The 144179-nt window shown below is 34.6% G+C and overlaps 1 protein-coding gene across 1 annotated transcript; it reads left to right on the top strand.

Annotated features, from left to right (window-relative positions):
- The first annotated feature begins 33664 nt into the window (after positions 1–33664).
- Emcn (endomucin) lies at positions 33665–139552 on the top strand. Its single transcript, XM_026398132.2, has 12 exons — positions 33665–33825; positions 68522–68638; positions 75784–75861; positions 86061–86171; positions 100465–100503; positions 115260–115331; positions 115586–115639; positions 117209–117304; positions 120858–120882; positions 122060–122121; positions 127226–127299; positions 136792–139552. The coding sequence occupies exons 1-11, from the start codon at positions 33759–33761 to the stop codon at positions 127258–127260; spliced, it is 756 nt and encodes a 251-aa protein (XP_026253917.2). The 5' UTR covers positions 33665–33758; the 3' UTR covers positions 127261–127299; positions 136792–139552.
- The last annotated feature ends 4627 nt before the right edge of the window (positions 139553–144179 follow it).

Below are 144179 nucleotides of genomic sequence, written 5' to 3'. Positions count from 1 at the left end.
GGGATTGGGTTCTGGGGTTAGGAATGATGGTGGAATGAGATTAATGTCATTACCCTAGGTACATGTATGATGGCACAAATGGTGCATTTCTACATGATATACAACCAGAGAATTGAAATATTGTACTCCATTTGTGCACAATGAATTGAAATACATTCTACTGTCATGTACAACTAAGTAGAACAAATTAAAAAATAATTTTAAAATAATCAATAACATATCTAATACTCCCCCAGTTATTTTAAAATTAAATAACAGACTTCTGAATGAGCCCAAGAGTCAAAGAGTTCACAGAAGATTTGAAAATACTGTGAACTGTATTACAAGAAAATAAAATATACCAGAATATCTGTGTGTTTTTAGAAAATTAGAAATATTTAAAGTCAATGTTATAAGTGTGTCTATCTTAACACGTGAGAAAACTAAGGAGAAGGAAGTACATTGCTGCTACCAGAGGGCCAAACTAGCAGGTTCTAGCAAGGGGATAAGGGAGATTGGAAGATAAAGCATCAACACACGCAGATCTTGAAGATAAAGCTGGGGTCAGATGGAGCAGAGCTCCCTGATGGAGAAACAGGATTAACAATTACACCACCAATTTTTATTATATATGTCTCTAAATCAGATTAAAGACCAGGCAAGCATTATTCTTTGTATTCATGAAGGTTACAAAGTTAGCAACAGTCTGCAACTATTTCCTCAGTTACATTCTACTGTTGCAATGTGCAATGTTAGGAGCATTGTGCAGCTCTCAAGAAGGTCCATTGTTTACAGTTACTAATTTGCAGGCAGATTCAGATGCAGCAGAACCGGTGAAACATTGTGGTTATCTTAGCAAGAAAGTTCCTTTATTCACCAGGCATCCTAGGCCTTTGCACAGAAACTTTCCCTGTCACCAAGTATGCTACATCCATGAAGTCATCAGGGACCCCAACCTCAGACACTGGTCTCCCAGTCACTGTCACCGCTTTCCACAGTACATAGTAAAGAAATTAAGGAAATGTAGAAAGAACATAATAGAGAAAATTAACAAAGGAAAACACACACTAATTACTCATAGCTAAAAATAAATAAGTAAATAAATAAATGAAAAAAGGATTATTTGTACAGATCTTGCAGACATTAAGCAGATAATACAGGAATATTAGGAATAACTTGGGTGAATAAATTTGACAACCTAGATGAAATGAACAACCAATTAAAAACACAATTTTTCAAATCTCATTAAAGAAATAAAATATATAAAGGATTTTATATACCTATAAAGGGTTTATTTTTGTAAAACTTTGTAAAATGTCAAAAATAAAATTTTAGATCCAGATACTTTGATTGATAATTTTTTACTAAATATTTAAAGAAGAAATCATATCAAACTTATACAAACTTTTTTGAAAAATATAGGAAAAAGGAACATATCCAAACCTGTTTTCTGTAACATTGTTGGCCCTGTCAGCTAAACCTGATACCGATGCTAGAATAGAAAGCTAGAGTCTATCATCTCTCATAAACAAGGTGATGAAATTCTTAATAGTAGCAAATATAATTTAGCAATATATAAGCAGGATTTATCACAAGGATGCAGAGTTAGCTTAACAGTCAAAAATCAGCCAATGTAATTTACCATATTAGGGGATTAAAAAAAATGTTCTCAAAAAAAAAGAAGAAAAATATCTTAAATAGTTCAAAATATATTAACCAAATTGGAATTTAAAGGAGAATCTTTACTAAAAATTCCTATAGTATATAATTTTTAATGACAAATGAATAAATTTTCTCTTAAGATTTGAAGAGTTTAAAATCTAGATTTCCAGATAAAAAACATGATTATTTATGTAGAAAACCTTAAGAAACTTATAAAACAGTCTAAAAACTCCCAAGAATTTTATCAAAATCACAGAATATAATGTCAATATTAAAAATCAATATTTATGGTAGAAGCAGAAAATTGAGGATAAAAAGATTTCTAAATTTACTTATGGTAGTATAAAATATATAAAATGCTATTAAGAATTTTACCCTGTATGTATTAATTTAACTTAGACTCAACCAATAATCTAATAGACTCTTTTTTAAAGATTCAAAACTTAATTTTAAATTTATTTGCAATGCAAAGGAAATTAAATATGCAAAGCAAGTTTTCAAAAATTAGGTCTAAGTTAGAAAAACTTCATTACCTTATTTTAAAACTTTTAGCATAAAAGAAGATGATCAGTGGAACAGAAAATAGTTATTTGACTTAAAACAGAGGTTCCAGGACAATTCAATTCAAATGTAAAAGAAAGGTCTTTTCAACAGTGTATAGAAAAACACAAATTCAACACTTAATTGCACACCACCTCCTACAAATTTCATGAATTTAGAGTGGGCATGGCTTCATTTAAGATTCTGGAGAAAATTAATTATTATGAAAAAGAAAAGTTAAGTCAGACCGAGAAAAGATATTTTCACTATGCCTATCCAGATGAAATCTCGGATCATCGTGAGCTATAAAAAGATAACCTACAAACCAATATTTTAAAAATAAATACATTTTTTGAGTGAACAACAAAAATTGTTTCAGTTATTTATCACTGAGCAATGAACCATCCCAAGCTTAATGATTTAATACCAATCATTTTTTAAAATTTTGCTCACGAATCTGTAATTTGGGCTATGCTCAGTGGATCCAGGACAGATATGCTTAATATGGCAAAAGTTCAGATGACATGAAGATGGAGGGTAACTCAATGCCTGGGACATGGAATCATCTGGAAGTTTGCTCATTTACATGTCTAGAAGTTGTTTGTGGATGCAGACTGGTAACTCATCAGTCACTATTGTCCATAACACACTGCACACAGCCTATTCATGTAGCTGCTTGGCTTCTTCATTACAGAGTGGTTGGTTTCCAAGAGTCAGCATCTCAGGAGAAAATTCAAGTTGCAAGGTTATTGAGTTTTAGGCTCAGAAACCAGTTCAATATTTCTTGTACAATATTAGATTGGTCAAGCTGTCCCAGAATCTAAACTAAATTACTTTATAGAAGAAGTTAGCCATGTTTTTAAATTGCCAAAGATCATCTTTTTGTTACGAATAACTTCTATTCCTTTCCATTTGAAGTATTTTGCTCTCTTCTATAGAAAAACCCTCCAGAGGTTTTCAAGATGATAGAATAAAGAGGAGTTCACTTTCCTGGTTGCTCCATGGTATGAAACCAAGAAAGCAGACAGGCAGCTTCTCAACAAGATGGGTGAACAACAAAAAATGGACCAGCTGGGAATTTACTGGAATTCAAAACTGAACATTCAAGGGAGATCAGGGACATAGGAGGTTGGAAATGATAAGGACGAAATCCTCAGCAGCACATCCACTGCTGTGGCTGGGCCAGAAGCACAAGCAAGAGTTGTCCCTCCATTAGCAAAATAGAGGAATAAAGGAATCAAAGCAACCCGCATTTTTAGGAGGCCTGAGGCTTAACTGGGTATGGAGCATTTAGCAATCAAGTACATTGCCTGATTAAACTGAAAGGTGGTGTGCGGCACAATATCTTTGTGCAGGAAAGAAGGCACCATCTCTCCAAGTGGCATGTAGAGGACAAAGGAGGAACCATTTGTAGTCCCTGTACAGGGGCTGGCAGCTAAGGGAAATGATTCCTGGAAAACCTGAGTTTGGCCCAAAATACAGGCCCAGTAGACACACACAGTATGTCACAGAGTGTGCTTAGGTGACCAGGAGAAAAATCAAACCAGGAGAGAGGTTTACACAAGGACAATTGGTCATGGACACCCACCCTGTTCTATTTCCCCCTCCCCAATCAGGCTGCTTGCAGGACCAGCTGGGAGAGATGCATCTGGCCAGGAAGGGCAAGGGTGGGAGAGATTGAGTTTGGAGATTGAACCCAAGACCAGGAAACATGGGGTCCATAGATAACAGAGGACAAAGAATTGACTCCTCTACCACATGAGTGGAACCCAGAGGAGAAGAACCATGCTTCCAGCATGGAGCAGCAATTACTGGGCTCTGGAGGTGCACTGATTTAAAATCTCAAGACTACTTGGCATTAAGTGAAGAGCCTGGACCCCATCTAAGCCTAAATGCTGCCTCCAGGAATTATGCCTATGGGATTACCTCTCTAACTCCAGCAATTTGGATGGTGGAGAATCATACTCCAGATGACTCTACCTAAAACTGCAGAGAAATAAAGCTGAGAATATTTTGAACTCTAATGGAAAGAATTCTTTAACTTTTCATCCAAAATTTTTTTCTCCTTTTTATTTCTTTACTGCATTTTTCCTTTTCCTTTTTTTCCCCTCTTTTCTCTGTTTAATTGTGACCTTAAATGAATTCAGGAATGTAGCAGGATATAAAATTAATAACCATAAATCAATTGCATTTTTATACATAAGTGATGAATCAACTGAAAGAGAGATTTTTAGGAAAACCAACCCATTCAAAATAGCCACAAAGAAAATAAAATATGTGGGAATCAATCTAATAAAAGAGATAAAAGACTGCTACAATGAAAACTACAGAAATCTAAAGAAATAAATTGAAGAAGACCTTAAAAGATAAAAAGATCAACCATGTTCTTGGATAGGCAGAATTAATATTGTCAAAATGTCCATAATACCAAGAGTGCTATACAGTTTTAATATAATTCCTATTAAGATTCAAATGATGTTCTTCATAAAAAGAGAAAGCAGTCATGGAATCGATTGAGAAAGATAAGAGGCCTAGAATAGCCAAAGCAATCCTTGGCAAAAAAAGTGAAGCAGGAGGCATCACAATACCAGACCTTAAATTATACTACAGAGCTATAATATCAAAAACAGCATAGCATTGGCTCAAAAATAGAAATAAAAATCAGTAGTATAGAATAAAAGACTCAGGGACAAAGCCATGCAAATACAGACATCTCATAGTAGACAGAGGCTCCATAAACATGCATTGGAGAAAAGATAATCTCTTCAACAAATAGTCCTGGGAAAACTGGAAATCTATATGTAGCAAAAGGAAATTATATCACTAACTCTCACCATGTATCCAGGAATTAGACCAGAGACACATGCACCTAATAGAAGAAAAAGTAGGCCCAAATCTTCATCCTGTTATATTAGGCCCCAACTTCCTTAACAAGACTCCTAAAGTGGAAGAAATAAAATCAATAACCAATAAATATTACTTTATAAAACTAAAAAGCTCTTCTCCGCAAAGGAAACAGTTAGGAACAGGAAGAGCAAGCCTATAGAATGGAAGGAAATCTTTGCCACCTGTAACTCAAGTAGAACATTAATCTCCAGGATATATAAAGAACTCAAAAAAACTTAACATCAAAAAAAAAAACAAATAAATCAATCAATATATGAGCAAAGGAACTAGACACACACTTCACAGAAGAAGAAATACAATTGATCAAAAAATATATGAAAATATATTCAACATCTCTAACAATTAGAAAAATGCAAATCAAAACCACAGTGAGATTCCATCTCACTCCAGTCAGAATGGAAATTATCAAGAATACAAGCAACAATAAATGCTGGCAAGATTTTGGGGGGAAAAGGTACACTCATACATTGCAGTTGGGACTGCTAACTGGCGCAACCACTCTGAAAAGCAGTGTGGAGATTCCTCAGACAACTTGGAATGGAACCACCATTTGACCCAGTTGTCCCACTCCTCAGTTTATACCCAAAGAACTTAAAATCAGCATAGTATAGCAACTCAGCCACATCAATGTTCATAGCAGCTCAATTCACAATATCTAAGCTATGGAAACAACTTAGATAGCCTTCAATAGATAAATGGATAAAGAAAATGTGTACATATACCCAATAGAATATTATTTAGCCATAAAGAAGAATGAAAATATGGCATTTGTTGGTAAATTGATGGAACTGGAGGCTATCATGCTAACTGAAATAAGCCAATCCCCCACATATCTCTGATATGTGGGATGCTGATTCAAAATAGGTGGGAGGTGAGTGGGGGAAGTGTGAAGGTTCACAGGATTGAACAGGAAGAAGTGGGAGGAAGTAGGAGGGATGAGAATGGGAAAGATATAGAATGAATTGGACATAACTTTCTCATGTTCATATGTGAATATATAACCAGTGTAACTCCACATCATGTTCAACCACAGTAATAAGAAGTTATACTCCATGTATGCATGATGAAAGAACAAATTTTAAAAAACAGAAAAATCCTCTACTCTCTCATCAGTTATGCCATCAGAGTCAATTTCTAGGTTTGGAATATTGCCATCTAAATCAGTGAAGACATGGCCAATTTGTTAACTCTTGATACATGGTCCTTTAAATATAAAGATATATGAACTAGAGAAGACGTTATATACCCCGTACATCCAGTATTCACTAGTGACAGGGGCTATCGACATACCAAGAAGTCATGGGGTGGGGGTTGGGGGGTTCGTCCACATTAGTCACTGGTCTGTAGCAATCCAACATTGATCTGGGTGTGTGAACTTGACACTTTCATGATTGGGATCAAGAACCATTTTCTAAAAATGTCTTCTTTAACTCATGACTTCATACTTTTAGTGTTTGAAAGTGACTATTAAGCATCACCTGCTCAGGAAGAATAAAACTTGTGCAAACATGAACCACCCACTTCTTCCTCTTTTCTGTACCATCCAGGCCCCCAGCTTATCAGATGGTGCCATCACATTCTAGCTGTGTCTTCCCCACTTAGGTCACTGACCCACATCATAACTGTTTCTGGAATTACCCTCTAGACATACCCAGAAGTGTACTTACAAATTCTCTAGGCATCTCTCAATTCATTGGACATCTAAGATGAACCAACACAATCTGAAAATTAAAATATTCACTTTCTGGCCCTTTAAGTAAGATCTTGCTGACTACTCATAAACTAATTATGGATTTAATCATGATTTTGATGTATTTTCTATATCACCTCCGAGATCAGTTTTGCAGCATATCTCACATATTGCAGTAATACATTGCAAGAATACCCTTTGCTCCAGCTTCCAATGTTATATTTACATTATATAACTTTACAAGTTTCATTGACAGCCCTCTAGATTTTCTTAGGTTCTTCTTGAAGCTCTTAGGATTTTTCTAGTACCCTTTGGTTTTCTCACATTATTTATCATAAATCTATGCCACATGTTTTAGTTTTTTTATGCAACAAATAAAATCTGTTCTTGTTTTTAATGCAACACAACAAACCACCTTAGAGAGAAGTGCATTGTTAGATCAACAAGTATTCATTTTGCTCATGAATTCACAATCTGGCTAAAGCTCAGTGGGGACAAATTATCTTTGATGACCAGGCATCAGCTAAGGCAGCTCACATGGGCCTTAAGGATACATTTCCAAGATGGTGCATTCATATAGTGAAAGTTGGTGTTGGCTGTGGGTTCCTATCACAAGGACCCTCCACAGGGTGATGCAGGTTTTCTAAGTGTATAATGACTGGGTTTCAAAAGAGACATGTTTAGAGAAATAGATTCATATCACCTTTAATAATCTAACCTCTGAAGGCAAATAACAAGACTTCTACCACAAGTCGTCGGCCAAGGCAATCACAAAACCTGCCCCTTTTAAAATGAAATGGCATACACCCACCAACTAATGGTAGTAATGACAAAAATGCATTGTAAACCAGGTGTGGTGTCTTAGGCCTCTCATCCCAGCAGCTCCAGAGGCTGAGACAGGAGGATCCGAGTTCAAAGCCAGCTTCAGCAAGTGAGAGATACTAAACAACTCCGTGAGACCCTGTCTCTAAATAAAATACAAAATAGGACTAGGGATGTGGCTCAGTGGTTGAGTGCCCCTGAGTTCAATCCCCACTAGCAAAAATAAATAGATAGATAGATAGATAGATAGATAGATAGATAGATAGATAAAAGAATGAATGCATTGTAAGAGAAACAAATGTTATAGGGAATATTATTGTGTCTATTATTATTATTATTATTTTTAAAAATACAACAGTTCCTGAATTGAGCAGTCTTTCACAAAAGAAGACACAGAGATAGCACATAAGCACCTCCACAAAAAAGGTATCATTATTCATCTAAAAGAACCATGAGACCCTGCTTCCCATCCACACTATTTCATACCTATTTCACATGGCTTAAACTAAAAAGGCTAATAACACCACACTAAATGTAACAAGGAGGTGGAGAAACTGAATTCTCACTTGTTGCTAGTGAGAGCATGATATGATATAACTGCTTTGGAAAAATAGTAATTTCTTGGAAAGTTATCCAAATTCTATGCCTAGATATTTACTGAAGAGAAATGTAACATTTTTCCACTGATGCCTTGTATAAGAATATACTTTTTATAGATGCTTTATTTACAATAGCAATAATAGAAACAAGTCAAATGTCCATTTACAGGAGATGAATAAACTGTGGTGTATTTATATAAGGAATGCTATTCACCAATAAAAGGGCAAACTATTGAAGTCTGCAACAATATGAGATGAATCTCAAAAGCATCATATTAAGGGAAAATATCTAGACACAAAAGATTATATAGTATTTACTTCTATTTGTATTAAATTCAAGACAAACTGAGACTGTTTATAGTAGAAATTAGAATGGCAGTTCCCTATGAGGATGAAAATAAACTTGAGATGAAAGAGAAAGATTTCTAGGAATGGTGATTATATTATATGTTGATCAGAGTAGCAGTCATCTGGATGCATACATTCTTAAATGTTACCTTATTAAAACAGTTTTAAAAATGCAATGATTTGGCAGTGGGGTTGTGGCTCAGTGGTAGAGTGCTCGCTTAATACACACGAGGCACTGGATTTGATCCTCAGCACCACATAAAAATAAATAAATAAAATAGTTATTGTGTTCACCTATAATTTAAAAAAAATGCAATGACTGGTATATATGTTTGTGAGTTTCAATAGTTATACTATAATTTCAAAAACCTTTAAATAAAATTTGATATTGATATGTGAGTTTTCTTTAGGGAAAAAATGTGCATGATTCCCATCCTGCCTATCACCCTGATCTGGCTTTAAGAGGTCTGTGAATACTCTCGGATTATTCTTGGCAGTTCTACATGTTTGAACCTGTTGTCAACGTCTAGTCTCTAAACTTTGAAGTCTCAACATTCCAGCACTAACTATCACCCTTGATATTGGAATCCCAGATTTACCAATATTAGTACTTTTGAAACTTTAATAGGCCCAGGAAATTCATCAAACTACAGATCCTGATTCTGGAGTTCTGGGAGGAGATCTGCAAGTCTGTACTTCTATCAAGCTCCCAGGTGATGCGGAAGCTGCTGGTGCACGGGCTGCAGGGGGTTGCAAAGCTCCAGTGCACATTGATGTGGCTTTCCTCTTGGAGCCTCATTGCCCTGTGCTGCCTCATCCAGGAATCTTCCCCAATTTCTGGCACCTTGAATATAAGCTATGTTTCCACTGCCAGACCACTTCCCATGCTGGGCCATCCCCATGTCCAAGAGAAGGGTGTTATTTAATCACTGTACACATGGAAAGTATGTGTCTTTATTTATCTATGGAATAAGCTTTTTCTACTTCCATTAATTTTCCAAATAACTAAAATTTTCTCTAATCTATATTTAATATTATTTTTGTGCATCTAAGTCTCTGTAAGCTTCATTTTACTTCCCCAAAGTCCTAAACAGAGAATAGTAAAAATGATTGAAACTTTCATTATTAACTCAGGGACATTATTAGTCTGTAATGCAGTGATACCCTCTGGAGCTATTGAGAACTGTTTATCCCTATCTAAAGAGAGCCTAGACTGCAATTCCTTCCTTGCTTCTGTGTGCTTTTGGAAATGGCTTTTGTTTTTCTAATTCCCTAACAGACTCTCAGCCGTTAGTTCTTATTATTAGACTTCAGCTTGCCTAGCTCTAGCAGGCATCATTCCCTCTTTTAATTGCTGTTTCAATTCAATTACAAAAAATTAAAAATTAATAACCAGGCAATGGTAGTATGGGCTCATTTAAAATAAAAATGAAAAGACTCTTGAATGAGGATATATAGCTTCTTCCTTTAGGAACATGCAAGAGCTTTGGTTTCCGACTTTCACTAATTTGGTAACTTAGAGGCAAATGTTGCTTTCTTTTATTATTGTTGGTGATGTTATACAATAATATTTGTCCATGTTTGGTGTATTAACAACTTCAACAGAATCAGCTGTGAAACTTATTAAAATTTAAGATTCTAGGACCTCAGTCTTAGAGATGCTTTTATATTAGTTCCTGAGAATGCTCCATTTTAGCAAACACATCAGGGGCTTCTTTTACCTAAGAAATTTGAAAAACAAAACAAAACAAAACACTATTCCTATGTAAGTATCATTAATAGTTGAAGATTGTGGAGCCTTCTTTAAAATCTCATTAGAATGTGTCCTTTCTCTTCATGCCTCTACCGTTATAGCTAGGTTTAACTTTCCATGCTGAACTAGAAGACTTGTTTATCTCAATTAGGAAGCTCCTTATCGCCTTAGTGACTCAACCTTTTTCATTTCTTGGGAATGGAAAATTAGATGGAAACACACTGACTTACAAAGCAGAACTCCAAGCCTGGTCTGTGACCTCCAAACTTAAATGTTCTCTAGATAGAGCATTTAAACTGTGAGTTCACCTGTGTGCCAATAAATACAAGTTTTTCCTAAATGGGGGGGGGGGGAGAGAGAGAGAGAGAGAGAGAGAGAGAGAGAGAGAGAGAGAGAGAGAGAGAGAGAGAGAAAGAGAGAGAGAGGGGAAGGTGTATAATTTAAGGTCTGATCTTAAGTTACCCTTGTAACGAGAAAACAATTTCCTTTATCCAAAATATACATCATGTCAAACAAATAATAACTCCCACCTGTATCTTAAAAAGCTCTCTAAAAATTAATTATCACAAATTTTTATCTGTCTAAAAATTCATAAGTCACAAAAGAGGTACAAAATTTCTTTTATGGCAGAACACAGGAGAGAAAAAGACATCTCTGAGATAAATTCTTTAAGAACCCCCAACCCCACACCTATAAGTGAATCAACTGACAACTATAGAAGAAAAGCACATATTCATGGTCAACCTGGTATCTTCTGTTGTGAAGATTTCCCAGTACATTTTACTAAGCAATGGACTCTGACTCTCTATAACAATTCACTTATTCAACAAATATTTTTTTAAGCATCTAAGAGTCAGGCATTCTGTTAAACCACTTGGGATACAGTGGTAAAAAAAAAAAATTAAAAAGCCGATGAAAAGTTCTTTCCTTGGGGAACTCTAAATTCTAGTGCAAAATATGATCTGTACCATAAGACAAAAAACAAAAGTATATAATATGGTATGTAATTATAAACACTAAGAAGAAAAGAAAGATATAAGAAATATGGGTAGGACTGCTGAGATCTTAGTATGGTCACCAAAGTCTTCTCCGAGAGGTACCTTTTAAACAATTTCTGGGAAATATGAAGAAAATTGGCCATGACAGTGGAGAGAAAGTTAGTAGCCGTGACTGGAATAATGACTGGTGTTTTCACTGAAGGTTGGGAGACTGAGTGGACAAGGAGAAAAGAAGGAGGAAAGGATCTCAAGAAAGAAGACAGGCAGGAAAGAATTGAATAATGTCATGCCTCACAGGTCCTAATGAGAACTGTTTAACTTGCACTGTGACGGAGATGGGCAGGTACTGGTGAGATGATCAGAGTGACAGAATTAGACTTATGTTTAACAGGACCAGTCTGATGTCGTGAGAACAGATTGGAGAAAGTTGATCTGGATTGAAGGAAATTATAATCAGCTAAACTATGGATGAAATATTTTTCAATTTCCTATACTATAAACAAACTCCCAGCAAACCCTACTATTCACTCTTCACTGATAGTGTAGTCCATTGGATAATTTGGAGCAATTTGTTGGGAATTCCTTCCCCATTCCACCACAAACATCTTCAAATCTGCAACTATCCGAACTCTCTTCCTTTCTTCTTATCACAACGGAAGAAGTGATCAGATTCTAATGAAAGATACACAGTAAAATGAACAAAGTGAGGATATTGGCTCTAGAAATAGATTCTTAAAATAAAAATTCTGTCTCCTCCACCTAAATTATTTGCATGGAAAAAAAAAATTCCTTAGTAGTTCTGTGCCTCAATTTCTTCATCTGCAACATGAGGACAATGGGAAGAACTACTTTAACAGATGGTGTAGAGACAAAATAAAAAATATAAGAAGAAAAGAAAAATTATTCACATCACTGAGAAGAGAGACTGGCACATGACTAAAGCTCAAGTAAACTTAGTTTCACCGTCTAACTGTGCCAGGAAGCCCATTGCTTCTCCATACTTGAAAATCTTACCCAAACAATGATTCTTCAACATTGTCTTCCCAACCAGATACTTCAATAATGAAACATGTTCAGGTCTATATATTTATATATTTTATATATATATATATATATATTTCAGTGGACCAGCCCTTGTTTTTGCTCATTTGCTATAATCTGGATAGCCTCATACAAAGATTAAATTATTGAAGGCTTATGTGAGAGGAATGGAAAGGAAGATAAGAAACAATGTCACACAATGCCAAATAAGGTGTTAACAAATAGCTACCTTTTCACTGTAAGCTCTGAATTGTGTAGCATATCTGACTTTTGGACATTTTTCAGTTTTTCCAGGAAAGCAAAGGTGTTCCTAGTAATCCTGGGGAGGAAGGAAGGAGAGGGAATTGATTTGTGAAACTCCCTCCTTGTTCTTGGTCTCTCCTGGGTGATGTGTGGTCTTCAAGGAGTTAACTTCTGTGTTCTTTTGAGTTTTGTGGCCTGGTCCTTGTGGATGTCAGATTCCATCTGTCAGTGTGATGTGTGGTTGTGATTCATCTAAGCTCAGAAATGACAGGAAAAGCCAAAAAAAAAAAAAAAAAATTCAGGGGAGCATCTGGTCAGCCTGGCTGCATAAGAGTAACCAAGAGGGAGGCCTGGTTTTCCCAGGGCAATTTGAGACCAGACAATGAAGCAGTGTTGACCAAACAGAGTTGGCTGGCCTCCACTGGGGCCAAAGCTCTTGGAGATGGGCGATGCCAAAGGAATATGATGAGTCATGTAGTATCTGTGGCTGATGCAGCACAATAGCTGTTTCAAGTTTATTCCTGCCTCTTCAGCTCTTTACAAATTTTGGGCAATGTTTGTCTACAGGCTCTGCTTCTTCTTCTCCTCCTTTTTTTACCCCACATTCTAGTAACTAAAACTTGGTTAGCACACTAATCTTAAATCTACACCCAAAATGGCTCCTAGTGCAGCCATCAGTGGGCTCCCTGGCTCCCAGAAACATTTTTTAATTCTTATCTTATTTGACCTTTCAGAACTATTTGATGTAAATTTACAATATTTTCATCTAGGCAGTCTCTGCTTTTAGCTTACAAGTCAGACATTTTTTTTTTTTCCTTTCTGGTTTTCCTTTTATCCTTCTGGTTGCTTCTTTCCTATCTTCCTTACCGATTCTTTTACAGGTCAGGGATACTCAGGATTGGATTTTAGGCTCTTTTTTAAATTTTTCTTTTAGTTGTAGATGGGCACAATGCCTTTATTTTTATTTATTTTAATGTGGTGCTGAGTATCGAACCCAGTGCCTCACCCATAGTAGGGGAGCACTCAACCACTGAGCCACAACGCCAGCCCTGATTTTAGGCTCTTTTCACCCCTCTCTTTACATGTCCTTTGTTAATACCTTATTCAGTCCAAATTTTAGTTACCATGTATAATCCAGAGTTACCTCCCTGGAAATATTATTTTTGACCCAATTCTCTATTCTGAGCCTCAATCCAAATGTGTACAGACTATTTTATTTTATATTCTTATAAATACCTCAAACTCAACATGTCCAAACTTTAATCTGTGTTCAGCCCCCACAAAGCAGTTCATTCTACAGTTCCACTTTGAAGGACACAAACCTATCACCTATTTCATCATTTACACAGGAACTTTGAGAATCATCTTGACTTTCTCCTTCTCCACCTATATGTAAACAATTACCAAGTTTTATAAATTTCATTTTCAAATCTATTTTGAATTTATTTTGCTTAGTCCATTTCTCTCCTAGATCAAGCCATCCTTTGCTTGGACTAAAACAGTAATCTTACAATTGACTTCACATCTACTCATAGGCTTTTCAATTCTATTTGCCATAAAAGTAGTCTCTATCTATCTATCTATCTATCTATCTATCTATCTATCTAATTTCCTAGAGCCCAAACCCACCTCCCAGTAATTATTTTCCTCTCTTTTCCTACCAGTTGACATATAACTTATGTACTTAAATCTACATTTCCTCACTTTTCCATGGAATCATTTTTACTCACTCCAAAAGAGTCCAAACCCTAGCAATTCATTTTCTCTTCTCATTTCTCCTAATTAAACTTCTCAAAAAGTTTTTCTCATATTTGCAATCTACATTTCCTCAGAATAATTCCCAATCTTCTAATCATGCATCAATCCATTCCACTCACAGGACCTGCTGAGAACATCATACTATATAATCCCACAATCCTCACCCCACTCGTTGCTAAATCCACAGGGAATTTTAAAGGCCTATTCTTACTTGACCTTGTAACAACATTTAATAGTGTGAATTATGTCACTGCTCTTCCCTTTTCTCTGTCAAGGGAGCTTAATTCTATCTTTCTGGAAGTTTTTGTCTTTTTTCTTTTTGTCTCTGTAGACTTCTCATAATTTCACTCATCAATTAAATGTTGGAATCACATCAGGTCCTTTCCTTCTAGGAAATTTTATTCATTGCTACTACTTTACAATGTTATATAAAATATATACTAAATTCACATTTCCATCTCATGTTTTTTTGGTCTATTTTTAGACAGAAATATGTATGTGCTTACTTGCATCTCCTTTTGAATATCTCAAGAGAACCTAAAGTTCAATATCTGCAAAACCAAACTTATGAGCTCACTCTGGAAACCTTGTGCATTTTTATTGTTCTTTATCACTGTAAATGATAGCACTATTCTTTGAATTTTGCAAGTCAGATATAGCAACATCTCATTCTCCCTCTATTCTTACTTCAATCCATCAAGTGCTCTCAATATTACCTTCCCAGAATCTCCTTAATCAATTCATTTCTCTTCATCTCTACTATCTTCACTCTAGTTCAAGTTTCCCATCATTTCATGTCTGGACATTTTCCATAACTTTCTTATTAGACTGCCACATTTGTTCTGACCTCTGTCAAATCCGTTCTACAGAGAGCAGATAAGGTGGTCTGGTCAAAATGCAAATCTGTACCTATTCTTTTGAGATAAAGACTTAAATCCTTAACATAGCTCACAAACCTCTGCATTCTTCATCCCAATTTCCTTTACAGCAGACTCGTATCCATGACGGCATTCGCTTTCCACATACATTGCCTTCCTTTGTCCCAGGTCTCTTCCATGATCACATTTGCCCTAAGGTCTTTGAGGGTTTTGTCATTATTGTGGTTTTGGTTTTTGTGTGGTTTTGCTTTATTTTTCCTGCCTGGATGGATCATCCATTCTTCTTTTGATTAGTTCACTCTTCAATATCCTTCAGATTAAGACATAATTCACTTTTCCAGGAAGATTTGGCATAACTTCCTAACTAGACAAAAATCTCCCACTTATACAAATTTTACTAAACCAAAGTTAGGAATATTTTCTCATAACAGATCATATCAATTGAAAGTTGAAATGTGACATTTTCTGTGCATTCTTGATTAATGTATGTTCCTGGCTACAACCCTCCCTACTAATTTGTCAGCTTCATGAGAAGAACTACACTAATGCTCACCATTCTGTCCCTAAGCTAGGACAGTACTAAGTGTACAACAGACACTTGATATCTGTTGAAAAACAAATAAATATACATGACATATTTCTTGAACATTCTCTCCTTTTAAAGATTTAAATATAACTGGAAACTTTGAAAATTTGAACAACTCTAATGACTTCCTCACAATTCTTGTGAACTTACCGTACCGGTTAAAAGCTAAACTGCAAAGGCAGGTTTCTTGGGATTCAAATCTGGCTCCATCAGCTAACATATGTGCAAGTTCTATAAATCATTTAACCTCTCTGTGCTTTGGTTTCTGATAAATGGGGATAATAATTATACTATTGCTTCCAATTCTTATGAAGATAATATGAATAAAATAAGTGGCTTAGCATGCCTGTCACATAGAAAGTGGTCATTATGGCTATTATAATCACTGACTCTATTTCATCACGTTTCTCTCCTTTTCTATTCATGATCTCTGTTGGATATTTAGATTCCATCTCCACTAGGACCATAGTGGCAAATGCATTCTCTTGCACCTTTTTTTTTTGAGGAATTTATTCCTATCAAGTTTATTTTAATTTTTGTCATTTTACCCAAACTGTGTGTTTTCAAAGGGAATTGTCTAGAGCTCAAAGTGACCTACTTGGTTCATTGATTTTAAACCAACTTCCTCTCTTCTCTGGAGTGGCAGTCTATACTTGATTGCTTTTCATAGGCTTAACCCATGACCCTTCCTCAGGCACAGATTCCTTGGATTTGAAGTTAAGTTTTCCTCTAGCAGTTTCTCTCCCGAGTCACAACCATGTTAATCTTCTTGGCCTCTGCTTCCTAAGAATTATAATTTAAAAGAAAAAGAAAAAAAAAGATTCCTATCTTCCAGCATTGGCAACTCATTTTCCTGCGTAGAATACTTCTCTGAAGTCTCTTGACCCTTACAGTTAAATTCAAGGCAGACTCCTGCACAACCTGATTCCTACCCACTTTTCTGATCTCATAATGTGCTACCTCATTCTTACTCACTTTTCTTTAGCCACAACGATATATTTCTTCTGACTTGAATGCAGCAAGGCTTTTCTGTTTCAGGGTCTTTACAATTTTCCAACTCTGTTTGCCTACTTCAGACTCACTCGTTCTCTGGATATAGATTTAACTCTATTCCTCAAAGAATTCTCAGTTACTAGAATCAAGTTCCCTTTTTATATATTTTCATTGCGTAATATATATTTCTCCCTATAACGCTCATCACAAGTGTATGGAATAATAATTTTAATAATTAAATCCTTGTAACTACTTTTCTATATTTTAAAATCAATAGATATTGCTAGTTAAATAATAAAGAAATTAAGATTCATCTTCACATCATAAATACTATAAGGGCAGGTATTATATGGGTTATGTTCATCATTCTTTACCTAGTTCCTAGACCAGTAATGGACTCATAATGGGTAATAGATATTTGCCAAATGAATGATGATCTAATCTTTACTGTTGCATTTTGCTTGATTCCAGTTTTTATTCCCAAATCATCCATAAATTTCAATTCCACCTACTTCTTGAGTCCAGAGTTTGTTTGTGATGCTGACCTTGAATCTTTTGTGATTATAGTGCTGCTTTCTCTCCTTAGGGTCTGAAGGGTAAAAGAGTGTAACCAGAAAAACACGGGGCTGAGGGCAGGGAGACTAGTTGGAGCCGGTCAGTGACCTACTTAGTTTCAGTGTGAGCCTTGGATTAAGTGAGAACATCTCAAGTTTCTTTCAATGTGAAATTATCCCGTTGAATGATTTCCCTTTGTTTTAAAGACTACACAAAAAAAATCTAGTCATTAGTTTTATAGATTTAGTTATAGGATCTATTCATCTGATGAATGGTGTCTTCTTTGTGATTTTTCCCTGAGAGAACTGAACATTCTTTTCTGTGTGGTTTTGAGTTGTTTTTCCTAGTTAGCATATGCTGCATAAATAATCAAGAACAACTGCTCAGGAATATAAGAGGAGTTTCAAGATTGCTCTTACAAACACAGGATAAACCTTGTTTAGAGACAGAGAGTCAAGAGAAGGATGAAATTACCAAGATGATTTGGAGTCAGCAGAGGGGAGGTATTATTTGGCCTTTTGTGGAGACAAGAAAACCAAATGCACTGCAGCATTTTCTCACTGCGGTTGACTGATCTCCCTTGCAAATTACAACATTGAACGTGTCTGTTCTGTGCTCTGCAGTATGAGTCTGGACAGCTTCTGTGTGCGTGCACAGCACATGTGTGAGAAAAGAGGCTTACAGGCAGGGGTCTGCTGCAGTCTCACGTTACTCTACACAGTTTTGGAAACATGTTCAGAGCCACATTATTTCTTAGTTGAATATTTTAGACATTTTAATATCCTGCATTTATCTCTCACCAGAAAGACAGTAACAAGATTTTGTGAGGCCTGAAGCTTGTAGAAATTCATGTCGTTTTTAAAAGAAAAAAAAATAGGATATAACAGTAATTATTTATTTGAAACAAGAAATAAAAAACCAGCAAATTATGTATTTTAAAAGCCCACAAATATCATAAATGTCATAAGATAAACAATCTTCTATAATACTTTTTTCCACAAGTTTGGGCTTTGAAATATTTGATCACTGCTTCATATGATGAAGATTTTTTTTTTTTCTTTTTGGCACCAGGGATTGAACCCAGCATTGCTTAACCACTGAGCCACATCCCCAGTCCTTTATATATATATATATATATATATATATATATATATATATATTTTTTTTTTTTTATTTTGAGACAGAGTCTCACTAAGTTGCTTAGGGACTTGCTAAATTGCTGAGGCTAGCTCTGAACTTGTAATTCTCCTGCTTCAGTCTCCCAAGCTATGAGATTATCAGTGTGTGACACTGCACCTGACTTGACAAAGATTTTGTAAAACTGTTTTCTACAGAAAGAAGAGAAAGATACTCGGCTTTCTCAAACTTGGATGAACATGCTTTCTGTTAGGTTGCATGTAGTTGCGATGTCTAAACATGCGACATCACAAACACACATACTTGCTTTTGTAATACTAACCCAAGTAATATAGGCAACATGATTAATTCTATTTAATTAATTCTAATAATTAATTCCATTTCTTATGATTTGTTTAAAAAAGACACTGCATTACAGTGTTGAATTGTGATATTTTTATTAAATGCTTTCCTGACAGAAAAGAGTAAGGGAAAGACATGCCCTGCTTATAACTTGATACATCTGATATTCCCCAATTCCCAAATAGTTCTGCAGGTCCTATGAAGGTAAACACCAAAGCTTTATTTCCACCTGGGTCCAAGAGTACAGAGAACCAAGAAGTTCTGCAACCCTCCACCTGATTTGGATTAGAAATATGCTTATAAGGCTTAAAACCACAAAGAAAGGGTGGGCAGGAGAAGCAATTATAATCACAAGGTACATTTCATACAAATGGAAAGTTACCAGGCTAGAAAGGTCATATAGAAATATTCTCAGAAATCACATATTTAGTACATTCTCAGAAAAAAACAAGCTTGAATTAGTTCCATAGTTCAAAGATATTGTGGTCAGGGTGCAAGTGGGTGAGGGTGGAAGTGTTAGCTTCTATAAGAGTGGTCTCATGTGGAATGGTGGACAATTTCACCCAGGGTGAAGTGTCTGAACAAATGGGGTAAGTTTGGGTTAATTTTTAAATCAACTCATAACAAGAGAAATTACCCAGAAACTGGCTTCTGGTTGTAATGGTTAATTTGAATTATCAATTTCATTGGATTAAGAGGCTTCTGGGTGTGTCACTGAGGGTGTGTCTGGAAATGATTGGCATGTGGGATAGTGAAGTGAAGTGGAGACCATCCCTAAGCATGGACAGCACCAAACAATAGGATGATGGCTTTGATGGAATAAAAATCGGAAGAACAAGGAAGCAGCAGCAGATGCAACCTCTATTCTTCTTGAACGGGTTCTTGATCGCTGCTTTGATCTCCTGAGAATATCAGACTCTTGCTTCTTCACTCTTCCAAAGCTCCCCCAGGGATTCTCCAGGGAGTTTCCAGAAGCCTTGGGTCTCAGATTAGGGGCACTCTTGATCCCTCTTGTTCTGAGGCTTCAGCCTCTTGGACTGCACAGATACTGGTTCCTCCAGCTCTCCAGCCCGTAGACAGCTTTTGTGGACGATCCAGTCTCTGGTCACATAAGCCGATCTAATAAATCCCCCTTTATAATGATACTTCCTGTTGAGTCTGTTCCTTTATAGAACCCTGACTAATACATGAGTCCTTACATTTCAGACATTGTTTCACTTCCTCAACTCACAAAATTCTTGTACCAGGAGTCATAAAACACATCATTATCATAATCATGCCCAACACAACCCTAATCCATGAAGCAAGGAGGTAGACATGCTCCTGAAAGCACTAGTGCCCCAAGCAGCCATAACTAGATACATAGAAACGACCATTTACCACATGAATATACACCACCAAGCCCTAACTAAATTTTCTGACTTCTCCTTAGCCATATCACCATAATATATTTTTTTCTAATGCCACTCAGCAGGGGAAGGGAAACAATGGAAAAAGAGATAGTAATCTCAACTGACTTCAGCTAAAGCATCTTCTTTTAAGATTTACAACAAAAACATATGACTAAGTGAATACATTGCCTGGTGCTGCCCAGAGAAACTTGGAATGAGCATCTGTAAATGAAAGACTCTGAAGCATAAATTGCATTAGCTTTGTGGTAATTCTGTCTCCACCCCTAGATCTGTCTCTGGTGAAGTTTCATCCATCAATCCATAATTTTTTTTTTCTTTCTTGTAAAATGAGACTGGGGGAGGCCACCAAGGTGGTGAGGAAGTCTGGCCTCTGGCAGACTAGAGACTTGGCTTTTAAAAGGGCCATCAGTCCTGAGCCTCATAATTGGTTGTCTAGATCTTTTATCTCCTGGAAGGTCAAAGAGAAAATAAATTTATACTTGGGATAGCCAGTGCCTCTGTTTTTCATTATTTCCATCAAGAAGCAAATCAACATAAGGAACAGCTCTAATATATTCCTTTTGGGTGGTTGTTTTTTTTTTTCTCTGCACAAAATGATAGCTACCAAAATAAGAGCTTGTCTATTGAAAACAACAAATTTAAGTAAGATATGAGTTCTTCTCACATCTTCTATAATAATATCTTCCCAATATTTATGTTGCTGCTTTATTCATAGTCCTTATCTTCCAAAAATATCTAATTATTATACTCATCAAGTAAATAGCTTAATTCTGTAAAATAATTTCTCGGCTTAGCCTCAGGTCCAACTCTGAATACACTTTCCAAGGCACATGTTTTACTGCACGGCAGCTCTGGGCTTCATGAAAGAGCCGAGTCTGCAGTTACTGGGGCCTTCCTTGTTTTCTCTATTAAATAAAATCACTCAGCCAGGATGTAAGTAAACAGGAGCATTCCCTTCTTTCCACTCCTCACTGAAATTCCCATACTTACTGATGTGCTACAAAGGATATGTGGGGAACAGGTTCCTGGCATCTGGGATATTGATGGGATCCCTTATTTTCAAGGTGGATCTAGAATGTCAAATATGCATTGAAATATCATCAGAAAAAGTAATTGATAACTACCAGTGAAAAGGCCTTGGCTCTTAGTTTCTCACTCACAAGTCTCAGGTTCTACAGAGTTCAGGTTCAGAAAAACCTAAGAAAAACAAACAAAACAAAATCCATGAGAAAATAAAACTATAAGTGTGCTTCCAAAACTTTAGTATACATAAGAATTACCTAGGTGAACCTCTCAATAATACAAGATTTTATCCCATTTGTAGAGATTTTGACTAGTTGAACTCCTTGGAGATTAACCTATACTCTTTATTTTGGAATAAGCACTGCTGGTAATCTTTATGTTTGCAGTCTTCCTGCCACAGTTACAGAAGCTCTGTGCTGTAGAATTTCCAAACTCGGGTTGACAAACTGACTCTTGATGGCTATTACTCAGATTAGCATTGAACTAATTGCGTTAGAGTCAATACCCAGTCCCGGTGTATACACACTGGGCTTAGTCTCTTCTTTGTCTTTTCATATTTAAGTGTTCTTTTCTGGTTTTTGTTTGCTTCTTGATTTTATTTATGGTGTTGTGATCCATTTTAAAATTTTAAAGTACTGATTTCAGTTGTTTTTCAGACACTAATATTGACGTTAGAATAAGGAATTGGTATAGATAAATCTTGCTCTTTTCAATGATTGTCGGTCCTTTTTCTAAATCACTACCTTATAATTTTTCTCTATTCTTGGCTTCTTTTCCCTTAAATAGTATAGAATATTCTCCAAAAATCATACTCAAAAGCAAGCAAGCAAAACAGTACAAAAAAAATCCACTAAATTTCACTGTATCCAACCTAATGGGGGAAATTAATATAAAATATTAGAAAATTAATTTCTTTTTTTTAAATTTATATGACAGTGGAATGCATTACAATTCTTAATACACATACAGAGCTCAATTTTTCATATCTCTGGTTGTATACACAGTATATTCACACCAAATCATGTCTTCCTACCTGTATTTGGATAATAATGATCATCACATTCCATCATCATTAATAACCTCATGCCCCCACCCTTCCCCTCCAAGCCCTCTGCCCTATCTAGAGCTCATCTATTCCTCCCATGCTGCAGCTCCCTATCCCACTATGAATCAGCCTCCATATATCAAAGAAAACATTCACCATTTGATTTTTTGGGAATGGCTAACTTCACTTAGCATTATCTTCTCTAACTCCATCCATTTACCTGCAAATGCCATGATTTAATTCTCACTTATTGCTAGGTAATATTTCATTGTGTATATATACCACATTTTTTAATCCATTAATCTACTAAAGGGCATCTAGGTTAGCTCCATAGTTTAGCTATTGTGAATTGTGCTGGTATAAACATGGATGTGGCTGTGTCCCTGTATTATGCTGTTTTTAAGTCCTTTGGGTATAGACCAAGGAGAGGGATAGCTGGGTCAAATGATGGTTCCAGTCCCAATTTTCCAAGAAATCTCCATACTGCTTTTCATATTGGCTGCACCAATTTGCAGTTCCACCAGCAATGTATGAGTGTACCTTTATCCCCACATCCTCGCCAATATTTATTGTTGTTTGTATGCATAATAGCTGCCATTCTGACTGAAGTGAGATAAAATCTTAGAGTGGTTTTGATTTGCATTTCTCTAATTGCTAGTGATGATGAACATTTTTTTTTATGTGTTTGCTGATTGATTGTACATCATCTTCTGAGAAGTGTGTCTTCAAGTCCTTGGCCCATTTATTGATTGGGTAATTTGTTGTTTTTTTTTTTTTTTTTTTTTTGGTGTCTAGCTTTTTGAGTTCTTTATATACCCTAGAGATTTGTGCTGTTTCTGATGCACGAGGGGTAAAGATTTATTCCCAAGTTGTAGGCTCCCTATTCACCTCACAATTTTTTTTTTCTGAGAAGAAACTTTTTTAGTTTGAGTCCATCCCATTTATTGATTCTTGACTTTAATTCTTGCACCACAGAAGTCTTACTAAGGAAGTTGGGGGCCTAATCCCACATGATGGAGAGTAGAGCCTACTTCTTCTTCAATTTCGGCAAATTATATGTCTCTATAAATTTGCCAATGCCTTCAATATTTTCTATTTTATTGGAGTACAAGTTTTCAAGATAACTTCTAATTAACTTCTATATTTCTGTAATGTCTGTTGTGATATTTCCTTTTTCATTACATATGTTAGTGATTTGAGTTTTCTCTCTCCTCTTTGTCAGTGTGGCTAAGGGTCTGTCAATTTTATTTTTATTTATTTTTTCAAAGAACCAACTTTTTGTTCTCTAATTTTTTTTCAATTGTTTCTTTAGTATCAATATCATTGATTTCAGCTCCAATTTTAATTATTTCCTGTCTTCTACTGCTTTTGGTGTTGATTTGTTCTTCTTTTTCTAGGGCTTTGAGATGTAGTGTTAAGTCATTTATTTATTGACTTTTTCTTCTTTTAAGGAATGAACTCCATGCAACGAACTTTCCTCTTAGAACTGCTTTCATAGTGTCCCAGAGATGTTGATATGTTGTATCTGTGTTCTCATTCACCTCTAAAAATTTTTAAATCTCCTCTTTGATGTCTTCTGTAACCCATTGTTCATTCAGTAGCATATTATTTAGTCTCCAGGTGTTTATCATTGATTTCTAATTTCATTCCATTATGATCTGATAGAATGCAGTGTAGTATTCTTTTTTATATTTGCTAAGAGTTGCTTTGTGGCATAGTACATCATCTATTTTAGAGAAGGATCCATGTGCTGCTGAGAAGAAAGTATATTCTCTCATTGAAAGATGGAATATTCTATATATGTCAGTTAAGTCTTAAGTTATTGATTGTCTTATTGAATTCTATAGTTTCTTTGTTCAGCTTTTGTTTTGAAGATCGATCTAGTGATTAAAGTGGTGTGTTAAAGTCACTCAAAATTATTGTGTTGTGGTCTATTTGACTCTTGAACTTGAGAAGAGTTTGTTTTATGAACATAGCTGCTCCGTTGTTTGGGGCATATATATTTATAATTGTTAAGTCTTGTTGGTGTATGGTGCCCTTGAGCAGTATGTAGTGTCCTTCTTTATCCTTTTTAATTGGATTTAGTTTGAAAGCTACTTTATTTGAGATGAGAATGGAAACACCTGCTTGCTTCCACAGTCCATGTGAGTGGTATGATTTTTCCAAACTCTTCACCTTCAATCTGTGAATGTCCTTTTCTATGAGATGAGTTTCTTGGAGGCATATTGTTGTTTTTTTTTTTTAATCCAATTTGCTGGTCTATATCTTTTGATTGGTAAGTTCAGGCCATTAACATTCAGGGTTATTATTGAGACATGATTTGTATTCCCAGCCATTTTTGTTTATTTTTGGTATTTAACATGACTTGGTTTCTCCTCTGATTAGATTTATCTTTAGTGTAACCCCTCCCTCTGTTGATTTTCATCATTATTTTTCATTTCCTCTTTTTGGAATATTTTGCTGAGGATGTTCTGCAGTGCAAGCCTTCTAGTTGTAAATTCTTTTAACTTTTGTTTATCATGGAAGGTTTTTATTTCATCCTTAAATCTAAAGCTTAGTTTTGCTGGATATAAGATTCTTAGTTGGCATCTATTTTCTTTCAGAGGTTGGTATATTTTGTTCCACGATCTCCTGGCTTTGAGGGTCTGGGTTGAAAAATCTGCTAAGATTCGAATTGGTGTCCCCCTGTATGTGATCTGATTCCTCTCTCTTGCAGCTTTTAAGATTCTATCCTTATTCTGTATGCTAGGCATTTTCATTATAATGTGCCTTGGTGTAGATCTGTTGTAATTTTGTAGATTTGATGTCTTGTAAGCCTTTTGTATTTGGTTTTCCAATTTATTCTTCATGCTTGGGAAATTTTCTGATATTATCTCACTGAAGAGATTGTGCATTCCTTTGGTTTGAAACTCTGTGCCTTCCTCTATCCCAATAACTCTTAGATTTGGTCTTTTGATGCTATCCCATAATTCTTGGATGTTCTGTCCATGGTTTCTAACTATCTTCACTGTGTGATCAACTTCATTTTCCAGATTGTATACTTTGTCTTCATTATCTGATGTTCTTTCTTCCAAGTGATCTAGTTTGTTGGTTATGCTTTCTATTGAGGTTTTCTTTTAATTTGATTCATTGTATCCTTCATTTCAAGGATGTCTGACTGTTTTTTTTTTTTTTTCAGAATCTCTCTCTCTTGAAGTAATCTTTTGCTACTTGTATTTGCTCTTTTATCTCATTGTTGGAGTGATTGGTCTTTTGCTTGTATTTGCTCATTTAGGTCATTCTTTAATTCATAGATCATTTTAATTATGAGCTTTCTGAACTTCTTCTCTGACATGTTATCAACTTCACTGTCCATGGGTTCCATTATTATAGTGTCCTGGTTTGTTTGGAGCACTTTCCTTCCTTGTTTTTTCATGTTGTCTATGTGTCTTCCTTTCCTGCAGTGTGGATCTAAGATATTAGTTTCTTCCATATATTCTTGTAGTACCTGTGCAGATTGTACCTCACCTTCATGTTGGGCTTCCCGACCCTGCTGGTATCCCTCAATGAATGCTACTGCATCCTGGATCAGGGTCCTGCTTAAGTTGGAGTGGGTGGATCTGGACCACTCAGCTTGATCTCCCTTGGTAGTCTGCTGGTCAGAATTGGTGATCCTGTGCCAAAGGCTAGGCTCTGGCAGTGTCTGCCCTGCTGGGGAATGGGTGGACCAGGTCTGTTGTGTGCCTGGGCCCCATAGAGGCCAATGTGGGTGGATCTGGGCTGATGGGCTTGACCTCACTAGAAAATTAATTTCTTAAATATTCACTGCTCTTTAGTTCAAGATCTGCTTCAACTATGGGTTTCGACAATTGTATCCTGAAAGCAGAGAAATGGGAGATTGCAAATAGAAATTGGTGGATAAAGTATCTTGATTATAATGTACAAGATGACATGCCCATTGCATAGACCCTAATAATATTTGTAGATGTTAATAGGAGCATAAAGCAAAAGTTATCATTCTTTAGAAATAAAAGTTTTAACACATTAGAGATTTGATAGAATGACACATAAAGAAAAAAACTAAAAAGAAATTATAATTGAGCAATCATTATGCTTGATTAAAACAGGAAATAAATATTTAAGAATTATTCCACTCAGATTCCAGGCTTAGATAGCTATCCTTGACATTTAAAAGAGTAACTTGGGGATAAAAATGAAGAAAAAAAAGCAATATGTTATATATAGTGCAGTTTATAATGAAATTAGCAAGTTCTGTGACAGGAACAACATAAATAAATATAGAGATGTCATTTTGGTTGGGTCATGATGGATTAGGGTCTGGCTTTTAGTTTAATATGCTCAGAAATGTAAACTTATCAGACCTGGAGAATTAAACCAAACTCATCATATTCAAAAGACCAGTTGTATAGAAACACAAATATTGACTTATTAATTTGAACAGAGCATAATTGCTCCTAAGGTGCTGAGACACCAACCGGCCTGTGGGTCAGCATATTATTTTTCTCAGAGGAGAATTCTAGTTAGGTGCAAACTTTTAATTAGAAGACTATTTGGACAGCCTGAAAACAAACATGGCATAATTAAATAATTGGATAGGGAACTTTTCTAATAATACCTTAATCACTGTGTCTTAGACAATTTTTCACAATACATCAAATACAAGGGAAAAACACCTAAAACCGCTTATAAAATTATTATTTCTTCAAGAATTGAAAGTATACTCCTGGTCCATAAATCAGGTCAAATGCAACAGGAGATTAATAAATGATTATCAAAGGCCAAATGAAATGTTTAGAATTTAAGGTTTTAGAATTTAAGTGTTCAAAATCATAAAAACTAGTTATGCCGCCCCAAGTACAGTCTAATTGCCCCTTGAAAAGATCAAGCTAGATTTAATTAGTTATGGATTTGACCATATAAATAGAATTTTTATTTTAATTTCAAGTGGTAAAATTTTTGTAAAAGTGTGTTTTGAGATATTGTTGTTGCTGCTTTTTAAACTTTGAATATGCTGATATTAAGATGGTTGGGTACTAGTTAATTAGAAGCATTTATTGTATTTTAAAGTGAAACTTTCCTAGGTGGATGCTGACAGTGAGGACCAGGAAATGCAGCTGCTTCCTTTTAAATGGTAGCAAACATCCATTAAAAAATCATTTTCATAATGATTCAAGCTTGTAATTATTAACTGCTGTGACCATCCCATACACCAATGAATCCCCCCTACACACACACACACACACACACACACACTTACATATGGGAGATTTTTAAAAGCTCCATGGATGATTCTGATGCTTACATTTGAGGACAAATGTGGGCAATACTACCAGTCCAGGATATCAGGAACCAAAACCTCATAAGACAGGAAATTTGGATTTTATGATTGGAAATGTGCTCAGAAAATGCACTCAATTTGCTTGTGAAAGCCATTACTATGTCATTTCCTCAGACCAAAGGCTGAATTTGGAAGGATGGGTCAGATTGGGCTCCAGCTTTGTTGTTCATCCAAGATATTTTTATGTTTAGCTATATGTATGGGGTGGGAAAATATTAAGCCAGTGCTTGTTTAATGAAGTTGAAAACATGAGTAAACAATTCAATTTGGTGATGAAATAGAAATGATTTATTGTGAGAAGCTTGGTGAGAAAACCATTTGTACTCTGCTAAAATTGTTTGCATTTTGGTAAGGTGAAGAATTTTATAATGGCCATGTTCTTAATTAACTAACACCCTATTCCTAAAACTATTCATCTTACTTTATGAAACAATTCACAAATTTTAGGAAAACTTGAAACAAAGTATCTTATTTTTACATAGAAATGATACATTTAGAATTCTTCCCTTCAAGTCATCTTCAATGTTTAATATGACATGAGCTTGAATTGAAGAACTAAGTTGAAGAACTAAGAATTATCATTACCACTTTAGAGATGAGTAAAGTAAGACTCAGAGAAAAAGTTATTTCTATTCTATTGTCATGTAACAGAACTGGAATATAAGGAGCATCAATTGCTTCAGGTAATTTGCATACATGAATCTCATGTATTATTCCAATGGCACTTTTATGGAAGGGCCCACTGGGATTGAAGGCTTTCTCTGCAGGGTGGTGGGATTGGGAAGTGCGAGGGAACCTTTAAGAGGTGGAGTCTAGTAAGAGTTCATGAGGTCATTGAGGGCATAAAGTAGATTAGGTTCCACAGCTTGGTAATTCTCAAGCAACCTCTTTGGGAGAGGATTGTTATAAAAAGAAGCGAACCTGGCTCTGCCTGTATTTTTTTGTCTCTGCTCCTGGCACATGCCCTCACCAACACTATCTGCCGTGATGTGGCCCATGGGAGAGATGAATTAATCCATCATTGCCATCTAAATAATAGTTGGGATCAGGTATTCATTAGACAGTCATACAAAACTGATGAGCAAGTTCCATGAAAAAAAAAAAAAAGAAAAACTAAGAATTGGAGAGTTTTATTAACTTCCCCTCATTCACAGAGAGAAAGTGGCAAAGCCAGGACTCCTTGCTCTCATGAAATGAGGATATCTATGCATTCATGAAGACTGGCTTTGACCCCTACCCTCTCTATGCAACCACTGGATCACTGAGAATCTATGTTGACTGTGAGAACCTAGCTAAGTTCCTGGGATTCTAAGTTCACCCAGATACTGGGACAAAGCTGGCAGAATCTAAATCTTGGCTGTGAAACAGAAGGGCAGAGACTGGAAGACCTCTATAATAAAAATTATGGAATACTAAAGAAAAAACTGAAGAAGACCTCTAGAAGATAGAAAGACCACCACATTCATAGATTGTGAAAATACATATTTTTGAGATGACTAAACTACCAAAAAATCTAGAGATCCAAAGCAATCCCCATAAAATACAAATGACATTCTTCAATGAATCAGAAAAAGCAATCCAAAAATTTGTATGGAAGCACAAAATACCCAATGATCCTGAGCAAAAAAAAAAAAAAAAAAAAAAGCTCAGGATCATACAAAAACAAAACAAAAAAAAAATAACTATCATACCATATGAAAGAGCTCTCCCACATCTGGGTATTTATCCAAAGGAAGTGCAGGGGATGTCACGATATCTGATTTCAAAATATATGACAGAGCTGTAGTAACAAAAAACAGAATTGTATTGGCAAGAAATTAGATACGTATATCATTGAATAGAATAAAGCACTCCGAAACAAACCTGAACATCTATAGCCAACTGATTCTCGATAAAGGGGTCAAAAACATACATTGGAGAAAAGATAGCCTCTTCAGCAAATGGTGCTGGGAAAACTGGTCATCCACCTGTAGAAGATTGAAATGAGAACCCTGTCTCTCACCCTGCACAAAATCAACTCAAAATGTATCAAACCTCAATTTAAGACCTGAAACTTTGAAACTACCAGAGAAAACATAATGGAAACATCAAGATATTGGCCAAGGCAGCTATTTTCTGAATAAGACTCCAGAAGCTTGGGAAACAAAAGCAAGAATTGACAAGCTAAAAAGCTTTTTATCAAGCTAAAAAGTTTCTGCACAGCAAAGGAAACAATCAACAGAGAGAAGAGACAATCTACAGAATGGAAGAAAATCTTTGCCCAGCTATTCATCTGACAGAGGATTAATATCCAGAATATATAAAGAACTCAAAAAGCATAACATCAAAAGTATTCCAGTCAAAATTTGGCAAATAATCTGAACTGACACCTCTCAAAATAGGAAGTGCAAATGGCCAATGAATATATGGAAAGTACTTCAACCAGTTTACGCCAATTAGAATGGCTATTATTTTAAAAAAATAAATAAAAATGTCATCAGTGATGTAAGTAAAAGGAACCATCATAGACTGTTAGTGAGAATGTATAGCCACCATGAAAAACAGTATGGAAGTTTCCTCACAAACCTAAATAAAGGCCAGTCACAGTGGTGCACATCTGTAATCCTAGTGACTCAGAAGGCTGAGGCAGGAAGATTGTGAGTTCAAAGCCAGCCTCAGCAACTTAGGGAGCCATTTAGCAGTTCAGCAAGACCCTGTCTCTAAATAAAATACAAAAAAGGGCTGTAGACATGGATCAGTGGTTAGGTGCCCCTGGGTTCAATTCCCAGTACCAAAAACCAAACCAACAGACAAACAAAAAATAACTACCATACCACATGACAGAGCTATCCACATCCAAAGGAAGTGAGGTCAGCACACAGAAGAGATACCTGTGTGTCCATGTTTACTGTGACACTACTCACAATAGTCACAATATGGAATCTGCCTGGATGCTTGTCATCAGATGAATAAATAAAGAAATTATGGCATTATACACAAGGAGTATTAGTCATAAAAAAGAATGAAATCGTGCTATTTTCAGGAAAATGGATAGAAACAGAGGACATGATGTTAAGTAAAATAAGCATACAAAGAAAGATAAGTATAGCATATTTTCTCACATATGTGGAATCTAAACCAGTAAAGAAAAGATGGAAGGGGATAGAGGAAGGAGGGAAGAGGAATGAGGGGAAGGCAAAGAGGATAGAAGGGAGGGAGGACATGATCTCACCAGTTTGTACAATTAACACCCATTAATAATTTTAATAGAAAAATAGAAGATACTTAACAAGGAAATAAATTCAAATAGAAGAATGTTTTCACCACAAAAAATCATAAATGTGACTGATGTGTTAATTACCCCAAGTTGATCATTACAGAACAAATACATGTATTGAACCATCTTATCGTGCCCCATAAATATGTGCAATTATTATTTGTTATTTTAAAAAAACAATTATTTTTCTGAAATAAATATTTCTCATTTCTGAGATATTATGCCATTAGGATCCTTCCATTTGTATATCTTCTTGAATCAAGGGACTTACACAAATTTAGAGAGTCATTGTGAAGGGAGAGAACTCTCTTTATAGGCTGAGAAGTTAAATTGGGATAGACAATTGAGAGTGTGAGGGACAGACTCTATGGAAGCTCAAGAACCAGCTTGTCATGATGTCTTCTTTCCTTTGGGAGCAATAATGAACTAGCACTTGCCCTGGCATTATGTGCAGAAGATATCTATTTTCCTAAGATAGGCTTGGCCACATGACTGGGCCCTCCTCCCACTGTTGAGGCTCATTTCCATTTTGGCTTTGTAGGCAGGGGACTTAATATTTCTTGCACCATGGGTTTCTCAGTATCTATTTCATTTCAGCTCTGTTCCCAACACCTTCAGAAGATCACCCAATTCTCATCTTCATATGCAAGTAACAGGATAAACTATTAGGTTCTATCCCCACCAAGGAAAGTACACGATCCTGAAAGTACCTTGAAGTGGAAAATGGGACAAATTTCTAATAAAAGTTGGAAGTCTATTATACCTGTTTCTAACAAGGCAGACTATCTCAAAATGTGAATATCTGTTTCTCAATATGTGAATGTCTACTTACTAAATATGTGCCCTAATTCACTTACTAAATATGCACCCTATTCATTATATCAAAAAATAATAAATGCACCTATATCTAGTCTATATGCATACATATAAGCAAGCCCACACATTCATCTCTCTTTCCATATATATGTACATATACATATTCTATATATATACATATCAATAACACATATTTTTGTGTCTATACTTTCTATTGTGTGTCATTGATCTGTCTCTTCTATAACCTCTACTGTTTTCATTGATTCTTTTACCTAAAAAAAGTGCTTTCTGATCTAGTGAGGCAAAACTGACCACTTTTTATTACTCCTATATTTTTTTTTCTGCTTAGCCACTTTAAAATGCGTTTTCTTAGTTTTTGTTTCTCTCTTTCTTCTTTCCTCTACAAGTCCTTTATATGTTTGTTGGTTTGTTGTTTTTGTTTTTGTTTTTGGTTAAATAGCCTAAATATCTATAATTAAGCATTCTTGTAATGGGTTTCACACAGCACTCAGGGATAAGAAATCCAAGTGCTTTTGGATACCCTAGAAATGACCAGCATCAGTGGTGACCCTGTGTGCTGTGAACTCCAGAGTTAGAGTACAGCAAGGAGCAGGAAGTGAGTTAATGTGCATTCACACAACCACACCCCAATTTATTTCTGGAAAGTACATGTGACAGCTATTCATATACATTGCTATCTATTCTCTAGGATGTGCCAGACAAAATTATAATCCCAAAGGTGTTCTGTTTTATAAAATCAATAAGAATAGAGGGTGTAATCAAGTCTCCCTTAAAGTCCACAATAGAAACCCAGCCCTTCTGAGACTTGGCATAACTTAAGATGAAACAAGCTAGTGTATTCAGGGGTTTTGAGCCACAATTGCTCTTGGGTGGAGTCGGAGTCCTTTCCAGCAGGTTCAGCAATGAGATGTGTTACTTCCTTATAAACAGGTAAAGTTATAATTTTTTAATAGTTTCTTGGCAGGGTAGATCAATCTACACTCTTATCCAGTAGACTGCAAGTCTAAGGTCTATTAAAGGGTGATTGGCTGAGATTAGATGTGAAGTCTGTGGATGAGGAAGTTATTGTCACACATCAGAGTTGCATCCAGAGTAGAGGCAGAGTTATCACCATGTTTCAGTCAGTCATCACCGACATGAAAGAGATTCCTGCTATATAGGTCATCCTGCCGGGTTGGTATTCTTGTCCGGAAGAAGCCATCCCTCCCAGCCTCATTGGTCTGCAGGGATGGCATTCCACCCAATGCCATTCTAATGCCATCCTCTCTACCCACAAAGTATTGTAAGTATTTTTTCCTTGTTCTTCATCAAAGCCCAGCCATAAAAACAGTGAACACCCACACTCATCTTGCTTAAATAATTTAAATAACTTGTAAAACCTCTCTGGGCAGTCTAAAGAAGTCTCCTTGTTTACTCAAGGGCAGATTATGATCTATGCGATAAGATTTTGCACTTATCTCCCCCATAAGGTAGTCTTCACTGGTCTGGCTTTCAGGTAGAAAAGAGAAGACAAAATGAGATTCCCGCTGGATTTTGCTCCGATGTCTAGCCCTGGGGAAGTTAAAGCTTTTTTATTCACACTGAGTAGCCGCTTAATGAGGTCCCTTTATAACCACTCCAAAATGTACTTTCAAAACAAAAGTTAGAAAGCTCTCTGATCCATTCTCAAGAAGAATCTGTTTCTGTTCAAAACCCATCCTGACCTTTTTGTTGAAGAAGAACAAAATAATGTAGTAACAAAAACACAAGTGGCTGCCAAAGGAAGAGAGAGAGGGGAAAAAAAAGAGTTCCTGTAAGGGACTGAAACAATAAATCTCCTCTCTGCTGAACTCCCAAAGGGAGTGTGTGTATTTCCTCCCGTTTCTTATCAGAGCCCCCAAAATAAGTAGGAATGAGCAGTGGCTGCTCACATTCAGCACACCTTTTCCATTTGCTAATAAGGCCCTGCCAGGGTGGGAGGAAATTTTCCCTGCCTTACTCTGAAGAGAGAAGCCATTGAGAGGATCCACAGGCACCATGCAACTGCTTCAAGTGACCACTCTCTTTCTTCTGTTCAGTCTTTGCAGCTGTGAAGTCAGCACAGGTACCAGTTTCTGTTATTCTTCTGACGGTGTGGATGAGAAATAGCTATGAATGAGCTCTTAGCCTTAGTTTACTTTCAGGGAGCTTTCCCTGAAATTTTGATGCAGCAATTCTTTTGATGAATTGAGCGTGTGGACATTGACTTCCATTGCCTGGAGACAGTGCCATAGAGAGAATATTTGCTTTCACTGAAGGGAAACACTTGCTGATGCCATAGACTTGAAGTGTTTGATAAAATCGTAAAGGCACTAGAAATATACAGGCCTTGTTACAGAAGAAAAATCTGGGGATAGAATGCTGGCTCACATGCACCACTTCTCAAATATGTATTCCTTTTAGACATAAGTGCAGAAGCAATAAGATTGTTATGAATGGCTGAAAGATTGGTAACTGGGAATATTGTATCACAGATGCTCCCCTATATTAGTTCCAACTGTCTATCAGCTCTGATCTATTGAGAAGTTGGGTACAGCTGCCTAAAGAAGGGAATCTTAATATCTTAAACGGTTGGGATGAGACAGGGAGACTCATTTAGTCAAAGATTATAGAGTTTTGTTGCAAAAATCTACACGCATCAAAACATATGCACATATTTTGCATAACATTTCAAGAATATGTAAACACAAAATCCCTGTTGCTTGACTGCAGGTTAAGAAACTCCTATAAAGGATATATATGTATCTACATAATCCCTGACTATATTAATGAACAGTGTCGAGAAATGATTATGTTTGACTCTTAACCCTCCCTGATTAATTCATTGTAATTCTAATTAAATGTAATCAATATTTATTAAGCTCCTATCCTATATTTGGCAGTGAAAGGAATATAAAAATGAGTAAGATTCCCTTGCCTATGGAGGTAATTGTACCATTGGAAGAAATAAACAAGTGATTCTAATACAAGACAGACTTAATAAGTGTGAAAACCAAACTATCATAAAAGAACATAGTTGTAAAGATTGATTCTGATCCTGAGAAATCCTAGGGGGAAAATATCCAAAAACTCAGTTCTAATTTTATTTTGTCTGGGCTCTTTTCAAAAGTTTGTTGCCTACAAAATTCTGATGTATAAGTATAATGTAGGGAAAAAATAAGCAACATCTTATCAATCATTTTTGAGCAACATTTTGTCAATAATTTTTCAAAATATCTATGTAAAAAGTTAGGACAAATTCCACAACATTGCAGAATCACATAGCTTGTTTACCATACAATTTGGAATTTCCAGAGTTAGGTTGCAACAGGTATCAAAGGCAGAAATTTTAACTTAGAAGAGTTATTAAGAATCTGACTTTTAAAAATAAAGAATGTATATCAGCTGTCACAGAAATCAATGCGCTAGTGGATGAGTAAAGTCAATCCGCATGAGAAAGACTGATAAGAATCTCAATGCCATAAAAAGCACGGCTCACAAGTACATGCCAGGTTAATATAAATTCCGAAAGTCTGTGTTAGGCTGCTGGCAGGTCCAGGTCTGCAAGCATCAGCGAGTACAGCATTTTGTCAGCATTATTAAACTCAGAATGGATTACACGTCCTTTGAAAACAAAGTGGAGTAGGATCAATAGAATTATCTTCCCAAACTTGTCAATAAGGAAGATATGAAGGTGAAGGACATCGCAGAATGGTCTGGCAGATTCTTCCTATTAACGTTGGCTTTGGTGAAGCGCCAGCCTCCTTGAGATCCCTGGTAATGAGCACAACCTTTTTTAAACAGTGTCATCTTGCTAATGAACTCTTAACCCAAGGAAGATGGTTTCCCATTTGTGCACACACAAAACTTAAATAATGACTCTCTTTCTCCATTTCTGCCAACAAGCCCACTTGTTAACTAAAGGCCAGTGTCTGTGACATCTAAAAACAAAGCAAAACAACAACAAAACTGCCTCACTTATCAGAGAAAATGAAGTCACAGCATAGGAGCAGACATCCACCATCCATGTGGTGCCTAGAGGGAACTGAAAGAGATTTTCCCATGGGCACTTAAGTCTTTGCTGCACCTGGCTTGGCCTGCTTTGTTTCCTTCACAGGTCGGGCACAGGAAGTGAAGCATTTCCTAGGCTGATCTAGTAAGTTCTTTCCTTTACTCCCTGTGCCAGGAACACACTGATTCCAGAGCTTCACATGTTTCCAAAACTTAGGATGATTAACACATTCTAAAGGTGCAGGAGACATTTCATCTGCCTAACATTCACAAGTTGTCAAGCAGATCCTTGCTTTATGCATAGTTATTTATTTCTAAATCATAATCTTTTAGAGAAATTGATCACATTTCCTTTCTAACGTTTTTGTCAGTCTCAGATTTAAATAAATACAATATAGGCTTTTGTGTTGTCAAAATCCAAGGACTCTTTCTACATGGCATGAGTGACTTTTATTATGTGGTTGGTGGTATACTATTTTACAATGTCCAATTTGGAAAGCTTTTCTTTTGAAATATATATAGGAGTTTCCTGAAAGGAAACTGTCATTCTTTCCTAAAGTTCTCTAAATTGTACTAAAAACTGAACAGACCCATACAGTGGCATTTAAGCTCCTTTAAGTCTAGATTGATAAGCTTTTGACTATCAGGACTGAGAAGTTAAAGGAAGGAGGATTCTAAGCAAAAGAAGGTCCTGGAAACAATATGTATTTACTCTTCAGATGCCATTTCTTTTTAAACTTTACATTCATTCAGGAATAAAAAAATAGCATTTTCAGACAAAAATAGATTCCCCTTTATTGGTAGCTGAAGGAGGATTTAATTGCTTGGAGAAATTCATTTGTTAGTGACTGAACATTCAATTTCTTGAAATAAAAATTGATTGAAGATACTGTAAGCAAATTCTACACTGAATGCTCTAGATTTATAAAAATCATCCTTTGCCCTAGAAGCGGGGAAGGAAAGAAGATAAGCCAAATTTGATTATAGTAAAGGTCTCAAGAGGTGAATAAAGAATATTATGGAAAATTAACAGCTAGCTTAGTTTGTGGTATAAGATCATCAGAAAAGTCTTCATATAAAACTATAAATTATGAGCTTTTATGAACAGATTTTGTTGAATATGAACATTGAAACATCATAGTATTCTAGTCTGAAAATATAGAGAGGCCACATGTTGGGCAGAGTTAAGGATTTCCTGAGTATTAAGAAATAAGTTTGGAAAGATAGCAGCAGGAATACCAGGAAGATAAATATTGATTCATATTGCTGGGAGTGTAGCTCAGTGGTAGAGCATGCTTAGCATGTGTGCTGCCCTGGGTTCAATCCTCAGCATGATCAAAAAAGAAATATTGATTCATAAAGTTGATTAATTTACAACTTGTAAATTAATTCCCATGTGTTTGAGCATGGGAATTGTATGATTGGAAATAAAAATTAGGAAGCTCAATCTATCAGCAAAATATTTGTCTAGACTATTGGAGTCAAGAGAGAGAAAGGTAAAGAAATTAGTTTGTCATTGGAAGTCTGAGAGTATGACAATGAAATGAAAAGAAAGGTCTGGTAAGAGGTTTAAGGAAATAGAAAATGTGTAATTTATTATTTATACTGCCAATGATAGAGCAGGCTGAAACATAAGAATGGCATTACTTTAATATTAGAAATAGGCAAATGGCTTTGGAGCAAAAGAAGGGAAAGGAGGGAGTTGGTTTGGTGGAAGAGTGATTTTGATTTTTGACATGGTGACCTTGAAATGCTGATAAGGTATTCAAGTTTTTTTTTGTTTTTGTTTTTGTTTTTTGGTAATAAAACTTACCTGGTGGGTAGTTGGGACACCCTTGGTTTTGTATGTAGTAGGTGATGAGAGGTGTTGAATGTTCTTTAGTTCTGAATCCAAAGAGTTCTTAGTCCTGCTCATTTTAGCATTAATAAGAAAGGTAATCTATTTACTCTCCTTCTTGATGCCTATATTTTTAACTCTCCTATGGCACTTATTTTCCAATTTCATCAGTTATTTGTGTGTCTTATCTCCTTTACCAGATTTTAAGTCCTTGAAGGAAGGAGCATATTTTCTATAGATTGTTTGCCCAGCAAACAATGAATGAATGTATAAATGAATGAAAACGTGTGTGCGCACATGCATGTATATATGTAATTTCACTTTTACTTTCATTTCACCTTAAATTCCTTTCCATGACAATGACTTATGAGCTTACTACTTTGTCCTTGTGAAAAGTTATGGACAGGTGTGAATTACGTAACATAGGTATGAGTGGATTATTTTGATTCAAGGCTAAGAAAGTGATAACCAAATACAAGGGCACATTGTCAAAAGTTAGTCAGTTCTCAAAACTTGGCAGAAGAAAACACAATAATATTAGATGAACACCTACTTTCAGGTAACAATAATTTTACAACAAATCTGAAAAAAGAAATTGCTGTAACTCTGACCATTGGGAGGGAAAATGTTAAAATAGAATTGACTCTAATCTCTGTTTGGGATATTAAATACTTAACATAATGCTATCATATAGTTAGAAATATTCAGGAAGATACCATATTCTCAACCAACCTTAAAACACAAAACACAAAATGGCTTTTGTTAAAAGCAAAATTCACAAAAAGAGAAGTTGGAAGAAAGTTAATATAACTACTGCACATCATTAAAATAACTACTGCACATCATTACTTCTTGTGTCATTTTTAGGTACTGTGAGTTGGCTGCTTCAAAGCAGGTCATTTTGCTTAGTACTTCTGTTTAGTTTAATCTACATCAACATCTCTTACGTGTAATAGGTGATCTATGTTAGGAAGAGTAAAATAATATGGAACAAAATCAATGGGAAAAGTATTTAGTCCCAGGCCATTTCTTTAGCATTTTTTCTTTATCCACTCATTTTTCAATGGTCTCTACCTAAAAATAAAAGTGATTATTCTAGAACTCCTATTTATAGGAGATTCAGAAACAAATTCACTGTCAGTTTTATCTTATGAACTGTAATTATTCAGAAAATTTAGGGGAAAAAGATGAGCATTTGAGGGTTTCAGAAAGTTTTTAATTTCCTAGATAATTACCCATCCTTTCCTTTCCATTGGTGAAGAGCATTTCAAGCGTCAGGTACATATTTTAACTTTTGAATAGTTATTAATCCAAATTACTTATAATCTTTTTTTCCCTTTAGCAATCATTTTCCAAACTCTTCATCTTCAAGACCAATCTTAGTGCACATTTCTAAACACTGAATGTCAAATCAGAAAGTTACCATGACATTCAATTCCTGTATAGCTTCTCCTTTGCTGCTTCTGGATTCCTATGTATCATTACAGCTTTGTTGGGTTAGGCTAACAATGCCTATTGGGTGTTAGGGGCAGCTCTCTCAGTAAGGGAGATTTCTTTTCGTCCTGTTGCCCACAACAGCAGTGTCAACATGAGAAACATTAATAGTGTCAGTTAAAGCTAGAAAGGCCACTAAATGCGTCCCAAATGTTGGGCAACCATTAAAAAAATTGTTTTCAAAAATTTAACAGAGGTTTTGTATCTTGAAGAATGATATATCAGTTGAGATGATCATAACTGGTCTGTAAATAGAAGCAGTCACCGTGTGAGCACTAGGCATCTGCTCTGTCTTTCCCAGCATCTTTTCTGGCCCTGTATACACCAGCTATTGCTGTGGCAACTAGCTACACACAGGTGTAGCCAGACAGCACCCTGCCTCACTTTCATGCATATTGCTTTCTGTCAGGTGCTATTCTGGTACCAATGTATGTTTCAGAATCCCACCTGGCACTGTCAGATGCTTGAGCTACAAGTGCAGATGCATCCCATGAACAGCTCTTAACCCAGGGATGAGTGGAGCTAGCAAATAAATGCTTTCCTCTTCTAACCTGCTCTGGTCTTACTCTTTTAGTTCCTCTCTCCCTTCCCCTAGGTTCATGTTCCTTTAAAAACTGACTGCACATTTATTTTTGGTCTCAGGCTCAGCTTTCTGGGGAACTCTAGGATTTATTATTTTTCTTGATGGAAACATTTTGGTTTTGGGGTGATAGTATATACCTAGGTATAGTTACAGTTTCTCCAGTTCTTTCATTAATATGCACTACCCTCCCTTCTTCCTCTCTACTTAATAAGCAAAAAGCATTGATTGATCTTGAGATGAATATACTCAACAATATTTTAAACAGAGCCTGTTCTAAGACAATCATTTGCCTGCTTGCATATACTCAGTAACGAATTATTCTGTGAGGTTAGTAGTCAAAAATGTCAATGTCATTGATTTTACTGAAATGTGGACTTCTTTTTAATCTGTTAATCAGTCATTCGGTATTAATTTTGTCAAATACCAGAAAATGGAGAACACAATTGGGTCTGACCCAAATTAACCCAGAGAAATATTGCTACAACATCTACAATCATCTGCCATTTACCATGCCACATACTTTGCACACATTACTTCCATCAGAACATTTCAAGTTTATCTGAATTATTCCCATTTTACTTATTAATAATTAGAGGCTTAGAAATGGAGTCAAGTCATATTGGGGTGGTATGGATTAAAATTAAATGAAGAACTATTGCTCTGTAAAACCTTCCCTAACAGCTCACTATCTTCCAATATGGTGAACTTCAGTAAGTTGAGTTCTCTGATCAAAACAACTAAGGTTAGAAACCTGCTACTTGAGTACTTAAGAAATCCACTGTTGCCTTCTCACAGCATCTACAGCATTTCTACATAATGACAACAATTTCCTTATATCCTGGGTTCCATTCATTCTTAGGGAACCCTTTGGAAGGAGCTGTAGGCATTTGTCTACCTGAGCATTATGTGGGTTCAAATAAAATGTGTGTGTCTCTAAACAACAATGAAAGTAGTATGTGACTGGAGGAGATGGGGGAAAAGAAAAGAGACTCAAAAGAAATAATTAAGGCTAGATGAGTTGCTTCGGGTCACATTTGTATTTCTGGAGTCAAACTGTCTGAGTTCAAAGTTCAGTTTGGCTACTTGCTAGTTGTGTGAACTCAAGCAAGTTACTTAACTTTCAGCTTCTTCAGCTATAAAATGGGGGTAAGCATAGTCCTTACCTCACGGGGACATTGGAATGATCACGTAAGGCAAGATACATAAAGCACCTAGAATAGAGTCTGGCATGTGGTGAATACTATATGAACATGCTGAGTTATAGAACTCAGAGTCCTGTAGCTTATTATATCCCATTTCTTAGATAAAATAATGTAATTCCAAGCTGTATCAAGTCAGAATAAGCGAGTGTTTAAATAATTATAATCATAATCCTTGTCAACTAAAATATAAGATCATAAAAAATTTTCACAATAGAATTAGTACAGGATTCTAGAAAGATAGTTGCAATTATTATATTTTAATCGTCATATATGCCACACAATTTGATATATGAAAACTTGTGCATTCTCTGGAATGCCTTTCAGATTTGTAAAATTATTTAAAGTTACTCTGTGAACTAACCACTCAAATTAAAAAGCAAAACAGTGTTTTTATTTAATGAGAATTCTAATTTTTAGCCCTCAAACTGTCAATATGCACCAATATTATTACCTGCATTAAAAAACTGGGCATTGCTCAAAGAGATGGAACACTTTAATGGAAAGAACTTGGACTCAATGTCAAAACAACATGTGGCTCTGCTTCTTAGTATGCTTTAATTGGTCAACAGACTAAATCCTTTTCAGCCTCAGTTTCTGTAACTACACATGAAAAAAGGTATATATGTTGACATAGCTGTGAGAAAAATATTTTTAAACACTATATACATCATAATTTCCTCTTAAGATATATTATGTTAACCAATTTAAATCACAGAATAAGTAGAAAGCTATTTCATAAATTTCAGAATTCTTTCTTACTAGCTGGCTCTGTCTTTCCACCATTTCTCTTTTACCATAACACCTTTATATATATATATATATATATATAATCTATATTATATATATATACACACACACATATATACACATATATACATACATACATATATATAAATCCTCTGAGTTAAATTTATATTTATATATTTAAATATATATAAATATATATTTATACTTATATACATATATATGTATATATATACATATATATATATATGTATATACATATATATATATATATATATATTGTGTGTGTGTGTCTGTTCACATCCAAATGGCCATGTGTTGAAATAATGCTTGACTTATAAAAATCACACACAAAACACAGAAAACCATTTGTATCACACATTGAATTCATTTTTAACTGAAGTGGGAAAAGAAATCCTTTTCTGCGGTAGGAACTGTGAAATTGCCCTCCTGGGGTATTCAGCAAGTGTGAGGACACAAACATGGAGCTCCTGGACACTCTCCCCAGGGTACAGAGGCTACTTCTGCATTAGTCAGGTCAAAGCCATTGTGACAATGCCTCTATCCAACCACAGGACATCTCCTGGTTTCATCTCTCCCCAATAGTCCAATTTTAACTAACTTAAAGATTTATTAATAGCAAGTATATTATTGAGATTAGAATAATTAATTCATTTGAATCAATAAGCTTTTTATTGTTTTTCTTCTTCCCCTTTCATTTTCTGACAGTTTCATTTATTCAGTTCGATTCTCATGTCAACTGAAGTCTAAAATTCTATAGATTTACCTGATCAAAGAAAAGTTACAAAGCTGACAACTAGTTAAATATCTTTAACTAGAACCAGTTAGCATCTAACTGATATAAATCTCTTGAGAGGTAGGACAACATCTAATCCATCTCGTTTCCCCCTCCCCAGGACCTATTTTTGGCACATAGGTGATATTTAGTTATTTGCCTTTATTTTATTTTGGAGAACTGCATTTCTTCAAAAGTCAGCAGGATTGAAAATATCCAAAGCACTCCTGGTTTGGTTTTTAGTTACTTGAGGGCAACATTTATTTTTATCCTTGGCCTATGTAGTGGACAATCTGTGAAAGTCATTTTGGGATACAGTGTTGGTTGGATGAACTTATTCAATTTGCTTCACGAAGCTAACCTTTCATCTTATTTTGTACAAAAAAAAAAAAAATAGAATGCCCACCTCTCTATCACAACGACTGTCCAAATCATGCCAGAATGCATTGACAATCAGAACACTAGTGTTTCTTGCTAACAAGAAAAAAAATACCATCCTACACTTCTATGCCTCGTTCGCCAGGCCATTCTGAACCGTTCATACTGGATGAGTCCAACCCTCACTAGGTCAAATTATAAAAATTCAGTTGTAAATAGTTCACATCTCCAACTCTAAAGTTCAGTATATTGAGTAATTAACTCCATTCTAATACTATGTAAAATAAATGCATCAGATAATTGAGTTCTCAAGATTTTAAAATTCGTAGATCTGTAAGTAATCAAAATGCTGTTCAGTGGTAGAGAAAGAACTGTCCTCTGAGCCAAGAGCCTTATATTTTTAGCTACAAGGGGCCACAAGCTTGCTATGGGGCTGAGGCAAGCAAATTATTTATCTTCTCAAGATTTTAACTTCCACAACTATAAGGTGAGTGTGGCTTTCCTAATTGATCATAGGTTTTTTAAATTTTTTTTTTCAGATTCACAATTTTATGCTCTTACTGTAACAAACAACTTCTATACATTTTGCCCTGAATTATCTTGTCCCATTTTCCTTCTAGTTATTATTAGGCTCATTCTGGAGCAAAGTGCCAATTCTGTTCCCCAACATTTACTTCCTTTGGGGATTTTTGACAATATCTCTTTGGCATGTCCAAGGCCAATTCTCTGCCATGAGAGACACTTCTCACAGAACACATTCACAGAAACATTCTTTCCATTTTTCCATGGTGTACTATTTGAATGAAATTTAGAGAGATCTGTCAGGATTGGGGCTAGAAAAGAGATTTCAGTGGAGAGAGAAGGGGAGGAAGGAAAGAAACTCATTGACATCCAGAAAAACATTACCAGAGTAAAAAGGAGGTTAAAAGAGTAGAAGAAAGCAACAAGAGTCTGGGAGGAAGAGAGAACTTCTTTGAGACAGCTTGGATGGGGAGATGGAGAGACTTTCCAAATGCTCTTATGATTTGGGTAGAGCATTCTCCATTCCCCACCACCTATGTAGCCACTCTTACAGGCCTGGTAGCCAGTGGGATTCCTTCTTACCATTAAAGTTCTTGGCTGGGCATGGTTGTGCACACATGCAATCCCAGAGACTCCAGAGGCTGAGGCAGGAGGATCACAAGTTTGAAGCCAGCCTCAGCAATTTTACAAGGACTTAAGCAACTTAGCAAGACCCTGTCTCCAAAAATTAAAAGGACTGGGGATGTGGCTCAGTGGTTAAGTGCCCCTGAGTTCAGTCTCTGGTACCAAAAATAATAATAGCAACAACGACAACAACAAAATAAAAAACATTACAGTTCTTGTGGTCCTTCCTCCCTCCCTGCATCCATCCTTTCCATTTGCAGAATGCTCTCTTCACAGTCCTATCCTCACAAGGTAAGCAGAGGTGTTACATTTAGGCAATGGGTTTAAGTTGTCTGATCCCAGGGAACATTTTGGTATAAATTCTGTGTAATCTATTTTTTTTTTGCCTGTACTAGTTTATGATAATAGAAACAATATTTGGCCAGGACAAATACTGATTGAACTACTGAACTCTCCCTAGCACATAGGCTTAAATTTCAGCCTGTTTGAGTATCCCTTAATAAACAGTTACTCTTAATTCCCTACTAACTCTAAAAATCTCCCTCCTGCTTTCATTAGCATTGACAAACCCTGGCCTCTACCATAGAGGCTGTTCAAGAAAACTTGCCACTTTCAACAATAATTTGATTAGGCAAGCAGTTACAGTACTCCCTTCAACATTTAGAAAATATGTTGAATATAAAGATAAATAAAATATTTTCCAACACAAGGTGTCTGATACAGCTTAATCAGTGAAAAGGAATTTATTGTCCATATTAAAAAGAAAGAAAGAAAAGAAGTCAAAAATAAGCTCAATGAAGGGATAAGAGAAAACAAAAAAAAAATGATAAGAGCAAAAGTTAATGAAATGGAAGGTAAATATATAGTGCAAAGAATATCTGCACAAATAAGATCACTAAAACTCTGCCAATATGAATCAAGAGAAAAAAGAAACAAAAGGAAAATACACCTGCAGATTATGTTAAAAATTTGTGTTTAATGAGTGAATTTTCATTTTGGAAATTTATATAAAATAAATACATTCCTAGGAAACATAGCCTACTAAATCAGACCAAGAAGAAATACAAAATTTTAATAGGCCTTTAACAAAATTGGCTCAGCAATTAATATTCCCACAAAGAAAATTCCCATCCCACTTAGTGTCTTCAGAAAGTTAAACAAAACACTCAAATAATAAAAACAGATTTACATAAACTTTTACAGAGAATAAAAATAGATATTATAAAATGAGGAATATTATAGACCAATTTCATTTTTAAAGGTTTTTGAAATAATTTTTTTGAAAGAAAGTTTCTTCATCATGCCCAATGAAGATTAATTAGCAACGGGAAGTTTGGTCTAAAACTAGAGAATTAATCAACACAATTCACTACATTGATAGAATAAGGATAAACATGTATGATCATTTCAGTGGATGCAGAAAAATCACTTCTAAAAATTCAATATTTATTTTTGAGAAAACTACTAAGGTAACTGAAACAATAAGGCAAATTTCCTGATCTAATACAGTAACTTCAAAAATTTAGAGCAATCATCATGAATAATTATGCATTGTTAGCTTTGAGAGTGGAAACAAAGCAATCTTGCCTAGAAATATTATTTTTACAAAAACATTGTGTTAATATCCTAGCTAGTGCTAACAAAAAAAAAGAAAAGAAATATTAGGAGAATTGGAAAGGAAAATAACAAAACTAATATTATTTGTAGATGATATGATATGATTGTGTAAGTAGAAAATCCAGACGAATTTGTTGCCAAGTTATTCATCAAGGCTTCTACATATAAAATTCATGTAAAATTAATTGTATTTTCATCAATACAACATGCATTTTAAAAAATAATTTAACAATATGCCATCTAAAGAAACATCAAAAAGTCAAGTACCTATAAGTATTCTAGTAAAAGATATGAATGATATTTCACTGTGTGACACTAAAGAAAACTTGAAATATTACAAAAATATACTATGTTCATTGATTGGACAAACCAATATGTGGAATAAGCTTATTATAAATTTTACATGGAAATGCATAAGATCAAGATAATCTTAGTAATTCTTATAAGTAAAACAAGAAATGAGAGCTTAATGTTTTAATTATGAGGTCCCATAATAAAATATAATAATTAAAACTGTTAAACTGTTTCATGGTAGACAAATCAAGCAACAGAGGGGTCAATTCCACATAGATCAATGTAATAGAGAGCTTTAAAACAGACCTCTAGCTATATAGATCTTTGATATAAAACAAAGATGGTATAATATAGCAGTGGGAAAGAATTGGCCTTTTTTATAAATGCTGCTGTGAAGACTGGTTAGTCACAGGGAAAAAACTATATTGGATTCCAGTATATTACTATATACAAAGTCAATTTTAGGTGAATTACTGACTTAAATGTAGAAAGTATTAAAAACATTAAGACAAATTTAGGATACTATGTTCATAACCTTAATCTAGGAAGAGACACAAAAAGCACTAACCAAAGAAGACATACAGTTGATTGCACTAGAATTAATTTTGATTAATCATACCATTTATCAAAAGACCAGGTAGCAAAATGGATAGACAGTCATAAAATGGAAAACATGTATTATCTCTATAACTGAGCAAAAAACTCATCTACAATATATGGAAACAATACAAAACAGTAAAAGATTAAAACCAACCAATCAAAAAAATGGCAGTCTTAACTACATACAAAACAATAAGAATACAAACCTGTTCATAGAAGTATTTTTTAGAAGAGTCAAAAATAATTGACAGCTTAATGTTTTTCAATTGCCAAATATACAAATAAATTGTGGTTCATCCAATGAGTTGTATACACCAATTATAATGAACATACTGTAGCTATCATCAAAAAAATGAAAAATAATTTAAATATACTGAGAATATCACAAAAATACCTACTTTATATCTCTAAACTCTACCATATTCAAACGTACACACAGAGAGTGAGCTTATAAAAGAAGATTAAGATGATTACTACATGAGATTTGCAGTTACCTCTGTATAAGGTGACCAGAAAGGGGATAATTCATAAGAGTATGTTCTCAAAGGGATCATGCAACTGCCAAAAAATATTCTATTTTTAAATGTGGGTCACAATTACACCAGGTTTTGGATAAGATTTATTCATTATATGTATATCATATGCATATTTCCATTTTTGCCTTTTAAAATTGTAACAAAAGTTGGGTAAATGAATAAAATGCAGACTCTGAGTTTAGAATTTTTAAATTGAAGCAGGGATATATTTAAAGGAAAATAAGCTGTCCTATTAGGGGTAAAGAAGATAACTCTTCAAGGTCTTTAGGGTGATTACTCTTAACCAAACCTGAATGCATTTCATCAGGAAACCTTATGACATACCAAGAAAAGAAGGCTATGGAGAGAAATGTCTGCAGGCTTCTGAAGTGTTTTCGACAAGAACAAAGTCTTTTTGGCAAATAAATCTCTATTATCGTTACTCCTGCCCTATTTGTGGATTCTCTATTTCCCCACATCTCTTAGTGTAAATCTCTTGTGAATAAAAAATATGCACTGCAAACTTCAAAGCTTTAACTTAGCTATCATGGATTTCCTCTCAGTCCCACTCTGTTATTCTTCTGAATTTTCTTTTGTCATTAAACCTTACTTGTTTAGGGTCAAAAACATTCCACGTAAGTCTCACCTCTGCTCAGGCTTGCCCACTTGTAGTGAGATAGCTTTCTGCAAGATGTCACTGCCTCCAATTATTTCAGCAGTTAGAGACAACCATCTTAAACTAGTTATACAGCAGTGGGTATGTCGTCATTTCTCTGATGCTAAGGATTTATTGCTATCCAAGATTCCTAGTCTCCATGAGGTCTTTATTACCAGCTTGGGAGTTATCTTCTGAAGTCCAGATTCATGTTTGAGTGCTGTGCTGGTGGTTAAGAAAGGCTATTATTAGTTGGAACATTGTTTAAATTCTCCTGAGGACTTTTAATTCCACTTAAGTTTGACCTTTTTCAATCTTCATCTAATTCAGTGTGGAAGTACATTTTTTAAAAGTTTTTAACCATTTAAGAACTGATTAAACATTTAATAAAAGTATTTTTTTAGCAAAGCCATGTGCTTTGTTTTCTAGTGAATCATTTCAATATAGAAGTATATTTGACTTCATAATTTAATGAAAACAATGCCATATTTGTGTATCAGCTGAGAGTTCATTTTACATATGTCATTCCTACAAAACCCTAAAACCAGGCAAAAAGGCACATGCTAACTTTTCAATTTATAATAGTTTTAAATACTATTTTAAGGAAATTAAAAAAACATACAAATGAAATTAAATGTTATAGGGTACTCAAAATGATTGCTAAATTTGCTGTATTAGTAAGTAGAATAATAACATTTGAAAATTGAACTTGAAAGCTTAACAGGGAAATAGATTTTTTTTATTCTGCAACTTAAAAAAACTGAATATTGACTTCCAAAGCCTAATTAACCACTGATAAAATATTCTCTGTACACAAATGTATACTTCAGGACATTAAAAAAACCTTTAAGAGTCTAACTGCAAAAAGTACTAAATATTAGTGTCATATGTGTAAGATATACACAGGTGTTACTTGAATTGATAAGGGAAATAAGTAATCAATGTTTATGCCATCACCTACCAAAGCCCTAGTTCACAGTAGGTATTCAGTAATTGTGTGAAAAATACTCATTAAGTGCTCAATTGTGGGGTTTGGGAATTGCTTATATAGGAATGCTGAGAATAAAAGAATCATTGTAGATGAAACTAATCAATCAGACTTCCTGCAGGTAGTAGTACAGCTTGAGCTTCAACATAAGAAAAAGAACTCACATTCTCTAGGGACTTTATTAAATAAAAAAGAGGGAGGAACAACATACATAATTATAAAGTGGCAAATAAAATTCCATATTTAAGGGATAACAAGTAAACATCTTTTGGAGAGAAATTAGAGTGAATAGTTTCAAGTTATAAATCAAATTCTAAAGCTTTTTCTGTAATACTGAAATTTATTTTTTAAATTTTAATAATCTCTTTAATATCTAATGATATCTGACAGTAATCTAACATTTAAAAAAATATTTCTTTTGTTGTAGTTGGACACAATACCTTCATTTTACTTATTTATTTTTATGTGGTGCTGAGGATTGAGCCCAGTGCCTCACATGTGCTAGGCGAGCACTCTCCTGCTGAGCCACAACCCCAGCCCTAATCCAGTATATTTTAAACGTTGTGGTCCACTAGTCTCCAAGACAGTCTCCAGTGGTCCTTGGCTTCTTGTAGTCATGCCTCTGGGAAGACCATTCGCACACTGAATCAGGGCTCAGTTGTGTGACTAATGGAATATGTGCAGGTGATGTTGTATTATTTCCAAAATTAGGAAGTAAAAGACATGTGGCTTCTACTGTGGTCTCTTAGATTAAATTTTTCTCTGGAGCTGGGAAGTGAACTTTATTGTTATGAGAACAATCAGGCAGTTTTAGAGAAGATAACCCCTGGAGACAAAACTGAGGTCTTCACCTACAGTACCGAACTTGCCAGCCATTGAGTGAGCCATGCTTTAAATGGATTTTCTGGACACATCTAACCCTCAGCTGACATCTGACTTCAAGCCAGAATTGCTCAAAGCTGCTCTCAAATTACTGCTCTACAGAAACAATGAGAAACAATACATGGTTGTTAAGATCCATGTTTAGGAATGATTTACTTCACAAGCAAATGATAGCTAATAAAAACATCATCAGTTAAAATTTGTAATACATTTAAGTTTTTGAACAAATTTGAGATTTAGATGATACGAAACAGAACACCTTGTATCAAAACAATTTTTTAAGTTGCAGAAGCAAATTGTCTCAAATTATATTCATGGTAAATTTCCAATTAGTATTGACTAAATTTAATCAATCCTTTATTTAGTTGCCTCATAATGAGACCAAAAATATCTTTAGAATTATATCTCTTGCTATAAAATTAAATGTCCTCTAATTTACAATTGAAGAAATAATATAGAATCAGAATGGCACTTTATCACCTTTTTATAGTATCTTAGTAATAACACTACCAATAGATGTTATAAGAAAAACAATTTATTCTATGTTACTCTTACATAGAAAATTTTTTAAAAACCACTGTAATTATGAAAGATATCATGTTATTTTCATAACAGATGCACTTTACTAATGGTTTTTGTTTACAAATAAAATATATATTTCGTGAAGTGCCTACATGAGATTACTTTGTTCATGGATTATATTTTCCATTTGTTTTCTCTGAATATTAAGAAATTAATTATTGATTATTTTTCATCTAATGAAAAATCAAAAATTTTAGGGTGAAATTCTCTTTTACTTTCATTCGCATATTGGGAAAGAGATAAATGATATAGAATTGAAATTATGAAAGAATTAAATTTAGTTTTAGATATAGATTTATAATATTAAACCGTAAATTATTCCAAATCCTTTCTCTTCTCCTGAAATCCAACTTACATCTTTACATTAGTTCCTTTTATTTGATAATGTTGCTCTTGTTTAAAATTCATAGACTAAATTGAACTCATGCTATAGTAAAAACCCAACCATTATTTAAATATATAGCAATGGGTACTTTTTTTCTAGTGAAATTTTCTTTTTTTCGGGGGGAGGTTAAATTTTTTCTTAAATTTGTTCTTTTTGGATATACATGACAGTATGTATTTTGACATATTATACATACACAAAGTATGACTTATTCTAATTAGAATCCTATTCTTGTGGTTGTACGATGTGAGTTACACTGGTCATGTGAACATAAAAAAAGTTTTGTCTGATTTATTCTATCTGTTTCCATTATTTAAATATATAGCAATGGGTACTTTTTTTCTAGTGAAATTTTCTTTTTTTCGGGGGGAGGTTAAATTTTTTCTTAAATTTGTTCTTTTTGGATATACATGACAGTATGTATTTTGACATATTATACATACACAAAGTATGACTTATTCTAATTAGAATCCTATTCTTGTGGTTGTACAATGTGAGTTACACTGGTCATGTGAACATAAAAAAAGTTTTGTCTGATTTATTCTATCTGATTCCTTTCCCATCCCCTCTCCCTTCCCTTCATTCCCCTTTGTCTAATTCACTGAACTTCTGTTCTCCACCCCCTTAGTGTGTGTTAGCATCCACATATCATAGAGAACATTTGGGTTTTGTTTACAAATAAAATTTGTATTTCATGAGGTACCTGCATGAGATTACTTTGTACATAGACTACATTTGTCCACTTGTTTTATCTGAATACTAAGAATTTATTGACTTTTTTCATCTAATAAAAAATCAAAAATTTTAGGGTAAAATTCTCTTTTACTTTTATTTACATATTGATTTTGGGGATTGGTTTATTTCACTTAGCATGATAGTCTCCATACCCATCCATTTACTGGCAAAACTCATAAAGTCATTCTTTTTATGGCTGAATAATATTTCATTGTTTGTGTGCATATATATGCATATATATGTATACATATACATATATATGTACTTCTTGATATATATATGTATATATATATGTACTTTTTGATTCTTATATATCTAAGGTCTACTTTGAATGTAAGATTTTAAAATAAAATATTATATTAAATGTTCATTTACAAACTTGAGTTTTTCTTTGCTTTAAGTCATTTCTTGATGCTTTTATTCTTATACTAGTTTGTTAAATTAGCATATTTTTGCTTTTATACTTTTGTTTTTCACGTTATATTTATTCCTTCTAAACTTTATCCTACAAATCAATTATTTCTCTAATTATTTACCTTATTTTTATACTGCAACATTTTTGTATTATTCAAGGCATTTAAAATACAGTTCAGTTTATTGTCCCTTAAAACCTTGATTTGAATTATTTTTTCAAGCATAAAGGTCAGATTCTTCTGAAATGTTGTGCCAAGTCTTTTCCAAGGTGCTGTCATTTACAAGCTTATAGTTTAATCTGCGTTGTTGTTAGTAATGTCATAAGAAATAAAAATCAAGAGCCTTACACAAGCCTATCTAAATCACTGTAGGCCCAATGGTTACTGTTTACATAACATATTTTCTCCACATAGGTATTTGAGATATTTAATGATCATCAATCACTAACTCAGCCCTTACTTTCTACCTATATTATCAGTCCCTAAAATAATGCTAAGCTTTGGGATCTTTTGACTTTGGATCTTAAAAAAAGTTGTAGTAATGCATGCTAGAATGCTAAAGCAAAGCAAGAAGAGAAAACAAAATGGAGTGGGGCTGGCTTCCTGTACCTTGGGAACGCTGTGATTTGGTACATTACAGTGTCCTTCATAACAGATTTGGTAACCTTAAAAGACTTCACCTACAGCAATATTTCCAGTGTGTGTAAAGGCTTAAAACTGGTGACACTTCAGATCATTCAGGCATAAATGGCCATAGAATTAAACAACATTGATTAAAATCTCCAATATGCTCTAGTTTCCTAGGGAAGAACTTGTACTCTTCATGTTTTATGTTTTTGTCATTCCCCAACATTCACTGATTTTTTTTTTTTTTTTTTTTTTTAGCTTTTAAACAGCAGGACTCACATATGAAACCATCATACTTAGTGGTATCCATCAAGAATCCAGTGATTATTTTTCATAGTATTTATTTTTTCTGGTTATTTCTATTAAGACCAGCAATAGTTTTTTATATTGCATTTTAACATCATAATATTCAAATATTCTAAAGTGAGTTGTATTTTTAAAACCTTAAAAATCCAATCTAAGTTGGTTTTAAAAATAAGGGTAAGAAGATGAGAGTAGATACAGGATTTGAAATAACTCACAAAGGTGGTCCAGAAGTGAATGAAAAGTTTAGATATACATTTCTGTAGCTTAAATCTTAAGAGGCCAAATTTGGCATTTCCTTTTCTTTTGCCAATTCTTTTTTCTCACTCAGAGACTGCTGAAATGAATAAGAGTTTTAAGGATACTTTGATAATTGGTAAATGACTCTTCTGAACTTATCAAATGCATTTTACCTCAACCTTTATCAACAGGAGGATATGAAGAGTAACATTTCCAAATGTTACAGTCTCTCTAGAGGTACAGAAAATGCCAAAAACACAGAAACTGCCTCATGAATTATTCCCAGATTTTCAGGTGATCCCATATTTTAAAAAATCATGAATCCAAATTTAATCCAGCATTCAACACTGTTGATGTCACAAAATAAGAAAGGTATGTTTACAAATAGAAATTAAAGGTAAGGAATAATGATTAGCAAGTAAATTAAATCCAGACATTTTATGTAAGTATGACATTCAATAGTAAATCAATGTAAATTCAATAGAACTCAATTTTAGTGGGTGATAATTCCACTTTAAAAGTTAGAATAATTGCAACATTATGAAAGTTCTGTTCATTTGAGCAAAACTTACTTATTTTTAGCATTTAAAAAATATTAAAAGCCTAAAGTCAAGTACTGTACTGATAGCTGAAAATACATGCTACACAGAGAAATGTTACTGCTATCAAAATTATTTGAAAATTTGATGGTTCTTATATATTTTTATAACTCTTAAGTTCATAAATGTTTGTACAGAGTGTCAAATTTCTGAGGTCTGGACAAGGGAGATTAATTGTATATTGATAGCAACATGAAATTCCATCTACAGGCAGGCACTATGGTTCAATGGGGTACAACTTTTAAATAACTAGAGGTGCTGGAATTTATTGAGAAACAAAATTATACAGTGACTTCTTTCTCTCTGACTTATATCTGTTACTATTTCCGGGAACTAAATTTTTATTTATTCCAGTGTGAATTTGTCTTAAAGATAAAAGAAATCAATTCACAAAAGTTTTCTCTGATCTACTGGTAGTTTTCACACTTAAAATTGTAAAAAACACTTCATTACCTAGTATTGGTGATATCTCAGATTGAAGTAATTATTGCTGCTTCAGAGTCTATTTGTTCTGAATATCATGCCATATTTGTAAAACTTTATAGCCAATACTATCTGGAATACTGTGCTCTAGAAAATTGTACAATTATCCTCTGTTTGACAAACATGATTATGACCCAGCAATTTGATTCCAAGTTTAGTAATTGATGTTCAGTGAAATAGAAAACTATGTTATAGAATTCAAATATCACCTATGTATGTCTACCTGTTAATATCATAACATGGTCAGATTAAGGATTTATCCTGAAGTCTTCAATTGAAGACTGGGGAAAATGGGAAAATGGACCAGATTTTTGTGAGTCCCTTTGGCAGAAGAAGGATTGGATTCTCTTGTTTGTCTTTATTTTCAACTTTGGAATCCGTTGAGTCTTGTAGGTCTTTTGGTTATTTACGACAACTTTTATTTATTTATTATAATAAAAACCCATAGGTTTTTAAAAAATAGTAGCATACATGTAAAAGTCAATTTACCAGTATACAGGTAATAATAATGTGAAAATGAATTCAAAATCCCTGGTAGAAACTCTGCAGATCTCAATAGTGCAACCCCACAATGAGATAACCATCAGCGTAGAGCTTACAGAGCTGCAGTATGTGGCAACTCTTTTACTGTATAAAACCATCTTCTAAGTTTTCTAAAAAGAAAACTTGCATTAGCAAGAACCAAACTGTAGTTCCCCTTTCCCTAAGGCATTCCCAGGAAAATCCACTTATATTAAGTGTTGGTTGGTATTTGCAGACTTTAGTGCAAGAACAGAGTTTACATCAGAGAGATGCGAAAACTCAAAAATTCTAGATGCCCTTGTTCTTAAGTCTTTGGGATGTGCCTTCTTTTATGACATTTTTTCTCTTCCTTTTCCCCCCACATCCTCAGGGGTAAAAGAAAAAAAAAAAAAAAAAATATATATATATATATATATATATATATATATACTGTTTTATTTTTCTCAGAGCAATTCAGTTGCCTCTAGCTCTTTCTATTACACTGAGTCCTAAACATCCTTTTCAATTTTCAAAGCTACCTCTTGCAAAGATACACATGACGATGTGTTCTTAGATAAGTACCACGTTTATTCTTTATTCTAGTTATTGTCTTGACATTTTTGGAAGGGAGCTTGGAGTGGTTCACTTTTCTAGTTAAAATTGACAGGCAATATGGTTCAATAGGGTACTACTCTAAAATAACAAGGCGTGCTTGTGTTGATAGAGAAGCAAAAGCATACAGGAGGATTTCCAGTCCTCCACTGTCAGCAAGAGTACATACTTGCCAACCAGGCTTTGAGAGCATATTCTGCAAATGTGTCTTTTGCCTACTACTAAATAAAAAATTAAAAAAAAAACCTGCTAAAATGTTCAGTGTAGGCTTTCTTTCTCTCTCCAAAGGCTGTATCTGTCCCTCAACCCACATAGCTGCTTTAAAAGTCTTAAATGTAATTAACCTACTCTAAGTCATTCCTTTGATAGCATCCTAATGGAAAAGTTCAAAATATTTTTAATTTGGAAAACATACCCTAAAAAAGCTAATCTCTAAAATCTATAAGTAGAAAATCATGAATTATCTGTTCTTGGATGAATACAGGATGTGCTTCCTGCAGAGCGTGTTGTTCAGAACAAGTTTTTCCAACTCTCATGTGGAGAAATTGTGGAGGAACAAATTCAGAGAAATAAAAGATAAGTTTGATCCTAGCATTTAAAACTGACATATACTGGAATCAAAGGGCTATAAATAATTTGCTCTATAGGTATTATCTTATGTTTTTTAATTAAAAAGGGTGAGTCATAGATGTTTAAAGAGATTCCCTGACTATTTGCAGGAAATGAAAAGATCTCAAATTCTGACTCAGTCCTGTGATGCTATATAAAGACTTAAGAGAAATTAACTAAACTTTACTGTTATTGATAAACTGATTGTAAACCCACAAGGAAGACATCCTCCAACTTTCTGAAGACAAATACATCATTTACATGAAAACAAAATTTGAATCCCCCCCTCAGTAATATAATTGCATTCACACATTGATGGAAGAGAAATAAAATGTTGCTAAATATTTTGCAATTTTTAAAATGCAATTTTATCATGGTAGAATCCATAGATTAAAAAATAGTAGCATATATGTGTAAATCAATTTACCAGTATATAGACAGTACTTGTGTGAAAATAAATGAAAGATCTCAATAGTGCAACACCACAGTAAAATAACAATGTAGGGCTTATAGAACTACAATATGTAGCAACTCTTTCTTTCACTGTATAAAACCAACTTTTTTCTATCCTGCATTCTTTTTTTCTACTATTAGAATCACAATTTCTTGGAATAGTATAAAGATATTAGGAAAGGAGATAATGAAAACAATTTATAAAATCTAGCAAGGTGATCATCAAAGTAAGATCATAATTAGGAGAATCAGACTACAATTTGATAAGTTTGTCTCAAAAAATTTTACTAGTCTGAACTTATTGACTATGTTAAAGATAATTTTCTTACTAGTTCACTGGATATGTAGGGGCAATACTATTGAGTACTATACATTTACCAGATTTATATGTAGAGATCTAAAATGAACTCAATTTTTATTAATGACATAAAGACTAAAAACTAAAGTTGCATTAGTTAGTTTTCCATCACTATAATAAAATACCTGAGGCAGCTCACTATACAAACAGAAAGTGTTTAGCCAGTCCACAGTTTGGTGGTTCAAGGACATGGTATGGATATCAGTTCAGTTACCAGTTGTGTCACATTGTGGTATATAGCAAAGTAAGAGCACAAGCAGTAGGAAGTAATTACATTTCAAACCAGGAACACAGAGAGGGCAAGTCCAAGCTCAGGCTATGATAACATGTGAATTACATCCTGAGAACAAACTCACAATGATGGTCTAAGGATCTTCCACTAGTTCACACTAACATTTCTGCTATCACCAATAGTACTACCCTAAGAACAAGACTTCAGCCTATAGACCTTTGGAGATGTTCAACAATAGCAGGGGTTAAAGACGTTGAGTAATTTGCTGATCGGCATGGAGCTATTATGTGATGGGGTCTGGACTCAAACTGGGTAACACTGCCCTAAGTCCTGCTGTTATCCATTTTTGTACATTAAGCTACCCCTTGCTTTCCTTCCTGATAATAATTTTTAAGTGTCTTCTATTCATAAATAACAGATATAAATGAATAATGTGCTGAGAAATTCACTGCTAGCCTTTTTGAAACCTTTTGTATGGAATGCATTTCTTATCTCTTGCTGTTCTCATAATTAAACTGTTAGAAAATTAAAGACAAAAAATTCTTTGTGTCTTAGTGAATTCCTCTTTGTGTCAAATTGGATCAAAAACCTCTGAACTTCCTCTAATTGGATATCAGTATCTGTCTACAGATTGTGGCAGTTTTCATTCATTATTTATTTAAATACGCTTTCTGGCCCTTTTCTTCTTCTTCTTAAATTCATTTATGTATGCGTTGCATCTCTCAATAATGTATAATGATTTCTTCAGACTTCTTTCATTCGTTTTTATTCTTTTATCTTTTTGTTCCTTTAAATGGATAATGTTAAATGTTTTGTCTTCAAACTCATTGATTTTTTTTTCTTCAGTTTGACACCCCCCAATGTTGAAGCTTCCTGGTACATTTTTCAGTGTTGTCATAATGCTATTTGTTTCTAGGGTATCTATTCGGATTGTTATTGCTACTGTTGTTGCTATTTCTATTTCTTTGTCAAAATTCTCATTTGGTGCACTGTTTTCCAAATATCATTTAATTTTTAATCTATTCTTGTAGCTCACTGACCATTAGAAGGATGGTTCTGAACTATTTTTCTGTCATTTCATATATATTCCTTTCTTTAGAGTCTATGGTTGGTGATTTGTTTTCTTGTTTTTTTTTTTTTTGAGGTATTATGATTACCTGAATTTTTATAATCCTGTATACTTGCACTAGTGTCTATGAATCTGAGCAGTGTGCCACCTGTTCTGGCTTTATGGATTTTCTTTGGCAGGGATAGATATTTGCTATTTAGTTTATTCAGTGATTCTATATGGACCAGATGGCAAACAACCCTGGATAAGTGAACTTTGCTTTCCATTTCTCTGTATGTCTAAGTTGTTGCTTTTGTTCTAAGTTTGAGTAGGGGAAGCTGGCTAGTTGCCGTTTTCCAGTGAAACCACTGGTTAAGTTCTGAGTTGTTGAATGGACACTATAATTACTTCAAATTGGACTAGGCCACAGCATATATTCCAGGACTGGTACTTTTGTTACATGAATTCAGGAGTGAGGCAGGCTTCTGGTATGTCCCCAAACTTTGGTGGAATTGTTAACTAGCCTGGATAGCAGCTGCTTTGCTCAGTAGAAATGCATAGTGGATGTTTGTCTCTCTGCCTACATAGGGTTTTGGAGTGGGCTTTGAGGCTGTACTGAGTACTGTTTTAATCCCTAACTGTGGCTGATCTAGCCCTACTCATTGCCAATATTTGCTATGGTGGCAGTCTCCCTCCCCAGGTAGGATCTTGTGGAGATGAGCTTAAGGTCATCTGGAATACTGTGTATGGCACAGCTAGCTCCTTGGAAAAGCAGTAGCAATTAAAGCAGAATTGTACTGGCATTAAAATAGACTCATCAAAAAGTGGAACAGAACATAGCATCCAGAAATGAACACAGATGTCATGGTCAATTCGTTTTCAACAAAGATGCCAAGTGCACACATGGGGAAAAAGGATAGTTTCATCAATAAATGGTGGTGGGAGAAAACTAGATGTCCATAAGAAAAAAAATAAAATTGGAACTTTGTCTTATGCTATACACAATAGTCAACTTGAAATTGATTAATAACTTAAATAAAAGTTCTGAAACTGTATAACTACTAGAAGAGAGTATGCAGGGAGAACTATGGTACAATATATATATATATAACCCCCAAAATATGGGCAACAACAACAAATGGGATTACATCAGAATAAAAAACTTCTGCACAGCAATGGAAACAAGTAAAAGAGTGAAAAGACAACAAAAAAATATTGGAGGAAAATATTTGCAAACCTTATATCTGATAAGGGGTTAATATCCAATAAACATAATGAACTCAAACAACTGTATATAAAGAAAAACAATAATCTGATTAAAACTTGGGCAAGAGACCTGAATATATACCTCCCAAAAGAAAATAGAAAAATAGCCAAGAAAGACATGAAAAAAAAATGCTGAACTTCACCAGTAACTAGAGAAATGAAAATCTAAACCACAATGAGTTATCACCTCATACCTATTAGAATGGTTGTTATTAAAAAGACAAAGTGTTGAAGAGGATATGGAGAAAAGGAAACATTGGTACAGTGTTGGAAACTAGTATGGCTGTTATAGAACATAGTACAGAGTTTCCTCAAAAAGATAAAATGGTACTACCATAGTGTCCAGCAAACCTGCTGTATCCAAAGGAATTGAATTCTGTAAGTCAAACAGACACCTGCACTTGTTGTGTGCTTACTGCATAGTTACTCACAATAGCCAAGTTATAGAATCAACCCAAGTGTCCATCAACAGATGAATGAATAAAAAAATCATGAAACAGTAAACACATTGAAACACTATTCAGTCTTAAAAATGAAATAAATTTTGTCACTTGTATCAACATGCCTGGAATTGAAGAACATTAAGATAAGTGAAATAATTCTGGCCTAGAAAGACAAACACTGCATGATCTCACATACATGTGGAATCTAAAACAGCCATACTCAAAGAAGAGAGCAGAATGGTTGTTGGGGAAATGGAGAGATAATGATCAAAGATCATAAAGCTTCAATGAAACAGGAAGAATGAAACACTTTTTACGGCCATATATTGCACAATGTGGCAAATGCATTAATGTATTGTACACTTTAAAATAACTAACAGTAAATTTCAAATATTTTTACCACAAAACATTTGAGGTAATAAACATATTAATTAGCTTTAGGTAATTATTTCACACTGCTTTTCTAAATAGTAACCTCAATTTTGCTCACCATAAATACATACAACTGTAATTTGTCAGCTTGTAATTGGAGCAAGACAGGATTCTCTGATTTTTCAGAAGATAAATACTTATTTCAACTTTGCCCTTTAATAACTAAAAGTAGTTTTTCAGCTGATATAAATTAAAGCACAATTTAAATCAACTAGATTTTCCCCCTTACATTTACAGAAAACAAAAATAAAAGTATGTGATTGACAGGACATCTCAAATTCAGCTAAATATCATTTTCTAGCTTCAAATCTTGTCATTGCATGTGTGTAAGTCACTATTCCAAACTAATGTGATTGGCTAATAAACAGTGTGCACTGGGGCCTTCCATATTTCTGGGGAAATGCTCAGGAAAGTCCATAGTTGAAGACTCAAGACTTAAGTGGCTACATTCTAGGTTCGGAGGAGTGTTGGAGGTGGCCTTTAAGAAGAACAGAAACTGCATTTCACCTCTACTTTCACTTCCACTGGTCCCAGAGAAGGGACAGAGTACTGCTGCTCTTCCAGGAACTGAGAGGTCAGCCAAACTGATACCCTTTCTAAAGTCAAGAAATGAGCCCCAGAAACTTGCCCGTGGAGTCAGCCTGGTGCCCTCAAGGGCAAGCTGAGCCTCCACATCATGTTTCCTTGGCAGATACCCAGTGGGCTGCAGAAGAACAGTTTATCTCAGGACTCAGAGAACAGGACAGTGGAAGGAATCTCAGGACAATTGTCTAAAACCCCAAGAGGATTCCCAAGTTCTTCCTTTTCCCTCCCATTCCCACTCTATAAATTTTAAACATAGCCTTTACCTTCTTGTAACTTAAGGAATTGAAATGCATCAGTCTTCCCTTGGATGTGACATAAAATTTCTCCTGACAATGAAGACCAAACCTAAAGATATCTCAATATCATGGAACATTATCTTAAAAGAATCACTAGTTTGTGAAGGAAAAATAACCAGCACTGCCCCATAATATTGAACATGAGCCCCGAGTGAGTGGAGGCAATTTGCCCTGTACCCCTCCAACCTTTTGCCATCCAGAACTCCTCGGATTCTCAGGTCCATTTTGCAGATATTGTTGTTTTCTGTTTAACAAACTCACCAATGTAGTGCTGCCTTCCTGTTCTCCCTAGAGGGGCCAGGTGGCAGAGACACCTGTCCACACTCGGAGCCTGCCAGGCTTGGCACTCCGTCCCCACCTCACAGATGGCTGGAAACCTGAGGAGATGCCTCATTTGAGTACAGCATTTCCCCACTAATATGAATATTTTTCCTTCTATGAGAGACAAGATTTTCTTGTTATCCCCCCAAATCATTCCACATGGGCGATTTGAGCATTCTCAAAACTTTGTCTTTTCCACAACATTTTTTTTAGCTTTAATGAAAATGTACTTTAAATTTGAAACCTTGTTTTTGAAGAGTTGCCACTAACTTTGATGTTTAATTAAAAATAAGATCTTCCTGTTCTCTCCCAAAAGATCATGCTTCTAAGTGTCTAGCGAGCTCAGAGGACAAGTGCATTCCACCTGCCTAAATAGCAGAGATGAAATCAAAAACAGATTTTTTTCTATAGCATATAATAAAGATTACTTAAATGGAAATCAAGCAGACTTTTCTACTAATTGGTGCTATGATCTTTTGAAACTGCCTTATATTTATGTATTTTCTAAGGAGAAAACCTGAAAGATTGTGTTATGTCAGGACATCAGAATTCTTTTCAGGAAGCAAGGTCTACTTTCTTTAGAAGTGAATTTCTAGTGGACTTTAGTTGACTTGATAGAGGAGAGATGCTCTACTGTCCAAAAGAAGAAAGTCAACTGGAAAGAGACCTTACTCATCCTAAGAATAAATAAAACTCTAACTCTTAGATACTATTTCTGTTTCACAGAAATGTAAGTACAAACCATGACTAAAAGGGAGTAGCTGACTTGATCATTTGAAAACAGGAGAAAATATATGTGGCCTCCAGCCATAAGCTAAAGTATCAAAGACAAGATAGGCCAGTTCTTAAGAAAGGTCCGATAAGGTATTATATCTGAACAGTTGGGAATTTCACATCTTGAACATCAGATGATACAGAACTATTTCAGGATCTATAAATACCTTGATAAATCTATCATTTAACTTTTATAATTAGAATATATATGTGTGTATGTGTGTGTGTGTGTATGTGTGTGTGTATATATATATATATATATACACACACAACTGTTGCAGATTTCAAAAAAGCTGGAAAACAAAACCAACCAAACACAAAAGGAATACTCTAAAACTTCAGATAAATTCTTCACCCTGTGATAGCATGGAAATTAGTATTACAGTATCCCCTGAGCTCTCCAAGTCTGAATGTGTGGGGGTGGGGTGGAATCAGGACACTATGCCATCTGCTTCTCTTGCGACATCCCAAGCGCAGCCCTATCTGGTTTAGCACAGCAAAGTCATGAGGCTCGGATTGCCTTGTCAAATTTATCTTTAATCACTTTGGAGATAAAGAGAGGTAAAAATGTTATCTCACCATATTCTATGATGAGAAAAACACTTCAGAATAAAGTCATTTTCCTCAATAATTTATTATGAGATGAAATCAAACCTAGAGGGAATATCTACAGATACTAAAGTCGAAGAATAACTGGTAGTAACTTGCATCACGGTCAATAAACCTTCAGTCATGTTAGTTGGAATGATTCTTTTCCACCATATTATAAGAGAGAGTTTCCAGTAATGGAATTTTCAAACTGAAAAAGCCACTATGTTCGTTTTTAATATTGAAATAGTCTTAGTCAGTGGTAAATTTCCTTCAAAGCCTTACGGCTAATAAGGAAACACGTGTAGTGTGTATGTGTGTGTGTATACCAAACCTACAAGTAATGGTATGAAATGCTTGCCATTATTAAAGAAAAAAAATAGTGAGGCATTTTGTCTATTTCCTCATTATGAAGACATAAGGACAATGCATCTGCACATCTAGTCATGTCTTCCCCTTTTTTTTTTTTTTTTACCACATCCTGTCAAAGGCAAAGAACAGGTGAAACTGGTGTATGTAGCTTTGCAAAATGCCACCTTCTCATGGTCAGATAATGTGGTGGTTGAGGCTATATTCTCTTGAGCCTGTCTAAATTAAATTTTCAACTACATCACTTTCCAGTGCATAAGGTAGGCAAATTGTTTATCCTTTTTGAGCCTCAGTGGCTCCATCTATAAAATGGTGATCACAAGAGTATGGGCCTCGTAGTGTCTTTGTTGTGATTACACTCAGTCCTTGCCAAAAAAGAGCATGCTATCTGCTGAACAACCTTAAGAATTAACAACGGAAGTGTAATGAATATTGATGGATCATGCTTTTCCTCAGGAGAAATCAGTAGCCAAGTGGGAGAAGGTCAGGAGGAACCTGAATGTAACTCTCAATCTTATCACATCAGTGGTTAGAAATTTGCCTACTTTGAGTTTGCATCAAGTCATTTTATGGATGTGAACTCATCATCAGACAAAGATTTCAAGAGAGCAAGGAACTTGGTAAATATAATATAAAAAGGAGAACTTGATTCAACTGGTGTCTTCTCATTCTTTATCCCACCCATTTCTCCATTATTTTTCCTACATTAGAATTTCTATCCAGCCACTTTCCATGGTTCCCCATTGACTTGATAAAATCCAGAGGCCCAAACTTAGTGTTCATGGCCCTCTGAAATCTGACTCTAGTATGTTCTTAGACAACATCCATCACCATGTCCATCCATAGCTCAACACCAAACAGTCAAACAGAACTCTTTTCATTCATCTCAAATACCTCTTGCTTCCCTACTCCAGAGTTCTGCTCATGCCCTTTTCTCTGTTTGGGTGAACATATGACTAGTTTATTGGGATCTGGCTCCCATGTTAACTCTCTCATGAGGGTGGTCATCCTTTATCTTATAAACTTTTAGCCCAATTTATTGTTTGTCCAACAGCTTCCACATTTTTAACTGGAGACCCAGTAAAAAGTACATTTTGCATTGGCACACATTTCATGCAGAGTTACACACATGCACACCCTTGCACAAAAAAAAAAAACAACTCATGAAATGATACCTTGGTTGTTCAAAATACCACTCTAAAACTGTATCTGTTGGCAAAAATACACTAGGAAAGAATTCAAGGGGAAAAAAAGAGGCTTCATTTCAAAAATTAAAAAGAAAAAAAACAGTTCACAAAACAGGCAGACATATCCTTTGGTACAAAATGAAAACGTAATCTGAAGGAATGAAGGGGTGGCTTTCTTATATAAAGAAATTTCCCAACCAGAGCTTCCATTCTTGGTACTCCTATGTAAATGAAGGAGGTAAATTTCTGGGAAGTGCTCAGTCTTGGTTGATTGGTTGAGAATAAGAGTTCATTGGTCAGGTCAGGGTAGTGGAATGAGACTTTCTGGTCACTGTTTACCTTGGCTGTTAAAACAGGAACATGGTCAGGCAAGGGACTCAACGTTTAGTTTGTGGTTCTTCTTAGAACAGAGAGTAGATGTGATACACCACACACACACACACACACACACACACACACATCTCAGTGACTATCAGGCTCTCTTCTAAATTTAGGCTCAATAACCACTTGGGACCCTTCTTGAAAATTGAGCTTTTTTAAAAATTTCATCTCTCTTTACTTTGTCATTTGGAAACATTTCTGACTGCATTCCCTTAAAGAGATTTAATTGCCCTTAATTATATCATCACCTGCAGCTTAAAACACATTAATCTATACAACCATACAGGATGCCCTACATTATTTGTTTTGCATGGTCATTATGTTCCCCCACTAGATGAAAGCTACTCAGACTGATACCAAGTGGTACATCTTAGAGTCTTTTACTGTGCCTAATCACGATTCTCATATAAGTCTTGGTCCAACATGTATTGTGGAAGAGAGAAAAGGAAAGAAAGAAGAGAGGGTAGGGAGGAAGAAGGAAGGAAACAAACAAGAAAGAAAGGAAGGATCCACCTTTGAAGATACTATTCTCAGGAATTAAGATTGTTACTCTTGAAGAGGCAGAATCAATATTATCCAAATGGCCATACTACCAAACGTTCTATAAAGATTTACTGCGATTCCCATAAAGATTCCAATGATGTTCTTCACAGAAATAGAAAAAGCAATCATGAAGTTCACTTGGAAAAATAAGAGACCCAGAATAGCCAAAGCAATCCTCAGCAAGAAAAGTGATGCAGAAAGCATCGCAATACCATAACGTAAATTATACTATAGAGCTATAGCAAAAAACAAAAACAGCAATGGTACTGGTACCAAAACAGAAAGACCATGGGAACAGAATAGAAGACAGAGACACACCCACACAAATTCAGTTATCTCACCATAGACAAAGAAACCATAAACATACATTGGAAAAAAAGATAGGTTCTTCAACAAATGTTGCTGGGAAAACTAGAAATCCATACGTAATCAAATGAAATTGAACCCCTATATCTCACCCTGGACAAAACTCAACTCTTAAGTGGATCAAAGACCTAGGCATTAGACCATACACCCTACCCTTACTAGGAAAAAAAGTAGGCCCAACTTTTCAACATATTAGCTTAGGAACCGAATCCCTCAACAAGACTCCCAAAGCAACAAGAAGTAAAATCAATAATCAATAAGTGGGATGGTATCAAACTGAAAATATTCACAGCAAAGGAAACAATAACATGTGCAGAGAGCCTATAGAATGGGAGAAAGTCTTCACCATCAGTACCTCAGACAAGTCATTAATTTCCAGGATATACAAAGAACTTTAGAAAAATAAATAACCAAATCAATTTATGGGCAAAGGAACTGAACCACCACTTCATAAAAGAAGAAATACAAATAGTCAAAAATATATGAAAAAAAATGTTCAACATCTCTAGTAATTAGAGACATGCAAATTAAAACTACACTGAGAATCCATCTCATTCCAGTTAGAATGGCAATTATAAAGAATACAAGTAACAATAGATGTTGGATGAGGATGTGGGGAAAAAGGTATTCTCATACATTGTTGGTGGGACTGCAAATTGGTGCAACCACTCTGGAAAGCAGTAAGGAGATTCCTTAGAAAACTTGGAATGGAACCACCATTTGATCCAGTTTTCCCACTTCTTGGTTTATACACAAAGGACTTTAAAACAGCATATCAAAGTGATACAGGAACATTAGTGTTCATAGCAGCTCAACTCACAATAGCCAATAATGGAAACAACCCAGGTGTCCTTCAAAGGATAAATGGATAAATAAAATGTGGTAGAAATATACAATGGAATATTACTTAGCCATAAAGAAGAACAAAATTATGGCATTTGCTGGTAAATGAATGGAACTGGAGAATATCATGCTAAGTGAAATAAGCCAATCCCCAAAAAACCAAAGGCCTAATGTTCTCTCTGATTTGTGGATGCTAACCCAAAACAAGAAAGGTTGGGGAAGGGAATAATAGAAATCCATTGGATGAGACAAAGGGGACTAAAGGGAAAGGAGCGGGGAGGGGAATAGTAAAATTAATCCATCATAACTTTCCTAGCCTTGTATTTGTTTTGGTTTTTTTTGAGCCCATAAAAATATAGTAATGTTTTAATGTCCCTTGTGCATACAGAACATAAAAATACAGAATATAAAATATAGCGTATGTTAAAATTACAATGTATTCTTTTAATTCACTGGGGTGATTTCTTTTTTTTTTTTCTTTTTTGAATACACAATCAGTGTAACTCCACATCATGTACAACCATAACAGTGGGATTTTAAATAAATTAAATTATATTCTCTATGTATAATCTGCCCAAATACATTCTACTGTCATGTACAACTAAAAATAACAGATAAAAAAAAAATTAAAAAAAGATTTTTACTCTTTGGAAGTCAAAAGATGGGTATCCTTTAAGCCATTACAGGTAAATTTTCCAGCCTAAGTGGTTACGCTTCTTAGAATAATTTTATCAACTTTAGTAAATAGTTAGAAAGCAGTGTTACAACATGGAATTTAGGACTAAAGGAAGGAGCTAGAACAAAATGGCTAGTAAAGAATAGATAAGGGTGTATGGGCTGTGTGGCAGCTCCCTGCCGAACACCAGGTGGTATGGAGGGCAAGATCCAGGGTGTGAAGTGTACTTCCTTCCATTAGACGAAAAATGAGCTTTTAACTTCACCTTCATAAAACCTGTGAAAATGCAGCTCTATCATCTCTGTACATGCTGAACACCTCTCCATGTGCCAAATATATCTAGCAATTTCTGTTTACTGTGTCTATAAACAAAGTCAGTGCTAAGAGCTAACACTTCCAAGTACCTTCAGGCTATGAAATGAAACAGAAAACACACCTTATCTCATGACATCTGAGACACTACCTTTCATTGACATTCCACATATTGATTTTTCTCAGATTCAAAGAGGAAAGTTTTAACTCTAATTTAAATTTGAGAACTGATACTAATGACATATATTCACTGTTACTAACTGAAGTAGTTTGATGGGAATAGGAACATAAACCTTTATTATTCAACTAACATTCTATGCTATTCTATACTTTTATAACACACATATGTATACAGACCAGGATATTACATGGAAAGCAATGCCTTCCATAGATTTTTTCAAATCTCAAGACATCTGTGCATTTTAATCTGTAACATAATAGTGACTGTCCAGAGATAAGACCAATAATGTCCAGGATTAAACAATCAATATAAATGATAACTACAAAAATTTTATATAAAGCAAGTCTTTTGACAGAACACTGAGAGTTTCATTCTACATATTTCAATTTGAGACAATAATTATGAAGTTGTGATATTGCCAACTCCATCTGTTACAGAAAATCAGTTTCTTTATATAGTTTAAGAATTATCATTAAAAAGAAATACGTAACATGGATTACAATTTATTGCCTTCTTTCCATGCCTCTGGCAGCACATGTTTGAAATTTAGAGAAATAAACAATTTGAAAATGCACATTTATGGAGGCTCCATCCCTCAAATTTAGATGTTATAATTATTAAATTTCTTTAGATTAATAAGTTGATTGCCTTTCTTTGGAACTTATCTCCCTCCTTATATATACTTTTACATTTATACTCTGTATAAATAAACATTTCTATATAGATACATACATATGTACATAAGTATGTGTTATAGATTATATATATGTGTATGCATGTGTGTGTGCATATATATGTACATATATATATATGGAGAAAGAGAGGAGAAGAGAGATTATATATCAAGAGAATATATCAATAGTACATTAAAGTTATTAAGTAGTAAAATGTCAATATCAAAACATTTAGTAAAACATCCCCTGCCCAGAGAGTGCCCATTGTATTATTTTATCTGGCAAGATTAGTTTAGTTAGCTTAAAGATAGTGTTAAATTTCAAATTTGCACTTCTATTCTTCATTATTCTCAGATATTATGTAAGATCAGAACTACGTACTGACCCTGCCTATCATCCTAAAAAGTCACACCATTGATGTAAATCAGGTACAGTTGAAGAGCAAATACTAACCTCTTCACAACCAGAACATTAGTTCCAAATCCATGTCCTACTAACTGGTTATCAGAGTAGACACTGTTTACTGTACTTAATTTAAATATACTAGTCTGTTGACTGGCAAAATAAATGTAAATGTTAATGCAACTACTTTAGCATAATTTACTTTTTTCTAATTGTTTCAGGTACATCTACTAATACATCATCAACAACAACTTCTCTACCAATCACCAGTGTAGTAACAACAAACTCAACATTATCAACGACTACTGATATATCATTCCATAAAACAACTCCTAAAGGTAAGATTAACTCTTAGTGGAATTTAGTTAATATTAGAATATTTATAATTTAACCAAAAAAATAATTTAGGATCTAATATCTGATTGTTACAAATATCTATGCTGTTTCACTATTTTGAATTTATTGTGTTATTTTGGCTTTCTTAATGAATCCTAAGATTACAGTGGACTTCTGTGCTGACATTCTTTTAGATCATTCCTGTTTGAGAATGGTCCTTTTGTGAATGTTACAAACAAAATTTTGCTTTTAGAAAAGAAAAAAATTATCTAAGCCATAAAAATATTTTTCTAATATTTCAGTTCTCCACTTACGCAGCATAGCCAATAAGGTGGAATTATATTAATAACATCAATTTTGTGGCTTGTACCTTGCTGATAATAGATTTAACTTGTAGATCTCAGTAGCAATGTCATAATTATTTTTACTGTACTTAGTGACAACAACTATCCCAAATTTTTGGCTAGATTAAAGGAGATTACAATATCATCCATAAAAATTTGTAAAGCAATTAGACGCATTCAATAAATAACCCAAGGCATTGTCAAACCAAATGAATACTGTATTGTCCACCCTGCCATGAACAAAAAAAAGAGGTATATTCAGGTTCAGTAATAAATGAACGGAAAAAAAAAGTAGAATTGTTAGTTGATTGCTTAGAGGCAAAAACTCCTGTGAGAATAGTAAGGTCACAGAAAGACTAAAAATATCAAATGCCCTGAATAAATGAAATTCCTGCCTCTGTTTTCCTCACCTCTTTATTACCCCTTATTTTTTTATTCTAAGGCCAAACTCAAATCTATGCAGACCAATGAAGGCTAGTTCACTGAGCTGAATAGGGTGGTGATTCTCAGATGTAAAGGATGTCATGATCAAAGTCCACGATTTCTGAAATGTTTGATTCTAAGATGAAAACCAAACTTCCTGGAACTTCTCTACAAGGCAGGAGAAAATATTGCACAATAGGGGTGGCATGGGGATTTTTGTTACCAGAAAATCATACAACATCTATTTCCAACCAAGGGAAACTCCAAATGACACAATTACAAAGCCATGCCCTGCAGGCCCCTAGCCAACTCCTGCACACTGCGTTTTTTAATTTGATTTTTTAATTTATTTTTTAAATACACAACAACAGTGGAAGGCATTACAATCCTTATTACACATATACAGCACAATTTTTCATATCTCTGTATATAAAGTATGTTCATGCCAAATTATAAAAATTTTCTAGTCCTTTGTTCCCAGTTTTCAAGCGCAGGCATTCTAGCACTTTTACAAAATATAACTGTTTGCTTGTCTTCTTCTGGGAGTTGCCAGCTGAGTCCATGGCATAAAATTGGCCCTAATTTGTTAAAAATATATTATTTTGCCACTAATAATATCCCCATAAGTAATAGTTCAAAGAAGGTGAATACTGTTGTTGCATGCAGATTCCAAAATTTGAAGTTCCACAATTTTTATACTTGGAACTTGTGCTTTCTGGATTGGTGGATTCCTAGCCCTGACTGTGAGGCTAGGTAGTGAATATTAACATCCAAATAATAACACAAACCTTGAATATTATGTTAAAAAGACCATGCAAGGGCAGAGATGGTAGTTCAATGAAGCAGTTCAGGCAGAATGGTAATTCGTGATACCAGAACTCAAAACTATCACTAATTGCTGACAACATGATTCTATTCTTAGAGGATCCAAAAAATTACACCAGAAAACTTCTAGAACTAATAAATGAATTCAGCAAAGTAGCAGGAATGCATCTTGACTTGCTGAGTTGGAAGTGTTATCTCATATCTTTTCATGTCAGGGCATAAGTGAGAACATGCTTCTGGTAACTTTCCCATTGGTGGTCTCTGTACTGGACACTGAAACAGTCTTCTATGAAGCAATTGATAAGAGCACTTGAGCTTATCTGCTCAACACACACACACACACACACACACACATATTCACTCACTCATAATTCCTTTATTTTTTTGATACATTCTATGATTTTTACTACCCAGTTGACAGAAATTACACTTCAGTTTGTAATCTTCAAAGGTTCTTCAGATGAAATTTAAATTATTTACATTCAATTGCAAAATCTTAATAGATCAGAAAAATTTTACTTTTATTAATTTTTATTTAAAAATGTTTAAATATACTAAACATCTCAAATTAATATCTTTTGCCACAGTCCGGCTGCAGCAAAATAACCAGGGAGTGACAAACAACTTGTGTAGATTGATACAGTAGGAGTGGGAGCCCTTTATTGTAGGACAACAAAGGTATTTATACATTCCACACAGCTTATCTAATTAACATAAAGTAGATACAGCAGTCAACCAATAAGGAATCCCACACTTAATGGCTCGCTGGCGTTACTTCACAAACCACTCCCTCTGCAAAATGCCAGGTGCCATCTTGACTTGTTTACAGACTCTAACAATCTTTGTAGGTTTTACCACATTTGCTTCAGTTTTATTTTTCTTTCTCCTTTCTTCCTTCTTTCTTTTCTTTCCATTATTTAATTTGATTACTAAAGTATTTGAAGGGAATCCAGACTTCTTGCCATAGTTCCTTTAACACACTAAATCTCAAAAAAAAAAAAAATGAACAATTTGATTCCAAGTGACAATGCCTTTATCAATCCCCCAAATTAACAATTAGACTTTAGATCACCTAATACCCAATTAGAGAAGTTTTAATGGTTATAATCTGGTAACATGAATTTTTCTGCACCAGTGAAAAAGAGCTGAAGGGAGGAAAGTAGCTCCATCCTGGGATCACTAGTGAGACCAGCTGAGAGAGAGAGGAGGAAGGGAAAGGAAGCAGGAGAGGGCAGCTAGGGCCCACAACTGGTGGGACCCAGTAGGAGAAACAAAGTCTGGCCTGGTGGTAGGGCTGAGTGGAGCCATCAGACAGCATGGGGAGAGGGGAAACGTGGTGCTTAGAAGAGGACAGGGGAAACGTGGTGCTTAGAAGAGGACAGGGGACCAACACTGGAGAAGAAAGCCAGAAAGGAACCGTTTGGCTCTGGACTGCTTGATCACTGTCTGTGAATTGAAGGTAGAGGTGAGCTGAACTATACATAGTGGATGTAGCCCATGCTCTTAAACGTTGTGCAATTAATACACAGTAATGAAGAATTTTCCTTAAATCTTCATGTTCTAAGCAGTGTGTCAGTATATTTGGCTTCCAATTTCAGGTTGATAAAGGGGTTAAATTTCAAGGAGTTTTATACATTTTCCTATCTTTCAAAATAACCATTTTAAAAACACATAATAATACCCCAAAGTTGTACCTATGGTAAAGCATTTCCTTATTCTCCTTCCTCATGGCCAACATGGTACTCTTAGCTACAACAAATTATTTCCAAAAAAATATATATAAGTATATATTATATATATTTATATATGATATATATGCCATATATATACTTATGTATATAAATAGAAATATATATATTTATGTATATAAATATATATATATAAAAAACATGCCAAAGCTGTTTTATTTTCATTTTTTAAGCTTCTCAATCAGATTTTCTTTGTTTAAAATTAAAAGTACTAATAGTACTTATGTTTATCTACAGCACATAAATATTCTTTCTCTGGTCAATGACAAAAAAAATCTAACATCAGAAAAGTTTTTTAAAAAAGTGAAACTTAGAGGAGAATTTTTCTTATAGCCAAATAGTCACAGTGTCATAACTGATTGATAGAGCTTTGCCGGAAGCAGGTTTTGCTTTCAGAGACGATCCAATTAAAGAGCTGGGACTTGACTTCTTCCTAGATGTATATGGAGTACAATGCATATTTTATGCAAAGACCAAATGGCCAGAGTTAAAAAACAGAATTTGGCAGACACTGCATATCACCACCATAAAGTGAATTCCTAGTGTACAAAAACAGGTTTGAAATTTTGTCCCTAAACTGTGACTGTTAGATTGTTTTAAAAACTTTTAGTATTCAAATATTTTTAACAAGTTGAATGATATTGCAGGAATAAAAATTTCTCAGCACTGATGCTAGACATTTCTGATTCTAAATGGGCACTCAAATTTAAGGTCACTAGAGAAGTAATTTGGGGCCATCTATTTTATATAAAGTGTTGGGTGTGGTGATGTTTAAGTGGTATTTCCTCTGTGTAGAAAAGAAATACATCAAACACTAAGGAACAGACTTAAAAAGCATTTTTCTTGTATGAATAGTTGGGATTACAATGGGTTTGTTTTTAAAAAGTATTTTTTAAAAATAGTTGGGATTACAATGGGTTTGGGGACCTCATTTTCCCCCCATATTCTTTCTCCTTTTATCCATTCTTTCTATTGTTAGTTTTATTTGAAAATGAACTACTTGAGATATTTTTATACATGATTCTCTGCTTTCTCCTCTTCACGGAATTTTAAAGTGGTAAAGTTGACATTTTACTGTAAGTTTATCTTCACAAAATATAAATGTTTACAAATTCGATATTTTATTGAAGTACTTGTGACCTGAGCTGAATTTAACCCAGTTCTCAAAGGTTATTTTGGGAAATGCTATAAATGTTAGTTTACAAAACAAGTTTACAAGTAGATTTATGAGATTCTAATGACTTAATCTAAACACCATTGACTTAAAATAACATAATGTCCCTAAAAATATATGGTTACAGTACTTGCTCAATATTTATATTAACTTCAGTCTATTTCTCTGATTAACTTCCTGAAAGTACTTTAATCATTACTTTGAACATAAAGTTAAAAGAAATCAGTTATCTTTAGTGTTTTAGGCAGCTTTTTTGTGGCTGGGACCAAAAGACCCGACAGGAACAATTTTAGAGGAGGAAAAGTTGATTTAAGGGCTCATGGTTTCAGAGGTCTCAGTCCACAGATGGCTGACTCCATTCCTGGGGCCTGAAGTGAGGCAGAACATTATGGTGGAAGTGTTTGGCAGAGGAAAGCAGCTAGGAGCATGGTAACAGGAAGTAGAAAGAGAATTCTGCTCAGCCAGGACAAAAATATAGACCCTAAGGCATATAAACCCCAGGGACCTATGTCCTTCAGTCACACCCTATCCGCCTATGGTTACTACAAAATTAATCCTTACCAAGAAATAACATGCACTGATTAGGTTAAACCTCTTACAACTCAATCATTTTGTCTCTGAATTTCTTGCATTGTCTTACACAATGAGCTTTAGGGGGATACCTGATCTAAACCATAACAATTAAGTTACTGTAACATTTTACTTACAATCATAATCTGCATTTATACATCAGAATTTTAGCAGATGTAGCACATAGGGAGAATTTCACTATAACATATATGTAAAATGTTCACTTATATTCATAAATTAGCAATAACTAAGTTTCACTGTTCTCACCAAACACACACACAAAAAGCTAAGTTTATGAAGTGATCGATATGTTAGTTAGCTTTATTGTGGTAATAATTTTACAGAGCATGTATACATATAAAACATCACATTATACATTTTAAATATGTATGATTTTTATTTCTTAACTGTACCTCAATAAAGCTGGAAAAGTAACTTGTGTTTATACTATAAATATTGTTATACTGATTATATATAATGATCAGCAACATAATCACAGGATCCCTGTTGACACAGTTTATTTATATTCATTATTATCATTATGTGTGTCCTACTGTATTAGTAAAAGACAATAGAAAGGTAATTTTAAAAATTTGATTCTTCCTGCTGTTGGTACCAGAAAACCCAAGAGTAGGGATGAAATGAAAACAAAGTCCAGGTGTGGCTAGTGAGGACACTTTATTTACATAGTTACACCTTCTTTTGAAGATGCTGACATCACATGAATGGGCCATGCAAAATCTCAAACATAGCTTTTAGGAATAAGGTTTCCTTTGTTGGCTTCTTTTCTTAAACTACAACCACATAAGATTCCAAGATTTTTAGAAGGTCCTAAATACTTAGGTGCTCTCCACTTTCCAATATAATTCACAAATCTGCCTGTGATTTCCATTGCTCAAATAATCTGTACTCCCTAATAACCACTAGAACAGAGGAGTGAACAGTGGACCAAGCCTCCCCCATCTGCCTCAAAGTTTGTCCACGGCAATCCTCCACAATTTTTATCTTCCTTGGTATCCTCTAGTCAATTTACCTTTGAAACTCCCTGCTGGACTAGGATTTCAAAGCATTAGATTAACTGTGCAGTACTTCCGTTCTTCCTCCAAATATGGCATTGATAAAAATATAAGAACCAGGATTGTAGCTGATATGGTGCATACGGAACCAGTGCTCTAACTACAAAAGGGCATTAAGGAAGAAGAGACTGTTACTACAGTGTGTACCACACTGAGAAGTTAACTGCTTAAGGCAAGTCTGCATATTTGCCGACACTCATGTCCTCAGTGTACCCCTTTATTTGAAATAACATTACTAAATGCTAGGAATTATTTTGATATTATTTAGATTAAAAAGATAGTAAGAGGGCTGGGGTTGTGGCTCAGTAGAGCTCATGTGAGGCACTGGGTTTGATCCTCAGCACCACGTAAAAATAAATAAATAAAATAAAGGTATTAAAAAAAGATACTAAGAGTTGAATATCATACCCCCAAGAGTCTAGGAGGGGGCCTAGCACAGAACAGGTATTCAAAGAACATCATGAACAAATTAATTACAGGAGCTTGCAAGTTACTTTATATCTATGCTCATTTGGAATTTTCATTAACATAACTAAATTAACAAAATGGAATGTAATTCTGAAAAACAAATCATAATATTCCCAGATTCTGTTGGCCAAGTCATTTTTTTCCCCACAGAGAAAAATAAAATGATTTTAAATTACTAGATTTTATAGTTCTTGCAATATATTTTTACATATTTAGTGATACCAAAGAAAAAACCTGTCAAGGAAATTTGCTGTTTGGATCTGTCATGCAAGGTGTGCATGTGCATGTGTGTGTGTGTGTGTGTGTGTGTGTGTGTGTATGTATAAAATCAGACCTCTCAAGCATTCAATACTTAACAATCCTCTTTGGACAAAAGGAGATGGAAAATGGAAAAATTAAAGGTAGACAAAGGCTTACCCTATTCCAGTTTACCTCCAAATTTGATTTACTTTTACTTATGGCTTGACAGGTGAAATGAGATTGTGATTAATAATAATGTCATCTACCTTATCAAACTAGGAGCAAACAACAATGAATCATTAAATACATCTCCGGTGCCAGCAACTGTTGCTTCATCAACACCAGTTAAAAATGAAGGTGAGTAATGATTAATTTTTCCTCCATTTTTTTAAATATATATATACACACATATGTATATATATACACACATATGTATATATAATTCACATAACTGCACCTTTTCAAAGTATAAAATTCAATGGATTCTAGTATACTGACAAGAGTGTGCCGTCTTCAAATCTATGAGCATGGAATGGCTTTTCATTTCTCTAAGTCTTTCTTTCAATGATATTTGTAGTTCTTAGAGAAAAGATTTGAACTTCTTTTGTTCAACTTATTCCTTATATTTTAGTCAATGTTTTGCTTGTGTAAATTATTTTGCTTAATTTTGGATTTTTCTTAACTACTATATACAAATAGGTAAGTCTATGCGTTTTGATACTTTGTTGAACTTATTTGTTTCCAGTTTGTGTCAGGGGATGTGCTTGTGCACATGTGTATTCCTTATGATTTTCTGTATGATACAATATGATGTCATCTGATAATATTATGTAGTTTTATTTCTTGACAGTGGAAGTGGTTTTTTTTTATTTAATTGCCTACTTGTGCTGACTGGAACCTACAGTTTGATGTTCAATAGAAATAGTTAAAGCAGATATCTGTCTTTTTCCTAATTTTAAGGGAAAGAAAGTTGTCAGCATTACACCAATAAATATGGTGGTGGTTAAGGGTTTTTCATAGACATCCTTTATTAGGATGAGGAAGTTATCTCCAATTACTAGTTTATTGAGTGTTTTATTATGAAAACATATCAGTTTTTTAAAATGCCTTTTCTAGGTATATTGAGGTTTCAGTATATTGAAATTATAAGGTGATTCTGATTCTATATTTTGCTATCATGGCATAAAATATTGCTTTTTGTATGTTGAACCAACCTTGCATTCCTCATGGTGATCATAGTATATAATTCTTTTCACATAATGCTAGATTAGTATCATTTTCTTAAAGATTTTTTGTGTTCTATATTCATAACAGATATGAATTTTCTTTTCTTTGTAATTTTCTTGTGATTCTTTGGTTTTGATAGCAGGGTAATACTAGCCTCCTAGAATGAATAAGAAGGTATTCCCTCTACCAAGTTTGGAAGAGCTTGTAATTTTCTTCATCTTACTTTGTGTGTGGATGGGCAAGGTTACCATTTTAGAATACTCACTATTAAATCAAGTTACTACTGTCCAAGTTTTTTAATCAGCATAAACAGTTCTACATAAAATCTTATTTAAAATGCCAATATTTCAAACAAAAGTTGAACTGCTTTGGGCAAAGCAGTGTGGGAGTATTTGAAGTGGCAAGGTGTACTTCTAACCATTTTTCTCTTTTTCTACCAACGTAGCTCTTACAACTTCCCCACTGAACCTGAGATAAACAGGGATTCATAAATACAATTAAAATTATCAGAATAAAATATATTTAAATTCTACTCAGAGTAAAACAAGAAATGAATGTGCATTATACAACTAGAAAACAAAGCACTCTTTTTCAACCACCACCTGACCTGAGTGTAAACTCATTGGTAACCAATGAGAAACTACACTTTTCAAAAGAAACATTGCAGAAGCTTTACAAGTCCCCAGAAGCACTACTGGTTATCCCTATGTAAGAACTTGTGGGTAAACAGGATCAAGGTACCTGAAAAATAAGGGGAAAAACCTACTAATATTTGATCTGACTCCAAGAAACACTATTAAAATAGACTTTAAGGAAGAGATAAGTCAACATCTATGTGGGGATGAAGTCTCTAAGGAAGAGCAGAGGGATTTTTTGAAAATATCTCACATTCTAAATCCCTCTAAGGCCGCCAAACTATTCCAACTCATTTGATTTCTGGGGTTTATAAACAGGGGGCCACTCTATTCAGGTATAACTTTATTCCTGGCCTGAGATCTGTCCCAAAGTTCTGTAAGAACCTATGCTGCTGAACAGAGTTAGAAAATGGATAAATCTGTTTTAAATCTAATTGCACAATCAGCCTAGCCCTAAACAATAGGAAGTTCTTAGAGATCTGCTCCATGAGGTACTAGCATCTTTTGGGTCTTGCAAGAGTGACACCATTGCTACACATGCAGTTCAGGGGTCCTTAATGACTCCCTTATCCAACATCTAAGTAATATAAAAATAAAAAGGAAATACAAAACTTACATAGAAATAAAGCTCTTTCTCCTTTTTTTCTCTCCAATTAAAGGTTCAAATCCTACCCACCTTACATTCTTCTATTACTATTCTTTTGTTCTTTTCAAAATCCTTGGGACTCTATTATAGCATGGTTCCTCTTCCCTAGAAGCAACATACTGGAAGAAATGACATTTAAGTTCTTTTTAGATGGTTAGGGCATTGCTTTGCATTGCTTTGCATCATCCCACACCCCCTTTGGACTTAACATTGAAATTTATTTACAATCTGGAATATTTCAACCCAAGGAGAAAGATCATAAGAATCTGAGCAAAATCCTCAAGTCTTTGCCAATGCTTAGAAGCATCTTCTTGGGGCCATTGGTATAGGCATTTAGGATCCTTGCAGTCTTACTATGAGGGGCTCTTTAATATTATCCCAGAAATTACTGAAATGAAACAAGACATTGATTATGTTTATTCCACCTTTTCATGAGTACAGAATTTATATGGAGCACTCTCTGTAAACTGTCTTTGAAAATAGAGGTACTGAGGTACTGGGTCTGCATTAGAACAAGATATATTCCATAATGATGTCTAAATAGACTCTGCTGTCATATAAAACCAAAAAGAACCAAATTTTAAAAAGAAAATAAAGATAACTTGGGCAATTATTTTACTACTTAGTACTTGCCCAATATCATATATCTTAAAGAAATAGCTGTCCTAAATAACAAAATCCATTAAATTTTTTAATTTATAAATCCCTAAATCAATTTGACTATGCAAACAACTTTTAAAAATATTGTGTATACTTAACACAACCAACATGGTATTATATGAAATGTAGAATAAAATGATTACTATCTATAGTGAAGCAAATTAACATATCCATTTAGTCACAGGAAAAATGGGTAAAAACTACTCATTTAACAGAAATCCCTAATTCAATGCAACTTTATTAACTGTAGTTTGATTTACTTTTACTTAATGGTGTACATTAGATCGCTATATATCTGCAATTTTGTATGCTCTGATTTACATCTCCCTATTCCTCATCTCACCCTTGTAACTATTGTTTTATTCTCTATGTATTTGATGTGTTTTTAAAGATTTTACATGGAAGTGAGATTATGTGGTATTTGTCTGGCTTATTTCATTTAGCTCAATGCCCTTCATATTCAACCATGTCCTTTTTAAGCACTAAAGTGGATTTTTCATTGTTTATGTGTATATATATATATATATATGTATACATATATATATATATATATGTATATATATATATATATATACCAGTTTATTTGTCCATTCTTCCATAGATGGAAACTTGGATTGCTTATGTTTGGTTATTATGAATAATGCTTTATTGAATGCAAGAGTATATAGATGTACAAATTGATTATTTCATTTCTTTTGGGTATGTTATCTTGCAGTAATGAAGACTGAACCCAAGGTTTGGCAGCTGTTAGACAAGCATTGTATCACTGAGTTTCAACCCTAGTCTTATTTTTAATTTATTTAGAAACCTCCAGACAGTTTCCTATAAAGACTGCACAGTCTACATGCCCAATAGTATACAAGTGTTCACTTTTCTCCACATCCTCACACCAACATCTCTTTGACTTTTTGATAATAACCATCCTAATGCATGTGAGCTGACATCTTCTAGTGTTTTTTACATAGCATTTCCCTGATGATTAATGATGATGAGCACCTTTTCATGTGTCTATTGGCTATCCATAAGTCTTCTTTTAAAGAATATTCATTTATGTCCGTTAGCCATTTTCTAATCTGAGATGTTTTTCTGCTGTGTAGTTGCATGAGCTTATATAAGTACTAGATATTATCAGATATCCAATTGCAATTTTTTTTCCCAAATAGCAGGTTTCCATCTAGTTTTGATGATTGTTTCCATTACTCTTCAGGAACATGTTAGTTTGATGTAGTTTCATGGTTTATTTTTGCTTTTACAGCCTAAGTTTTTGGTGTGATATCCAAATTATTATTGCCACAGCCAACATGGAGCTTTTCCCAAAGCTCTTTTGTAGAAGTTTTAGTCTTTTATTCATTTTGAGATTATTTTTATGTATAGTGGGTCTGCTTTAATTCTTTTGCATGTGGAAATCTGGTTTTCTCAACATCAATTATTGAAGAGACTATTTTCCCACTGTGACCACTTAGTGTACTTGTCAAAAATTAGTTAACATCCAAAAAATTAGTTAATTTAAATTGTGTGTTTGCATTTATTTGGGGTCTCTATTATGTTCTACTGGTCTATGTTTGCATTTTTTATGCCAATACCCTGCTGCTTTGGCTACTATAGTTTTGAAATATAATTTAAAATCAGGAAGTGTGATTCTTCCAGCTTTGTTTTTCTTTCTTAGAATTACTCATGTTATTTAGTGTATTTTGTGCTTCCACACAAATTTTAGGATTTTTTTCTAATTCTTTGATGAATATCTTTGGGATTTTAGTAGGAATGCACTGATTCCAATTGGATAGTATGAATATTTTAACAATGTTAATTATTCTAATTCATTAGCATGGAGTATCTTTCCATTTTATGTGTCTTGTTCACTTTCTTCCATCAATTTTTATATATAATCAAAGCACAAAGTTAATCACATTCTTGATTAAATTTCTAAGTACTTTAAAAAACATAAAAGCAAATATTACACCACAATACTATATTCTGTAGCATATATTTTAATAAATACTAGCTTTGTCAAAAATTAACTTACTCCCTATTCTATAGCATGTTTTAGTAAATTCTAACTTTGTCAAAAAGTCTCTTACCCCTTATCTAATAAGCATCAAAATTTTTCTTGTTGTGGCATTCAATAAAGTACTGTAATTAAAAACATACAGTTCCAAAGTAATAAATCTACTAATCTTCCTTCCTGTGTAATTAAAGTTCATAGGACATTCAAGTCAATCTGTTATGACCACACATTAAATTCCTAATATAATCCATGTCACCATGTCTTATAGTTTCTAAAAATATACAAATTTAATCACACATTAGTAATTACAAGATAATTATATACCAACCCTTCTCCCTCACACTCATCTGCAGCTGAGCCCCAAGAATTGGTTTCCTTTAAGGGTATGGTTGAAATCAAGGTTTCTTCTTGCACTTAATATGACTCTTTCAAGAATCTCTTCTATTAAATTTTCCTTATTCCAGTTCAAATATAGCTAAAAATTCATTATGCTTTATAGTTCATGTATCCCAGCTAATCCAAAATCTAAGATTTAAAGGTACATGAGTTTCAAAACCATAAGTTTTAAAAAATAAGGCCAATATTGTCTTGATGTTAAAATTATCTTATAGATTATAATACAAGTTGAAACCACAATGAAAGATTACTTTACCTCAGTAACAATGGCTATTGTCAGAAAAATAAACTAAAATAAATGCTGGTAAGTATGTAGGGTGAAAAAAGGAACTCTTATAAATGCAGGGGAAATGTAAAATAGCACAGCAGCTATGGAAAACACTATAGAAAATTAAAAATAGAACTGCCTTATGATTCAGCAGTCTTGCTACTGTATATTTATCCAAAGGAAATGTAATTGTCTATTGAAGGCATCTACACGCCTACTGAAGCACTATTCACAATAGCCAAAGAATGTAAACCACCAAAGTGTTCATCCACTGTGAATGAATAATTAAAAGGGTTGTATGTGTGCACAATGGAATAGTATTTAACCAATAAAAATAATGAAATCCTGTCATTTATGACAACATGGATGGAACTAGAGATAATTATGTTAAGTGAAATAAGTCAGGCACAGAAAGACAAGTACCATGTGATTATACTCATATGTGGAATATAAAAAAGTTGTTCTCATAGAAGTTGAGATTAGAATGGTGTTTATCAAAGGTTGGGGAAAGTAGGGAAGAATGAGTTGGGGGAATTGATCAAAGAGTTTTAAGTTATAATTGGATAGAATTCATAAGTTCTGGTATGCTTTTGTACAATAGAGTGGTGCTAGCTAACAATGAGGTACTATATATTTTAAAAAGTTAGAGAAATGAATTTAAAAAATTTTAAGCCACAAATAAATGATAAGTGTAAAAGAGACAGATATGAAGAGAAGGTACTTTTCCCTTCATCTATTGATAGGCACATAAGCTGATTTCAAACCTTAGCTATTATGTATAGTGTTACAATTAAAATGGGGCATACAGGTATCTATGGTATGTTTATTTAATTTCTTATGAATATGTACCTAGAAGTGGGATAGCTGGATCAGATAATAGACCTATATTTTAGTTTTTTAAAGAACTTCCATACTTCCATAATGGCTGTACCAATTAGCATTCCTATCATCAGTGAATAAGAGTTCTTTCTATAAGAGTTCTTTTAGTCCCTCATGTTCTTTTTGTTTTCTTGTGGTGCTGGGGATTGAACCCAGGGCCTTGTACATGCAAGGCAACCACTCTACCAACTGAGCGATATCCCCAGCCCAGTCTTCACATTCTTGACAGCATTTTTTGTTGGGTTTGGGGATGTGTGTGTGTGTGTGTGTGTGTGTGTGTGTATGTATTAGCCATCCCAATGGCTAATTTTATATGTATATATACATAAAATTTTATATATATAAATATACACACACATCTATTTGGGGATGGATATATATGTATGAATCATATGTATATATATATATATATATATATATATATATATATATCTCATATGTATGAGATATGTGATATTATATATATATATATATAGTCATATATCATTTATATATAAGCCATTCTAACTGGGTGAGATGGTGTCTGATAGTAGTTTTGCATTTCCTCAGTGGCTAATGACATTGAGCATTTTTTTCATATATTTGTTGATAATTTTTATTTCTTCTTTTGGGGAATGTCTATTCAGATCATTGCCTTCTTCATAGAAACTTTAAGTTTTCTATATTTAGAATCTGCAAACAGGGACAATTTGACTTTCTCACTTTATATTTTTTATGCTTTTTATTTATTTTTCTTGCCTAATTCCTCTGGTTAAAACTTCTGGTACTATATCAAGTAAAAGTAAAAGCTGTGAAAATGGATACTCTTGTCTTGTTCTTCATCTTAGAGGAAATTATTTCAATTTTTCCCCATTTGGTATGATGTTGCTTGTGAGTTAATCAAATATAGTCAGTATTTTGTTGAGCTATGATCCTTCTATATCTAATTTGTTCATGGCTTTTGTCACAAAGGGATGGTGAATTATATTCAATGCCTTTTCCTCATCGATTGAGATGATCATATGACTATTTTTCATGCTTTGATGTAATGTATTACATTTATTGATTTGCATATCTCAAACTATCATTGCATTTTTAGGATGAAACCAACTGGATCCTTGTGAATTTTTATTTATTGATTTATTTATTCATTTTTAGTTGTAGATGGACACAATACCTTTTATTTATTTGTTTGTTTGTTTGTTCGTTTGTTTATATGTGGTACTGAGGATTGAACCCAGTGCCTCACACATGCCAGACAAATGCACTACCACTGAGCCACAACCCCAGCCCCTGAATTATCCTTTTGATGTGCTGTTGAATTTAATTTACAAGTATTTTATTCAGAATTTTTGCACCTAGTTTCATCAGGAATATTGATCTATAATTTTTTTATTCTTGTTGTTATATCCTTCTCTGTTTTTTTTTTTTTTTTTTTTTGCATATGAAGCAGGGTTTATTTAAAAAGGGGTAACATAGACTTCTCCCAAGAGGGAGAAGGGGGCCATAGATGGTATCCTGGTATCCAGAGAAGTGAGGTGTTCTGCCATTTTTATATGTCCTGGGGTTCATTCCTTTGTTCTCCTGCCTCCCCACCTCCCCATTATCTTTCTCCTTCCTGTGTACGTGACTAGGCCCAGGAATCCTAACTTCAATTTTTATCTATATTCTCTTGGTTCCCATTGATTTTTATAATCATTCTTTTAAAACATTTATCCATCATTTTATCTATTTCTTTGAAATCTGTTGCTAGAGTTAATGTGTAACTTTTGAGGAATGTTACCTTGTTTTTTCCATATTTTTTGTGCTCCTACATTGATATTTATGTATTTGATGGATCCGTTAGTTATTTCTACCATTTTTATGAGGTGAATATCTTAATAAGTGGTTTCATTATGATATATCTTGGTGAGTTATATTATAGTGAAATGTATGCTTTGTTTCTAGGTGGGCACCACAGTATAGACTCCCTGCAGTTTTTTTGGCTGTGATCAATGACTTTGGGCCCAGTACATACCATGGTTGAGTCACAAAGTCACAGTGACCTGAGGGCCCTTCCAGAGTGGGAAGTTCAGGCAGATGTAGTGCTAACAGCAGTGGGTGTGTGGAACTCACTGTTTGGCAACTCCTATAATGGGAATGGTAGCAGCTATTGTGCAATGAATGCTTCATCAGACATTGGTGCTGATTTCTGGCAGCAGACCCAGTTGTGGTGAGGAGCCCAAAACACTTGTCCTCTGACCAGTCTGGTGCAAGCCCAAGTACTGCATGAGGAGAGGTGGAGGTGGTGAGAATTGCACTGTCCTCTTACTATGTAATTCTTTATACTACAGGATAGCTTTCAAATATTTATATTTTAGCTAAATTGAAGAATTCTTACCTAAAAAATTCTGAAGAGGAACTTCTATTTAATGGTTCCCAAGCATATGTAGGAGTTCCAGTAGGAAGCAAAATCTTTACCCACATATGTGCCCACATTCTCAAGTGTTGAGTTTCTGCACCTTGGGTGACCTTTCCCTCGTCTGTGCTATTATAAACATCAATTTCAGCCCTGCTGCTACATCTAAACCAGCCACTACTTGATCAAGTATTTATTTCTCAATTTTATACTTCAAGATATCTCTGAAGTTTTTCTCATATGCTAACACTGTAGTTTTTTTGTTTGAATTTATTTTAGTTTTATTTGCATATCGACTCCTGAAGTGTTTTTATCTAAATACATATTTATCTAATATTTATGAAGTCTTGAAAATTTGTATTTCTCCAGAATGATTCTCTCAATGGCACCAATATTTTGCATGATTTTGTAGATGCTTTTTACCCTAGAGTAGAAGCTGGCACTTCTGGAAGAAACTACCAGTTCATGCTCCATCCTACTCTATGATAGGATCATACTAAACTGCTTTTTTTTTTCCATGTCCTAACATTGTATCTAGTTAAATATTTACTAATTGGCATGTTTGTGTTTTCTTTACTGTCTCCTTGTTCCCTATTCTAGATTTTGAGGAGTGAAGAGCTTAAATCATTTTTTATGATATTTATACAAATACTGTTTTAATTTATTCCTTTTTGGAAGTCTCAATTTTATCTTTTCTTTTTGTTAACTATTCTTTTTTTTTTTCAGAAAAGTAAGTTAGTTGGGCTGGGGATGTGGCTCAAGCGGTAGCGCGCTCGCCTGGCATGCCTGCGACCCGGGTTCGATTCTCAGCACCACATACAAACAAAGATGTTGTGCCCGCCGATAACTAAAAAATAAATATTAAAAATTCTCTGTCTCTCTCTACCTCTCTCTACCTCTCTCTTTAAAAAAAAAGAAAAAGAAAAGTAAGTTAGTATAATTAAAAGTATATTCTATCTGCTTCCTCCTATCCTACCTCCTCAGGATATTCTACCTACCTGAAAATCATCTCCTAGAACCATAATACCACTTTTAACTACTACTACTTCCTTACCTTCGCCTTTCCAGCATAGTTATGAACTTTTATTTTATATAGGCTTTGACTCTGGTCCTGGCTCTTTCCTATTACAAGTTATGTGACTATGTTAAAATTACTTCTATGTCTCATAAGTAATTGCATCATTATCATTTTACTTAACTTACAAGATTATGTTGATGACCAGATAAAATGACCTATAGCAAGCATATAGAGAAGACTAATATCACTCCACTTGTTAAAAATAATTACCTAGATCATCTAGAAGTGAACATTAAAATGCTGTATTTCTAAGTGTTGGTCAGAAGTCTTTCAGTAGTTAATTCTCAAGGTATAGCTGGATTTTAATGTGACTGTTAATAAGACTAGCTAGTGATTTGTTGTATTCTAGATGGATTTTTATTTTCTTCTTTTTCTGCATAATTAGAAACCCCAACCCAGAATGTCACAAGCAGTGAATTCATCAGTAAAAAAGGAACAGTGACAAACCTTCCACTTTCAAATGTTATTTCAACAACACAAAGTTCCCAACATAAAAGTAAGTATACAGATTTGTGCTAATATCAAAACTGCTGTATTAGATGAGACTATCCTCAGAATGTCTTCTATCCCACAGCTGCAGAGGAACCATGCCCCGAATATATTCTCTTCTAGTCTCTATCAAATAATATGATTATTTGACAACCTTGTTTTTTACAATGACACTCTATCCTGCTCTAGCCACAAATGGGTAGGCACTAGGGAAGATGAATATAAGTTTGGGCAGTAACTCATGATATCACCTAATACAAAAAGAAGAGCTCAGCCCCCAAATTGGATAAAATAAGAACATTCTTAGAAAGAAACGAATTGCTACAATTGACTCAAGAAGACACAGAAGTCTGAAAAGACTTAAAACAACAACCAAAAAAAACTAAAATAGAAATTTTTCATGGGAAAAATATTCCCATGAACAAATCCCTAAGTCAACTACAATTCCAGGAAGAATTGATTTGTGAATTCAAAAACTGACAATTCTTTCCAAATTCTTCAGAAAATAGAGAAGGAGGGAACACTGCACATGTAATTCTCTGAGGCTAGTATTACCCTCTACTAAAGCTAGAAAAGAATGACAAGGAAAATAGAGTACAAACCAATACTCTTCATAAACACAAATATAGTTATCCTTAATAAAGTGACAGTAAAACCACCCAGAAATATGTAAAAAAGAATGATTTATCCCATAAATACAAGATTGATTATACATGTGAAAACCAAATCATCTAATACACCATATGAGCAGAATTAATACATGCAAAAAGAGCACTTGACGAAATCTACCGACACTCATAATAAAACAATTCTCAGTGAATGAGAAATAAAATGGAACTTCCTAAACAAAGAGTCAGCTTTTCACTGAGTCAGCTTTTCATTGCTATAACCAAAATACCCAGCAAGTACAATTTAGAGGAGGAAATATTTATTTGGGCCCACAGTTTCAGAGATTCAGTCCATGGTCAGCTAACTCCATTTCTCTGTACCTAAGACGATTTAGAGCATCATGGAGGAAGGATGTGGCAAAGGAAAGCTGCTTCACTCAAGGCAGCCAGGAAAAGGGGTGGGGGGACAGTGAGCCAGAGAGCCAGATGCAAAATGTAAACCCCACAGGGATTCCTACAGTGACCTACTTCCTCTAGTCAAACCCCACTGGCTTGTAGTTACCAACCAGTACAGTAGTCTTCTTAAATTATTAATCCACTGATTAGTTTACAGCTCTCAAAATCGAATCGTTTCACCTCTGAATATTTCTGCATTGTCTTATACATGAGCTTTTTGGAGATGCCTCATCTCCAAACCATAACAAAAGGCACATACCAAAGCCCACAGCAAACACGATCCCAGAGTAAAAGACTTAATGTTTTCTCCTTAAGATCTGGTACAGAGCACAGATGATTGTTTTTATCATGTCTATTCAACATTGTAACCAGAGGTTCTAGATATTACATACATAGATGGGTAAAGGGTGACTAAATAGAGTCGATAGCTCCATCCGGTGAAATAAGAAATAAGACAATTTTGTTCACAGACTGTAAAATTATCTATCTCAAACATTCAAAGAATTCTCATTAAAAAACTATTAGAAGGATAAAGACTGTATCACAGGATTCAAAATATTTTACAATTATATTCTTGTATGTTAGCAATGGCACTCCAAATAAAATTAAGGAAGTAATTCCATGTACAATAACATCAAAAATTACAAAATATTCAGAAATAAATTTAATAAACAAATCTTGCATTGCTATTGTTAAAGTACACAGCATTTTGGTGAGCAATCAAATACCTAAATAAATTATATATATAATTTTTTTCCATTTGCTGGATCATATGATAATTCTAGTTTTAATTTTTTGAAGAATCTTTATATGATTTTCCACAATGAATATGTTAATTATTTGCCTTTTCTTAATGATTAGTGAGACGAAACATTCTTTTCCTGTATGTTTGGTCCATTTGTATGTCTTTTTTGGTGAAAAATGTCTGATTATGTCTGTTGCTATTTTAAACCAAATTATTGGTGAAAGGACATTTTTATAAGAACAAAAATTAGTGATTTAGTGATTGTCTGCAGCTGAGGGTGGTATGTAATATAGAAAAGCAAAAAGCAAAAAGTTTCAAGGGAGTTTTTCATTCTGATGGAAATATTCAGAAACTGGAGTATGGTGATGTTACACAACTCTATAAATTCGCTAAAAATTATCAGTTGTATACTTACAATGAGTTAATTTAGATATTATTTAGTATTTAAATAGTACCTTGATAAAGATTTGTTTCAAAACAAAAAGAAAAAGTATTGAGCATTACCAATCAGATTTTCTTTCTGAATAATCTGAACTAGAAACCTCAAACAAAACAAGTTAGCCATCCCAGCGGCTCAGGAGGCTGAGGCAGGGATCACGAGTTCAAAGCTAGCCTTGGCAGCTGTGAGGTGCTAAGCAGCTCAGTGAGACCCTGCCTCTAAATAAAATACAAAATAGGGCTGGGGATGTGGCTCAGTGGTCAAGTACCCTGAGTTCAATCCCTGGTACCAAAATAAATAAATAAATAAATAAATAAATAAATAAAAATAAAAGAAAGAAAGAAAAACAAGTTAGCCATAGGAAGTAAAGCTCTGAAATTTTAGTATAGAGAATCTGACAGAATCACAATAAATCAAATGCATGTTTATAGTACAAGTAATAAGATATTATGAGTAACTGGAATTGGATGAGAAAGATGGAGAGTTTATGGGCAAATGGAGAGACCCTCATGAGAAAAATTAGTTCTCATGAGGGACAAGGAGAGTAGCAGAACCTTGACTTCCCATAATTTCTGGTACTCAACTGCAGTCCACACACATCCTCCCATCACATACTTCCCACATTATCACATCCATGATATAGCAGTCTACATATCAGTCTAAATATCCTGGTTGGAGAAGCTAGAAATCAGGCATGATAGCCTTACCAGATACCATTCATCATAACTAATAGATATATGTTGGATTCATACAAATCCTTCATAAGAGGCAATGGCAGATGACTCAGTCTCTAAGTATCTTCCTAGGAGATCTTTAAGGTTAAAAAAAAAAAAAACTAGTGGGAACTATGGAAGTCCAATATCTAAAAGTTTGTCTAGAGGGAGTCTAATTTCAGACCATAATTATAAACTACCAATTCTTTTAAACAATACAGTCACCCCATAGAAAATTTGAAGAGTAGGATCTTCTCATCTAAAGAACATTTCCTTTGTAATCATGTTTTGGCTTCTGAGAAACAGAACCTATTTTTTAGACAATATATGTCTGAGAGGAACCTTTAGAGAATCATAACTCAAGTAACTCATAACAAGACTGCTCCTAAAATAAGCAAAAGTAAAATTAGAGATGTATCTACAAAGTGTGGAGCAGCTTCTGAGAGACTGAACTCGAGTAGTTTGTACTTTGTACTAAATATTTACCTATTCTTTCTGTGACTAATGACGAGGAAGATGTCTGGAGGATTGTGGTTTATTAAATCAGTACTTATACAGAAGTATGTGGTTACACCCATGAGTCACTACAGACTCTTTCATTTGACTTTGATTCATGAAGTAAAATGTCCTCCTCTACATCCCAGCTCAGGGGATTGTTGTATTTACTCAGCTTCCAAATGTAGTTTGAAATGACTTCTTCTACATGGTTAAAAATCCACAAAGGCATTCTTTCTTAAAAAATAAAATACACTGGAAAACAAGATAATGAAATAAGGGTATGTATTATTTGTCTTTTGAATTTGTCATTTGATTAACCAGTTCTATACTAAGTCCTTTAGATATTTGTTTTAGATAACTAACAAATCACTTACACCCTTGGAGAGACATTCCTAAGTCTCTTGTTCTTCAAGGTGCTTTCTGCCCAGCTTGGGGCACTACATGATATTATGAGTTTGTCCACATATTCACGTACCAAATGATGAAAAGAGGGCCCCTCCCACATGGCTGGTGAGCAGATCCTGACTCTGTTTCCACCATTCATATATATATACATCCAAAATTAGTGGAGTCAGGACAAAGATGGATGGAGAACAAAACAATGTAGTAAGGTCAAACAGCTGAAGATTTCTCTCTCTTAAACCTTTGGGAAGTGGTTCCTTGGGTAGTGAATGTCAAAGGAAGGCATTATGGGTATGTCATCTCCACACTGGAACAGATGCAGGTTTGATTTAGAGACGAGAATGACTGGTGTTTGCTGCTTCACTCCCTACAAAGGTGGAGTGCAGAGCAAAAAGAATTTTGTTCTCAAAACTCTTCTCCAATCTTTTCCCATTCTTTCAGAGTCATGTATATTTCCCCTGTTAAATTCTTTTGTTCTGTTATAGAATATAAATTCTCAAAGTCACAGAATTATGATACAAATCCTCATTAATTCATACCTCTGATGTTATAGTTACAGAAATATGGACATGTTGAATTAATTTATTCACTTAAAATCTCTGGAAGGTCACCTGTGTACCTGGCATTGTTCTAGTTTGTGAGAAATAGTTATATGTTATACAGAGAGATATTCATGACATTCGATTTGGTAATAATTTCTTAGATAAAATATCAAAACACAGGCAACAAAGCAAAACTAGACAAATGGGAGTATGACCATTTAAAACCTTCTGTGCAGCAAAGGAAATGATTAATAGACTGAAAAAGTAACCTGTAGAATTGAAGGAAATACTTACAAGCAATATATGTGATAAGGAGTTAATATCTAGACCATATAAAGAGCAAGTACAACTCAACAACAACAAAGAACAACCCATTAGACTCACCACTATCAAAAGTAAATAAAATTATAACAAGTGTTGACCAGGATATGGAGAAATTGAAACCCCGAGCACGACTGATAGCAAAAATGTAAAGTGATGGAGCCCCGAAGAAAAACAGTATGAAAGTTCCTCAAAAGATTAAAAACACAATTATCGTATGATCCTGTAATCCCACTTCTAGATGTATATAAAAAATAGAAAACAGGGTCTTGAAGAGATATTTGCAAACTCACATTCACTGCAGTATTATTTACAATAGCCAACAGGAGAAAACAAATTGAAAGTCCAGACCAGATTAACAGATAAAGAAAATGTGGTATACATACAATGAAAATTTTTATGCAGCCTTAAGACAGAAGGAAATCTTGCCACATGCATGGGTAAATCTTGAAGATATTAAGTAAAATAAAAACATAGTTACAAAAAATACAAATATTGCATGATATAGTTATATGTGGCATCTAAAATAGTTAGATTTTAAGTTGAATTCTTAGAAATAGAAAGTAGAATGGCAGATGCCAGGGGCTGGGTAAATGGAGCAAAGGAGAATTGTTCAATGGATATAAACAATGAAAGGTTCCAGAGATGTTTTTTGTATAGCAATGTGTGTGTGTGTGTGTGTGTGTGTGTGTGTATATATATATATATATATATTGCTGTATGTATATATATATTTTTTTAAAAATCATGTTATGTGCATATATAAATATATAAATATACCACAGGGAATTTCATCTTTATGCATAAGTAAAAAGAACAAATCAAATATAAATAAATAAACATAAAAGAAAGCCTAGTAGAATAGAGGAAAGAGAACAGAGAGGAAAAGGAGGAAGGAGGGAAAAGGAGAAATCATGAAGTTGAATTCCATGCATGTATGAGTTTGTTGGGATAAGCCCAACTGCTATATATAATTATAAAGCTATTATAAAAATAAAAAAATTACCAGTGGTCTGAATGCTTCAAATTAAAAAAGAAAAAGATTGGCAGAAACACATACATACATGACCCTATAATATGCTGCTTTCAAGATACACAATAGTTAACTTTACAGGGATAAGAAATATATATATTTCAAAAATGTATCCCCCCAAAAAACATACTCCAAAACACTAATTAAATAAAAAGGCAAAGATATTAATATCACTACTTGATTTTACAGAGATAAAAGAAAATATACTCCAAAAACTATATTCCAAAAACCCTAATTAAATAAAAATGGCAAAGATATATTAATTTCACTGCTTGGGAGGCTGAGGCAAGAGGATCACAAGTTCAAAGCCAGTCTCAGTGAATTACCGAGGCCCTAAGGAACTTATCGAGACTCTGTCTCAAAAAAAAAAAAAAAAAAAAGGTGGGGGCAGAAGATGTGGCTCAGTGGTTATGCGTCCCTGGGTTACATCCCCAGTATGCTCAGTATGGGGGGATAAGGGCTTGGAAGGAGATACATTAGTATCAAAAAAAAAAAAAAAAGTAGAAGTTAAGGCAAAAAACTAAATGAAAATAAATAGAAAACTTTCATAGTACCAAAATACTAAATTTTCCAGGAAAGCAAATTAGTATTTATGTATATGATAACATAGCTTGAAAATATATTTAAAAAATTTAATCAAAAAGACAAACTCACAATTCTAATGAATATTTAGCTGTCTCAGTAATTGGCAAAACAAGCAAATGAGTAATAAAATACAGAATCCACCTAAATAACCAACCTATCTAATGGTCCAATGGGAAACAGTGCATTCCAAATACAGAAAGCAAATTGTTTTCAAATATCTAAGGATTCTTAATTATGATCATTCTATCCTGTATCATAAACAAATAAATACATTTTAATTAACTTTTTAAAAATTATGTAATATCGTTTAAGCTTGTCCTATAGTGAAATAATTAACTGTAAAATTTACATATTAGGGAGGAAAAATAAGAGTTCAAACTTAATTAGCTCAACAACCATCTAAAGCAGTTAGGAGAAATGAATAATAAAGAGAACAGAAGGAAGGGAGGAAGTAATAAATATACTACTAAGGCTAATGAACACCATACAGTAGGCCAACAGATGAATTAGAAGGAAAAAAGTCAGAGAGAGGAAAGACAGACTGGGGAAAAAACTAAAACATCTGCAAGCGGAGCATCCTAGGTGCCCAACATTCATGCAATTGAAGTTCTAGAGAAGTGAGAAAGGAAGACAGAGAAATGTTGCAGAAGTTTTTCCTAAAACGTGAGAAAAACTATAAAACCAAGATTCAGAGAATGCCCTGGGCCCTAAACTGAAGAAACAGGAAGGAAACCACACCAAAGCACATGGTAATCAAATCATGGAAAACTAGAGATAAAAGAGAAAAATCTTGAAAGATGTTGGAAAAAATGACACTCAAAGTGAAGGAACAATAATAAAAATGACAGCAGAGTCTCATCAGGAACAATGTATTCCAGAAACAAAGAAGCAACATCTTTAGAAGTGGATAGGAAAAAAGCTGTCACCCTAGAATTCTATGTTTCTCAGACATACTAAAGTTGAGAAAATTCATTATCAGAAAAGACATTTAGGAAGAGAAAAATATCAACAGATGAAAATCTGGTTCTAAATAAACAGATGAAGAGCATTGGGAATCGTAAATATAGGAATGAAGAGAAAAGACTTTTATCTGATTTTTAGTCTTTTCAAAAGATAATGGATTATTTAATGAAAAAGTAACAAAAGTGTATTGAAGGTTTAAAATAAATGTAGAGGTAAAATGTAAACAAAATAGCATACATGCTAACATGGGAGGAAGGAAAATATACTTTTGTAAGATGAATAATATAAATAAAATGCAATCTTTAAAATTACCCAAAAAGATCAGTAGAGAAAAGGAGGTAAGGAAGGGAGGGAGGGGATACTGCCCAAATTATATTGTTATCGTGTGTGCATGTATGAATATGTAACAACAGATCCCATCAATATGTACAACTAAAATGCACCAATAAAAAATATGAAAAAGAAAAAAATTAACTGAAAAAAGACAATAAGAGAGGGAAAAGAAAATGGAGAATAGATTGTAAGTTAAAAAATAATAATAATCAGGATCACGTGTTTGAAACCAACTATAATGTTAATCACATAAAATGAAAAGGCTTAAACATTCTATTATACAATTTTGATTGTGAAATAAGATCAAAAGTTGGTTCAACTATATGCAGTATTCCAAAAAACCCACTTTAAATATAAATGAGTAGACAATAAAGGATGAGGAAAAGTATACTTTGCTTTATAAAAATAATTAAAAGAAAGCTAAAGTGGCTATGGTAATATCAGAAAAGGGGAGATTTCAGAGTAAGGAGTGTTACTAGGATAAACAAGATCAACCTTGACTCTCTAAATCAGTGTAAAACACTGAGTGAAGGAACAATAATAAAAATGAGAACATTATTTTATGGAAAAACCTAAACTTTGATATCTTTGATGATAATTATCTGGTATTCTCACACTAAGCAGAAAAAGAAAAATATATGCTAATTAAAAGAGAAAAGTGACTCTTACATTTATATTATTTAGAGTAGAAATCTCACAGACCCTCAGGGAAATATATTGGTCTTGTGTTCTTGCTAATCCAATGGAAATGTGCCACTCATTTAAGAAGCCAAGATTACCTGTTCTATATCACAGGCCCCTAAATTATTTTCTATTTATGATTGTCCAAATTTTAGATGACTATCACATAAACAAAGAGTTTGGGCTGTAAAATAAAATCTAAAATTTGTGAATTTTTAAACATTGTATTTAAATATCTAACGTATGTACTGGGAATAAAAAAGAGTATAACAGAATACCCAAATTTAGGATGCATAATTACTGTCCAAAAGGAACTTACAAACATGTTGAGAATGCCAAACATTTATAAAGCCATATTAACAATTGTAAAATTATCCACAAAAGGTGCCTGAGTGTAGAAATCAGAAAATGTGAGTAGGTATGCTATCCTGAAATATTGCTATAAATGAATTTTAGTGAATTTTGCCTAGGCTGAGGGAAAAATGTGGAATAAGATTATAGATAAACTGTAAATTGAGATGGGAAGAATTCCAATATAGAGCACTACTAAGACAAATACTTGGATATGAGATATTCCAGGGGTTTACTGTGCCAGAGCTTCTGCTAGCACAGCATATACAATATTACAGACTTGAAACTTGGAGATCTAGCTTTTGTTAAGTAAAAATGAGTAATATTTGTAAATATTTAAGCAGGAGTTACCAGCATTTATACATAATTAATATTGTTAAATTTCAGTTCTGCATAAATTGATCCTAGTTTAACATTGAGTTTATTTCTATACAAAAACAGGCAATTTTGCAATAACTGAGGCCACCTTTTAGATATGCTACAGGCTAAACCTGAGAATGACTTACATACAAGTTTTTGCTCTTCAAGTTACCACACCCTTAAAAATAAAAATTGGTCTCCACAATCACACTAAGAAAAAGTTGGCTTATTGGTTATGAATTATGATTCTGAAAACAGATTTCTTTCTTTCAAAAAGTATAAGTGATTATACTCATATAATGTATAAATGATTATACATTTGTGCTGTAGCCTTTGGTCAGCTACTTAACTTTTCAGTCTCAATTTACTCAGCCAAATAGTTATAGTGAGATTACACCCTCATAGGATACTTATCAAAATTGAAAGAGATGCAGCATAGAACAGTGTCTGGCAAGTAAACCCTTAAACAAATTTTAGCTACTATTTTGTGAACAGTAATCCTTACAAAAGTCAGGCAGAGTTGGTATCTATGATTCTAATTGCACAAATAGGGAACAAGATTTAGAAAAAAACTGATTTGGCCAAGATTAAATTTAAAACCCTGTCTTTGTCTCTAACTCTTTACTTCATCACACTTGTTCTCATAACTATTTTATAAAAATTATCTAGATAAATTAGAAAAGAACTAGCTTTTAACTGGGGATATCATGCACCTGACAAGTAGATGTTCAATAAATAGAAACAACCATTGGAATGAGCCAGGGGATAATGGGGAAGGAAGGAGGAAGAGCTGGGGTTTGGAAAGGAACTGTGATATGTACTTACGAATATGTCAAAACGAACTCTACCATTATGCATAACTGTAACACACTAATTAAATAAATTTTAAAAAGACAATTGATTGAATGAATGCATGAATGCAAACCTGCCATTCTACCCAGGGTGGTCCTCTCTCTAATTGCCTGCTATGCCAGATTTGTTTTGTCTTTGCTTTTCTCATCCTATCACATCATTTATGCAACTCTTATTTTCCCTCTAATTGTTGATTCAAATCCTACATATCCATCAAAGGCATCTATAATATTTTACTTTAATATTTCCCATAACTTCAAAAATGTTGCCAGAGATATATACCACCTGAGTTATTATTTATTTAGCATTTTTCCTTAAATGGCACACTTTTTAATTCTAGATTTTGTTTGAAAAGGAAATTGCCTAAGTGAAAAACCAGTTTCACTTGGCATAAAAGAGCTATAACCATAAAAACCACTATAACAGAAGCAAAATAAAATTCGAGCTAGATTTTGTTACTTGCCAAAAATCTCTGAGCCTGAAACTTGCTTATTCCTACTTAAAAAATAAATCAATATAAGCACATGCTACATATGTGCATAAAATTGAAATTTTGAAATCTTCTCATTGCAATAATCCAGTAAAGTAAAAGAACTGAACAGGAAATAACTTTTTAATTCAACGTTTCAATCACATCACTATAGAGGATATCATACAATGATACTCTTCTTGACTTTGGAATCCAGACAGTATCTGACTATCCACTCGGTCTCAATATTTCTTTTGTGAACTGCATCATTTATTGATGTCACTTATTTGAGAACTTAACCATAACTATTCTTATATGCTCTTTAGTTAGTTCATATCATTCCAGGCGGGCAGATACTAGAGGGATCTTAGTGGATCTTAGCATAAGACTTGGTTACATGTTATGGTTTAACCAAATCAGAAACAATCTCATATGCAGTGTCTCAGTAAATGCCATAAAAAAACTTGAACTGGTCATAATAAATTATTTTCTGGTGAATCAATAAGGAATTACATGTAGGAATAGCTGTATATATTCTTTATCTTGCATTTGTTAATGATAATGTCATGTTCCATGTGTAACTCTCATTTATTGGCTATAAATACAGTAGCCTTTATGAGATAAGATGATTTAATTCAGTTATTTGCTATACTGCTATTAAAGCTTTGTAATTTAAAAGATGTTTGAGTAAATTCTAGCCTTGGATTAATATGATCAGCATTTAAAAGTTCTTTTGCATTTCACAAGACTTCAGTTTCCATCTTAGAAAAATCAAACAATACATTTTAAATGGTCAACCACCTGGCTAATGTTTGATCTTTAATAAACATCTAAGTTTGAGAATGGTTCACAGAAGCACACTACAGTCATTCACTCCTTGACTTCTCTCCTTTTCTCTACAGATCTAAGATTTGCCTTTTCTCAGGGCATATGTATATCATAAAAATTGTAATTAAAAACTAGAAATAATTACAAACATCTTTACTTTTAATTAATCTTCACAACTTAATCATATTTCATAGAATTCATCTCTACTAAACTTTTATAGTCACAAACTGAGTCCAAGTTTGAAAAAAGTTGTATTCATTTGAAAATACTTTATCTGCTTCAAAATATCTCCCTTCTGTAGGAAGGGAAGATAGTATATTTTCCATTCTTTATTAAATATTAGAGATTTGCAGAATTTTTTTCTCATAATAATACTTTATTGTATATAGATATACATACACATACATACACACACATGCACGTTTTAGGACGCTCAATAGAATAGTTTTGAATTTATATGGAGTTTAAGATTCAGCTGTCTTAAGACAGTTATATTACTTGTATATTTTATGTTCCTGTAAAATTATTATGCATTTTGAAGATCAAAAAATTCATGTACATAATCAGAATTTATTTTATTTTATTTTAATCTTATGCAAGCTTATAATTTTTCATTCTCAAACAGCTCTGTCAGGAAGAAAGGTTATGACCTGATATTAATAAGAACAAAGGGTTTTGATTTTCTTTATATTCTAATCCTCCAGTAGCTAATAAATATTTTAGCTGTCTTTCAAATGAAGCATTATGCCATATTCAAGATTATTTTAATTAGTTATCAAAGATGGAATTAATTATATAAGCTTTTTATTTAGAACAATTTAATAGAAGGAAACCCATCTATTTTAGTGAAAGAAGATGAATTTGGAAGTAATAGGGCTGAATTAAAACCCTGGTTCTGCCTTTGAGGAAGTAATTTCATTTCAACGAACATTTTCAGATCTTTAAAATGGGAACAATAGCTGGTTTAGTCAGCTTTTTCCATGTTGTGACTAAAAGACCCAACCAGAACAACTTTAGAGGAGAAAAAGTTTGAGGGCTCACAGTCTCAGAGGTCTTAGTCCATAGAAGGCAGGCTCCATTCCTCCAGGCTTCAGGTGCAATAGAAAATCATGGCGGAAGAGTGAGGCAGAGGGAAACACCTTACACAAAGATCAGAAAGCAGAAAGAGAGACTCCACCCTCGTATGCAAAATATATACATCGTAGCCACGCCTCCAATGAGCCTCTTCCTGCAGCTACAGCCCACCTGCCTCCAGTTACCACTCAATTAGTCCCATCAGGGATTAATACACGGATTAGGTTAAGGCTACAACCCAATCACATCTCCTCCAAACTTTCTTGCATTGTCTCCCATGTGAGCTTTGGGGGGAGACCACATCTTAATCATAACAATAGCTCTCATAAATATCAACAAATAATATATGGAAGTGATCATAAAAGTTGCTTTAAAATGTTAGCTCTCGTTACCCAACTGGAAATTCTAAATAAAGTGTCGATTTTACCTGAAAAGTTAAATTCGGGTAGGTAGAATTAGTCTTGTCCATTATTTTCTATCTCCTGGAGACCTTCTCTGCCACATCCGGGTGACAGGCACTGGAATCACTGCTTTTAGCAAGAAGAGAAATCTGTCCCCATGAAGCCACATTCCAGTAGACAATAAAACAATTTTTTTTAAATAAAATAAATGTCACTGTAGTAATGAAAGTGCTGTTGAGCAAATGAAGCAGATAGATGGACTGATATGAAAAGGATTGGACACAGTTTTGGTAAGGTGGTTGATTAGACTTCTCTGAAATTGTGAAAGGAGGAAATAGTAGGTGCAGTCTGAATAAACACCTAGGCATAGGGAAGGAACAGAGGAGAAACCTGGCGTGGGAAGAGTCCGGTGCCCTTGATCGACTACCACTAAGGCCCCAAATGGAGCAGTGTTAGACAGAGGACTGAATGGTTGAAGAATTGAGGAACTAGTAAGGGCTCCTCACATCCTGTAAAGACTCTGCCACCATAGTAAGGAGAGGGACAGGTAATCATTGAAGTAGTCAAATTGTAACTTTTAAGTATTTTTCTAGGCAGTTACTGTGGGTACTGAAGAGAAACATATGGGTAATGGATGAATGATAGTAAAGCAGGTGGTGAGACACTTCTGAATTTGGAATGTATTTTAAAGTTAGAGCTGATAGACATTTAAAAGCAAAAACATAAAAAACAAAAGGAGACTCAAGAATAACCACTAATATTTTGCCTTGTACAACTGGAAGACACTGATCCAAGAAAGTGAGGGAAGGAGAGTATTTGAGTGTATACCAGTCAAGAGTTCTAGTTGCATCATGTTGAAATTAAGGTGCTGATACAGACAGTCAAGTGATTCTACAAAAGAGGCAAGTAGATATATTCTCAAGTGTCATTATTAGGCTTCTATTTGTTTCAAAATTATTTTCTGCATTTCCATGTGGCAAATCCTGCTCATGCTCCATATACTTAAAGTTGTAGAAGGGATCTTTGACTATAGTTTTCATAAATTAAGTTCCTTCCAGAAAGTTGTCCCTGGACTATATTTACCACAAATGAATTCCCTAATTATCTATCTGAACCTTCTTTCACCTTCCCCAGGTCATGAGACACATCATGTTTTAGTAGGATTGCAACACACAGCAGCCCCATCCAAGCAGCCTTCCAAAGTGTTTGTCATTCTCTGTATTATCTCCAAGGTATCTGAAGTTGTACTAGATGCTCGAAAACAAGATTCAGTAAAGTATAGCCCATACACCAAATCTAGCCCCTGCCGTGTGTTGCTAAATAAAGTCTTATTGGAGCATAGCATAGCCATACCCATTCTTTCAGTATCATATGTGGCTGCATTCACGTTAAAAAGGCAGAGCTGAGTAGTTACCAGAGAACTTATGGTCCATGAAGCCTAAAATATTTGACACTTTAAAAAAAAAATGTTGGTTGACCCCTGCTCCAAGGCTTCCTCTAATCATGAAGCTTCATGATTTTGTGATTTAAGAAAAATGGAATACAAATGAGAAAGATCTATGTCTGTTTACCAGCTGAAATAATTGTAAAGTAGTAATGATATTGAGCATTCAATTTTTAGTGATTTTTTTTCCTTTCCTTTAAAGCTGAGAATCAGAGTTCAATCGAAACATCAGAAATGCCAGGTAAGTAAACACTCTTTTCTCTGAGTACATTGATATGCAAAATTTCCAAGAAAGGGAGAAAGTAAATTAATCAGTTTGAGGGCACAGTGAAATGGTTGAGGGAGAAAACATTACACACAACAAAAAATGTTCAGGAGAACTTGGGTTTAAAAGAACCCAACATGCAGACCAGATGAGCATACAGGACATGCCTGAGTGCTCCTTTGCTGAGATGGAGCCAGCCCCAACGAATGAACAGTCTGTGGAATTGCCCTCTGTCTGGTCTCACTGTTCTTGGTTTGTTTCTGTGGCAAGTGCTCTTTCTCCCAGAATCAGAGCATCATCTCCATACTTTTAGACAAAGTCTTGCTCTGGCATCCAAAACTGATTGGGGTAAAATTGGGAGTTCATAACCCACTTCAATCTCTTGTATGAAATATGATATGTCAAGAGCTTTGTAATGTTGTGAACAACCAATAAAAAAAAAAACTGGTTGGCGTAAACCACAGTTAGCAATCTAAAATGTTCGCGCCCCAAGAATGGCACACGTCTTACCATCTCTTAGTTTTACCCTGAATACATTTTGCCTGATTGAGTAACAGAAATTGGAAATGATCGGGCAGGTCACAATAGTAAGGTTGAGTCTTCCTGTTTTGAAATTTTAATTTTGGGGGGATTTTTCCAACACCTTACCTGGTACTTAAACCAATGATAAATCATAGGTCCTCAATCCTGGTCACCTTTGCTATATGTAAAATAAGCCTAAAGGATTATGTGATTTTTTAAAAAAATCAGGAAAAAATTATAAGCAATTCTAATACTGTTTTCACAGAAAATGTCTTAAATTAGCCTTCCTTCCACCTCCCTTTTTCAAAAAATTTAAAACAAATTATTATGATTTTAACTTTTAATTGTTATCTACTTCTAGATAATATAACTCATAAATAAATGAGTCATTTGGATTATCAGCTCTCTTTTTTCCTCTCATTGCCATGTTTTTATCTTATCCATTGTCAGGGCACTAAGGAAAACAAGGAAAGACAAAACAGAAAAGCAGAGCTTCCAGCAGAGAGGGCTGATACAATTCTGAGAACCTTTCCCACTGCTCCTGGGTTGTCTAAGGAGAGGTCAAAAGATGAAGGGGAATTGGGAGGTTGCCAGATTGTCAGTCTCTTTTAAGTAGGAACTGAAGCATCCTTCATTTTGTTTAAAAGAGTTTTATTTGACAGAATGTTAGCTCTAACTATAATTGGTTTTGAATGGAATAAAAATTTAGTTCATTTGAATTTTTTGAGCTGTGTAAACTAGTTCTTCTAAAACATAAGAGACAACCATCAATTTGAATAAGCAGATGAGAAAGAAAACAGACTGTTACAAGAAAAGTCCTGATCCTTTCTTTATGCTCAAACTTCTGATAACATGTTGTGGCTAAATTTAATCCAGATTCATTTTCCCCTAAAGGATGAATTAGTAAGTTTATTAAGAGGGAATATCCTATTCATACACTATACAAGGGTTGGAAATTCTATTCATTTTTCAGATTAAACACTTCTTTTGACTTGTGTATTTGTCATAAAACACATTAAGATGCAGAATTTGTGAAATATTCATCCAAAAATTGACAAGTAAATTATTAAAAAATAATGTGTATTTTAAGTACATTTTTTTTCACCTCTCATTTGATTTATTTATTTATTTGTTTGTTTTTGTGGTGTTGGGGATTGAACCCAGGGCTTTGTGCAAGTACTCTACCAACTGAGCTATATCCCAGCCCCTCTACTATTTTTTTTATACAGGTTTATCTTTCACATAGTATAATGTACAAATCTTATGAACTTCTGCAAATGTATACATCTGTGCAAACAATGTTGAGAACAAGCTACAGGGCATATATAATAACCCAGAGGGCCTCTTCTACCCCCTTAACTCCATTTTCTTCCCATCACCAGAGGTTACTACTATACTTGGTATTTTTATTTATTATTTTTTTGATTACTACAATTTTGATCTCTAACCAATAAAAATTATTTAACTTCCCTATGTCTTTTATTTTTAAAAGAAATTTTAGGTTCATAGCAAAATTGACATAAGGTACAGATCTCCCATATGCCTCCTGTCTCCACTTCTGCGTGGCCTTACCATTTTATCACTATCCTGAACCAGAGCGGTACAATCATTTCAGTTGAATGAATTGCACAGTATTATCACAGTATTAGTTTATATTAGGAATCCCTACTGGTGTGTATTTTATGGGTTTGGACAAATACAAAAGGACACATATCCACTGTTAGAGTATTGTACAAAATATTGTTACTGTCCTAAAAGTCCTAGGTACTCTGATCATTCATCTCTCTCCCGTGACCCCTGGAAACTACTTGTTTTCAGTGTCTCTTGTATAGCTCTTTCCAGAATATCATAAGGTTGAAATTATACGTAGACTTTTCAGATTGACTTCCTTAACTTAGTAATACACATTTACATTTCATCCATGTCTTTTAGTGACTTGATAGCTCATTTCTTTTTCATGCTCATGTAATTTGATTTTGCTGCATTCTGAAGTCTCCTAATAATTCCATATTTCTTTTATATGTGCTTTCAAGATCCTAATAAATAATCATTCTATAATAACATTGTCTTTGAAGACTAGGAATTTAAGATTACTCACTTTTAATATTTGAAGTATGCATTGTTCTTATCCCAATTTACCATAAAAGTATTAAGTACAATTTGATAAAAATTATTTTAACTAGAAGTCAATATAGAATTATAGACCAAAGAATTCCTAGTACTGATTCCCTTCTATAAATATGAGCTAATAGGTAGCTAATAGTTCTCAGATTTGATATTTTCTTTCATTTTAGCATCTAGCTTTAATTTTCTTAAAAATTACCTTTTAATCATTTACCTCACAGGTTACTATTAAGATTATAAATATTGATGATTATTATATGTAAAGTCTTTTTTGAGGGATTAGGAGTAAATAAAATGTAATTATAAGCAACTACACATAGATATGATGTTTTAACATTATATAAATACAAACAAAAAATATTGTAGTTATATGGAAATGATCGATCAAGGTCTGCAGACATGTTCTTTTGTTCCATTCAATAGAATAAAGGTGCTCAAGAGGCTGAGGCAGGAGGAGCATGAGTTCAAAGCCAGCCTCAGCAAAAGTGAGGCACTAAGCAACTCAGTGAGACCCTGTCTCTAAATTAAAAAAAAAAAATAGGGCTGCAGATGTGGCTCAGTGGTCGAGTGCTGCTGAGTTCAATCTCCTGTACACCCCCACTGCTGACAAAAAGTATAAAGGTTGTATGCAGTCGTAGCTATGCTTAATGATGCTTAACCTGAGAAATTTAGCTCATTCTCTAAAGTATATGGGAAAGTCAAACTTCAGCTTCCCAGTGTAACCGATCTGCTTAGTGCCTACAATTTAGTATGATCCTCTGATAATTACACATAATGATATTTTCAATCAACCATTGTTAACCATGGCATTCAATAAATATTCATTCTGTTCCTATTACATGTAATTCTGAGAATTATTTTTAAAAAACACATGAAGCTTGTCATTACTACATTATTCAGGGAGACTAAGTAATATTATAGATGACTATAATAACTCTAGTAGTCATGTAGCTGTAAAGTAATGTGTCCTAAGCAAGCTGCAGATTACTTTCTATGAGGTCAGAGGAGAGATTTTTTATTTTCCTTTTGCTTATTTTATAGTGTCCTTTGAATGAGGAAAAGCACTTTAAGAAAGACACAGAAAGGATTCATTAAAAAAATGACTTTTGGTGCCATATTATTCTACCTACTCTAAGTTCAGAGCTAATGAAGAGATAGAAAGACCCACTAAAAAGCAATGTAGGGTTACTTATTGCCTAGAGATGGACAGACATTATATCCTCATTTACAATGTTAAGCAATGCTGGGATTCACTTTCTGTTAACCTTATTGTTTTCCCATAGACAAGCAAAGCTGACAACTTGTCCTTGAGGCTTAGTTTTAAAGTACACACCTATAATCCCAGCTACTGGAGAAGCTGAAGCAGGAGAACTGTATGTTCAAGGCCTGTCTGGCAACTTAGCAAGACCTTGTCTCAAAACGAAAATAAAAGAAACAGGGCTGGGGATGTAGCTGAGTAGAAGAGCAATTGCCTAGCATGTGCAAGTCCCTAGGTTTGATCCCCAATATTACAATAAAAAATTTTAAAATGTAAATAATAATAAATAACTGGTCCTTGAAAATGGGCATTTTAATTAATGAGACCTCAACCCTACACAAAAATGCATCAGTATATCTCAGTGTACTGGGAAAAGAATAAAGCATGGGCCCTTTCGTTTTTGGAGAATACAAGTATATTAATTACTTAATGTTCTCCAGATAAATGGACCCAATCAGATGTGTGTGTATAAAAGGCAATTTATTATAAACAATGGCCTCACACAATTTCAGAAGCTGAGAAATCCCAATTATCTGCTATCAACAAACAGGAGTCCCAGGCAAGCCGCTGGTATACCCTCAGCCAAAATCCAAAGGTCTGAGAACCAGGTGTGCTGATGGTATAGTTTCAGTTCTAAAGTTGGTAGGCTCAAGAAACACAGGAGAGCTGAGCGTTTCAGTACAAGTCCTAAGGCAGGGGAAGATGGACATCCCCATCCAAGGCAGTCAGGCCAGAGGAGTCCCTTCTTGTTCTATTCAGGACTTCAGCTGGTTGGGCAAGACAAGATGCCACAGTCTGGCTGGGCAAAATAACCGGGAGGTGACAAGCAACTTGAAGGTTGAAGCGGGAACTGCTTTATTGTGGGGAACTCAAGGTAGCGGGCACTCAAGGTAGCAGGAGCCGCTTTATTGTGGAGCAGCAGAGGTATATATACCTAACTGATTACACACACCTTGACTCAATTAGCATCATCCAGATACAGCAATCAGCCAATAAGGAATCTCTACCATCTTACTGGCTCGGTGGCGTTGCCTCACAAACCACTCCTCCTGGCAAACTGCCAGGCGCCATCTTGACTTGATTTGGATCCCCATCAAGAAGGTCCACCACCTTAGGGAGAACAATCTGCTTTCCTCAGTCTCTAAATTCAAAGTTTAACCTCAGCCAAAAACACCTCACAGACACATCAACATAAGGCCTGGTCCAGTACTGGACACCCTGTGGCCCAGTCAAGTGGACCCACAAAAGTAACCACCATAGCATCCCCTAGTGACCAGTACACCTTGTGAAAGATCTTATTATAACTATCTTCTACATTTTCCTTAGTTGTGTTGCAGAACCTCAACTGCATTTTGGTCATTTGGTTTTGTAGAAAAGCAAAAGCAAGAACTGACATGACAAATTCCATCAAACCTGAGCACCAGCCCTTAGAAAGGAGGACATTGCGTCTTATCTGAGGATCTTCATTGTGCTCCGTGCTTTATTTCTGTCTCTAGGAGGTCACACAAAGTGAAGCATGAATCATTATGCAGGGCTTGCCTATCTGAGCTTTCTAACTTTGAATGACAAAATCTTGACATTGTTGTTTAGGTAGGACTCACTGAAGCTAGAAATGTATCTATAGAAAAGTAATATGTAGAGGTTTTTTTTAACTTAGGATTTTATAACGCCAAAAAAAATTGAGAATGATAGAATTCACTTATGGAACAAATGACATATCAAGGTTTAAGTGGTGGGGTTTGGCATAAATTTCCACTCAAGAAATTGTATAGATCCTGGGTCTGGCTAATTGGTTTCTTGTCTAGTCCAGAAATCTGGTGAGTCTCTAAGAAGCACTCTGCACTATTCTTATACCACGGTAACCTACACTGAAAGGTCATAAAAACACTTTAGGAACCAAAATATTTTGATAATTTTGCCCAGAGGTGTATTCCTCCAACAAACTCCACAGTGTGCTTTGTTCAATGCATAAGGAATGATTCTCCCTGTCTCCTTGTATCTGTCTGCAAAGTTTGGTTTGAACTGTTGAGGGAAAGAGGTATTCTTATGTCTTGGTGTGAAGAATACATTCTTCATTGGGGCCTACATTGAAAATAGGTTATATTTCATGAAATATGATTATTTTGCATGATTAATAACTATTCAAATTGAAAAAGAAAGACACACCCTCTTTCCTCTTTCATGAAAGAAAAAGAGACAAGACCTTGTAACTTGTTTTCACTGAAGTACAGGAGCTTAGGTAACATTGGCTTGTAGTTGACAGCACAGACTCTAGAGCCTCTGTTAGAATCCTGGCTCTGCTACATACTTGCTGTGTGACTTTTGACAAATTACTTACTCTTTCTGGGCTTCAGTTTCCACTTTGTAAAATGCAAATAATAAGTAATAATTGGATTAATATTTGTCAAACAATTAAAGTAAGATCTGCTATAGTGTCTGTAAGGGTTTGAAAATAAAATCATTTTTTAATATTTTCATGTTCATATTTATGTTGATGAGGAGAGTAAGAACATTCTAAAACTTTCAGATTATAAGTATAAATTTCATTGATCTCGTGAATAATTATGCCATAAACAATAAAATGAACTAACTTAAAATCTGTTATCCCTCTGAGTCACAGTATCTCCCATCTTTAAAACACAAGATTTAAAAGGTTTGCTTAAGAATACAATAAATTAGAACATATGCAAGTAATTAGCAAAACGGCTCATTCATTATACATTATATATAATTTTCTGGGAATTAATAAGTATTCAAATTGGAAAAGAAAGACACATCCTCTATCCTCAACATAGATTTCCAGCTTCCTAAATCCTAAATCTAAAGTAAATAAATCTCCATTCACAGTGATTACCGGGTTAATGGGTGTTATTTCCTCAGGTTGGACCCACTTATGGCCCAAAGCAAAGTGAAGGAAATTGAGATAAGACTTTTTGTTGTTGTTGTTGTTGTTGTTTTTTTACATTGCCATAGAGTGTAACTAATTCACAAAGATAAAATCTAATGAGAGTAAGAATTAATTTTCACTTATTGAAGGCAGAAAAATTCCTGTTTGGTAATTTGCCTGTTAAGTGGATAAGAAGTACCAATTATGGGTGAATATACATATTAGCTATGACAAAATAAGGAACCCTGACAAGAATCTAAACCTTAAAGTTAGAAGAGAATTCAGGGGTCATGTCGGCACATTCTCCTCCCCAAACAGAATTCCACCAACTGTACTCCTAGCATTAATTGCCTGTACCACTTGTGTTCCGGTTACTTTTATAACATATCATTTATTTCCCCCATGATAATGAAAGCCCAGAGTAGACACCAGGAACTGTATGAATCCTGGGGATTAATCCTTAGAAGGGGCCTACTTACATCTTTCATTTGTATTTGTTCTGATTTCTTATTTCTATTTTATTCCTCAAGGGCATATATCATTGTTTCAGCTTCCTAAATCCTTTTTGTTAAGAGGGGTTTAAATGTGAGGTTTGATAAACAATAACAGAATCCTGTTTTGATCTTCGGCTTACTTTATGCTTGATCTTTATCCCTGTTTCACATTGATCAATTTGGGGGTGTGAGTCTCACCACTCCTACAGAAATGCAAGCTTCGTACATGAAATAGCTGCCTCTTGTACTCTACTGTATTTCCTTCAATAGCTAGCTAGTGTTGGGCGCAAAGTGGGTCTCTATTTTGTGTGTGTTAATTTTGAGTGAATATAAAATTAATAAAATAATAATTTTAAATATGCAATAGGGTTAATATTAAGATGGAAAAGTTCATGCATTCATTTCATCTCTAGCCACCTCTGCTGTCAAAAACTTTTGTTTATCCATTCGGCGAACTCCAACAGACCCAACTTCTGGACATAGCTCTAGCATTTGGGAAACATCAGTGAGCAAAATAAAGATCCTTGACCTGGAGGATCTTATGTTCTAGTAAGGAAGACAAACTACAATCAATAAAAATGATGGCTAAATTATACAGTTGGCTTACAGGTGGCAAGTACTCTAAGAAAAAGAAACTACAAATGTGAAAACAGGGTGGGAGGGGGGCAACCTAGGTGTAGAGAAGCTGGGGTCAGTTTGCAGGACTTAAAAAGTGGTCAATGCAGAACACCTTGTAAGGGTTTGAGTAAACATGAGAAGGAAGTGAGTCACCCAACATGCAGAAGAAGAGCCTCCAGGCTGAGTTGGAACCAGAGGAGGCCTGGCATGATAAGGGACAGCACCCAGTAAGTGGGCAGAGTCAAGGCAAAGGGTCATCAGGCAGATTTCTGCACAAATGCAAGGACTTCAGGCTTTTCTGTGAGTGGAATGGGGAATGACTGGGGATTTGGAGCAAAGGGGTTACATGATCTTACTCCTGTTTGTAAGTAACTGTGAGCACTGAAGTGAGTCTTCCAGCTGAAGCGAGAGATAATGGTAGCATAGATGGGTGATTTCAGGGTAGGTGGCCTGAAATCTCCAAATTCTAATTATATTTTGGGGATGGGAGCAATGGATATTCCTGGGGGTTGCATGTGAGAGAGGCTAGAAAGAGGTGAGTCTAAATAGGTCTTTGGCCTGAGCAGTAAGAAGCTATTGGTAGACCCCAGTAGAATGGGAAAGCTGTTGGTGAAGAAGGTCAAGTGCAGGCACTGCTTTTAAAATGTCTATTATTAGTTAAGGATTTCTCTGGATTTATAAGCCTGGAGATAGGAAAGAGATCTGGGTAGGAAGTATCAACTGGTTGTTCATTGGCATTGGTGTTGTACTTATCCCTTGGAATTGAATGAAATCAATTCAATTGAATGAGTGGAATTATAGATAAGGACAAGAACTAAGACCTGGGGGCATTTCAAGATTATAATTTAGAGAGAAGAGGAGGAAGCAATCAAGAAGACCAAGAAGAGTCAGCCATAGAAAGAAGGGGGATTTGCTCTCAGAAACCAGGCAAAGAACATGTTTTAAAGAGGAAGGCATGGCTTATTGTGTCAAATGCTGATTTTTTTTTTTTTATGTGTGTGTGGTGCTGGGGATTGAACCTAGGGTCTTGTGCATGCAAGACAAGTACTTTACCAACTGAGTTATATCCCCAGCCCCTGAAAAGTTCTTTTTTAAAAAATGGGATATGAATCCATCAAGTTGCTATTACTGACCAGTTCCAATTATTTATAACTAATGTAAAACAATAATTGCTCAATCCAATGGAGTTGAGTCCCTTGAGCACCCACACACAAAATGCCTATACACCCAAAAGAAGTATGGGCAACATGAGAGAAATAAAAATAAAACACAGAGATTTATTTTCTTTCTTGTGTTAGAATATTTTATTCTCTCCTGCCTTACACCATTATTTCCCAGTGATGTCTGCATATCTCATATGCCTTCCTCTAATTTTCAAGTGCTAATTATCTTGATTGAGTTACTTAGCCAGGCTTGCATGTTATGGGGGTTTATTTGTTAATGTTGTGTTAACATGAAATCATTCTAGGAATTGCAATTGTGTTTTCTTTTTGTTGCTATTGTTACCAGGGATGGAGCCCAGGAGTACCTAACCACTGAACCACATACCCAGCCCCCTTTTCTATTTTTAAGTTTTGAGACAGGGTCTTGCTAAGTTGCTTAGGGCCTCATTAAGTTGATGAGACTGGCTTTCAACTTGTCATCCTCCTATCTCAGCCTCCTGAGCCACTGGGATTACAGGCCTGCATCACCTCCCCCAGCAACAATTATATTTTGTAAAATCTCTTGTGCATGTACTGGGCATATGCTGATGAAACAATTAAGATCAATGCTGTGCCAGAAAACCCCACCAGACGACTACTATAGAGTTTTTCTTAGAGGGAATCCCACTAACCTTATAGTGCAGTCCCAGCAACAAATCCAATGGTGAGACTTCAGCCCAGGTTGAAGGAAAACACGAAATGGAGGCTATGCTTAAAAATCAGCCATGAAGGTTTGGGGGCATTGAAGTGGGCAAGGGGGAAGACTGCACACATTTTAATTGATACTGTGCAAGTGGCCAATGATTTTACCAAAGATTTGGAAGGAATGAGCTCTGTGTGCTTCTTCATATCCCAGAGAGGTAATGAGCAGTCAGGAGATCCAGGTGTTAGCTATGACTTGATCATTGTTGCTGCAAGATCTTGTCAAAGTGTTTTAAACATCTCCAAGCCTCAGTTTCATCATATGCAAAATAAAAAGCTTAGACAAGTCAGGGTTGGCAAATGTGTGTCCAGATGCTGCTACTCAACTCCTGGTGAGGGCAGCCTCTGCAATGTCATATTGTTCTCAAGTATGGTTTCACAGTATTTGTGCACACAGCTTTCCACACAGTCCCTGCCAATACATTAAGGTTGGCACTCAAAATGAACATTCTGTGCCATTCTGTGTCCAAAATCACATGCCTCAAGCGACAGTGTACCATGACTCTTAGAATGATTCTTTGGCTTGATAAGATACTCAGATCAAAATGGTGTTCGCTAATAAATCAACTTCTAGCATCTAGAACAGGATCTAGCACATAGAAGTTTCTCAACCAATGTTAATAAAATAAATAATAACTAAACTTGAGAGCTTGCTTAAGCATTTTGCATATATTACCTTTTTATTTTTATAATTTTTTTAAGGCATGTTCCTCTTTGTCTTCATTTTATTGATGAGAAAAAAAACCTGTAGATGTTATTAAATATATATATTTGTACACATACATTTATGTATATACATATGTACATGTGCATTTATGTGTGTATATATATATAATGTACACATACATTTATGTATATACATGTGTACATGTGCAGCTACACATGTAAGTTTAAATGTATGTATCTGAATAAGTGATCTGCATATTTGGGGCTCAAATATAATTCTCTGAATGTGTGGTCATATTCTTGACCAGATCTGACTTCAAATATTTACAGAGAAGGACTTAAGCCCCAAACTACCAAGTCCCATTAGCCAAAAAAAAAAAAAAAAAAAAAGGAAGAAAGAATGAATGAAATATTCAAGATTACTTGGCTACAAACAACAGAAATTTGACTTAAGTTAAATAAAGATTTTTTTTTAATTAAAAGGCAACTAGAAGGCTCACAAAAGAAGTATAGAAGCCAGATAATTTCAAGGATTTAGTATTCCCATAGATACTTCTGTCAGAGTTTTACCTTGGGAATAACTCGTAATCTCTATACTCAAATTCTTAGGAGAGGAATTTAGTCATATGGCAACCTGAGGTCAGAATAAGAAGGGGCATCTCTTATGATGATATAAAAAGAGGAAAAGGTGCTTCCCCAGAGGAAAAGTTAGGTTCTTCAAAGAGGGAAAAAAAATAAAAGGTTGTAAAAGGCAACATCCACATCTTCTGATTCCACTTGAAAATTCTTGAGATTCCATTTCTGCCCCCAATAGACAGTGATTTTTTTAAACAGATGCAAATGGAGCCTGCTTTAGTTTGAGTCATCAGAGAAGCAGAATTCAAGATGCAATTAAATGCACAAGGATTTTATTGGAGAAAATGTGTGTGAGAGAAAATGGCAAGGACACCAAGTGAGGCTGCAGAGCTATCAGACAGGGATGCAAGTCTGACATGGAGGGGAGGGAAGGAGGCTGGGTGGAAGCTTTTGAGGTTGCCATGCTCTAAAGAAGGTTCAGGAAGGTCTCCAGGGAATCCTCCATCCCAAGTCCTGTCTTCTAGGAAGTGTTCTTGCCAGAGCCACTCATTGACTGGGAGCTGCTGTGGGGAGGCATGGCCCCAGCACAAACACAGGGAAGGATTTGTAGAGAGCACATGAAGACACTTGGTCACTTACACCTGTAGTTGGAGTTTTGTGAGGCACGTTCTCGAGGTAACCACAGGTGTTCCCAGGACATCAATAAATTTTCCTGTTCTTAAAACTCTCAATGATTTATCATGTAATTGGTTTATAGCAAGGACCAAACATATATCATATGGGGTAAATTTGGATACCTGCTATTTTAACATATTTGGCTTTGAGGGACTCTACCTCAGGTGCTTGCTCCAAATCTGACCTGAACTTTGCAAACTGGATTTAAATTGTGATTCAATATATCCCTAATTCATTAATCACCACACAGTCACCAAGTCAGATTCTAATTGCAAACCTATGTCATCTAAGAGTTTTTCCAATTCCTAACTAGAGCAAAGAAACTTCTGAAAACACGGAAATGTCTGAAAAGTCTAGCTCACATATTTTTAGACTTAGAATTTTGAGAAAATGAGACAAACTGACTTGGTTCAACTTTCAAGGGACACAATAATATATTATTATAATATCATAAAGTAGTATATATTAACATATATATAATTATAATTTATATATATACTGTTATGTTAGGTAACATGTACATATTAGTATCAATTACTCTTCTGGGCAGTTTAAATTTATTTTTACTCATTTAATCTTTGAAGCAAGAACGTTATGTAAAAGTAGGACAATCCTCATTTATTTTTGTGGAAAACCAGATTTCAAAAGGTCAAGTAACTTGCCCAGGTTTCCATAGGAAGTAAGTTCTGCAATCAGATTTGAACCTATGGAATCTGTCTTCTGAATCCTATTCTTAACTGCTTCTCCTGTACCTTCCCTGATAGTGATATTTGGGTAGGAATGTTTTAAGAAAATGCATGGAGGTCATCAGAACACAGCATGAATCCCCCTGAGTCACAGAAAGAATGAATTTAGGCTCAAAATTTATGAATTTACCAAGAACCACAATGTCAACAATATAATCATGCTGAAGATAGGATTTCTCAAATTGTGGATCACTAATAGAAGTTAGGATCAATACTTTTAAAAACGAAATAAGACTTACAGGTAACAGAGATAAATTGCATGTATGTGTGTGTACATGGGCATGTGAGTATTGGATTCAAAAATGATGTTATTTTTAAATTTTTATGGTTTCTTTTTAGTTATACATAACATTAGGACTTATTTTGACATAATTATAAAAGCATGGAACACAATTTGCTCTAATTCGATCCCCAGTATTTTCCCTTTTTCTTACATCCTGTTCCCTTCCCTCTACTCTACTGATCTTTCAGAAATGATTTACAAACTGAGGGTTACAGCTAAATGAAAAAATATTTTTTATTTTTTAATTTCCATTTCAGAAGCCACTGAATCCTTCCAATAAGAAGGAGAGCTCTTCTGCTTGCCTGTGGTTATTAGCAATAACCATGGCTCTGGACAACCAGCATACTTTAGGTGGGAAAGCTTGGGCTTCATCTGAAACAGTCAGGTTATACTGTCTGGGGCTGCCACTTAGCCTGCCTATGAGAAGGTAATAGAATAGGCTATGGAGTCTTAGAAATTAACCCTTGGGAAATTCCAGGAGTATTAAGACCATTGGTTATTTAATCAGCCATCTTGTCTTCTACCAAGATAACTGAAAGGGTAGTGCTCACTAAAGTACTCAACACTGGAAAAAAGCAGCTAAAAGTACCAAGGTTTCATAGAGTTCCCACTCTTTTATTTGACATTCCTTTTTCTGCCTGCTTAGTGCACCAGCCTGACATTTTTCTTTGTTCTTATGGGCATATATCTAGCTTCCTCCCACAGATCTCTTACATGGCAAGAACGGTACAGACTCTAAACATTATTCTTCCCCCACAGATGTCAAAAATGCATGAGCATGCAGTGCGTGCTGGGCTGTGGGTGGCAAAGAAGGAAAGAGCCAAGGAAGGCAATCTTAGAAATATCAATTTCTTTGATATAATTATACAATGGCTTCAATACTCCTAAGGGGCCATAATCATAAATGATGCCTCTTAGCCCTCAGCCACATGCTACTGCATGCCTGCTACTATCAGAGATCTGTGGGGAGTGTGGGAGAATTGGGGCCTTTGCATTCCAGGAACTTGCATCTTAGTGGAAGACAAGGCAAACAGGTATAATAAAAAGAGAGTGCTTCATACCACAAATGACAAGGAATTTTCAAAAAATTTTCTAAATGCAAATTACATTTTATTCTTTTTTTAGCATTTTTATTTATTTTTTATTTTTTATTCTAATTTGATATATATGACAGAAGAATGCATTTCAATTCATATTATACATATAGAGCAAAATTTTTCATATCTCTGATTATATATAAAGTCAATTCTTAATACACAAAAATAAATGCCATAAGCTCGTAAAACATTTAATTATTTACATTTCCTTTAAACTTACTGAGACATAGATTTTTGAATAATACTTTTAAAATAATTTATGGTTAGTCCTTCTGATTGAAGATGTCAAATGTTAAGCAAATGAAGAATAATGACAATAAGATCTTAATAACATTTTCCATGGGTACGAAAAAAGAGCATCAACAGCAGTGGGAATAGGCTTCTTTGATTTTACCCCATCTTTCTAACCTAAGCCTCATTTACACATTTTTCTTCAGTTTTTGAGAAATACTATAAAGCCTGAAGTACTGTGCATTTGTGTCCATTTTAAGCATATGTGATGGAGAAAAATCTCTGTCTTCAAAAATGAAAGTATATGAAATTTGTATAGTGTTCTTGCATAGATTTCCATCTCACAAGAATCTCATATAGTAAGCTATACAACCTCTAGCTTACAGTGAGAAACTTACTCAAGTTTTCTTGGTTAGTTCTTAAAGATATGATACCTATATTATATGATTTTAAGTTAAATCATCTTTCCAGCAGGAATAGATAAATGGTTTAGTGTTACAATGTATGCATGCTATTATTCAGCAATAAGTTGTTTTTTCAGAACTTCAAAAATACACTGTTTGAATCTTCAAAGAAATGCAACATGAAGACTTACTATTATATTCTAACTCTGGATTTGTAATTTTTCTACAATTTATATTCATGAAACAGATACATCACCTTCTAAAACCACTACAGTATCCTCAACATTAATAACATCTCCAAGATACATCTCCCCACAAGGTATGATTTCTCTGTGTCTGAGTGGAATATTGGCCTGCTTGACCCTTCCTCACCAACAAAATTCTACCAATCTTGGTTCTCAAAGCAAAGCTCTTTCAAAATGAGAATTTTTTTTTTTTTTGCACTTGAAGCATGACATCTATCAATCATAGCTGTTTTCCTTAAATGTGGGTGGAGGGAGGATTATGAAGATTGGCACACATTAACCAAAAGTGAATTGTCTTTTTCTCTTTTTTTTTTTCTTAAAATAATAGGCACTGAGGATGAAAAATATGCAAACCCTTCACCAACCAGTTCTTCTTATTCCAGTGAGTAACATACACATCTCCATTCAGGGAAGTTGATATGCAGAATGTTCAAATATGAGCAATAAAGGGAAGGGATTAGATTATGAATTTTTTTCCCCTCAACTTTATTGAACTTTAGCTGCCTGCTTTGAGAATTTCCCACAAATCTGATCTTAGTTAGCCGACTTTGGAAATATTTTTCTTATCTTAGTGCTAAGGAGTTACCATCAAGGGCCAAAGATGACCATGGAACTAGTTTCAGACAAGCCAAAATGCACAAGGAAGAGATCCCAGTACAAAGTTATTGTGGTCAAACCATCACGTTGTGTACCTTGGATATATTCCATATTCATTTCCAATTAAATATTTTAAATAAATAAAGTAAGTTACCTCAATAGAACTTTATGTTTAAAAAAGACCTTTCAGACACATTCCATTTTAATTAAAATATATGTATATGTTTAGAGTATATATTAGAATAAATGTATCTAGGACTAAATACAGAATACTTAATAATTTTCTCAGAAATTTACCTTAAGATAAATATACATGAAGCTGGAATCATAAAATTTTATCTTAGGTTTGAGTAAAGCCATTTCACTAAGTAAGTCAGTAGAGAAATTACAGAGCTGCTGATTCACAGACTCTTTATTTGGGAAAGCAATAATAACCTCACTTAAAGTCTATTAAGAAATCAAAAGAATGTTCTTAAAACAAATATTTAATCATGACAGTGGAAGTGTAAACTATCCTATAAATTAGTTGGAGAACTATCCTCACCCTTTAATAAATATATGAGGATCATACACACAAGCAGATGGGAAGACCTAACTAAAGAGTAGCTTAACTCCTGATTCTCTTGTTGTATTCCTATGACAGTGTGTTTCATTTCACCACTATTCTGTTAATGTGGGAAATGACTATCAGAAAAGAAGGCAGATAATTCTATAAAATCAAAAGCACTCTTAAAAAAAAACAAAACAAAACACAGGAAAAACACACCCTAGGTCACCTTAGCAACATCACGCCCCCAAACAAACACACTCAGGCATCTCTCTTGAATCATGTTTTGCAGTTTTTAAGAATCACACCCAATGTGATATCTACTTGTGTTATTTTTTGCCTTTACTGGTTTCAGGACAATATTATTAAAAGGGTAAATGTGAGTTTTTCAGTAAGACTAGCACAGCCCCAAGTAAACTATATATATTTTTCCAAGTAACTTTGATATAAAGTGCTTAGGAATATAATGAGTGAATGTGATTTGAACTATAATCTAGAGGACATTTTCTGCCTCTCCAGTCCTCCATCTCTTCATTCCCCCAGTCACCAAGAAGATGAGGAATTCATCTCTCTTAGGTTTGCAAGTTTGTTTCAGAAGGGCTACAAGACTGACATCAAGTGGATGTGTCAGAAATGACAACTGGAGCAAAAACCCAGAAAGCAGATAAATCCTCTTTGTCTGAAATGTAATATTTTTAACAGAATGAAGTTTAAAGGAGAAATCATGCATGCTCTTGCTCAGTTAGTAATCTATCTATGTGAAATCCAGAAGCCACTCTAATTTACAATGTCTCCAACACTTTTCAGGTATTATTTTGCCAGTGGTCATTGCTTTGATTGTTCTAACACTTTCAGTATTTGTTCTGGTGGGTTTGTATCGAATGTTCTGGAAGACAGACCCAGGTATGTAACTGTGTTTTGTTTTATTTTGTTTGCCTGAAAGGATGATGAATAATTGCTTAGTCTAAAATTGAACTTAGATTCTTAAAAGTTGAGAGTCTCACAGATAGAGATAAAATATTGCTTGATCACAAAAATAGAGGGTAAGATGCAGAAAAATTCCATTGAATGCCAGTGGCTTTAAGGAATGGGGATTAACTTCTGTTGGTGGATATTAAATATGGAAGAATTCTGGTAACGAAATAGCCTAATTTTTGCGAATGGTCAAGGGAACATGGGGGTAAAGAGGGCAGAGTGGCATATCTGGTTTATAATGAAGTTTTTTCTTTTTTCCATTTGAACATAACAGATAATAAAGGGAGTCTTGCTAAGTTTAGGAGCCCACAATCTTAAGAACAGTGTTTTGTGCTTTAGTCCTTGGAGACTCAGCTTCCTTCCAATGAAGGTGTGTCTACCTTAACTCTCTGTTTTGTTTCTTGTTTAAATAAACTTTCTATTTTAGAATAGATTTAACTTACAGATAATTTGCAAAGATGAGGAGTCCCCATATATCCCACATCTAACTTCCCTTATCATTATGTCAGTAGAGTGTATTTGTCACAATTAATGAACCAGTACTCAGAAATTATTGTCAACTAAATTCTTTACCACATTTGTATTTCTTTCCATTTTTTATTCAGTTGTTTTTCTGTTTCAAGGACTTTGGCTATTTTTTTTTCCTTCAACTTCTTCTAAATTTCCTTTGGCTCCCATGGCTCAACTGTCCCCTATGTCACCTTAACTCCATCGATCTTCCGGTTCCCAACTGATGGTATTGTGCAGTGTCATGAATGTGTGTCACATCCACACTGTTCCTTATACTGAAATGTCTAGCCCACCTCTTAGCTTTTATGGTATACCTCCAATTTACCCTGTTGGTCCAGATCAAATGAAAAGTTACTTATCTTTTTATAGCATACCATCACAGAGTGAATTGTCCCCTTAATTTTAATTCTACAATGTTGATGATATCATTCATCATACTATGGCATAGTACTTTCTACGCCTTCTTTCTATGCCTCCTCTGTGAGTCAGATGATCCCTCCAAGTCACAAATCTCATTTTCCACATTACACTATAATACATACAGACCCTCATTACATACTTTTGAGTTAAATTTTTAAATCTTCAGTAAAATAGAGTCTTGCCTTTACCCACTTTGATTCAAAATGTTTCACTAAGAAAATTCTACCAAAGTCCCAGAAATGGTTAAAATGTAAAAAGCACTGATTTTTATAGAGTATATGAGCTGCACTATTCTTTGCTGACTTCGTGGACAGAGTGCCCTCAGGACACTAATGAATGCAATACAGGGGAGCCACTGAGTGTACATCTCACAGGCCATTAGTGAATGATCATGACAGCGCAGGAAAGTTAGGAGACCAAGACTGCAATGTTCAGTTTAGCTCTTGGTGGAAAATAAGAAAACAAATCAATGCTTTATCATTTGGGAGTGAGAGAATAAACTTCTTAGTAATCTCTGAAATATGTTTTCTTACTCCAATTTCCAGAGGGAAGATAGCTTTTTTATATTCAGGCTTAATTTTTCCAAATTTTTAAACCACCAATACCCAATTTTTATACTAAATCAGCCTAAATTTGAAGCCCTTGAGTGTAGATTATGAGAGTTATCCAATCCCAAAAAACCAAATGCCAAATATTGTCTTTGATATAAGGAAGCTGATTCATAGTGGGATAGGGAGAGGGAGCATGAGAGGAATAGACGAACTCTAGATAGGGCAGAGGAGTTGGAGGGGAAGGGAGGGAGCATGGGGTAATTAATGATGGTGGAATGTGATGATCATTATTATCCAAAGTACATGTATGAAGATACAAATTGGTGTTAGTATACTATGTATACAACCAGAGATATGAAAAATTGTGCACTATATATGTAATCAGAATTGTAATACATTCCACTGTTATATATAAATTTTTAAAAAAGAAATACCTTATATTTTAAAATTGCTTGAATAGGAAGACTTCAAAATGTGTTATTTGAAAAGTTGAAGTTTTATATTAAAGAGAACTCTGAATATATAAAATTCGCTCCATTATGAAGAGTTATTCTAAAGACATATAATTTCTCTGAAATGAAGCTCAGCAATTATATAATTAGCCAAATCTGTTTGGTTACTGTTAACTTTGTTTTCCAAACAGAATTCACAGCATTGTTATCATTAAATTAGCACCATTAAACACCCGCAGTTAATCGCTCTTCAAGTATGTGGGTGAGACTTCATTAAGTTCAGAAAATTAGTAAACCTACTCCGCTCTCTGGAAGACAACATGAATCAGAGTTCAGCATGAAATTAGATTTATCTGGATAATGTTGAAAATGGCTGAGCTTTAACCCAAGTAAGCAGGTGCAAATGCAAAAAGCTGTCTGTTAATGTGCATCTCTCTGTCAATGAACCCATTATTATAGTTCTCCAAGAAAAAAAAAATATTAGAATGGGCATACAAAAATTATCAGCTCATTTTGAAATGGGCTATGAGACCACAGGTGATACTGTCTATGACACAGGAGTTTAAAAATGTTGTTAAAACCCTTCTGAAGGAAAGAAGTCGAGGTTAGATGGCACTGGTGAGGAGTACGCAGTGCCATGGATTAGATGGTAGGGATTAAGAATTATGGTTAGGTGTTGCAGGCAAAATGTTAGTGGAAGTTAAACTCTTTATAAAAGAATAATGGTCAAAATGGATGGCATTATATCCCAATGACAAGAGCTGAATTCGACCTAAAAGGAAGTTCAAGAGACAGGAGGTGAGTAGAAAGGAATACAATCAGGAGCATGATAAGGAGCATTGAAACAATCATAATATGATTTAATCATAATATGATTTATTTAATAAATAGCCCAATGCAAGTGTTGATCCCCACACCCACGCCAGAATGGGGCATCATTGTACAGAAGGGCTCATTCCAAATTCTCACTCTGAACCAAAAAGGTGTTTCCTCCCAGAGAAGTGGCTTGGCAGAGTGTACAAATAGTCCATTGCTGTTAGTAGCCTTGGTGACATTTTGCAGGGCACTTTAGAAAAATTAAATGAAAGGTCCTAAGATGCAATTAGAAACAATACCTACATTGTATCTCACCAGGAATGCAGTGATTTGTGTCCCAAGAAAGAGCAGCATATAAAAGAAAGTAAAAAATTCAATTCTCTGGTATAAAAAGGTAATTTAGTACTTGGAGGAGAAGTTTCTTAAAGATATTAAAATAAAATGAGAATTTTCTAGAGTGGGTTGTACAATAATGGACAGTATTCTGCAAAGTAATATGAAACTAATATTAAAATCAGTCCAGAACTAAGTTTAGTGGAATTGTTCTAATTAGGATAATCCCAAGAGTGTCAGGATAAGTATAAACCACACCCAAACAAATGTCTGTGAGGCAATAAAAAAAAAAATTAAAAGCTGGCTTTAGAAAGAGAGTTTGAACAGAAAGCAGTAGGGGTCTCAGACTTTTGGTAGTTAAACTCTTTGAAACTCTAATACAATTGTCTTCTCTCCTAGGGACACCAGAAAATGGGAATGATCAGTAAGTAAGGCCAGATTGCTTTTTTCCCCCCTAGAAGCTCTGCCCCTACCATTTACATAGTGAAAATGCCAGATCCTCTACTTATTTTTTGTGTTGTTTTCTTAAAAAAAAAAAATGAGAAGACACTGTATACCAAATATAGGGTTCAACTACTTGTCATTTATATTTAAATGGCTTTATTTAACAGAAAAATTCCCAAAACTAAAATAGAAGTTTGCTCTTATGTGTGCATAAAGTGGGCAAATAAAAAATAAAAAGACAAAAAATAGAAAATATAACCCTGAAGAAAAATAGCATAGAAAACATACCTAGAGTTTTAAGATTGTTTTCCCAGGGAAATTCCCTTCCTCTTTATCACAGTTAGGAACAAATTGTGCCTATATCTTGAGCCATCTCTGAGTGACTTCCTCTTAGCAGTAGATGATTATCCTACTTTGGCTGCATTAAAACAAATGAAGACATTATCAGAAATCCAGGCAATTGTTACAGCCCAGGTGAGGTACAGAGACATGATAAATTTGATGAATCGTTGTCATGTTGAAAAGGAATTCTGTGGTTTTCTTTGTTGACCTGCATTTGTAGCTTGCATTTATATAAGTGGTTTTTTGTTTCACTGGGGTGTGAATGCTACGAATAATATCCCTTGGTCCCCTACCATCTGAATTAGAAGTGGAGCTTCTTCAGATGTTTAAGAGAAGGAACTAAGGTTTGAAACTGTTTGGAATCTGGGAAGCAATAAGTGGGAACTGTTGGTTGAAATAGGCGGTTCAGTCTACACTGCAATATCTCAGGACCTCATGAAAAGAACATCCCCAGAACTCAGCAACAGCCCATAAGGTTTGGAAACATGTCTGCATTCCGTATTTTCCCTCTCATATTCAGAGCTGGAGATGTGAGCAATGGACAGGTGCTCAATGTCATCCATATTAACGTTTAATTGAGCCAATGAGCATCACTGTAACAGAGTGATGGGGATTTACAAGCTTGATTACAGAATTGGACAATGCTAAAGAATGCATATGTATTTGTATGTGAAAAAAAATAATTTTGCTGTAGAACTGCATGATGATATTTCATGTGTCTTTTCTTCATGTTGTGTGTGCCACATTTACTTCTTTGCACAGATACACAATGCTCATGACTGTTATACTAACTTAATGTTTTCTGTTTTAAATAGACCTCAGTCTGATAAAGAGAGTGTGAAGCTGCTCACTGTTAAGACCATTTCTAATGAGTCTGGTAAGTTCCCAGTGAGATGAAAAACTAGTTATTTTGAAATCTAACTATAACCTTGGATTTGTTCATAAGAAACAACAAGCATGACTTCTTTAGAAATAGTCAATAATATCAATAAATATAAATTTCTTGTATGAAGGAAAGATATTCTAGAAATGTCATTTTCATAAGATTGTTGGACTATCCAGTCATTAGAGCTTGCTTTTTAAAGATGCCCATTTATTAATGGGTGGTGACTCAACATACTTCCTATTCTGTAGGAATGGCAAAAAGAATATTAAGGTTTTTGGTAGTTTTTTTATTAAAATGGTTGTTTTGTTTTATTTTTGGTAATGGCTGCCTGTAGTCAATTGGAAACAACGTAAATTAACCAATTAAAATATAAATCATGTTCCATATCATTACATATAATTTTAATTGAGCTTCCCAATAAAGACAAAGCACAATTTCTCATTGATAAAAATCAGTTTCCTTTCTAATTTCTTAGTTACATATATTTGATTTGAAATATAGCAGTTCCTTTCAAAATATAGGTAAGATTCACATATGTTATATTTGTATCAAGAACAAATTTTAAAAAAAGATGCTAGTTAGCTCTTAAAAATAAAAATGCACAAATTTCTTCTTGTTCAGAGTAGACCAGATGTTAAGTAACTAAAAGCACAAAAGAGATAAAGTAACAGCAATTTTATAAGTTTTACAAAATAATCCAAATAGCTCCAATTTAAATAACATTATATTAATACATCTACCGTATTCAGTCCTTCAAATTTTATTTCTAACAAATAGTCCCAGAATACATGTTATACAAAGTGATAGCTACAGAATGGTAAACTGCACTGTAAATATTTCTTCTAGTTAAAAACAATTTGGTAAAACAAAAAACTATCAATTCTGCCCCAAATCAACAGCAAGCTATCAAAGGCTAAATGTTTAGGCTCCAAACCAGAACAAAAGACACCAGGCAAACAGAGGACTTAAATTATATTTAAGTCCCAGGGCCCCAGGGTCTCCACAGACAAGCCCAACTCCTCAAGAGAGCCATTTTCTTTTAAGAGAGACCTCTTTCATTGCTGTAATATTCTACTCTTTGATTCATGCATTTCTTTTATCCCTTTCCTATTGTCTCTCTTAGGAGTAGCCCCATCTAAAGGTGCAAAGGAGTAAAATTTATCCCTAGAATAGTTGAAAGTCACTCTCACCCTTCTTGGCCCAGAGACAATGCTATATAAGCTAGCTCCCATTCTCAGAGTGCATGCAGTGGTACATGGAACAGATCATGGTGGGATGATTAAGTTGACCCTTGACCCTCTGGACTTAACTTTTCTTCCTAAATAAGTAGTCAGGTCACAGGTCTAAGGAGGAAGGATCAACATGGAAATAATAAGATGTGTTCTCTAGGACTTCTAAACAACTTCAAATTCCTACTGCTTTCAAGAAAATAACCTCTCAAAGATCAACCCAGTAATTACCAGGGGAAATAGCTGGTGAGAGGTGAAAACTGAAAATAGTGATCTAGAGCAGATTTCAATCACCCAGAATTGATAACTTAAAACACAATAATATCCAAAAGGTCCTTGTACTATCAAAATTTTTATTAAAACTTGTCACTAACAATACTCAGAGATCCTTAAACATTTCCTAATAAATCTCTTTCCACTGTTTTTCAAAACCTTTTCAAATATGTTGATTAAACTATGCTTATCACACTTAACAGAAGTTATATTAGTAAAATCATTTTTACTTAAGTATCTCAGGACCAATGTTGACATTTTGCCTAAAACAAAACTGAGACAAAAATTCTGAAGTGATGAGGTTTAAGTTTACAGGGTTAGCCCAAGTTTTCTACTATCGCCTACATAAACATCTTTTTTAAATACAGAAAATACTTTGATGAAATAAATATCTAACCACTAATCAATCAGAATTGATGTTATTATGATTTATATTATTTGTTTCAAGGTCTAAGAAATACAGTGTTAATGTGCATAAGTGGATAGCTCTTTGAAATGTGAGCTTCAATGGCCATGATAATTCTTTGGAACTCTCATTTCTTCAGTATAGAAACTCTGGACTTCACCTTAACATGAACTGTGTCATTTTAGAGGCTAATAAACAATGTTTCCAAGGAAACCGACCTCTGCTGCAGTTCACTCTCAGGGAAAATGCCAGTGGATGCTAACTTTTCTGGGTTTCTAGAAGCCTCCATGAGTAACAGAATTCTAGTCCTTTCTCCTGAGAATATTGTTCCTCTGTTTAGGTCATGATGTTTATCCATTCATACTCTCTGCTTCCTTTAAATATATTCTCTTTCAAGTAGCATCTTCTGCTGAAATGGAAGCCCATCCATGCTGAAATTCAGAGCTTTCTTATATATAAAAGAAAAACACTGCAAGAGTATTATCAGTATTCTGAATATGCTTTCAGAAAAATTTGAGTACCAAATGTGGCAGATCAGGGAATCCATTGTGGGAACACATACCATCCCACTTGGCTTTAGTGAGAAATGTTGTCAAGTTAAACATCACCATAGTTGACTTCAAAACACATGTGTGACCTGATGCATTCTAAAACATGATTCCCTTACCACATCGCAGAGAGTTCATATACATTATCTCACTTTTAATATGTGAGGCTGCAGTGGGTCTTGCCCCTTTATAGATTTTAGGTTTCCTCATGCCCACATCTCCTCTTATCTTGCCTACAAGCAAGAAAAAAGCAGCCCAGGGGTTACTCATTAGCAACTCCTTGTCTTGGGAGGAGCAATTCCCTGGAGGTGTAGGTAACCTTGGTAACCAGTTGAGAAGGGGGGGGGGGGAGTGCTCTGGAGATGTGAGCATTTTATTTCTTTTCTTTGAATTAGCCCCATTTTAGAGACTCCAACATCTATCCTCTACTCTGACTACCTGCCCTTTGTCACTGTCTCAGTGGGTGTGGCTCAAGGACAGATAACTCTGCCTAGGATGAGGAAGAAAGTTAATCTGGTTTCCCCAGAGATGAGGAAGAGGGGAGAGATTAGGGAGGAGCAAGGAGAGGGAAAGAGAAAGAAACATGTCTCTTTTAAAAAAATAAGCCACGGTGGCAGAGCCACAAAGGCTATATTCAAAGCATAAAGTGGACCACTGTTGCAAATTTAGTTTCAAAACATTACTTGAATTTGAACCATGTGAAATGCAGATTGGAAAGCATTATAATATTCCTCTGCTTAGAAAGCTCTGAGAAATTCTTATTACCCAAGATTAAGTTAAAGCCCTTAGCACCTCTGTAACACCCCCTACGGGGCTTGATGTGCCCATCCTCTCTAGCTCAGTTTTTGAACCACTTAATAATGGATGTTCTCTAAACTTCAGGCACCCTCTTTCCTCACTGAGTCCTAGCCCTTTTGCAAGAATGAGGAGAGGGTCCCTTGCTCCCCTTTGTGATTCTCCCCTCCCCTCCTGGCCATCATGATCACCACATACTATCAATGTATCACCAACACATCAATCCTATATTATGGTAATTACTCATTAAACAAAGTCACTTTTTAACTTTTTTGCTTATTTTTTATTTTAAAACTGTGTCTATTAACAAGAAATGAACAAAAAGTTGAAAATGAGTACAGCATTCATAGATGTATAAAGCCATATGAAGATTCATCTTTCTTCTTCTCAGTTCTTCACTGGTTTATGCTCTGCAATTCCACTAAGACTTCTTTGACTGTCCTAGTTTTCAATGGTCTTTTCTTTCTAATTTTGCAAAATTATATGTTTTACTGACATACACTGTTTCTTGGTGCTTTAAACTACTATTTAATGTTTAACTACATTATGCATGATTGGAAATAGAAAAATAATACAAAATAATTTTAAGTGATTCTTGATACAACCACTGTTGGTATTTGGTGTTTTTCCTTTCGGCTATTTGTTCTCCAGGTGTGTGTGTATTTCACCTGCTTGAACCATTACATCATTATTTGCATCATTATTATAACTGTTACTGAAATCATAGTGTTATTGAAGCTTTTTCACATTGTCTATTCCTGATTAGAACTTGAAGGGAGCTATTAATAACTGTAATAATTTTCACATGAATTGATTCACATGATTTCTAGCAGATAGTGGAAGGTAAATAAAAGCTCATTTAACAAAATACCTGTACTTCTCATGCTTGTACTTTCTAGCCAAGGTTTCTAGGGAGTTGCTGTACCTTTTGCAAACTAGTAAAAGATTGTGAAGAGAGGCTGTGAGGGCAATCACATTGTGCCAGCCTCTTTCAGAGCACAGCCCCGAATTTGTTCTCCTTGTACGACTCTGGCACTATTTATTACTGCCATGACCATGCATGTAACATCCACAGAATCCCCCAAAGACATTTTCCTGAGCACTGTCAGATAAAAGCTGGAGCAAAATGAAGATATTTATCCAAAAAGTTGGAGATGTTCATCTATATTGTTTTATAGAGTGTGGCTGACATTGATGCTTGATTCTGCCTGAAGGATACTGGTGATGTGAAATACATTAGTCATAAATTCAGTGATATGTAAAAAACATGCTTGGGGTCTCTTGGCTTCCCATCATCCTAGGTTAATATATTTATCACTGGTAGATGGTAGAATATCACTGCAATTTTGAGTAAGGTTGCCTGAGCTGCCCTATATGTCACCAATGTGTTTGTGTTGGTCTGTAAATTCATTTTCCCAAAACTCTCAGTGAATTATTTAGACAGAAGGACCCTAGAATTTCTTCCTGATAAAATGGCACTTTGGATGGATGACATGGGTTTGCTCAGGCAAAGCCAGCTCATATAACAAGCCAAAATCAATGATAAATTCCCCAGGGTGTCTCTGTTGTTATGGTCTCCCAATTGACATCTCCCTTTCCAGCGAGTTAGTTAACACTGCTCCTTTAGGGTGAAAATGGATGATGGTCAAAGAAAGCTCATAAATCTTGGTGAATAATTTCCAGGCAATACCAAGAGGCAAATTGTGGCTGTAATGACAACCTTGCAGGAGAACTGAACTTTCCTTAACAAAAACAAAAAACAAAAGAAAACAAGCCAAGAAACCCTATTTTCATCTTTAGCCACTCTCAGAGCACATAGATCAAAACCTATCTTCTGTTCTTAGGTGAACACTCTGCACAAGGAAAAAGCAAGAACTGACAGCTTGATGAATCCTCCTTACACCTGGGCAATAAATATGTAAGTTTCCTAATTCCACTCACTCTGCTACTCATTAATATCTGTTATCTTAGCCTGCTGCACCTTAGATTATTGCCAAAGACTTTAAAACCTGAGAAGTTAATGGTTTGTGTCAGTGAAATCATCATTGTCTATTTGTTTCAAAACAATCTCTAAGAAAAGTTGCCAGAAAAATTAATGTCTTGATGGTTGTAGAAGATTTTTCCAATTTACCTACCTATCTATGGAATGACACAATTCATTCTTCCTGCCTGTTGATAATATTTCCTTATAAATGCAGTCTGTGCCTACCTGGGCCAGTAAACATATGCTAACAATGGTAGTTAGACAAGATTCTATAGCTTACTGATCACTCACAGGACCCAAATGACAATGCTTGAAAATTTGTAGTTTATTGCCAGAAAAGGATACAGTATAGGAGCTGCATTAAAGATATGCATCACAGTCATAGGCTGGCTCAGGGTCAAGAATGCACAGAAGCTGGGTAGAAGTCCAATTGCCTTCCCTCTGTAGGGACCATACCAGCATGCACTTTCTCTCTCAATCCAGGAATTATGAATTTTCACACAAAACATATCAAACAAGGTGATGAAAAATACAGTGTAAGTTGGGGTTTCTCATGCACAACTGATCATGCAGATATATTGGGCATATTTTTGCTTTATAATCAACTGAATGACTTGATCCAGTGCAATGCAGATACTTTTCTTGTTTTAGTAAAATAGCTCAGGTCAATTTCGGGGCTGCTCTGGAATTGCTCAATATGGGCTTGTCTTAAACTTTCCTAGAAGCAGGTCAGGAGATTTTCTTCTGATGTTAATTTAATTGCTATAAGAAGCAATAATTACATGCTGTTATGATTAACATTTGATGCTTTATAGAACCTAGAGAAGAATGTATGATTTGGAATAAATAATTTTAACAAATAAAAAGAACTAATATTTACATGCTCAGATCTGGCCTCAGTACAGTGATAGTCACTCTGGTAAAGTGTCTGGCATAAAGAACATGATTGATGTGTTCACTGCTTCTGTCAACTACCCACCTACTAATATGGTGTCATTACAGACACTTAGCAATTGCTTGTTGAAGAATAGGTGCCTTCCTCAGGAGCTCTGAGTATAGCAGAATACAGAGATAGAGATTTCTATCCAAATGCACACATCATTATTAGAATTTCATCTCTTTATAGCCAGTAATTAGATGCAGATTAGAATGAAAGGAATTTGAGAATTTATCCATTCTTTTATAAACATGAACATTTTTAGGTGCCAAGTTTGAGAAGTGAGGTGTTGAAACATGTGGGTCAGCTCTCACTAATATATGGGAAATGCCCTTGCAGACCAGCTATGATTTCTTCACAACCCTGTGGCTAGTGAAGGGTTGCCTTCTTGATTATCAAAATGCTCAAAGTATAGAAACAAATTGTCCACCTTAAAGAAAGACAAACTCTGGTAAGCTGGAAAAGAAAAAGAAGGAAACTGTATATAGAAGCCAAGGCATAGTGCTGGCCCAAACAAATTTAATAAAAGAAACTATTGTCTAACTCCAATTCATTTCTTTTTTTTATTTTAAAAAATATTCCTAAAAACAGAAAGAATTTTCTCCAAAATCAGGGACAAACAAGGACATCCACTCTCACCGTTCCTATTCAATATAGTTCTTGAAACTCTAGCCAGAGCAATCAGACAAGAAAAAAAATATTAAAGGGATACAAATAGGAAAGGAAGTCAGATTGTCTCTGATTCCTGATTAGATTATTCTATATCTAGAAGATCTAAAAACTCTACCAGAAGGCTTCTAGAACTGATATAAATTTAGCAAAGTAGCATAATATAAGATCAAAATATGGGCATCAATAGCTTTCTTATACTCCAATAATGAATCTGATGAGAAAGAAATCAGGAAAACTACCCCCATTCACAATAACTTCAAACAAAAACAAACAAACAAAAACTTGGGAATAAATCTAAACAAGGAGGTGGAAAGACCTCTACAATGAAAACTATGGAATACTCAAGAAAGAAATGAAGAAAGACATCCCATGTTCTCAGATAGGAAGAATTAATATTATCAAAATGATCATACCACCAAAAGTGTTATACAGATTCAATGCAATCCCCATTCAAATAGCAATGACAATCTTCACAGAACTAGAGAAAATGTTGTAAAATTCATTTGAAAGAATAAAAAAAGAGTCAAAGCAATACTAAGCAAGAAGAGTGATGCTGGAGGCATCTCAATTATCTCAAATTATACTAGAGACCTATAGTAATAAACCACAGTGTTGTCATCCAAACAGATATGAAAATCAATGGAAAAGAATAGAAGAAACAGAGACAAACTCACATAGATAGTCATCTGATATTTGACAAAGATGCAATAAAATGTTTTGGAGAAAAGATAGCCTCTTTAACGACTGGTGCTGGGAAAACTGGATATTGATATGTAAAAGAATGAAACTAAATCCTATCTTTCACATTTCACAAAAATAAATCCAAAGTAGATCAAACACCTAGGAATTAAACCAGAAATTTTGCAACTGCTAAAAGAAAACACATGCTCAGTACTCCAACCTATTGGCACAGGCACTAACTTCCTTAACAAGACTCCTAATGCTAAATAAATAAAACCAAGAATCAATAAGTGAGATGCTATCAAATTAAAAAGCTTCTTCAGAGCAAAGGGAATAATTAAGGGTATGAAGAGAGAGCCTACACAATGGGAAAAAAATTTTTTCCAGCTACTACTTCAATAGGAGATTAATATCCAGAATATATAAAGGACTACAAAAACCTACACACACACACACACACACACACAGACACACACACACACAAACACACACACACAGAGCAATAAATGGTCAAAAGAACTAAACAGGCATTTCTCCAAAAAAGGGAATAAAAATAACCAACAAATATATGAAAAAAAATTTCAGTGTACATAACAATCAGAGAAATGCAAATTAAGTATGACTGCACATATGGGGCAATGCTCCATCACATACAACCAGAGAAATGAAAATTTGTACTCCATTTGTGTACAATGAATCAAAATGCATTTATTTGTGGGAGAAAAAGTGCACTCTACCTGATACATTGTACCTGTTGATGGACTGCAAATTTGCATCACCACTTTGGAAAGCAGTATGGAGATTACTGAAGACTAGGAATGGAGCCACCATAGGACTCAGCTATCTCACTCCTTGGTATTTGTTTTCATCAGCTTTTTTGCTGCTGTGATCAAAGTACCTGCCAACAACAATTTTAGAGGAGGATAAATTTATTTAGGGTTCACGGTTTCAGAGGTCTCAGTCCAAAGATGGCTTACTTTACTCCTTGGAGCCTAAGGTTGAGCAGAAAACCATGGTGGAAATGTGTGGCAAATGAAAGCTATTTAGGACATTACACTAGGAAGCAGGAAGAGAAAGAGAGGGAGGGAGAAAGAGGGAAAGAGGGAGAGGGGAAGAGAGTGATCCTCTCACCATGGACAAAATATAAAACCCAAAGGCACAGCCCCAATGACCCACCTCCTCCACCACATCTTAGTTGCCAATAGTCACGACCCAGTTAATCCCTATGAGGGGATTAATGCACTGATTAGGTTAAGACTCACATAATGCAATCATTTCATGTTCAAACTTTCCTATATTGTCTCACATGTAAGTTTTGGGATATACTTCATATCTAAACCATGACAATATTTATCCAAAAGAATTAAAATCAGCATGCATAATGATACAACCACATCAATATTTATAGCAGTGTAGTTCACAATAGCCAAGTTATGGAACCAGCCCAGATGTCTGACAACAGATGAATGGATAAAAGAAAATGTGGTCTATAAACACACTGAAATTTTACTCAGAATTAAGGAAGGATGAAATTATGGCATTGCTGGTAAATGGATGGACCTAGAAAACATCATGCTAACTGAAATAAGCCAGACTCAGAAAGTCAAGCGTCAAATGTTTTCTCTCATAGGCAGAAGCTGGAGCAAAATAAGGGGGAAATAGTGGGGGATTATTTCATGAAAATAGGAGGGAGATCAGTGGAATAGAGGAAGGGGACTGAGAGAGAAGGAGGAAAGATGGGAAAAAGGAGGAACTATGACATGAAATTGACCAAATTATGCTATGTACGTATATGAATATCCTACTGTGGATTTCACCTTTATGTTTGTTTGTAAAGCACACTAACTTAAAAACAATGAATAAGTAAAAGGAAGACCAGTAGAGGAGAGGAAGGGCATTAAGGAGAGGAGGGAAAGAGGAAGTTCCTCAGAGTGAAATAGAGCAAATCATATCTGATGCTCATATGATTATGTAAAAATGCACCAATGGGTTTTATTAGTGTAACTATAATACACTAATAAAAACATTAGAAATATTCCTGGATTCTGATTTTCAAAATCAAAGGTATATAATTTTTGTTGCTCCTCTGTGGCATTTTGAAATGATAGAACCATGTTCTAAACAGTAAAGATCAGATATTAATGGGAATAAACAGGTTGGACATCTGCCAATTCTACTGTCTATTTGTCTTAATTTTTCTTTAATGTATACTTCTATCACTATACTAGGAATTGAAGAACCAGTAAGTAATTACCTTCTAGGTTGTCAGCTAGAAGTCATAATCAAGAGACTGAGAATAAATAAGAACATATTCATCAGGCCTAGAGTATATAGGAAAGGAAGTTAAGAAACCTTTGAATATATATTCAAAAGCAAAAAATGATACCGAAATACTCACCTATGTTAAAAATTTCCATCTCAAAATAAGATTTTAGATATATTTAATGCTTTTTGCTTCATATATTGATCAGTTATTTTGTGCAGAGGATTTTACTCCATGTGATTTTGCAGGGCAAACAGGAATTACAAAATCTTTAGGAGCCATGGTCCTTGCCTTCTGCAAATCATTATCTACTGGGAGCATGAGATTTTGCACAATAAAAAAAGAAAACAATTGAGAAAAAAGTTAAAAGCTGTATGGGTATGATTGCTGCTGACTCATCAATTCAAACTTGTCCTAAAATCTCTGCTATTTTTACCTTCAATAGGAACCTTCAATAGGAAGGTTTATAGGGCTTTCAGAAAACATTACCTTTCACTGCAGGTTTCTTGCTATATTCAGGGACCATAATTTTGTTTAGAATAAGAAAGGGATGGGGCTGGGGTCGTGGTAGCACATTTGCCTAGCATGTGTGAGGCCCTGGGTTCGATTCTTAGCACCACATACACATAAATAAAATAAAGGCCCATCAACAACTAATTTTTAAAAAAGAATAAGAAAATGATTATTTTAATGTAAACTTATTATTTTAATGTAAACTTATTCTATATAATTCACTTTGGTCTCAATTATGAGAACAAAAGTGGTTCCACTCCCAGAATAGTAGGTACCACCCTTGAAATAACAACTTGTGCCAAAATAGCCTGTGGTAAGTTTTGAAGGCCCTTTGAATCAGAGGTGTGAAATAAAGTTACTATACGCATTTTTATACCTGCAGGAAAAATGTGTCTGTTTTCTTTTTCAGAGATGAATTCTCTTATGATAAGGAGTGGCATGGATGACCGCTCAAAGAGATCTTTTGCTCTACATAAAACTTCTGCTAAGACTAGAATTTCTAAATATAAATGTGGACCAGGCAAAGTACACTCCTTGATGCCAATAAGTGGTCTAAACAAACATGTTCACTGAGTGTGGGGTGTCGACATTAGTTAATGATACCTACTTGTGGGGAAAATGTTATAAAGAATTAAACATAAAAAATGAAATAGAGCAAAAAAATTAAGTAGGATTTATTGAGTCTGCTTGACTGATAATTTTTGAAAACATAATCTCCAGGATATACAAAGAACTCAAAAAACTTAATGCCAAGAAAACAAATAACCCAATCAATAAATGGGCAAAAAACTGAACAGATACCTTCACAGAAGAAGAAATACAATCTATCAACAAATATTTGAAAAAATGTTCAGCATCCCTAGCAATTAGATGAAAATCAAAACTACTCTAAGATTTTATCTCACTCAATTCAGAATGGCAATTATCAAGGATACAAGCAACAATAAATGTTGGCAAGGATGTGGGGGGAAAGGGTACACTCATACATTGCTGGTGGAACTGCAAATTGGTGCAACTACTATGGAAAGCAGAATTCCTCAGAAAACTTGGAATGGAACCACCATTTGACCCAGCTATCCCACTCCTTGGTTTATACTGAACAGATACTTTCACAAAAGAAGAAATACAATCAACAAATATTTGAAAAAAAATGTTCAGCATCTCTAGTAATTAGATGAAAATCAAAGGAATTAAAATCTGTATACTACAATAATGCAGCCACATCAATGTTTATAGCAGCTGAACTCACAATTTCTAAACTATGGAACCAACCTAGGTGTCCTTCAGCAGATGAATGGATAAAGAAATTGTGGTATATATACACAATGGAATATGACTCAACCTTAAAGAAGAATGAAATGATGGCATTTGCTAGTAAATGGACAGAGCTAGAGAATATCATGCTAAGCGAAATAAGCCAATCCCACAAAACCAAAGGCCAAATGTTTTCTCTGATATGTGGATCTAGTTCACAATAAGGGTGTGGGGGCTATGGAAGAATAGAGTTGCTTTAGATTAGATAGAGGGGAGTAAAGGAAGGGAAGTGTATATGGAGGAAGGAAGGATAGTAGAATGAATCAGGCATTATTACCCTATGTACGTATATGACTACTTGACCAATGTGAATGTACACCATGTACAACCTGAAGAATGAGAAACTATACTTCATTTATGTATGATGTGTCAAAATGCATTATAATGTCACATATAACTAATTAGAACAATTTTTGAAAAGAGAAAAAGGAAATTCAATGAAAAAGAGAGGAATTCTAATATATCATGACTTAAGACTTCCAAATACAAGAAATTACCATTAAAAAACCATAATACTACCCGTAGTGGTGGTGCACACCTGTAATACCAGCAACTCTGGTGGCTGAGGCAGGAGGATCACAAGTTCAAAGCCAGCTTCAGCAACTTAGGAAGGCCCTAAGTAACTTAGTGAATCCCTGTCTCAAAAAATAAAAAGAGCTGGGGATGGATGTGACCCAGTGGTTGAGCATCCTTGGGTTCAATACCTAGTACCTACCTACCCACTCCAACCCCCCAAAAAAGAAAAGAAAACTAATTTGGGATGATGTACATGGCCAATAGAAAGCTAATTGATGTCTTAAACATACAAAAGAAGTTTATATAAGTTGGGAAATAACAGAAAAATGAGCAAAGAACATGAATTGAATTCATAGACAAGGCAATAGAAATGGAAATATGAAACTATGAAGAGTTCCTGCACAACTAGTAATAAAAAAATATGAATTGAGAACAAAAAACTTTTTAACTTATACATTTATTTCAGCTTTTCTCTCCCCATTTTTTAAAAAATATACTCTGAAGCAAATCATTTCATATACTCTGTACTTTAAAGTGAAAATTGGACTAATCTTTTGAAAAGCAGGTGATAGTGTTCACTAAGCAACTTAAAGGTTCACAATTGTCACCTAGCAACTCATGTTGGGGAAAATTTTTATAAATAAATTATCTCAAATGTGAGTAAAGATTAATACACAAAGACTGATATCAAATAATTAGAAACGGCATCAATATCTAAGAACATGAAATTCATAAAATAAATTCTGCTTGGTCTTGACATTACAGAGCTATCAAAAGTAATCAAGACAATTTTTAATAGCATGCCAGATATAAAGAAATAATTTCACAACTGAATGGAGCGCAATCTGAATGCTCCATGAGCAGTTCTCTGCTGAGAGCACCCTCTGCCACCCGCCCACTACCTCACCAACAGGTCTCATCTCCCTGCTGCTCCAAGACCCCTACTAGACTGAGCCAGAAGGAACTTTCAGAGGAGTGAAGAGCTGAGCCACATGCAAAATCTAGCAGCTCCTATGAAGGTGGCATCACGTGGATCTTCGACCGTGGGGACTGTTAGCCACTTCTTTTTTTTTCTCCCAGATCCAATTCACAGTACTTCTGTGAATTTTCTAAATGGCACCCTGATAATGTAAGAGCATCTTTGTGAACTCCAAGAGGGTCTTAACATGTTTTTCAATTATTTTCCTTTCATTTTCAAAATGAAATAACAGACACTAAAAGAAAAACATCATGAGTAAAGATTTATTTTCCGATCCTACTCTATAACCTTGAATGAGTGTCTTGATAATGTTTTGCACTGGGTTCCACATCTATAAAACAAAGACAAAATGATCTTTTTTCCTATGTCATTGTGATTCTTTATATATGAAGTATTATCATTAGTGTTAAATCTACCTGATAGTTATCATAAAATAATCATTTATTAATTATAAAAATACAAGATTTTCAATATTTATGGTTGTGTAGAATCCACAGTGAGTCCTGTACATCATTATTGAAGCCAGCACACTCACTCCTAAAAGGATTAAAATGTGAAAGAAATAAAATACTGATATTAGCGCAGACATAGAAACTGACAGTATCAGCTAATGAAAAAAGTTATTAATGAAGCAAGATCCGCTCCTTGAAAAAAAAATTGTCAATGTGGAATACATGCTATTGAGATTCCAATTTGTTTCTATATAGATTGTAAATATTTGATAGAAAGTTTACAACAATAATCATGAGCCTTATCTTATTCATACGACTCCAAACATCTACCTAGGCAAACTGTGCTATAAACTGTGGCTTTACTTGGAAGCTCATCTACATAGGTATGGCTCAGTTTAACCCAATCTCACCAAGACCTCCTCTTGCCATCCTCATTGAGGTTATATAGTGACAGGGCACAGTAGCTGCATCCCCTTAGTGCCAGGGCACAGTGACTGTATCCCCTTTTGATAGGGCACAGTAAACACATCCCCTTAGTGTTAGGGCATAGACTTTATTCAGCAGAGGAGTATAATGACATTTGTGCTTGAGATTCACCACTACTTGGTGTGGAGTCTACTAATTCAAGAGGAGCTAGAGTGGAAGTAGAGAAGTCAAAGGTTATTGAAATATTTCATTGGAAAACAACAAGGACTTGAACCAGGGCTGCAGTTGTAGGAGAGCTGGAGATGAAGAGGCAGAACAAAATTGAGAGCTGCCTGAAAGATAAACATATCAAGATGTGGTGATGGATTGGATGTGGGTGGTGGAGAAAGAGGAAGAATAGAATTGTGGATGATGCACACACTTCCAGCCTGGGTGCCTGGATGAATCATGGAGGTAATAGCAAAGATTGGGATTATAACATGAAGGAAACAAAGATGGGGGACAATAGAGTGGTTTGCCATTCAGAAAGTTAGATTTGATGTACTTGTGAGACATTCAGTAACCATATTGTGAAATGTTGAATATTTCTTACCAAGGCATGGTCTTCACTGCCATCACTATTTCTACTTCACTGTATTGGAATCTGAGTTTCTGTTGTTGTTCTTGTTCACAGGCTTAATCTTCAGCTTCTATGCTCCAGAGGTGGAAAGGGAGAAAGTTCTGCAGAATCACTCCTGACCTCCGGTCTTGCTCTCCAGTCTGTATCAGTTGCCTGTCACGCAATAATTTGATAGAAACAAGAATTCTGGACCTCTCTTGTCCTTTGAGATGTAGAAAACCATATTCCTTCAATTTATGAGACATTTGTAGGAGAGCAAAATTTAGGAGGGACTTTTGTGTGCAGTGAACCTGGCAGCCCGGGTAGGTGGCTCCCTGAGGATATGTCCTTCCCTGAAATTTAAAGTTTCCAGAGGGTGACAGTTTTTATTCTTGGAAACTTTCCTACTTTCTTAATGTTCTTATATGACTTAGTGTTTGTATTTATTGTTTTCTACTGTGTTTATGCAGGGAATATTTGCAAGTGTCTTATTAAATATTAGGTAGAAATCATACCATGCTACCTTGTACAGATAGGTATTTTATTCATATTTTGAGATATTACTTTTAATAAATAATTGCTGCAACTCAACACACTAAAAAAATCACATAAAATGGTAATTATATTGTCCTTCTACAATTATGAATAATTTTGGATTGATTTCTTTAATAGAAAAACTCATTAGAATTTCAGAAAGGCATCTATAATAACCCGAGAAAGGGACAGAGAATTCATGTGTCAGACACTGCCTGGGAGAGAGAAGTTTGCCATTTCTTTGGTCTTTCTGTTTGAATGCACACTATGTGACAAGGATATAAGGGCATTTATGACATGCTGTCTTGCATTAATTAAGAATATAACAGGATCAAGATATTTTTCATTAATCTACTTGGTTGATAATATTTCTGTATTTTTTTTATTTCTTTTATAAATGTAAAGATTTATTCTGCGATCATTGCTAAAACTCTGCTTTGTAGAAAGCTGTCACATAAATACATAATTGGGATATTATTTTTCAGGGTATCACTTTCTTAAAAATCCCCATATGACTTTAGCTGCCTCCCCATCAGGAGCAAACCCTTCTGTTGAAAGCTGACTGATCGACCTTGACCATTTCCTGGACACATCAGATCAAAATGTCAAGTTGGATGAGGTTCTGTGAAAAGCTTTGGAACTAACAAGCTGCAGTTGTCAGCTTTTCACATCTATGATTTCTTAAGCTGATGTCAATGCTAAATTATCTTAATGATCCGAGGGCAATATGGTAGAGATGGAATGCCATGTATAAAACTGCCTTGAACTTTTTTCTTTGTTGCAATGTATTTGAAAACTTTGCACTCTAGGGATTGTATAATCATCTTGATTTTTAGCTCCCTGATATTTGAACTATTTCCAATCAAGGACACCAGGGAAGCATATCTATATTTCTGGTGGATTTCTCTTTATGTTTCTGTGAGAAGGAAGGGGACTAGAAAATAAGATGAGAAGGAAAAGAGGAAAGATCTCCATTCCATGTGCTTTTACTTAAGGCTGCCTTGTACATGTCTAATTCTAACTTAGGAATCTCTAAAGGAGTGACACATTTAGAGACTTCACAGTCACGGAGTGTTTGTCTTCACATGGAAAATAACCCAATGTCCATAGACTGCTCCAGTGAGCACCCCAGCAAAAGCCTGTCACAACAGAACATCTTACAAGGAAGCATTCTCTTCTACAGTTTAAATTACCACAAGTGATATGACTTCTAAAAAAAAAAAAAAAAAACATTTTCTAACTTTCATGACCATTATTAGAAAATGTTTACCAGAATCAGGAAGAAGGAAAGCTTTTTAATGGTCATGAAAGAATTAAATTCATCCCAATTCAAGAACTGTATACAATGAATATGTTTGATATTAATAACTAAAGCAGTGAGTCTTTAAAAAGGTCAAAGTGACAGGAGATTGAAGAATTTAGGGAGATATGCATAGGATACAATTTGTAGCATCATTTTCAAAGATAACCTCAAATGTTGGCATTTTTATAAACCAACTTAAACTTCTATTGAGATAGGATATTTTTGTTTGCTGGTCAAAATCGTCATTAATCAAATTCTTTTTTTCAAATTAGATGATCTACTTTTAATGCCTGACTTATTGTGAGCTTTTTAATCCAATATACAGTTCAAATGTTACTGCAACAAAGGAATATATGTATTTAGATCAAAGGCAAGACTTTCTATGAGATTGTTCTGCATGACAATATGAATATAATTTAAGTCTACCAATAGTTCGAACATAAACAAGAGCTAATTAACTGGCAGTGTTGTCAGCTGAGAATAAGTGGATGTTGGCTGACACACAAGCTATGATCAGCCAGCAGAGAAAGACTTCTAAATTCTCCTTGCTGAGCTGAAATATTTCATTACATATGGCTGACAAATCTGTTCTATTTCTTGTCTACATGCCACATTTAAGTTTGTAAGGACCAACATAGGACATAGTTGAAATTTTGATACTTTAACAATAAACACACTAGCCTTGTCTGATTTTTCTCAATTGAGTTTAATTTATTCTCATTAAGATTTTACGAGGCTCTGGGCCAGGGATGTAACTCAGTGGCAGAGCATATGCCTAGCATGTAAAGTCCTGGATTTAATCCTCAGAACTGGGGGAAAATAAACAAACAAACAAACAAATTAAAAACAACAATAACAACAAAAAAACATATCTTACTGGGCTCTAAAATGAAAACTGTTTGCTTTAAAAGTTGTATTTTGAGTAACTGTAAAGTCAGTTTTCTATTTCACCAGGTTCCAGTATCCATTGATTTGACCGATCTCTAATAAAAATTAATTGGAGAAAGAAAACTGTGTCTGTACTGAATATGTACAGATTCTTTTCTCATGTCATTATTTAGTAAATATATGATATAATAATTATATGGTATAATAACATTTACATTGTATTAGATATCATAGGTAAATCTGGAGTTGATTTAAATTATGGGGGAGGATATGTAGAGGTTGAATGCAAACACTACATAATTTTGTAAAAGACCTGAGCTCCATAGATATTGGAACCTATGCAGGATCCTGGAACCAATTCCCCATGGGTGACTAACGTTGTCTCAAGATTATGAAACTGTTTATGAGTGCTTGTCACCATAACAGATACCTGAGATAAATCGACTTACAAAGCAAAAGGGTATATTTGGGGGAACAGTTTTGGAGGTTCCAGCCCATGATTAATTGGCACCATTGCTTTGGGAGCCTGTGGCAAGGCAGCACATCACAGTGGAACAAAATCACTTCCTCATGGCCAGGAAGCTAGAGAGAGAGAAGAGCCTGGAGTCCCATAAACCTCTTCAAGGTCCACTCTACAGACCCCAAGGTCTCCCAGTAGGCCCTACATTTAAAGTTTATCACTTCCTCCCAATAGTACCAAGCTAAGGACCAATCTTATAACACATGGACCTTTCGGGGACACTCTGGTTCCAAATCATAGCAGTGCTAATATGAAAGATCTCCATAATTGTGAATAATTGAGCCTATAGTAGTTGCTTTGAATTGAAAATTTGGTATGGATTTCCCACTGAATTTTTCTTTAAAATTTTCCCAGAACACCAACAAAACATTTTGCATCCCATTAAATGAGTCTGTTTTGTCCTTTGTTCCAGAGGAAGTGTCTTGTAGGCTTGAATATGCCTGTTCCCTGCTCCAGGATACTTTTTAAAGGAAAAACTGTTTTGATAAATAATGAAAAAAAACATTCATCCCTCCATCAATATTAGATTCCTGACACTGAAGTCAGAAATTCTACCGAAGTCAAGATGTTCTGTTGGTGTTCTGGGGAAGTTTAATAATTTAGAGGTTATTAAGGACTTGTTTAACATTTAGAAATAATACAAACATAAGCCTATTTTCAATATCATAGATCATGCTTTCTTTAAAAAAAAAAAAGGAAAAAGAGTTCTACTAATGTAATAATAAGAAATGTCTCTAGTTCGCTAATACCAATCGAATATTCACTATGTGCCAAGTACTATGCTAAAAATTTCACAGTTACCATTTCAGTTTATCACAATAATCGCAAGAAATAATTCCTAATATTACTTTAGCAGCATCTCCATTTTAAAATGTGAAAATCAACTCAGAAACTTAAATAATTTTGTTGAAGTTTATGCAGCTAGTAAACAGAAAAAGATTTAGATTCCAACCTATTCCCCAATTCCCCAAACCCTGTTCTTCTTCACTATATTAATTAGCCTTCTAAGCCACAGTTTGCTTATCTACAGGAAGGAGTGAAAGCATAAAGCTGATGGTCATGATTAAAAACAGGGTACAGACTTACATAACCCTAATAACAATTAAAAAACAGAGCAACTATTTTTGACAGTGGACAACAGACAGGACTGAACTAGGATTCATTCATGAGCACAGAGTAACAAGAAAAGATGGGCCTTTCAAATCCCTGACTGGCACAGTCCAAACCAGCTGCATAGTTAGGTTAGAACCTGATAGTTGCTCTGAGCTGTGGTTGGAACAAGTGGGCTCCAGAGGCTGGAAATTGTGAAGCACAGAATCAGAATCACACAGGAAGAACCTACACAGAGAAAGGCTTCCAAAAACTCTGCATGTAGGAAACTATATCCGTTAATAATGGGAGAATAAACTATTAATATTCTTATGGTAAAACTCCATGAGGCCGGGAAAATTACAAGGAAAGAATGACTGGGGAGTTGTATGCTGTGAATTTCTAGGCCTCTTACAGAGCAGAAAAATATTCAAGATTTGAATTGAAAATCCTTAAATGATCCCAGAATGGTCATACCCTTAGTAGTATTAAAATATTGCTGGAGTAAAGACTCTAGATAAGCCCCAATCCAGCCTAAATGCAAGACTTAAAAGAATTACGCTGATCTACTAATGGCTTTCCAGAACCAAGTCTGACAATCATTTATAAAGACAACAAAATACAACATAGCACCTCAACAACGTGCAAGTCCAAATAGTATCATCTAATCTGAGTTATGTCATCTCCCAAAGAAATAAGTTGTGAACCACAACCATAAGAAAACATTAGTCAATAAAGATAGAAATGACAAAAAGAATGGTCATTTTACAACTAACATGTTGATAATAAAACGAATCACAGACCATTTAAAAAAAGAGAAAAGGAAAAAAACTGACTATGGGCAAATAGTTCTTTCTCATGAACACAAACACCCAAACCATTAACTAAATATTAGCAAGGCAAGTCCAGCAAATTTTTAAAATAATAAGGGAGATCAATTCTAGGAATTCAAGATCATCTAGGATTTGAACATCAATCATTGTAATTCAACATTTTAACAGAATAAAGGACTAAGTGTTATGCTTATCTATAAAGATGTAGAAAATACATTTGAATAAATTCATTATTTATTTATGATAAAAATCTCTATCACACTAGGACTAAAATGAACTTCTTTGATCTGATAAAGTATGTTTATGAAAATCCTATAGTTAATTCTTAAATAAATGGTAAAAATTTAAATTTTTTCCCCTTAAATTAGAAACATAGTAAGCATATAAGCTCTTACCGCTGGTATTCAGCACTATTCTTGGGGGACAACGGATATACTAGCCAGTGCGGTAATATAAAAAAAAGTACATGCAGTCTTGAAAGGAAATTGAAAAAAAAATCAGGAACATATTTTATAACATCTACCAAAAAATCTCCTAGAATTAATAACTGAATGTATTATAGTTGTAGGATAGAAACCAAAATACCAAGTTAATGGATGTCTTTTATAAACTAGTAATAAAAAACTAGAAATTGAAAATAAAGAATATTTCCTAAAAATAATGTCAAGAAATATAAAGTACTTAAGCATGAATTTTACAAAATAGGCTTATTCCTTGCTCACATAAAACTGTTAAACTTCTGAGAGAAATTAAAGAACAGTAGATCATGGACCAAAGGACTCGATATTACTAATATGTCATGTATACTTAATTGATCTGTTTTTATTACAATCCCAATGCAAATTCAGTATTCCTTTTTGTAGAAACTGATAAGGTTGTTCTAAACTTTGTGTGGAAATGCAAAAGACTTAGAATAGGTTTTTTTTTAAAAAAAAAAAAAGCATGCAGTTGGAGGATTCACACTTCCAGATTTAGAGATTTAGTATAATTTACAAAAAGAGTCATAATCTGGAAAAAAGAGATTCCAGAAATAAATATAAATACTTTCCCCCTATAATCATCCCCATACATGGCTGATTTTTGTTTTTACAAAGGAGCCATAAATACAAACAACAATAAATGTTAACAAGGATGTGGGGGGAAAAGGTACACTCATACACTGCTGGTGGAACTGCAAATTGGTGCAGCCAATATGGAAAGCAGTATGGAGATTTCTTGGAAAATTGGGAATGGAACCACCATTTGACCCAGCTATCCCCCTCCTTAGTCTATACCCAAAGGACTTAAAACAGCATACTACAGGGACACAGCCTCATCAATGTTTATAGCAACATAATTCACAATAGCTAAATTGTGGAACCAACCTAGATGCCCTTCAATAAATGAATGGATAAAATAAAAGTGTCATATATACACAATGGAATATTACTCAGCAATAAAAGAGAATAAAATCATGGCATTTTCAGGTAAATGGATGAAGTTAGAGAAGATAATGCTAAGTGAAGTTAGCCAATCCCTAAAACACAAATGCAAAATGTTTTCTCTGATATAAGAAGTCTGATTCATAATGGGGTAGGGAAGAGGAGCATGGGAGGAATAGAAGATCTCTAGATAGGACAGAGGGGTAGGAGGGGAAAGAAGGGGACAGAGGGTTAGAAATTCTAGTGGAATGTGATAAAAGTCATTATCCAAAGTACTTGTATGAAGACACGAATTGGTGTGAATATACTTTGTATACAACCAGAGATATGAAAAATTGTGCTCTATATGTGTAATAAAAATTGTAATGCATTCTGCTATCATATATAAATTTTAAGAAATTAATTTAAAAAAAGAATTCAGTGCAGAAAAGAGTCCTTTCAACAAATGGTCCTAGTACAATAAGACGGCTATGTGCTGGAGAGAAAAAAGCCTCAACACTTACACTAAACACAAAAATAACTCAAAATATGTCAAAAACCTTAACATTAAATCCAGATCTGTAAATTTGCCTTCTTTTGAGTCAGTAAAGATTTCCTAGATAGGACACAAAATGCCCAAACTAAAGACAAAATAATGACTCAAACTTTATCAAAACTAAACTCTTACCAAATATTTTTTTTAAAAAAACAACTAAAATCTTCTGGTGTTCAAATGATGACTAAAAATTTGAAAATGAAAGTCCAAAGAATAAAAGAAATTGTTTACATGAAATATGTCTCACAAATGACTTTCATCTAGAATGTGCATTGAACAAAACTTAAAAATAAGAAAATTGATTCACTGAAAAATAGGGGAAATATCTGAACAATTTACA

This window comes from Urocitellus parryii, chromosome 10, assembly GCF_045843805.1.
Source record: "Urocitellus parryii isolate mUroPar1 chromosome 10, mUroPar1.hap1, whole genome shotgun sequence".
Taxonomy (NCBI): domain Eukaryota; kingdom Metazoa; phylum Chordata; class Mammalia; order Rodentia; family Sciuridae; genus Urocitellus; species Urocitellus parryii.
The sequence above is the reverse complement of the archived record's forward strand: the minus strand, read 5'-3'. Positions and strand labels throughout refer to the sequence as shown.

What these genes read in the sequence shown, in the direction of transcription:
- Emcn (XM_026398132.2), top strand. Translation starts at nt 33,759, where the DNA reads ATGCAACTGCTTCAAGTGACCACTCTCTTTCTTCTGTTCAGTCTTTGC. An exon ending in AACCAGTTCTTCTTATTCCA is followed by an intron (nt 115,640 to 117,208) that starts GTGAGTAACATA and finishes AACACTTTTCAG; the next exon opens with GTATTATTTTGCCAGTGGTC. An exon ending in GTTCTGGAAGACAGACCCAG is followed by an intron (nt 117,305 to 120,857) that starts GTATGTAACTGT and finishes CTTCTCTCCTAG; the next exon opens with GGACACCAGAAAATGGGAAT.